The sequence below is a fragment of the Anomaloglossus baeobatrachus genome, chromosome 5 (genome assembly GCF_048569485.1).
Source record: "Anomaloglossus baeobatrachus isolate aAnoBae1 chromosome 5, aAnoBae1.hap1, whole genome shotgun sequence".
NCBI lineage: Eukaryota > Metazoa > Chordata > Amphibia > Anura > Aromobatidae > Anomaloglossus > Anomaloglossus baeobatrachus.
This window is the reverse complement of record NC_134357.1, coordinates 579474399-579618577: the sequence shown is the minus strand read 5'-3', so window position 1 is coordinate 579618577 and position 144179 is coordinate 579474399. Positions and strand designations below refer to the sequence as shown.

At 46.8% G+C, this 144179-nt stretch overlaps 2 protein-coding genes across 2 annotated transcripts; both read left to right on the top strand.

Moving 5' to 3' along the window:
- The first annotated feature begins 73501 nt into the window (after window positions 1-73501).
- LOC142312447 (uncharacterized) lies at window positions 73502-87209 on the top strand. Its single transcript, XM_075351389.1, has 2 exons — window positions 73502-73602; window positions 84867-87209. The coding sequence occupies exon 2, from the start codon at window positions 85085-85087 to the stop codon at window positions 86960-86962; it is 1878 nt and encodes a 625-aa protein (XP_075207504.1). The 5' UTR covers window positions 73502-73602; window positions 84867-85084; the 3' UTR covers window positions 86963-87209.
- A 13851-nt stretch (window positions 87210-101060) lies between these two features.
- LOC142313117 (uncharacterized) lies at window positions 101061-142274 on the top strand. The gene is made up of 4 exons (XM_075352102.1): window positions 101061-101073; window positions 128696-128793; window positions 128991-129081; window positions 140166-142274. Exons 1-4 carry the CDS (start codon window positions 101061-101063, stop codon window positions 141212-141214), a joined length of 1251 nt encoding a protein of 416 aa, XP_075208217.1. The 3' UTR covers window positions 141215-142274.
- Window positions 142275-144179: the final 1905 nt, after the last annotated feature.

The following is a 144179-nucleotide window of genomic DNA, read 5'->3' as shown; positions in this document are numbered from 1 at the left end:
GATTGTGGTGATGGGGCTGGCCGGAGTACATTGTCAGGAATGTGGGGATGGGGCTGGCCGGAGTACATTGTCAGGAATGTTGGAATGGGGCTGGCCGGAGTACATTGTCAGGAATGTGGTGATGGGGCTGGCCGGAGTGCATTGTCAGGAATGTGGTGATGGGGCTGGCCGGAGTACATTGTCAGGAATGTGGTGATGGGGCTGGCTGGAGTGCATTGTCAGGAATGTGGTGATGGGGCTGGCCGGAGTACATTGTCAGGAATGTGGTGATGGGGCTGGCCGGAGTACATTGTCAGGAATGTGGTGATGGGGCTGGCCGGAGTACATTGTCAGGATTGTGGTGATGGGGCTGGCCGGAGTACATTGTCAGGAATGTGGTGATGGGGCTGGCCGGAGTACATTGTCAGGAATGTGGTGATGGGGCTGGCCGGAGTACATTGTCAGGAATGTGGTGATGGGGCTGGCCGGAGTACATTGTCAGGAATGTGGTGATGGGGCTGGCCGGAGTACATTGTCAGGAATGTGGGGATGGGGCTGGCCGGAGTACATTGTCAGGAATGTGGGGATGGGGCTGGCCGGAGTACATTGTCAGGAATGTGGGGATGCGGCTGGCCGGATTACATTGTCAGGAATGTGGTGATGGGGCTGGCCGGAGTACATTGTCAGGAATGTGGTGATGGGGCTGGCCGGAGTACATTGTCAGGAATGTGGGGATGGGGCTGGCCGGAGTACATTGTCAGGAATGTGGGGATGGGGCTGGCCGGAGTACATTGTCAGGAATGTGGGGATGGGGCTGGCCGGAGTACATTGTCAGGAATGTGGTGATGGGGCTGGCTGGAGTACATTGTCAGGAATGTGGTGATGGGGCTGGCCGGAGTACATTGTCAGGAATGTGGGGATGGGGCTGGCCGGAGTACATTGTCAGGAATGTGGGGATGGGGCTGGCCGGAGTACATTGTCAGGAATGTGGTGATGGGGCTGGCCGGAGTACATTGTCAGGAATGTTGGGATGGGGCTGGCCGGAGTACATTGTCAGGAATGTGGGGATGGGGCTGGCCGGAGTACATTGTCAGGAATGTGGGGATGGGGCTGGCCGGAGTACATTGTCAGGAATGTGGGGATGGGGCTGGTCGGAGTACATTGTCAGGAATGTGGTGATGGGGCTGGCCGGAGTACATTGTCAGGAATGTGGTGATGGGGCTGGCTGGAGTACATTGTCAGGAATGTGGTGATGGGGCTGGCCGGAGTACATTGTCAGGAATGTGGTGATGGGGCTGGCCGGAGTGGACCTAGACAAGGTGTTTTGCATCCAGGAATTTGCGAAGGCCGGTAAATTTGACATCTCCTTTTACACGGAGGAGGACTGCCTGAACTTTTACCAGCTGCTGAGAGAGAACCAGGCGCACGAGTTTCTGCAGTTTATCCTGGTTAAACCACTTTTTTCTAATGTGGAGAGGCCCATCACCGTCCATATGTACAACCCTTTTGTGGACATAGCCATGATTAGAGCATTTTTGGCCAGATATTGCTCATCTGTTAAAGGAGGCATTAAGCAGAAAAACATGTTTGGGGTGTTTAATGGGAACATAAAATTCTGGGTGCGTTTTAAACAAGATCCAGAGAACATTGGTGGAATAATGCACCCTCCCGGGAATTTTTCCATTGGGGGAGATAGAGGCTATCTTTTCTATCCTGGGCAGCCTTCTTTTTGCAGGAAATGCTTCAAATATGGACATGTGGCTGATAACTGCGAGGCAGGTGTAGCCTGCAGGAATTGCAAACAAGTGGGGCACGAAGCCTCGGAGTGTCCCTTTTCCACTATGTGTGATATCTGTGGTGCAGGAGATCACACTTGTAGGTCTTGCCCTGGCTTGCATCGCCAGTCATTTTTGGAGAGATCTCAGTTTGTGAGGCGCAGAGACAGGGATAAGGCTGTGAAGCAAACACCAGCTCTGGAGAATGTGGCTGTTAACCCCCAGGTGTCTGAGGTGCCAGCTGTGTCTGTAATGGGGGCTGTGGTAGATGATCTTCCCAAGATTGAGAAGCAAGCCATGTTGGTGGACATTGACCTTCCCAAGGTGGACGCCCTATTGGGGGTGGCAGAGCCCTCTGTGTGTGCAGAGCCATTGGGTGTGGTGCCGGAAACTCCTAGTGTGCCACTGCCTGCTTCTTCTGTGGATCTCACGCCTGCAGAGCTGATTGAGGAGTTTCTGAGCCCTGAGCCTGTTTCTCCCTTGAGCCCTAGTATGTATGCATTTTCTGTGTCTCCAGAGGAGAAGGAGGAAGCCAGGATGCCCAGGGCAGAGAGCAGTGCTATTTTTAAGAAGGTGCTGGACAAAAATAAAATGTCTCATAAATCTGTGAAGAGGTTAAGGAGTAATCTATTGGCAAGGGTTCATGTGCCTCCAATAGAAACACATAATCCTTATGCTATATTGTCTCCTGACTTGGGGGACGAGTTGCAATCTGAGGCGCTTTCTGCAGTTAATCCTATATCTCCCAGTGTGGGTTTTTTGGAGGACGGCAAGGTGGCTCTCCTGGAGGATATGCTTGAAGATCCGTCGTAATGTGAATGCTCTGCACCTGCTTGAATGCGGTTTCTTATTCCCCTCTTTGGTTCCCATAAACCTATACCTCTATGGTGTTACAACTAAGGATCCTATCACAAAATGTGCGTATGTTTACCTCTTTGCCTAGGCGCACAGTGGTATTGGATTTTTTGGCCTCAAAGGGCAGTGATATTGTCTGTGTACAAGAGTGTGGATTAAAGAAACTTCCCAAGACAAGTGAGTGGAAATATGGAGACTCTATCTGGTCTTTTTCTACTTTGAATAGGAATGATGGCATTGGGGTGTTGATACAAAATAAGGACATTTCTGTCAAGGAATACACCGTGATTGAAGAAGGCAGATGTGTGCTGGTTTCTTTGTGTTACCATGGATGGGACTTCAGGCTCATATGCATTTACGCAAATGTGGACAAACATGACCGTCTTTTGTTATTTCAGAAGTTAATTTCATTTTTACACGGTAAAGTTCCTGTTTTTGTGGTGGGAGATTTTAATTGTGTATTTTCCAAATCAGCAAGAGCAAGTGCCTGTGAAAACAAGGTGGATGCAACAGGTATTTTGTGGAATAAGATAATGAATGATTTTTCCTTAAAGGATGCAGTGGCTACTAAACCGGGACCCTTTACTTATCATGCCGCGGATGGTCGCACGGACTCCCGGCTGGATTATTTTTTCCTTTCAGATGCAATTTACTGTACTAATTATGTCCAAGAGAGAGTGTGTTTTTCTGATCATGAATGTTTGATGGGAGTGTTTGAGGTGGATGAATTTTCTTATGGAAGGGGTAGGCGGAGAATGAATGTGAGTGTGCTAGGGGATGAAAGGGTTACAAGAATGTTTGCTATGAGGTTTGCTGGATGGGTGAGGCAGAAAAATGATTTTGGTGATATTTTGCAATGGTGGGAATGGGTTAAATGTAGGATACGCGGTTTCTTTCGGAAAGTTGGTTGCACCAGGGCTAAACAGAGAAGATTGGCCTTTACCCGCTTTAATAGACGGATTGCTTTTCTGCGTAGGTGTAAATCGTTTGGTATGTGTATGGAGAAAGAGTTGCAGGGAGCGCAGAAAGAGGTGAATGACTGGATAACTGAGAAAGGGCGAGAGATTGTGTTCCGCTCTCGAGTGAAAATCAAAGAGCAGAATGAGAAATGTACTCGATTTTTCTTTAAGAAAATGTGTGGAGGGAAGAAAGATATGAGAATTTTGCTGAATGAGGAAGGTGAAGAAGTGCGTGGAGAAGGTGTGATAAAAGAAGTGGCAAGATTTTATAGAGAGTTGTATGGTGTGAAGGAATGTGAGATGGGCAGGGAGAATGAGTTTCTGCAGGTGGTGAAGAACTTTGTGGATGAGGATGAAGGGCTTAGGTTGCTGGATGATATTACTATGGGGGAACTCCATGATGTGATAAGCAAATCACCTAAGAACAAGTCCCCAGGGCATGACGGGATACCATGTGACTTTTACGTCAAGTTCTGGGACATTGTGGGTAAAGAATTCTTGGAGGTGGTGAAATTCTTATTCACAGGGAAGGAGATGCCGGACTCTATGAAGAGAGGATTGGTGGTTTTACTTTATAAAAAGGGGGATAAGAGGAGTTTGGTGAATTGGAGACCCATAACTTTATTGAATGCAGATTATAAAATCTATGCAAAAATTCTGGCAAGTAGAATGAAGGAGGTGATTGCTTCAGTGATAGGTGAGGAACAGGTCTGTGCGGTGCCTAAGCGTAGGATACATGACAATGTGTGCCTGGTGAGAGACGTGATTGAGGACTGTAAGAATAGGAAGAAAAGTATAATTGTGTGTGCATTGGATTTTGAGAAAGCGTTCGATCGAGTGGCCCATTTGTTTTTGTTTAGTGTGTTGATTAGAATGGGTTTTCCTGAGCGTTTGGTTGGATTGATTGCGAGTTTGTATGAAGGTGCTCAGAGTGTGGTGCAGGTGAATGGTTTTTTCACGGAACCTTTCAGGATTTTGTCTGGTGTTAGACAAGGTTGTCCACTTTCTCCTATTTTATTTATTTGTGTGTTAGAACCTCTGTTACAATTGATTAGGCAAGATAAGGTTGTGAAAGGGTTTTTGGTTCCAGGTAGTCATGGTAAGGTCATGAAGGCTGTGGGCTACATGGATGATGTGTGTGTGTTGTGTGACTCTCAGTGTGATTTGCAAAGGGTGAAATTGTTGGTGAAATTATTTTGTATTGCGTCTGGTTTCAAAATTAATTGGGGGAAAAGTAAAATTAAGGTTCTTTTTAGTTCTCAGGAGGTGAGGGATGTGGATATGGAATGTGTGAATGAGGGTATTGAGGTGCTGGGTGTTAGTTTGGATGAGGAATTGAAAGGTGAGAAAAGTTGGGATGTAATGAGTGGTAAGATAGCGAGGAAATTGGATTTTTGGAGGCTGCGTGAATTATCCTTCACAGGGAAAATATTGGTCATTAAAAGTGTAATATTGCCTATGATTATGTATTTGGCGTTGGTGTTTCCTCCGCCGTGTGTCTTTTTTAGGCGTATAAATAGATTATTGTTTATATTTCTATGGGGTAGTAACATAGAGAAAGCTAAAAGAGAGATTCTCTTGAAAAGTAGAAGGAATGGGGGTTTGGGTTTCCCTAACCTGGAGGTTTATATTGGGTTAAATTGCATTAGGTTTTTAATAACTTTATTTGCTAAGGAAACTAAAGCTGCTAGTATGGCCAGATATTTGGCCGGCACTATGGCCAACCGACTACAATGGTCTTTTCCGGACAATAGTAAGCCAATTGCCTTTCTGTGTCCGCTGTGGTATTTGAGGGTGGAAGCCTTTATCAAGAAATTTCATCTGGAGAAAATGTCTATGTTGAGCTTTCTTAACAAGAAGGTTTTGACCAAGAGAATGTGTATGGATGATATGATGTGCGTGATTGCAGGGTTGAAGTCTGCAGAAGCGGAAGATGTCTGGCAAAAATTGGAGCGTTGTGACTTGTCTAATAAACAGAAGGATTTTGTGTGGATGTCTTTGCATGGGGTGCTGCCGGTGAGGAGCGTGCAGAAAAGAAAGGGGTTGGCTGTGTCTGAACGGTGTCCTAGAGAGCGGTGTGGAAGTGATGAGGAGGTGAGTCATGTGTTGTGGTCATGTAACTTTGCTAAGGATGTCTGGAATAAGATGAGTGGGCTATGTATGGAATTGACTGGGATACAGTGTCTGACGTATAAGATTATTATGTTTGGGTTATGTAAATTAAATAGGACGGAGGATAGATTGTTGTGGATATTTGTGGCTTGTGTGAAGGAAGTGCTCTGGAATTGTAGAAATCTGTATGTGTATAAGGAGGAGGTGATTGAGGTGACTGATTGCGTCAGTATGATCTTAGAGAAATTGCATTTCTATTATAAGTATGATTTGGAGAGAGGACTGGATGCAGAGGGGATGTGGAAGTTTTTGAAGTGGAAACAGATATTTGTGTGATTTGTATATTTGGATTTCATGGTTATAAGTTTGTAACAGTTATGGTTTTTCTTTTGTGATGACACTGAATTAAAGGAAAACCTTATATGATGATTAAGACATGACCATATGCTGTCTTCCTATGGGAGCACAGGGCTATGGTGGACACTCTATCTTAACCTGAAAGGTTTTATAAAAAAATAAATAAAAAAAAAAAAAAATTAACCCCTTCAGCTCTGAGACTTTATGATGTTTTTCTCTCGCTGATTCCTATGAATCGTAATTATTTTGTTCCTTTTCCTCTGATAGATACAGACGCCCCAAGTATGAGAGGCCGGAAGTAAGGAAACCCGTCTGCCCTCAGTCCTCGGCCCCTTTCTGCCCTCAGTCCTCGGCCCCTTTCTGCCCTCTGTCCTCGGCCCCTTTCTGCCCTCTGTCCTCGGCCCCTTTCTGCCCTCTGTCCTCGGCCCCTTTCTGCCCTCAGTCCTCGGCCCCTTTCTGCTCTTGATCCTCGGCCCCTTTCTGCCCTCAGTCCTCGGCCCCTTTCTGCCCTCAGTCCTCGGCCCCTCTTGGTCCTCGGCCCCTTTCTGCCCCCACACAGTACAATGTTTCCCCAGAATGTTCTCATATGTTTCCCCTTATTATCTCCAGTAATTGTATTATTACAGCGGATTCTCTATGATGTTACATCGTCATCTTCTCCCCATTCAGGTCCCTACAATATCGGATCCTCTCAGTGGAGATCTTCTATAGAAGAGAATTCTCCTGATTGTCCCGTGAAGGATGGATATGGACAGGGACAAGATGGCAGAGAGGATATTACACCTCACCCTAGAGATCCTCTTCCGGCTTTCTGGAGAGGTGAGAGATTCTGATGACGTCACATTACATCATTCTTATCTATGGGAATAACAGATGGACAGAACTGGAGAGGTGAGGACTCTGGAAATGTCTGGAGTGAGATTTATTACTGTGTCTCTCCATAACCAGGATTACACAGTAGTGAAGAAGACCTCTAGTGAGCGCTGTCAGGCCCCTGTATCTGAGGGATGGGGAAGACCCCTGAGCCCAATCACGGGGCCTCCACCTCACCCCCCGATACATGAGGACATCAATGACCAGAAGATCCTAGAACTCACCTACAAGATGATTGAGCTGCTGACTGGAGAGGTGACACTGCTGGGAATGCTGGGACATTATACAGTAACGCTATGAAGGGATCGGGGGTGACGGTATCATTGTATGTGTCAGGTTCCTATAAGGTGTCAGGACGTCACCGTCTATTTCTCCATGGAGGAGTGGGAGTATTTAGAAGGACACAAAGATCTGTACAAGGACGTCATGATGGCGGTTCCCCAGCCCCTCACATCACCAGGTAATAGACAGGACTAAATACACACGGCCTATAATTATCTGTATGTAAGGAAGGAATTCAGTCCCTGTATGTGTCTCCTCCAGTTCTATCCAGTAAGAGGACAACACCAGAGAGATGTCCCCGTCCTCTTCTCCCACAGGACTGTAAACAAGAAGACCCCGATGTTCCTCAGGATGTGTTTCCTCCACCTCTATCCAGTAAGAGATATCTACTCATGTACTTTCTGCACTAATTTTGTGTTTACAATTTTAGGCTTTCTGCTCTGGGTTTTTTCAGCTGTATTTTCTTTGCTTCTGCTTCTTCTGCTGTTTGTTTCTAGTGCCTTCTCTATGTCATTATGAAGGCAACTCAAAGACCTGCAGAGGGTTCATGAATACCCTGTTTCATCAAAAAGACGACCTACACCAAAAATAAGATCTAGCATGATTTTATGGGATTTTTGGCGAATGCTTGAAATATAAGCCCTAGTCCAAAAATAGTTACTGTCAGGGCCAAGGTTGGGAAGAGTCAAACTGCGCAATTTCTCAGGAACCTCACTCTCTTAGGGTCCCCATCAGTTGTATTCTGAAGTTGATTGTTTAAGGACCTTTGATGACTTCAGAGTCATGTGACATGAGGTAACCAAAGGTCTCTTAATTGCAGGAGTCTAAATTAATTGAATAGAACACAGACTGGCATTAGGGGAAATGGAGAGCAAACTGGGCAATTTCACGGGGACCCCATTCTCTTTGCAGCCCCAGTGTTTATATATCGATTATAGGACTGCTTAAGGACCTTTTTGACATCACGTCATGTAAGCAAAGGTCTCTTAATTAATAAAGTCTAAAGCTGAAGATGAGATAGGCCGGTGTGTGTGTTTGTGTGTGTGTGTGTGTGTGTGTGTGTGTGTGTGTTCATGCCAATTTTAACCAGCTTTGCCAAAATAGGCAGAGTTACAGCCGCACACTGAAATGCAAACGTTTTCAACTACTAAAGAAGATGTAATAAAATTATTGCTGTAGAGAATGTGAACTTCTGGCAAACTACCCTGGAAGGAATAGAGACACCTACAGAAGGAGAGTTGACACCTAGACCCTGATTCATGAGAGCAATTATGTCAGAATTCTGGCATAAATCACTTCAAAAGTTCTCAAAAATGTTTGTGCAACACAGAGTTGTGAAAAAAATTGTGCGACTTTTGGAGGTTTCACGCCAATTTTAACCAGATTTGCCATAATGGGCAGAGCTTGGCCAGAAGAAGGGTGTGATGCCACCACTTCTCTGATTCATAACAAACTGCGGCGTTCCCTATGCCAGAAATCTCACTCCAGTCCCTGACGTCATTTTTCAGTGTACATCGTCGGTCTTGATGAATTGGAGCCCTAATGTTTTTCTGCACAGACTGCAAGACCCTGCTACCTGCTTTGTTTACAAAGCCTTAAGATGACTTTACACGCTACGAGATCGCTAAAGCTAAAGCGATCTCGTTTGGGTCACAATATTTGTGACGCACATCCGGCCGCTTTAGCGATGTCGTAGCGCATGACACCTATTAGCGATTTTGAATCGTTGCAAAAACGTTCAAAATCCCTTATCGGTGACATGCCCCCCTCTTCCTAATTATCGTTGCTGCTGCAGTAACGATGTTGTTCCTCGTTTCTGCGGCAGCACACATTGCTACGTGTGACACCGCAGGAACGAGGAACCTCTCCTTACCTGCATCCTGCCAGCAATGAGGAAGGAAGGAGGTGGGCGGGATGTTCGTCCCACTCATCTCCGCCCCTCTGCTTTGATTGGGCGGCCGCTTAGTGACGTCGCTGTGACGCTGAACGAACCGCCCCCTTAGAAAGGAGGCAGTTCACCGGTCACAGCGATGTCGCAGAGCAGGTATGTGCGTGTGACGCTGCCGTAGCGATAATGTTCGCTACAGCAGCGATCACCACATATCGACCGTACGATGGGGGCGGGTGCTATCACGCTCAACATCGCTAGCATCGGATAGCGATGTTGCAGCGTGTAAAGCGGCCTTTAGGATGGGCCATCAATGTTACAGCCCAATTAAATATCCGGCATCTGTCTGTAACTATTTTATGTTCGTCTTCGAACGAAAATCTCTTTTTAAAGGTCTATGTTGTGCATCAATGTTACAAGGAGATTTTTGCAGGTTTTGCCAACTGTCATGGCGGCGTCAGGATCTGTGGCAATTATAGATTATGGTACTCTGCATGTTAACTGCTGTGATGTCTGTGAGCAGTGCAGGAAGATGCAGGCATCGAACCACAGGCTTGGGCAGGCTAGAAAGAGTTATTCTCTCCTGGACTGCTTGTTAATGTCTTTGATCACATGCTGTAGAGGAGAAAGTATCGTTCGCTCCCCTTCTGCATATGCTGGCTGGACTATTTCATTAATGCCAGCTATAGTTTACCTATACAGGTCTGGTGAGGTGTTGTAATCCAGACTTAACGGTGGTTGTTGTGCATTATTACTGTGAGCTGTTGTGGTGCTAACCCTTGTTGTCTTTTTGTTGCTGCATTTCTGCTCTTGCTTTTCTCCTTAGTCTCTTACTGTTTATTTCTGTGAGTTTGCAATGTGTCCCATTTGTCTTAATCTGTGTTTCCATCAATCATACTCCTGCCCCTTCCTTTCCCGGGGGGGGGGGGGGGATAAGAGATTAAATCTGGTAAGGAGAATAGTAAGGTACAGGACTCTGGCATCTCCACCTTCAGGGGTAATCCAGAGGTTAGGAATAGCTTAGGGTCCCCTAGCGTGAGGGACAGTATAGGAGCCTCTGTCCCTCATTATCCTGCAGTCACATTGTGAAAATCTATCAGATTATTTGTAATAGCACATTCCAGAGAACTGTTGCTAGTAATGGGAGATCCGAATTAATGAAGATGTAACTCTAAAGGGGGCTTTAAATGCAGCGACATCACTAGTGATGTTGCTCGTGAAAGCACCCGCCCCCATCGTTTGTGCATCACGGGCAAATCGCTGGTCGTGGCGCTCAATATCACTAGGCCCCGTCACACGGACTTACCTGCCTAACGACGTCGCTGTGGCCGGCGAACTGCCTCTTTTCTAAGAGGGCGGTTCGTGCGGTGTCACAGCGACGTCACACGGCAGCCGTCCAATTGAAGCGGAGGGGCAGAGACTAGCCGCAGGAAAGTGACGCCCACCTCGTTGCCGGAGGACGCAGGTAAGCTGTTGTTCGTCGTTCCTGGGGTGTCAAACTGAGCGATGTGTGCTGCCTCAGGAACGACAAACAATCTACGTCCACAACGACCAACGAGATTTTGAAAATTAACGACATGTCAACGATAAGGTGAGTATTTTTGATCGTTAACACTCGCTCGGAGCTGTTACACGCAACGACGTCACTAATGACGCTGGATGTGCATCACGAATTCCGTGACCCCGACAACATATCGTTAGATATGTCATTGCGTGTAACGGGGCCTTTAGATGTCAAAATTGGAAAACAGATTCAGAATACATTTTTTCCTGATTTAATTTCTGATGTTATGATTTAAAAAATAAATGTACTTTCATGATATCATTAAAAAATAATAACATGCTGTTTATTTTTAGCAGATGACTGTATCGGGAGTTCAGATGGAAATAAAATATGTTCAGAATTTGTAACAGATGATGAAAGTATCACACATGATACATATGAAGAGCATGCTGTTGTCCCAGATATACCTCCAGTCCTTCCTCGGAAAGATCTATCATCTGATGTTTTCAAACAAGTCCAAAATTCTGATTTATCACAGAATTGTGAGCAAAATAAAAGTTACAGAAAGGATGTGGAACATGAAACGGCTCCTACAAGGGAGAAACTATTTTCGTGTTCAAAATGTGGGAAATGTTTTACCAGGAAATCACATCTTAATATCCATCAAATAATTCACACAGGGGAGAAGCCATTTTCATGTTCAGAGTGTGGGAAATGTTTTATTCAGAAAATAAACCTTGTTAAACATCAGAAAATTCACACAGGGGAGAAGCCATTTTCATGTTCAGAGTGTGGGAAATTTTTTATTCAGAAATCACACCTTGTTAGACATCAGAAAAATCACACAGGGGAGAAGCCATTTTCATGTTCAGAGTGTGGGAAATGTTTTATTCAGAAAGCAGACCTTGTTAGACATCAGAAAAATCACACAAGGGAGAAGCCGTATTAATGTTCAGAATGTGAGAAATGTTTTATTCAGAAATCACACCTTGTTAGACATCAGAAAAATCACACAGGGGAGAAGCCATTTTCATGTTCAGAGTGTGGGAAATGTTTTATTCAGAAAGCAGACCTTGTTCGACATCAGAAAAATCACACAAGTTAGAAGACGTATTCATGTTCAGAATGTGAGAAATATTTTATTCAGAAATCACACCTTGTTGTTCATCAAAGATCTCACACAAGGGAGAAGCCATTTTCATGCCCAGAATGTGGTAAATGTTTTACTAGTAAATCAGGTCTTGTTTACCATCAAAAACATCACACAAAATAAACCATTTTTATGTTCTGAATGTGGAAAATGTATTTCTTAGAAATCAGATCTTGTTAAACATGTGAAGAAGCCGCACAGGGAAGAAACCTTTTTCATGCTGTGAATAATTGAAATGTTTAACTGGTAAATCAAGTCTTGCCGACCATCAGAAAACCAACAGAGCGGAGCAGCCATTCTTGTTTTCAGAATTTGGCAAATTTTTTTTATCATTAATCAGGTCCTGTTGTCAGATGATTCAAAGGGTTTTATTTAAAAATTGGCTACAATTGCTCAAGTAAGAATTGGTGAGAGATAGAACTATTTTCTCTCTTTTTAAACTTATCGTATTTTTCAAACCATAAGAATGTGGTCATGACGCACTGTTAGGCCGGCTTCACACTTGCGATTAACTCGCATGAGTGCAATGCGAGAAATTCTCGCACTGCACTCGGACCAATGTTAATCAATGAGGCAGCTCCCATCTGCTATTTTTTTCTCAGTCCAAATTGGACTGAGAAAGAAATCACAGCATGCTGCATTTTGGTGAGTTTCTCGCGCGAGTCTCTCCAATGCAACTCTATGGGAGCGGGTAAATAAGCGGATGTCACAGGGACGGCACACACACACCATCCTAGTGACATCCGTTTTTCTAAATACATTTATCGCATGTTTCAGAAAACACTGGTAAATGAGTGAGGTCTGACAATGTCGGTCAATCTATCTCTGTCAGTCGGTGTCTCCCTCTCGGTCTCTATTCTCTCTGTCGGTCGGTCTCTCGCTCTGGCTCGATATCTCTCTGTCCATGTTGGTCTCTCCCTCCCACCCCCTCTCTCATACTCACCGATCCACGATCACCAGCGTGGCGCTGCACGGCATTCACACTGGTGGCTTCTCTTTTGAAAAAGCCGGCCGCTCATTATTCAATCTTGTATTCCCTGCTTTCCCTGCCCACCTGCGCCTATGATTGGTTGCAGTCAGACACGCCCCCACGATGAGTGACAGCTGTGTCACTGCAACCAATCACAGCTGCCAGTGGGCGGGTCTATGTCATGAAGTAAAATAAATAAATAATTTAAAAAAAAGGCGTGCGTTCCCCTCAATTTTGATACCAGCCAGGGTAAAGCCACACGGCTGAAGGCTGGTATTCTCAGGATGGGGAGCTCCACGTTATGGGGAGCCCAGCACCCTAAAAATATCAGCCTGCAGCCGCCCGGAATTGCCGCATCCATTAGATGCGACAGTCCCGGGACTGTACCCGGCTCATCCCGAATTGCCCTGGTGCGGTGGCAATCGAGGTAATAAGGAGTTAATGGCAGCAGCCCATAGCTGCCACTTAGGCAGGCTTTGCACACTACGACATCGCAGGTGCAATGTAGGTGGGGTCAAATTGAAAGTGACGCACATTCGGCATCGCATGCGACATTGTAGTGTGTAAAGCCTAGATGATACGATTAACGAGCGCAAAATCGTCGTAATCGTATCATCGGTGCAGCGTCTGCGTAATCCATAATTACACTGACGCGACGGTCCGATGTTGTTCCTCGCTCCTGCGGCAGCACACATCGATGTGTGTGAAGCCGCAGGAGCGAGGAACATCTCCTACCGGCGTCACCGCGGCTTCCGTAGGATATGCGGAAGGAAGGAGGTGGGCAGGATGTTTACATCCCGCTCATCTCCGCCCCTCCGCACCTATTGGCCGCCTGCTGTGTGACGTCGCTATGACGCCACACGGCCCGCCCCCTTAGGAAGGAGGCGGGTCGCCCGCCAGAGCGATGGTCGCAGGGCAGGTGAGTGCATGTGAAGCTGGCGTAGCGATAATTTTCGCTACGCCAGCTATCACACGATATCGTACCTGCGATGGGGGCGGGGACTATCGCATGCGACATCGCAGCATCGGCTTGCGAAGTCGCAACGTGCAAAGCCTAAGACACAAAATTATTGAACAAGGGCACATCTCGCATCAAAATCTACGCCACTCCATAAAGCACAAAGAAAAACAAAAACTGGAGCATTCAAAGGGCTGATTATAAAACATCAGATTCTTTATTTAATATAAATATTAAAAATAGGTTTCAAATTATTTCAAATATATAATGGTGCTAATAAGAGGCAAAGGTGAAAGACCACATAATAATGGGGAGCAGAGGTAAAAACCACCATAATAGAGAGAAATAATCTGGACGGGGACCAAGTAAAATGAAGAAATAATCATAAGTGGCTAGCAGGTGAGGCGCCTCTATCCTGGCGTGGTATATAGAAAAACGTACAAGCCAAATCAGCATCCCACAATCAGAACAGGGCAGAGGCACTAAAAACCGCTAGTCACATGATACAGAGTAAATACAAGCCCCAGAACTTACACATAATAATGAAGGTGGTCACCAGAGCGTCCCACACCAGTAAAAAACGCCCTCCTATGCGCGTTTCGCAACACAGGTTGTTTATAGCTTCATCAGGGAAGGTGTGGAATAATGCCGTTCAAGGACCTTAAATAAGGAGTCACATGACCCCATTGGACCTGCAAGTACCTAGGAAATGCGTTCCAGCCAATCGGATCCCTGCTCGGACGCATGCGCACCGCATGATAAGCATCACACGCCCCCCGGCCGCCCAATGAGAAGGGAAGCCCGGAGCCCAGAATGATCAGGACGCCAGGCCACCCCCACCCATCACAAGGACGGCCAGGGGGCGGGCGAGGCCAGTGAGCGGCGCGCACGGGTCACAGGGATCAGAGGGCGGAACACAGCTCCACAGCTCCAGGCTGCAAAGCCTGCCTAAGTCCTAGGTTAATCATGGCAGATGTCTCCCCAAGATAACTTTCATGATTAACCTGTTAGTTAAAGAAAATAAACACACATCCAAAAATCCTTTATTTGTAATAAATGACAAAAAACAACAACCTCTTTCACCATTTTATTAAAGTCCCCAAATAACCCTCCATGTCCAACGTAATCCACAGAAGTCCCACGATGCTTTCAGTTCTGCTACATCGGAAGCTGACAGCGGTCACAGACCACGACCGCTCTCTGTGAGCTCCCCGCAGCGACTGAAGTGAGTCGCGCTATCAGCGATGACGTCACTCAGGTTACCCGCGGCCACAGATCTCAGCGGGAGGACTTCTGCTGTGGCCGCGGGTAACCTCACTGATGGCACCGCTGATAGCGGAGATCACTGCAGCCACTCACCGGTGACCGAAAATCTGGCCATGACACACAGACAGCCGCGGGATGACAGTGAAGTCGGGTGAAGTTCATCCGACTTCATTCTGATTGCGCGGCTCTGTCTGTGTCTGCTGTCAGCGGCCATTCAGCTCTGCTACATGGCTCTGTCTGTGTCTGCTGTCAGTGGCCATGTAGCAGAGCTGAATGGCAGATGACATAGCTGCTGAGAATACAAAAAGGAACACATACGCATCAAACACGGATTGCACACGGACTACAATCAAATGAAAAATTACAGAATCACATTGCAGTTGCATTGCACACTGATCATAATGTGAACAGAGCTCATGCTACTTTCTAGCATGAGACTCGGACCGATTTTACACACATAAGTGTGATTCCAGCCTTATAGGGGGATCTGCTGCTGACTCTGTTACAAGGGTAATATCCCCCAGTTTCTAGTGCAATGTGTTAGATGACTTTCCCTCTAAATAGTGCTTAAAATAAATCTGTGGCTGCCTTTATTATTTACTAAAACAGTGAAAAGTCGCAGATTAGTGAATTTTTTAAATATAATCCAGTAGCAAAACTTTTTGAAATGTCCCTAATGTCCCCCAAAAGGAACTTCTAGGTTGTGAGATCCCACAACCCTCAGTGATCACCCTCACAGTGGAAGAGTGAGCTCTACGACCCCAGCTCTGCGGCATCCTTCTTAAGTACTTCAGTAAAACCTTAAAAAAAAGTTTGTGACAGCCCTGGATTAGTTGACAGAGCTACTTCTTGTGCTTAGAGCAGCCGCAGAGATTTGTGGGATCCCGCTCTACATACTAAGATCCCACAAAGTGGAAATTCGAGCTCCACTTTGCTAGTAAGTTGGGTATTTTGAGAGCCTTTATTAACATTTGTGAAAGGTTTTGATACTGGATTATATTTAGATAATTCACTAATCTCAGGTTGCCCACTGATTCATTTACTACAAAGCGCAGCCCCAGATTGGAGATAGGAACTCTGAAGTATATCATATTGTATCTAATTGCATTTCAAAACTTGACTTTGTTAATAAATGCTTGTAAATGTATATTCTTCATGCCTGTCTTTCTCTATTGTTTAGATGTGATGATTTTGCCTGTGAACCTCTGGAGTTGAGGCAGAGCTGTAGGCATTTAGCACAAAAATAGTGAGGGGATGTCACAGAGTTGTCACGGCCGGCAGAGAATCCAATGGCAGAAGTGTTGGAAAATCCCAAAAATTTGCAGAATGTGTTGTTAACTGACAGTTCTCTGTTTCTGTAGCAGCGGACTCTATGACTCTGGAAAACTGTCAGTTTTTTTCTCTCTCAGTTGTGAGCCTCTGACTTCCTTTATAAACCTCACCCTTGGGTGCTTTGGGTGAGGTTTATAGTTGATCCTGTCTGTGATTTGCAGCAGTTGTCTCCTCTTTTTGTTCTACAGACTTCTGTGGTAACTACTCCTAAGATAAGTGTTTGAATTTTGCTATGTACCTGGGCTCAGGGGGTAGTATTTGTGTCTCCCCTGTATTGTTTCCTTTTGTCTCCCTTAGCGTCAGTTTGATGAAGAGCTCATACCTGCCATTCTTACTTAGGCCCAGATCAGGGTTTGCCTAGGGTGAGGAATTGCTGCTCGGCGATAGGTGCAGAACCTGTATAGGGTTGGTGAGGGCAGTGAGGGTGAGCTGTATTGTCAGGGGTCACCACTTCACTCTTTCCCTAGTGATAGGGCATTATTTTCCCCTTCCCTTTGTATTGTAATATACAGCTGGTATAGCTTCTGTCCCCAGCCGTGACAGCGCAGAAGTGAATCGCACTATGCATCCTAGATATGTGAAAGTTGTTAAGACAGTCTGGTCCCAGTTTATCAAAGCTTGTATGCCAAAAAAAAGTTACAGAAGCTGTGAAAAGTCCCAAAAATTTGGATCTATTCATAGTTCTCAAATTTTGGCAGATTTTGCCATTTCACTCCAAAATTGGCAGAGTTTGGGTGGGACGGGGGCGTGACACCACAGCTCCTTAAATTCATGATGAGCTGTGGTGTTCCCTATGCCAAAAATCTCACTCCAGTGTCTGATGGGAGTAATATTTCTAGCATAGCAGAAGAAGCCACATGCTACTCGTCAAACGCTCCAGATTCATGAAAAGGCACTTCATCCATCAAGAGTGGTCCCCGCATAAACTGGGCTCTTTATGTTATAAAAACAATCCCTTTTGCAAAAGATAATTGTTGTAATAAAAAAAAAATGGAAGGATTGTATATGTCTAATATCCAAAGGGATTGTTATTTTTGTGGGTCTACCCACAAATAGAGATGAGCGGACCCGTTGAAGTTCGGGTTCGGCTTTTTCAGTCGGACTTTAAATAAAGTTTAGTTCGGAAACCGGACTTGACCTGAACCCCGTTGGAAGCCACTGATTGGACAGTTCGGGTCTCCGCCCACATGTAACCGGCCATTAACAGAGTATTTATTACAGGGGGAGGGATGACGGAGTTTTTTCCTTGTGCACAATAGACCTATAACAATGTTTTTACCTCCCCGTGAAAGCCATTCACACTCTGCAAGCGGCTCGCACTGGGCCGAGCACTGAGTGTACCCGAGCACACCGATGCTAGATCGAGTGGTTAGGATACATAAAGCACCCGAACTCCGAACTCTAACACTGATTTTTTTACAAAGGCTGTATTTGGTACAAACACCGAACTTTACTATTCAGGTTCATTCATCTCTGCCCACAAACCTTTATTACAGTTTAGATTATGGGTGTAGAAGAGACCAGAACTGAAAGGGACCTATCTCTTGGTGGAGAGGAAGTAGCATTTATGATACCTATGCTGGGGTTTTGTGAATTTAATGAGATTCTGTCATTAACTGTTTACTACTTAATTAAAAATCAGAATAATGTAAAGACAGTGTCACGCTAGGTACGGGGAAGTACCAAGTGAATGGCGAAAGGGAAACCCTGTGCCTAGGGAAGGGGGAGATTGTGACCCCTGACTTAAGCCCGCTTTACACGCTGCGATCTCGCTAGCGGGATCGTTAGCGTGCATGCTCACCCCCATCGTTTGTGCGATACGGGCATATTGCTGCCCGTCGCGCACAAAATCGCACACCCCCGTCACACATACTTACCTGCATAGCGACGTCGCTGTGACCGGCGTACCGCCTCCTTTCTAAGGGGGCGGTTCGTTCGGCGTCACAGCGACGTCACTAAGCGTTCACCCAATCAAAGCGGAGGGGCGGAGATGAGCGGGACGTAACATCCCGCCCACCTCCTTCCTTCCTCATTGCTGCCGGGACGCAGGTAAGGTGAGGTTCCTCGTTTTTGCGGTGTCACACATAGCGATGTGTGCTGCCGCAGGAATGAGGAACTACATCGTCCAAGCAGCAGCAACGATAATTGGGAATAGGGGGGCATGTCACCGATGAGCGATTTTGAATGTTTTTGCGATGATTCAAAATCGCACACAACGAGATTGCTACAGTGGCCGGATGTGCGTCACAAATTCCTTGACCCCAACGAGATTGCTGTAGCGAAATCGTAGCGTGTAAAGCCACCTTTAGTCTACCGCTGTGATCTGAGTTCCCTCACAACCCTAGATAGATTCCACACCTATGCGCCGAGCCGGATACCTGACTCTAGCCTGACCCGGATCTGAGCCCTAAATAGGGAACGGATGGGATGAGCTCTTCGTCAACCCCACTAAGCACTAAAGGACACACAGAGATAACAAACAAGGGAGAACAACAAACAACTTATCTCTAGACGACTCAGTAAAAAGTTCAGTAAAGTGCAATAATGAACCTTCTGATGCGTGCAAGCCACCTGCTTGCATCCAGAACTTGTGAATGAACTGAATATCACCAGCACAAGTCCAGGGAACATGAGAGTATTTAAACCCAAGGGAAAATACAGATTATTAGCAACTGAAGGGAAGAAGAGTTCCCTTAGGTCCTAACGGGAAAAGGATGAAAACCCAACAGAGGAGATACCTAGTACAATGAATACTGATAGCAGGAAAAATAGAAAGTCAGGGAGCATTTTACGCTGTGACAGAGAGGAACTCTGAAGTGTCATTTACTGGGCTGCTTTCTGTAGTTTTAATAAAATCACTGTATTTCCACTAAGGGATTATCACTAGAGAACTAGTAAACCTTCTACCATGTATCGTCGATCTCCATAAGCTCTGTATAGCCCTGCCCCACCCATGAGTGGCAGCTTTCTGTCTATGCTTATTGTACACAACTGCCAATCAGTGATGTGGGTGAGGTTATACACAGCAGCATTTCAAGAACTGGTAGATCTTAAGCAGATAAAACTGATGTTTATCAAAACTTCAGCAAGCAGCCAAGTAAGTGACACATCACTGAAACCAGGGTCTCTGCCCCTACATCATGCTGTTCTGAGATGAAATAGCAAAACCCAGTGACAAATTCCATTTAAATGATTGCCAGATAAACATCTATTTAGCTAAACTAAGGAAAAAAATTATGTCAACTAAATGACAATAATAATCGTGCTAATTTTTTATTTATTTTGCTATTAACTTTTGGAAATGTAGTCTATTGTGCTATCTAAAATACTCTTGATTTGTCTCACAAATACCATAGATAAATACTCCTTATTCATGGACCTTCACACAATCATATGTAAATTAGCCCTTAAATTTCACAATGGATAACGATAAACCCACAAACAGAAAAATGTTTGATCCAAGATGTCACAAAACAGCACGCTGCTGCCCCCAATTGTCAGGATAATTATGCAATTGACCGACGCCTAACGGAAGAGGCCATGACTGTTTCTGTCGCGGGCGGGGAGGAGGGTGTCAGCACACCGCGCTCACCCCTTCTGCTCGGGTCCGGCAGTTGCTCCTGGTGGCTCGAGCTGCGGGCCGGATCCCGGGGTGTCTCGAGCGACACTCCTCGCCCGTGAGTGAAAAGGGGGGTGTTTGTTGGGGTTATAGTTCGTGACGCCACCCACGGTTGTGGTGATTGCACCACCGCTGCTTTGGATGGGGATCCCGGGGTTGGTGATGGGAGCAGCCAGGTGTTGTGTTGCCCCTCCGTGGGTAGGGGTTGGTGATCCCGGGGCCCAGTGATGAGATGTGAAGTGTAGGGCCTGGAGGGCGCAGGGACGCGGGGGCAGCGCTGTGCCTTGCGGCACTATGGTACTCACTCAGCCTGACACGGACACAGTTTGTACGGTAAACCAACGGCTGGTAGGACGGTCCCACAGACGGCTGCACCTGCACTCCCGGTAGGTGACGGTGACTTCTCTCTTCCTTGCACCTGTGTGGTCTGATGGTATCGGTGGATTCCCTCCGGTTACCCGCTCCCCGACTGCAATCTGGGCCGGAGGAGCTCTACACTTTGCCCGCAGGCGCTGGCCCTGGGGAAACTGGTGCCTTGGCGGTGGCGGTGTCTCCCCGTTAATGGTCGGGCTGTTGCCGTCAATCTGGACTTTGTTGTTGGGGGATCTGCGTCCCCGTCACTGACGGATTCGGCAAATTGGGCGACTCCTAGCCTTGCCGGGGTCCGAGAGGCCCCTGCCCTGGTGCTGACTGTCCTTCGGAACACTGCTCCAGACCACCGGGCACACAGCCAACGGGGTCCTTCCAGGAACTTCCGAACGGTCCCACTCCGGACAGTCACCGCCGTCGCTGACCTTGCTGTTCTAGCCCTACACACAGCTGGGCTCTCAGGCTTTGCACACTCTCTGCGCTGTCTCCACTTCTTGCTTTCCTCCTTTTTCACTTTCCTTTCCTTCGCTTTCACTTCTTGTTGTTTACTCTAGCCCCTGCCTGGGCTACTCCTCACTCCTTCCACTTCCTCCTCCCTGACAGTTCTGCCTGATCACTTCCTGCCTCCAGTGTTGTGAGCTCCTTGGTGGGCGGAGCCAACCGCCTGGCCCACCCCCTGGTGTGCATCATCAACCTCTGGAGGAAGGCAACAAGGATTTCTGGTTAGCAGGTGTGCCTACCTGAAGTGTGGGGTGTGGTGGTGTTGTGACCTGTGTCCCCTGGCTTGTCCAGGGCGACACATTCCCCCTTAGCAAAATGCAGACCGTCCGCGGGCTGCCGTCCTACACCGGTTTTATTTTTCTGTAAAAGGGGATAACAAGGGTTAATCAAACACATAAATGACATTTTTAATCAATAACTCTTCCCAAACGGGAGGCACATTTTACTTTAACGTTTCAACGGTGTACGGTCATGGTTTCCGCTCTCTCCCACCCAAGCAACCTGGCCCTGATGCTGCCCCTAAAACCCAGGCAGCACCCCTTGACCCACAGTCCAGCACAAGTCACCCGAGCGGGATCTGTCCTTCCCCTCCAGAGGGTGGCCACCGGTTCCTTTGGTGGCTGGGCCCTGGCCTGCTCTGCTCAGGGCCCTCCCTCCAACCTGCCTCTCCGGAGGCGGCATTGCGGAAACGGTAACGGTACCCAACATATTTACAAGCCACTAACGTTTGTGGTTGCCCTGCAGAGTTCACGGGCTTGTCCATGGATAGTTCCCATGCAAAACTTAAACGGTCCCCACGGGGACAACGGTGCCGGCTCCTGCCGGTTGCAAATCACACGGTGAATCAGGTGAAAACTCGGTTCAATCAGTGTTTTTCCATTTTTCAAAACTTTCAAAACTTCTCAACAAACAAAATGGTGGTCCCAACGGGGACTGGACAACAGTGCTCTGCTGCCCTGGAAGCGGCTCAACAGTCCATTCTCACTCGTGGGTCTCTAGTGCCACCTTCACATGGTGCACCGCTCTGGACCCCAATGGTAGCTCGCTGCAGGCAATCTTCTTCCATATACATGCGGGCATGCACATCCGCTCTATACCCCTCTCGGGCTTCGATCTTTCAGCGCAGCTGCTGTTGTCGTCGCTCCCAGCCGGGAGCACTTTCTGTTTGCTCCGGTTCAGCGTGTGCGGGGGACGGGCCCAGCCAGAGTCCCTCCGTGTCGGCTACGACCGGCACCTTCAGTAATGAGGGACCCCGCTGTGACATGGCCTGCACTGCCTCCTGGCAGCTGCATCCCCGCCGTGCCTCCGGTGCATCTTTGCTGACGGCTTCAGCCTTCGGCTTCTCCCATAGAAGCGGTTCAGGGTGGTCATGAGCTTCTGCTGCAGGTCGGTCCGCCGGGGCGGATTGGCAGGGTACCGCTACCGGTGGTGGTGGTAGCGGGCCTAGTGGCGGGGCAGCAGCAGCTAACGCGGGTAGCGGGAGAGGCAGCAGGGTGAACGGGTGTAGGCCGGGCCCCTCAGCCGCAGCGGCCGATCCCTCGGGAATACAGGGACGTGGGTCTCTTACCCGTTCCTCCAAATCTTCCTCCACCTCGCATCTCCACATAGCAGCCACCACTTCCACCATGTCGGCCTCCCGCTCCTCCAGGAGGAGCTGCCTGTGGACCTGCAGACGGCTGCTTAGCTGGACGGTCCGGACTTCCACCCACGCCGCCATGCCAGGCGCGGGGACCACGGTGTTGTTGGTCGGACTCAGCATCTTTAGCAGCGACCTCTTCCAGGAACCAGTAAATGGCCGCAGGGTCCTGGCGTCCCTGCTTCCATAGCCGCGCTTACATGCGGCCAGCCGCCATTTCGTCCCCCTTAGCTCTTTCCGGCCCCTCCTCTCTCGGTGCGGGGTTTCGGCCTTCGCGCCTCTTCTGCTCGAGAAGACGCTCGAGCGGGAACTTTTCGCGCCAAAGATGGCGGCTTCTGAAATTTTTCTGCCGGATACCTCCGGCGGTAACAAGGCGCACCTCTACCTGACGGCAGAGCGGTAAGATCCTGTTCGTGACGCCAAGTTGTCGCGGGCGGGGAGGAGGGTGTCAGCACACCGCGCTCACCCCTTCTGCTCGGGTCCGGCAGTTGCTCCTGGTGGCTCGAGCTGCGGGCCGGATCCCGGGGTGTCTCGAGCGACACTCCTCGCCCGTGAGTGAAAAGGGGGGTGTTTGTTGGGGTTATAGTTCGTGACGCCACCCACGGTTGTGGTGATTGCACCACCGCTGCTTTGGATGGGGATCCCGGGGTTGGTGATGGGAGCAGCCAGGTGTTGTGTTGCCCCTCCGTGGGTAGGGGTTGGTGATCCCGGGGCCCAGTGATGAGATGTGAAGTGTAGGGCCTGGAGGGCGCAGGGACGCGGGGGCAGCGCTGTGCCTTGCGGCACTATGGTACTCACTCAGCCTGACACGGACACAGTTTGTACGGTAAACCAACGGCTGGTAGGACGGTCCCACAGACGGCTGCACCTGCACTCCCGGTAGGTGACGGTGACTTCTCTCTTCCTTGCACCTGTGTGGTCTGATGGTATCGGTGGATTCCCTCCGGTTACCCGCTCCCCGACTGCAATCTGGGCCGGAGGAGCTCTACACTTTGCCCGCAGGCGCTGGCCCTGGGGAAACTGGTGCCTTGGCGGTGGCGGTGTCTCCCCGTTAATGGTCGGGCTGTTGCCGTCAATCGGGACTTTGTTGTTGGGGGATCTGCGTCCCCGTCACTGATGGATTCGGCAAATTGGGCGACTCCTAGCCTTGCCGGGGTCCGAGAGGCCCCTGCCCTGGTGCTGACTGTCCTTCGGAACACTGCTCCAGACCACCGGGCACACAGCCAACGGGGTCCTTCCAGGAACTTCCGAACGGTCCCACTCCGGACAGTCACCGCCGTCGCTGACCTTGCTGTTCTAGCCCTACACACAGCTGGGCTCTCAGGCTTTGCACACTCTCTGCGCTGTCTCCACTTCTTGCTTTCCTCCTTTTTCACTTTCCTTTCCTTCGCTTTCACTTCTTGTTGTTTACTCTAGCCCCTGCCTGGGCTACTCCTCACTCCTTCCACTTCCTCCTCCCTGACAGTTCTGCCTGATCACTTCCTGCCTCCAGTGTTGTGAGCTCCTTGGTGGGCGGAGCCAACCGCCTGGCCCACCCCCTGGTGTGCATCATCAACCTCTGGAGGAAGGCAACAAGGATTTCTGGTTAGCAGGTGTGCCTACCTGAAGTGTGGGGTGTGGTGGTGTTGTGACCTGTGTCCCCTGGCTTGTCCAGGGCGACACATTTCCATTACTAGGCCGATTATTGAAAAGCTCACAGTGAGGGTATAGGATATATAGAACCTTTTCTATCTCTGGAATATATCTACATCTTGATACAGTCACTGCCAACTCTACAATAACAAAAGGAACTACTGCTAGCTGCCACCACCAATCGCTTATACAGGCCAATTGGACACATGTTACAGGTAGCGTATGGCTTCGGGATGCAATATATAGAGTAAGAGGAATGAAGCTATTACATTTTAGATAATCTGAAAAGTAAGCAGTGTTCATAAAATATACAAAAGATATTACAAAGGGGAACAAAACAATACAGTATATACAATTACATAAAATTAAAGGGAATAGCGAAAGAAAATTATTGAACCTGGGTCACAAAAATTGGCTTCAGATTTATGGAGGGAAGGACTCCAATGGAACGTGGAGCAATCCTACATGGCAATATTCCTTTCATTGAACGAGGATCATAATTGGCATTAGCTTTTTATTAACACAAGTTACACTCACATACTGGTGACTCATAACAGGGCTGGACTTCAGATAATTATAGGATGTATCTAAGTCTTAGAAAATTATGAGGGTCCCAACATTCTGATATCTTTGCCCCTGGAGGTCCCAGGTGGGAGATATTACAATAATCTTTCCTATCACGATTATATCTGTTCATAGATAGATAAAAAATATCTATGCAATGTCTCCTATCTGGCCGATATCCTATTGGCGGGACCCCGGCCATCACCCATAGATGCGGAACGATGCTTTGTGTTCTCCACTATATCACAAATTTCAAAATATGACTTTCCTATCTATTATATTGATGCAGTTCATAAAACCTCAATTCATATTTTCTATAAGGAGAAACACAAGATTTTAATTTCTCTGCTATTTTTCTGTTCAACTGCTGCTCTTATCTCTACCGGTCATACATCTGTCCTTTTCTGCATTCTTGTGCATTCAAGATGAAATTGGCCTTACATCTGCTAGAGGATTCTTTTTAGTTACCTGTTTCCAAAGGAGGGGGTCAGCTGCATAGGGGTCTTGTTGAGTCTTTATGGATTTTATAATTTCTATATGACACTGGATTACATATTGATGTTTTTCTAAAATCAAGCTTTTACCCCTTGAAAGCTAAGGTCATTTTTTGGACACTTTCCTCGACTTGATGCTTGAAGAGTTCAATAAAATCGGAAAAATTACTATCATGATTCACGTATGACTCTGCTTGTGGAAAGCAATTATGTGTGTTTGTTTTCCTGCTGTCTTTATTCTCCAGGGTTTGATCTGATGTGAGGAGCCTATTCTGTTGTGCCTCATTCCAGGGGTCATGCTTCCTTATCTTGGAACTGTTTTCAGTGATAGTTCCTGCTCTGCAGTGTGCGCTTTTGGTTCCTGTGAGTTTGTTCTGATCCTACCCACTACCTACTACTCCTTTCCCTGACCTTTGTCCTTCCCGTCTTGTCTTACCTACCTTTCTCCCTAACCCGCTCTCTGCTTTGTTATCCCGTCTCCACTCCCTCTATACTAACTTGTCCTCTCGGTTTACGACCCCGGTTTGCTATCTGACTACAGCTCTGCTCCCCTCCAGCTCCTGACTATACCTTCTGGCTTTCCAACTCTTGGCTTTCACTTGACTCCAGCTCTGCTTATCACTCTGTACCTACGTGACTTCCTGGCACTGACTTTCGCCTTGATTGACCATTCTATTGCATCATTCCTCTAATGGGCTTTCGCCTAACTACACTTAGAAGCACTAGATTCTGCCTCAGTACTGGCTCCCCCTGGTGGAAGCATCACATTTACACTCCCATATACCCAAAATAACCTAAATAAAAAACAAAAGTTGCCCTAATATCATTATTAAATGATTCAGATATAGTAACTATTAGCAGACAAGGGGGATGGAATAGTCATGCAAAACAGGGATGACTTTAAGGAAGCTCAGATTAATCTCTCCGACCCCATACACTAAGGGATTACAACTATGGATCCTTTTTCAACATTTAAAACAAAATATGCTCTCCTCATAACAAAAGCTTTTGAGAAAGGAATCTTAAAGAGAACCAACCACCAGGATTTTGCTATATGTGTTTAAAATATTTGTATAGGATAATTTGAACATAAGGGTATATACAATACAATACAGTACAATACAATACAGTACATTATCATAAAAACAATTAAAAGCTTCCAGTAACTTAGTTACTTACTCATATTGTACATAAACATTTAACACATAGGAATCTGAAACATAAGGGAGGTGAGGAAGGGAAAGAGAAAGGTAGGGAAGGAAATCTTTATTAGGGAAGAGGTAAAGAGCAGGAAGGAGAGGGAAATCCCTTAAAAAGGGAAAGATGACAAGCATCTAAACATCTACAATTACATTATAATTCAGTTTTTGGATAAGTCGTGCAAAATATTAATGTGTAGAGTAAGTAGCGGAGGATTATATAAAGTCTTGAATATAACTTTCTAAAGGTAGAGTACAGTATAATATATTCCTTGAAGAAAGGTCAACAGCTAGAAGGGGATAAAAAGTCAGGTTAGTAATACATATCAAGCAATATTTAGCTCACAATGTTTATTACTCTTGCCCAGGTCGAGATTAAACCTCAACTCTGGGGGAAGAGAGTCCGGCCTTGAGGTGAAACGAACAGTTCCTGAATTAAGGACCTTAGTCCACCATTAAATGAAGAAGTACTAAAGGATATTCCAGGAAAGAGTAGTGGTTCCAAAGTATAAAGTTAGTGGTGGAGTATCCATTGTAATCCTAGAAGTAGCCTTATAACTGGTAGATCCAGTAGGGCTGAAAGATTTAGTATTCTTTTCAGTTAAAAACTCCTAAGATCAAGATCCATATTTTCAGACTACAACTGATCAGAGACCATGTAAAAAGAATTCTTAATCAAGTGGAGCAGATATGATGGCCATTCTGATCAATGTTTATGTTAAAGCGTTGAAGTAACTGAAATCCTTCCTCCGGTGATGAAACAAAGGACTTGTTGTTTAAATATAGCTTGATAGTTACGGACTGTGACCATTTATATTTTATTCCACTGTTGATAAGTTCTTTTGTGAAGTCTTAAGGCTATGTGCGCACAGTTCATTTTTCGCAGCATTTTTCGGGTGTGTTTTTGGGCTCAAAACTGCATGATCTTGCTTCCCCAGCAAAGCTTATGAGTTTTCATTTTTGCTGTCCACACACAACTTTTTTTTTAAGCTGTGTTTTTGAGCTTAAAAAAAAAATGGACATGTCAGTTCTTTCCAGCGTTTTCCCCCCATGCAATGCATTGGAAAAACGCAGAAAAATGCAGAGATCAAAAACGCAGCAAAACGCGGTAAAAATGCATGCATTTTTACCGCTGCGTTTTTTGCGCGTTTTTGCAGCGGGTGCGTTTTTAGCGGCAAAAAACGCAGTGTCAAAAAAACGCAGCGTGCGCACATAGCCTTAGAAAGTTTCCTAGCTTGTAAAGTTGACTTACAAAGTTTTTTGAATCATGAAATCAAGTCGAAAGTTCTTGGGAGCTTCATTGAGTTTCTTGTTAGTGACAGTAATTTATTCCTTTCATAGAGAGAGGAGAAGGTGACGATTATATCCCTTGGGGTCTCCTTGGGGAGGTAAGAAGGTTTTGGAATTCTATAGGCATCAGACACAAGTTCGTTATTTGAAAGATCTGGTATCAGTGTGCTTGTCATTGTCTTAAGGTAATATTTTAAGTCAGTTGAGATTACCGATTCTGGAACGCCTCTTATTTTCAGATTTTTTCTTCTAGCATAATCCTCAGAATTTGCCTTTTGCATTTTTAAAGTTGAAATGTCTTTACATATTAAATTGATGGAATTATTTAAATCTTCTTTTTCTTGTTGTATAACCAGAATTGCATTATCCATATTTTCAGTTTTCTTTTTGATATTATTGATTTCCGTAGATAAACCTGTAATCTGTAGGGCAAATATTTGTTTGATAGAGGCCAGCATTTCATTGAATATTTTCTTAGCAGATAATTCTATGATGTGGGTGTCTGAGCAGTCGGCATCATTACAGTCCAGTATTATTGAATCCACAGTACAATCGCTTGGAGGGTAATGACCATCCTCAGCAGAGAATCCTGATATATAAGTGTCCGGAGAGTTGACATCGTCTTCTGTACAATTGCTTGAGGGGTAACTATGATTTCCAGCACACAATTCTAAAACATGTGTGTCTGTGCAGTAGGTATCATCACAATCCAATATTTTACAGTCTTTTGTACTATTGCTTGAAGGGGAATTAAAATCCTTACCAGACAATTCAGAAATATGGGTATCTGGGCTGTAGGCATCATCACAATCTAGTATTTTAGAGTCATCCATAATGGAGTCTTTGTCTGGGTTGATGGTATGTTTAATTGTATCGCTCATGTTTTTGAGATGTTTATCTATATTGTCCTGAAAGGCTTTACATAACCTTATTAAATATGATCTGGTGATTAGAGAGTTAGTAGCAGGGATATTACTTAATGATAGACAGTCGTTTTCCCATAAGGAATCCTTTGAACTCATAAAGCCGTCTCTTGTGAATTGAAGATTCTCAGGGCTATTAGATGCAGTTGCAGTTGCATTTCCTTCAGATTCATCTACTGGTGAAGGGGTGGAAATTTCCTCATTAGTCTTGGGTTCCTCTATGTTAGCTGCATCAGATATATTAGTGTGGTAAACTAGTTTTGTATATTTGTCATCTTCTTCTGAAGTTACCCTTGCAGGAAGAAAAGGAGCTATCTCCTGTAGATGACAGCCCATCCAGTGGTCCTCTCCTTGTATTTGAACACTATCATTATTTTCCTCATGGGAGGGTGAAGCTATTTTGATCTCCACAGCTTTTATATCTGCAGCCGCTGACTTGTGTTTTTGTATATCTATTTCCTGATGCAGGGGTGTTGTAGGCTTGGAAGGAGATAGTACTGAGCCTCTTGGTGGATTTTGTCTCCAGAGTATCTTATAATCTTGGTTTTGGGTAAGTACAGCAGGTTTTTCTGTTTTGCGTTGACTGCACTTCTGTTCCAATGTCATCGATTTAGTATCTGCCTTACATGCTGTGGACGTGGACCAAGACTTCCTTACAGGCCTTAGATGAGAGCCCAAATTTTGCAAGTGCAGGAGGGTCCGAAGGGTTATGCCCTACAAAATTAGATGCTTGTAAGGGGTACTTTACATGCTGCGATATCGGTACCGATATCACTAGCGAGCGTACCCGACCCCGTTGGTTGTGCGTCACGGGCAAATCGCTGCCCGTGGCGCACAACATCGCTAACACCTGTCACACGCACTTACCTACCTAATGACGTCGCTGTTGTCTGTGAACCACCTCCTTTCTAAGGGGGCGGTTCGTGCGGCGTCACAGCGACGTCACACGGCAGCCGTCCAATAGCAGAGGAGGGGCAGAGATTAGCGGCTGGAACATGCCGCCCACCTCCTTCCTTCCTCATTGCCGGTGGACGGAGGTAAGGAGATGTTCGTCGCTCCTGCTGTGTCACACATAGCGATGTGTGATGCCGCAGGAACGACGAACAACATCGTTACTCACCTGACGATATTTGGTGTTTGGACGACCTCTCCAATACCAACAATTTTTACCACTTTTGCGATCGTTGAAGGTCGCTCGTATGTGTCACACACTGCGATGTCGCTAACGACGCCGGATGTGCGTCACAAACACCGTGACCCTGACAATAAATCGTTAGCGATGTCGCAGCGTGTAAAGTACCCCTAACTGCGTGCTTTTGTCATTTTAATGAGGCACAAGAGGGGTATTTGTTTCATGTGTAGTGTTTCTTCTATTTAAGGTGGTTTTATTATTTTTCCAAACCCCAGGCATTTCCTTTAAGTTGTTCAGTACCACTTATGTTAATGTAGTACTCTTTAGTTATCTATATAACTTATTTGGGGGTAGCGCAGGCGTTCAGAACATACAGGTCTGCTCCGGTTCCTCACAGGTAAGGAGCCTCCTGTAGATAAGAGGATTTCTTCAGTTGTCGCAATCAGAACAGCCTCCACTGAGGATCGTATAAGTACGGCACCACAGATCCACTGCCATGTTACAGCAGCAGGTATAATGTGTGAGGAGTAACCATGGCAACCTCAGCACAGCAGCCCGGCCTCTTCCTCTCCTCACACCCTGGATGCTGTTAAGTCACAAATTCCTTAATGACAATTTATTAGGAGCTTCTTATTCTTTTGGTGTGAAATTAATAAAACTTTTATGTGCTTGAGCTTGGTGACCGAGTGATTTATTTGGTGTTACAGCCCTCACATACTCTGTGATGACAGGAGTCCAGGGATATCAGCGGAGCTGCAGCTTCCCTCACTGTCTGGAAAGATGATTGATATCTAATCTTTTCCTTATCAGAAACAGTTGGTTTTAGGGTCTTCAGATCCCCCAACAGTGAATCATAGATTAGCAGTAGTGAAATTCTCTTATAAGGTCCCTGAGGACCAATTCATTGGGGGGATCACTATTCTTCAGTGCTTTCGCTTTCAGGGCACTCCCAGGCCTAGAATTGTGTCACAGACCTGCCGGGAATAACTCCCTATATCTTTCTTATCTACCTCAGGAAATTGATGAGGCTAGTCTCTAAATGATCACAGGATATTCCTATGTCTGATGAAAAAGGATTTGATCAGTGTTTTCTTCTTTGGGTAGATTTATTTATCGCTTGAACTTACTGACTCATAGAGCTCATTCACCTAGCGTCCATCTTGAACGGCCGCAGGCTACGCCCCCTTCAGGATTTTTCTATATGAAGTAAAGGCAGTGCCATACTGGCACTAGGATGCTGTATCCCAAGCAATGCCCAGGGTTCATTAACCAATGCACCCTGCATTTTAAGCTGTTGGGTCAATCGTTTTCTTCAGACCAGTCCAAAGTGGTGTTTCTGATTTCGCACCTTGGTGGAGAAGCTGTCTCCTGGGTCTGTACCTTGTGGGGAAAAAATGACCCAATTACTACTGACCTCTTAGAATTGCTGGAGAGTTTTTGAGGAACTGACGCAGGTCATCTCGGCTGCACCCTTTTGAATTAAGATGTAATGATCAGGCACTGGCGGACACCTTTTGGGAAGGTTTTCTCTAAAGAGAACCAATGATGTACTGGCTGGTCTTGATATACCTACTACCCTGGATGATCTTATCTCCTATGCCATACATTCCAGGAATGTTCCAAGGAAGTCTTCTGTGTGAAGAAACCTATCCGCCTGGCTCCATCCTTCCAAAGGCCATTTGATTCCCAGGTTACTGTTTTCGCTCCTGTTCCTGAGCCTACAAAAGTAATCAGAATACAAAACATCTGATCTACAATGTGAAAATTTCCAAATCATGGTCCTGTGTTTAGCAGCAGAGCACCTTGTCCAAACCTGTCCTTTGAAGCCGGAACCCTATTACCTGGAATTGGAAGGAGGGATTACCCTCGGCAAAAGCAAGCCTTCTTCCTATTGCTCGTTCCAGTCCATGTCTGCATCGTTTGGAGACGTTCAGCTCCTTTAGACGGCTCATCTGGACGCCAGTTCTATTGGGAATTTTGTTCAGCGAGCTGTGGTGGAGCGTTAGCAGATACCAATTCGACACCTTCTGAAGGCCTTGTTGGTGTCATGCGTGGATGGAATGATCCTATCCGAACCCAGATGCTTATTCCTGAGCAAGTGGAATTATGTATGGGAGATAAACATTCGGAGAAGATCCACTTTCTTGTGCTTCCAAGCTTGTCTTTTTTCTAGGTCTGCCTAGCTCCATGCTCTTGAGTCTGTTCTTCCAAATTACGATCCTTATCCATTTAGTTTAACATTGCAATGGCCTTCTGTTCAGAGAAGAATCCTTCAGATCCATTAAACATTGTAAATATATTAGTAGAGTAATTATGACCTGAAAGATTTCTATCCTTATGAAAAAAAACCCAGGGACAAAATTTGGGCCCCTGGCCAGGACATTAATCTGCTCAATTGATAAAACTGTGGGTGTCAAAACCAAAATATTACGTCACGTCAAAGCCTACAGATGCTCAGTGTGCAGCATAACAAAAAGGTAACAACGGAAATGGTAAAAAAGGAAGGCCCTGATGATGAGGAGAGGGGACCTCCTGCAACTCGCATGAGTCTGTACCCTATGCACCCTAACATCTATATACGGGTCCTCCCCCACCTGACGTCATCATGTGCCTAGCCCTTCGCTCACCCTGATCTCACCATGGCTAGTGAGAGGGCCGATGAAAACAGTAGTCTCACCACTGCACTAATACAACACAAGGTAAAGGAGACAAAGGGAAAATAGACACAAAAAGGAAAAACACTTCAAACTCTTCCAATGCAGCTAAACATCACAGCTGCAATAGTCAGAACTCCTCAGCTTCATCCAGAGACAGACTCCTTCCATAAAGGTCAGCATAAAATGAGAAGCTATAACTGGTGTCAGATGGTAAGATGCATGAATTTTTCTAACAAAGGGGAGTGGTCACAAAAGAGATGAACCTGAGATTAAGGCTACAAAGGACAGCCAGAATGGAAAGAGTCCTTAACTCCTACAGCACTAAAAAAAAAGTAGATTCACTCAAATCAAGTTGTACACCTATGAACAACCGGTGCTGTGACCTTCTGATCCCAGACTCACCAGAGGTCTCCTCAGAGCGACACACACTCATGACACATTATCCATAAATTCATTCATATTCAAGTTCATTTTTTCTTGTTCTGTATTGGAGATCTTTTCATATCCTTCTTATTGTTAACACCTTGTTGTTCATCAAAGATCTCACACAAGGGAGAAGCCATTTTCATGCCCAGAATGTGGTAAATGTTTTACTAGTAAATCAGGTCTTGTTTACCATCAAAAACATCACACAAAATAAACCATTTTTATGTTCTGAATGTGGAAAATGTATTTCTTAGAAATCAGATCTTGTTAAACATGTGAAGAAGCCGCACAGGGAAGAAACCTTTTTCATGCTGTGAATAATTGAAATGTTTAACTGGTAAATCAAGTCTTGCCGACCATCAGAAAACCAACAGAGCGGAGCAGCCATTCTTGTTTTCAGAATTTGGCAAATTTTTTTTATCATTAATCAGGTCCTGTTGTCAGATGATTCAAAGGGTTTTATTTAAAAATTGGCTACAATTGCTCAAGTAAGAATTGGTGAGAGATAGAACTATTTTCTCTCTTTTTAAACTTATCGTATTTTTCAAACCATAAGAATGTGGTCATGATGCACTGTTAGGCCGGCTTCACACTTGCGATTAACTCGCATGAGTGCAATGCGAGAAATTCTCGCACTGCACTCGGACCAATGTTAATCAATGAGGCAGCTCCCATCTGCTATTTTTTTCTCAGTCCAAATCGGACTGAGAAAGAAATCGCAGCATGCTGCATTTTGGTGAGTTTCTCGCGCGAGTCTCTCCAATGCAACTCTATGGGATATCCTATAAACAACAATATCAGGTCCACACAGCAAATATACGTGTGATCATACTCAATTTATTAAATGTTACAAAAACATACATATAAAATTGTGACAATGCAAATTCGTAGATAGAAGCTACACAGATATGGAATAGGAAAAGAGTTGCACTACTCAGGGTGACCACACGGGACCAGTGCACTCCGCAGACACAAATGTATAGTGGCAGATTATCTATGGGCTCTGATTAACATTGAGGGTACTGGTGGTGTCAATACACACATAGTTTATTGAGGTTCATCATCCCTTGTACATCTGAGATCATCAGAGTTGCGCTATCACTCAGCCGTCTCTATCAATCATCTATTGTGCCCCTACAATGATACAGGACTATAGTGATAAGTTACCTGCAGCCATGTGTCTTTTCGGTAAGCACCTGCTCGTGTAGCCACTCCCACCTCGACGCGCGTTTCACCGCTTCCGGTTTCGTCAGGAGGCATGCCTCCTGACGAAACCGGAAGCGGTGAAACGCGCGTCGAGGTGGGAGTGGCTATACGAGCAGGTGCTTACCGAAAAGACACATGGCTGCAGGTAACTTATCACTATAGTCCTGTATCATTGTAGGGGCACAATAGATGATTGATAGAGACGGCTGAGTGATAGCGCAACTCTGATGATCTCAGATGTACAAGGGATGATGAACCTCAATAAACTATGTGTGTATTGACACCACCAGTACCCTCAATGTTAATCAGAGCCCATAGATAATCTGCCACTATACATTTGTGTCTGCGGAGTGCACTGGTCCCGTGTGGTCACCCTGAGTAGTGCGACTCTTTTCCTATTCCATATCTGTGTAGCTTCTATCTACGAATTTGCATTGTCACAATTTTATATGTATGTTTTTGTAACATTTAATAAATTGAGTATGATCACACGTATATTTGCTGTGTGGACCTGATATTGTTGTTTATAGGATATCTCATTCCCAGGGACACGTTGTATGACATATATGAGGCTAACTATAGGTTGTATGCAACTCTATGGGAGCGGGTAAATAAGCGGATGTCACAGGGACGGCACACACACACTATCCTAGTGACATCCGTTTTTCTAAATACATTTATCGCATGTTTCAGAAAACACTGGTAAATGAGTGAGGTCTGACAATGTCGGTCAATCTATCTCTGTCAGTCGGTATCTCCCTCTCGGTCTCTATTCTCTCTGTCGGTCGGTCTCTCGCTCTGGCTCGATATCTCTCTGTCCATGTCGGTCTCTCCCTCCCACCCCCTCTCTCATACTCACCGATCCACGATCACCAGCGTGGCGCTGCACGGCATTCACACTGGTGGCTTCTCTTTTGAAAAAGCCGGCCGCTCATTATTCAATCTTGTATTCCCTGCTTTCCCTGCCCACCTGCGCCTATGATTGGTTGCAGTCAGACACGCCCCCACGATGAGTGACAGCTGTGTCACTGCAACCAATCACAGCTGCCAGTGGGCGGGTCTATGTCATGAAGTAAAATAAATAAATAATTTAAAAAAAAGGCGTGCGTTCCCCTCAATTTTGATACCAGCCAGGGTAAAGCCACACGGCTGAAGGCTGGTATTCTCAGGATGGGGAGCTCCACGTTATGGGGAGCCCAGCACCCTAAAAATATCAGCCTGCAGCCGCCCGGAATTGCCGCATCCATTAGATGCGACAGTCCCGGGGACTGTACCCGGCTCATCCCGAATTGCCCTGGTGCGGTGGCAATCGAGGTAATAAGGAGTTAATGGCAGCAGCCCATAGCTGCCACTTAGGCAGGCTTTGCACACTACGACATCGCAGGTGCAATGTAGGTGGGGTCAAATTGAAAGTGACGCACATTCGGCATCGCATGCGACATTGTAGTGTGTAAAGCCTAGATGATACGATTAACGAGCGCAAAATCGTCGTAATCGTATCATCGGTGCAGCGTCTGCGTAATCCATAATTACGCTGACGCGACGGTCCGATGTTGTTCCTCGCTCCTGCGGCAGCACACATCGATGTGTGTGAAGCCGCAGGAGCGAGGAACATCTCCTACCGGCGTCACCGCGGCTTCCGTAGGATATGCGGAAGGAAGGAGGTGGGCAGGATGTTTACATCCCGCTCATCTCCGCCCCTCCGCACCTATTGGCCGCCTGCTGTGTGACGTCGCTATGACGCCACACGGCCCGCCCCCTTAGGAAGGAGGCGGGTCGCCCGCCAGAGCGACGGTCGCAGGGCAGGTGAGTGCATGTGAAGTTGGCGTAGCGATAATTTTCGCTACGCCAGCTATCACACGATATCGTACCTGCGATGGGGGCGGGGACTATCGCGTGCGACATCGCAGCATCGGCTTGCGAAGTCGCAACGTGCAAAGCCTAAAGCCTGCTTTACACCAGGCAATCTATCGGGCGATAGATCGTCGGGGTCACGGTTTTTGTGACGCACATCCGGCATCGCTGGCGATGCCGGCCTGTGTGACACCTCCTAGCGACGCAGTATCGCTCACAAATCGTGAGTCGGGTACTGCTCGTTAGGTTCCATAATATCGGTTACTTTAGTCGCCCATCGTTTCCGTGGTAGCACACGTCGCTCCGTGTGACACCACGGGAACGATGAGCAGCTCACCTGCCTCCCGCGGCCGCCGCCGGCTCTATGTGGAAGGAAGGAGGTGGGCGGGATGTTTACATCCTGCTCATCTCCGCCCCTCAGCTCTGATTGGCCGGCGGCCGTGTGACGTCACTGTGACGCCGAACGTCCCTCCCACTCCAGGAAGTGGACGTTCGCCGCCCACAGCGAGGTCGCACGAGAGGTAAGTATGTGTGACGGGGTTTAGTAACTTTGTGCGACACGGGCAGCGATTTGCCCGTGACGCAAAAAGGACGGGGGCGGGTACGATCGATTGTGAAATCGCACAATCGATCGTACCGTGTAAAGCAGGCTTTAGACACAAAATTATTGAACAAGGGCACATCTCGCATCAAAATCTACGCCACTCCATAAAGCACAAAGAAAAACAAAAACTGGAGCATTCAAAGGGCTGATTATAAAACATCAGATTCTTTATTTAATATAAATATTAAAAATAGGTTTCAAATTATTGCAAATATATAATGGTGCTAATAAGAGGCAAAGGTGAAAGACCACATAATGATGGGGAGCAGAGGTAAAAACCACCATAATAGAGAGAAATAATCTGGACGGGGACCAAGTAAAATGAAGGAATAATCATAAGTGGCTAGCAGGTGAGGCGCCTCTATCCTGGCGTGGTATATAGAAAAACGTACAAGCCAAATCAGCATCCCACAATCAGAACAGGGCAGAGGCACTAAAAACCGCTAGTCACATGATACAGAGTAAATACAAGCCCCAGAACTTACACATAATAATGAAGGTGGTCACCAGAGCGTCCCACACCAGTAAAAAACGCCCTCCTATGCGCGTTTCGCAACACAGGTTGTTTATAGCTTCATCAGGGAAGGTGTGGAATAATGCCGTTCAAGGACCTTAAATAAGGAGTCACATGACCCCATTGGACCTGCAAGTACCTAGGAAATGCGTTCCAGCCAATCGGATCCCTGCTCGGACGCATGCGCACCGCATGATAAGCATCACACGCCCCCCGGCCGCCCAATGAGAAGGGAAGCCCGGAGCCCAGAATGATCAGGACGCCAGGCCACCCCCACCCATCACAAGGACGGCCAGGGGGCGGGCGAGGCCAGTGAGCGGCGCGCACGGGTCACAGGGATCAGAGGGCGGAACACAGCTCCACAGCTCCAGGCTGCAAAGCCTGCCTAAGTCCTAGGTTAATCATGGCAGATGTCTCCCCAAGATAACTTTCATGATTAACCTGTTAGTTAAAGAAAATAAACACACATCCAAAAATCCTTTATTTGTAATAAATGACAAAAAACAACAACCTCTTTCACCATTTTATTAAAGTCCCCAAATAACCCTCCATGTCCAACGTAATCCACAGAAGTCCCACGATGCTTTCAGTTCTGCTACATCGGAAGCTGACAGCGGTCACAGACCACGACCGCTCTCTGTGAGCTCCCCGCAGCGACTGAAGTGAGTCGCGCTATCAGCGATGACGTCACTCAGGTTACCCGCGGCCACAGATCTCAGCGGGAGGACTTCTGCTGTGGCCGCGGGTAACCTCACTGATGGCACCGCTGATAGCGGAGATCACTGCAGCCACTCACCGGTGACCGAAAATCTGGCCATGACACACAGACAGCCGCGGGATGACAGTGAAGTCGGGTGAAGTTCATCCGACTTCATTCTGATTGCGCGGCTCTGTCTGTGTCTGCTGTCAGCGGCCATTCAGCTCTGCTACATGGCTCTGTCTGTGTCTGCTGTCAGTGGCCATGTAGCAGAGCTGAATGGCAGATGACATAGCTGCTGAGAATACAAAAAGGAACACATACGCATCAAACACGGATTGCACACGGACTACAATCAAATGAAAAATCACAGAATCGCATTGCAGTTGCATTGCACACTGATCATAATGTGAACAGAGCTCATGCTACTTTCTAGCATGAGACTCGGACCGATTTTACACACATAAGTGTGATTCCAGCCTTATAGGGGGATCTGCTGCTGACTCTGTTACAAGGGTAATATCCCCCAGTTTCTAGTGCAATGTGTTAGATGACTTTCCCTCTAAATAGTGCTTAAAATAAATCTGTGGCTGCCTTTATTATTTACTAAAACAGTGAAAAGTCGCAGATTAGTGAATTTTTTAAATATAATCCAGTAGCAAAACTTTTTGAAATGTCCCTAATGTCCCCCAAAAGGAACTTCTAGGTTGTGAGATCCCACAACCCTCAGTGATCACCCTCACAGTGGAAGAGTGAGCTCTACGACCCCAGCTCTGCGGCATCCTTCTTAAGTACTTCAGTAAAACCTTAAAAAAAGTTTGTGACAGCCCTGGATTAGTTGACAGAGCTACTTCTTGTGCTTAGAGCAGCCGCAGAGATTTGTGGGATCCCGCTCTACATACTAAGATCCCACAAAGTGGAAATTCGAGCTCCACTTTGCTAGTAAGTTGGGTATTTTGAGAGCCTTTATTAACATTTGTGAAAGGTTTTGATACTGGATTATATTTAGATAATTCACTAATCTCAGGTTGCCCACTGATTCATTTACTACAAAGCGCAGCCCCAGATTGGAGATAGGAACTCTGAAGTATATCATATTGTATCTGTCACAAACCACCGGGGGGGTCACTCAGAAATCCCCCGCGCTGGCTACCAGTACGTCACAATCGGGGGGTAACAAGTGGGGGTCACCCCTCCTTTATACCTCCCGACCGACAGACAGAGCACGTGACGCGCTCTCTAGCGCCCCTCTTATAGTCAGGCCAATTATGGAATTGCCCGACCATAAGCAAGGAGGCCGCTATACTACTTATGCCGATTATTGAAGGGTCCCCGGTGAGAGTAAGGTATATATTCCCCCGACCTCCGCGGGCGGAATATATAAAATCTCCCCGAATCTCACTGGCCTCCCCACAATAATCCTTGGCACAATTCGCTGCCACCAACCGATTTACGGTAACTATTAGCCGAACACACAGACGTGGGATTCAAGATCGAGATAACAGAACAGCCCAAGATTAATTATATAATTTAATCAGCCTAAAGCACACTAGAAACTACAATATATACAATAGGGAATCTACAGAATATACATATGTCAGAGTACAGTTACAGTCAAAGCATGGGTTACAAACAGGCATACACAGTTCCAGCAGTTACCTTGTTGCGTCTGGCCACAGGGGGGCGCTGTACCCAGGTTTCTAGGATCCTTCCCACAGATGTTTCCTACACGTGCCCCCAGCGAAAAGAACACTGGAAAATGGCCGAAGTAGGGTTATCAACCTGGGCAGATCCAGGTCCCCTCCTACCTTAGTGACCTCAGAGGGAGCACTGCTCCACCCCTGGCTTGAGTTATGGACAAAATCCACAACATGGAATATGGGCCATAACTTTGCCTGGGAGCGTCGTAGGCGGACGCCAATGCTCTCATTGTGACAGTTATGAATTTAGCTACAGAACGAGGGGACTCATGACCTGCCTGCCAGTTCCCCATGGGCTGATATCACGCCTGGGGCATTTCCCAATGTCCTGCTCCCATAAAAAGGGTGTGCCGGCATCGTCCGCATGCGGAGACACCATTTTTATGGTTGCCATATTTATCGGAAATATGGCTTGCGAGATATGAACCATTTTTTACTGGAGTCGTTCTGTCTGGCTATTTCCATAGCCTTGCTAATGAGATACAACTCTTGTTACAGGGTGACGGCAGGGAGTCATCCTGTGTCCATTGTTCCCACACCACCTCATCTCCATATCACAGGACATGGCCATGGAGGTGTAAGTGGAACACTGAGAACAAGAAGGGAGGGGGCACTGCCAGGGAGTGATGAGGGATTATGACTGGAGTCATAATTCATCTTCATATCCCGGGATTTGCCTCACAGTATCTAATTGCATTTCAAAACTTGACTTTGTTAATAAATGCTTGTAAATGTATATTCTTCATGCCTGTCTTTCTCTATTGTTTAGATGTGATGATTTTGCCTGTGAACCTCTGGAGTTGAGGCAGAGCTGTAGGCATTTAGCACAAAAATAGTGAGGGGATGTCACAGAGTTGTCACGGCCGGCAGAGAATCCAATGGCAGAAGTGTTGGAAAATCCCAAAAATTTGCAGAATGTGTTGTTAACTGACAGTTCTCTGTTTCTGTAGCAGCGGATTCTATGACTCTGGAAAACTGTCAGTTTTTTTCTCTCTCAGTTGTGAGCCTCTGACTTCCTTTATAAACCTCACCCTTGGGTGCTTTGGGTGAGGTTTATAGTTGATCCTGTCTGTGATTTGCAGCAGTTGTCTCCTCTTTTTGTTCTACAGACTTCTGTGGTAACTACTCCTAAGATAAGTGTTTGAATTTTGCTATGTACCTGGGCTCAGGGGGTAGTATTTGTGTCTCCCCTGTATTGTTTCCTTTTGTCTCCCTTAGCGTCAGTTTGATGAAGAGCTCATACCTGCCATTCTTACTTAGGCCCAGATCAGGGTTTGCCTAGGGTGAGGTATTGCTGCTCGGCGATAGGTGCAGAACCTGTATAGGGTTGGTGAGGGCAGTGAGGGTGAGCTGTATTGTCAGGGGTCACCACTTCACTCTTTCCCTAGTGATAGGACATTATTTTCCCCTTCCCTTTGTATTGTAATATACAGCTGGTATAGCTTCTGTCCCCAGCCGTGACAGCGCAGAAGTGAATCGCACTATGCATCCTAGATATGTGAAAGTTGTTAAGACAGTCTGGTCCCAGTTTATCAAAGCTTTTATGCCAAAAAAAGTTACAGAAGCTGTGAAAATTCCCATAAATTTGGATCAATTCATAGTTCTCAAATTTTGGCAGATTTTGCCATTTCACTCCAAAATTGGCAGAGTTTGGGTGGGACGGGGGCATGACACCACAGCTCCTTAAATTCATGACGAGCTGTGGTGTTCCTATGCCAGAAATCTCACTCCAGTGTCTGATGGGAGTAATATTTCTTGCATAGCACAAGGAGGCACATGCTATTCGTCAAACGCTCCAGATTCATGAAGAGGCACTTCATCCATCAAGAGTGGTCCCCGCATAAACTGGGCTCTTTATATTATAAAAACAATCCCTTTTGCAAAAGATAATTGTTGTAATAAAAAAAAAATGGAAGGATTTTATATGTCTAATATCCAAAGGGATTGTTTTTTTTGTGGGGCTACCCACAAATAGAGATGAGCGGACCCGTTGAAGTTCGGGTTCGGCTTTTTCAGTCGGACTTTATTTAAAGTTTAGTTCGGAAACCGGACTTGATCTGAACCCCGTTGGAAGCTACTGATTGGGCAGTTCGGGTCTCCGCCCACATGTAACTGGCCATTAACAGAGTATTTATTACAGGGGGAGGGATGACGGAGTTTTTTTCCTTGTACACAATACACCTATAACAATGTTTTTACCTCCCCGTGAAAGCCATTCACACACTGCAAGCGGCTCGCACTGGGCCGAGCACTGAGTGTACCCGAGCATACTGATGCTAGATCGAGTGGTTAGGATACATAAAGCACCCGAACTCCGAACTCTAACACTGATTTTTTTACAAAGGCTGTATTTGGTACAAACACCGAACTTTACTATTGAGGTTCCCTCATCTCTGCCCACAAACCTTTATTACAGTTTAGATTATGGGTGTAGAAGAGACCAGAACTGAAAGGGACCTATCTCTTGGTGGAGAGGAAGTAGCATTTATGATACCTATGCTGGGGTTTTGTGAATTTAATGAGATTCTGTCATTAACTGTTTACTACTTAATTAAAAATCAGAATAATGTAAAGACAGTGTCACGCTAGGTACGGGGAAGTACCAAGTGAATGGCGAAAGGGAAACCCTGTGCCTAGGGAAGGGGGAGATTGTGACCCCTGACTTAAGCCCGCTTTACACGCTGCGATCTCGCTAGCGGGATCGTTAGCGTGCATGCTCACCCCCATCGTTTGTGCGATACGGGCATATTGCTGCCCGTCGCGCACAAAATCGCACACCCCCGTCACACATACTTACCTGCATAGCGACGTCGCTGTGACCGGCGTACCGCCTCCTTTCTAAGGGGGCGGTTCGTTCGGCGTCACAGCGACGTCACTAAGCGTTCACCCAATCAAAGCGGAGGGGCGGAGATGAGCGGGACGTAACATCCCGCCCACCTCCTTCCTTCCTCATTGCTGCCGGGACGCAGGTAAGGTGAGGTTCCTCGTTTTTGCGGTGTCACACATAGCGATGTGTGCTGCCGCAGGAATGAGGAACTACATCGTCCAAGCAGCAGCAACGATAATTGGGAATAGGGGGGCATGTCACCGATGAGTGATTTTGAATGTTTTTGCGATGATTCAAAATCGCACACAACGAGATTGCTACAGTGGCCGGATGTGCGTCACAAATTCCTTGACCCCAACGAGATTGCTGTAGCGAAATCGTAGCGTGTAAAGCCACCTTTAGTCTACCGCTGTGATCTGAGTTCCCTCACAACCCTAGATAGATTCCACACCTATGCGCCGAGCCGGATACCTGACTCTAGCCTGACCCGGATCTGAGCCCTAAATAGAGAACGGATGGGATGAGCTCTTCGTCAACCCCACTAAGCACTAAAGGACACACAGAGATAACAAACAAGGGAGAACAACAAACAACTTATCTCTAGACGACTCAGTAAAAAGTTCAGTAAAGTGCAACAATGAACCTTCTGATGCGTGCAAGCCACCTGCTTGCATCCAGAACTTGTGAATGAACTGAATATCACCAGCACAAGTCCAGGGAACATGAGAGTATTTAAACCCAAGGGAAAATACAGATTATTAGCAACTGAAGGGAAGAAGAGTTCCCTTAGGTCCTAACGGGAAAAGGATGAAAACCCAACAGAGGAGATACCTAGTACAATGAATACTGATAGCAGGAAAAATAGAAAGTCAGGGAGCATTTTACGCTGTGACAGAGAGGAACTCTGAAGTGTCATTTACTGGGCTGCTTTCTGTAGTTTTAATAAAATCACTGTATTTCCACTAAGGGATTATCACTAGAGAACTAGTAAACCTTCTACCATGTATCGTCGATCTCCATAAGCTCTGTATAGCCCTGCCCCACCCATGAGTGGCAGCTTTCTGTCTTTGCTTATTGTACACAGCTGCCAATCAGTGATGTGGGTGAGGTTATACACAGCAGCATTTCAAGAACTAGTAGATCTTAAGCAGATAAAACTGATGTTTATCTAAACTTCAGCAAGCAGCCAAGTAAGTGACACATCACTGAAACCAGGGTCTCTGCCCCTACATCATGCTGTTCTGAGATAAGATAGCAAAACCCAGTGACAAATTCCATTTAAATGATTGCCAGATAAACATCTATTTAGCTAAACTAAGGAAAAAAATTATGTCAACTAAATGACAATAATAATCATGCTAATTTTTTATTTATTTTGCTATTAACTTTTGGAAATGTAGTCTATTGTGCTATCTAAAATACTCTTGATTTGTCTCACAAATACCATAGATAAATACTCCTTATTCATGGACCTTCACACAATCATATGTAAATTAGCCCTTAAATTTCACAATGGATAACGATAGTCCCACAAACAGAAAAATGTTTGATCCAAGATGTCACAAAACAGCACGCTGCTGCCCCCAATTGTCAGGATAATTATGCAATTGACCGACGCTTAACGGAAGAGGCCATGACTGTTTCCACTACTAGGCCGATTATTGGGGAGCTCACAGTGAGGGTATAGGATATATAGAACCTTTTCTATCTCTGGAATATATCTACATCTTGATACAGTCACTGCCAACTCTACAATAACAAAAGGAACTACTGCTAGCTGCCACCACCAATCGCTTATACAGGCCAATTGGACACATGTTACAGGTAGCGTATGGCTTCGGGATGCAATATATAGAGTAAGAGGAATGAAGCTATTACATTTTAGATAATCTGAAAAGTAAGCAGTGTTCATAAAATATACAAAAGATATTACAAAGGGGAACAAAACAATACAGTATATACAATTACATAAAATTAAAGGGAATAGCGAAAGAAAATTATTGAACCTGGGTCACAAAAATTGGCTTCAGATTTATGGAGGGAAGGACTCCAATGGAACGTGGAGCAATCCTACATGGCAATATTCCTTTCATTGAACGAGGATCATAATTGGCATTAGCTTTTTATTAACACAAGTTACACTCACATACTGGTGACTCATAACAGGGCTGGACTTCAGATAATTATAGGATGTATCTAAGTCTTAGAAAATTATGAGGGTCCCAACATTCTGATATCTTTGCCCCTGGAGGTCCCAGGTGGGAGATATTACAATAATCTTTCCTATCACGATTATATCTGTTCATAGATAGATAAAAAATATCTATGCAATGTCTCCTATCTGGCCGATATCCTATTGGCGGGACCCCGGCCATCACCCATAGATGCGGAACGATGCTTTGTGTTCTCCACTATATCACAAATTTCAAAATATGACTTTCCTATCTATTATATTGATGCAGTTCATAAAACCTCAATTCATATTTTCTATAAGGAGAAACACAAGATTTTAATTTCTCTGCTATTTTTCTGTTCAACTGCTGCTCTTATCTCTACCGGTCATACATCTGTCCTTTTCTGCATTCTTGTGCATTCAAGATGAAATTGGCCTTACATCTGCTAGAGGATTCTTTTTAGTTACCTGTTTCCAAAGGAGGGGGTCAGCTGCATAGGGGTCTTGTTGAGTCTTTATGGATTTTATAATTTCTATATGACACTGGATTACATATTGATGTTTTTCTAAAATCAAGCTTTTACCCCTTGAAAGCTAAGGTCATTTTTTGGACACTTTCCTCGACTTGATGCTTGAAGAGTTCAATAAAATCGGAAAAATTACTATCATGATTCACGTATGACTCTGCTTGTGGAAAGCAATTATGTGTGTTTGTTTTCCTGCTGTCTTTATTCTCCAGGGTTTGATCTGATGTGAGGAGCCTATTCTGTTGTGCCTCATTCCAGGGGTCATGCTTCCTTATCTTGGAACTGTTTTCAGTGATAGTTCCTGCTCTGCAGTGTGCGCTTTTGGTTCCTGTGAGTTTGTTCTGATCCTACCCACTACCTAGTACTCCTTTCCCTGACCTTTGTCCTTCCCGTCTTGTCTTACCTACCTTTCTCCCTAACCCGCTCTCTGCTTTGTTATCCCGTCTCCACTCCCTCTATACTAACTTGTCCTCTCGGTTTACGACCCCGGTTTGCTATCTGACTACAGCTCTGCTCCCCTCCAGCTCCTGACTATACCTTCTGGCTTTCCAACTCTTGGCTTTCACTTGACTCCAGCTCTGCTTATCACTCTGTACCTACGTGACTTCCTGGCACTGACTTTCGCCTTGATTGACCATTCTATTGCATCATTCCTCTAATGGGCTTTCGCCTAACTACACTTAGAAGCACTAGATTCTGCCTCAGTACTGGCTCCCCCTGGTGGAAGCATCACATTTACACTCCCATATACCCAAAATAACCTAAATAAAAAACAAAAGTTGCCCTAATATCATTATTAAATGATTCAGATATAGTAACTATTAGCAGACAAGGGGGATGGAATAGTCATGCAAAACAGGGATGACTTTAAGGAAGCTCAGATTAATCTCTCCGACCCCATACACTAAGGGATTACAACTATGGATCCTTTTTCAACATTTAAAACAAAATATGGTCTCCTCATAACAAAAGCTTTTGAGAAAGGAATCTTAAAGAGAACCAACCACCAGGATTTTGCTATATGTGTTTAAAATATTTGTATAGGATAATTTGAACATAAGGGTATATACAATACAATACAGTACAATACAATACAGTACATTATCATAAAAACAATTAAAAGCTTCCAGTAACTTAGTTACTTACTCATATTGTACATAAACATTTAACACATAGGAATCTGAAACATAAGGGAGGTGAGGAAGGGAAAGAGAAAGGTAGGGAAGGAAATCTTTATTAGGGAAGAGGTAAAGAGCAGGAAGGAGAGGGAAATCCCTTAAAAAGGGAAAGATGACAAGCATCTAAACAGCTACAATTACATTATAATTCAGTTTTTGGATAAGTCGTGCAAAATATTAATGTGTAGAGTAAGTAGCGGAGGATTATATAAAGTCTTGAATATAACTTTCTAAAGGTAGAGTACAGTATAATATATTCCTTGAAGAAAGGTCAACAGCTAGAAGGGGATAAAAAGTCAGGTTAGTAATACATATCAAGCAATATTTAGCTCACAATGTTTATTACTCTTGCCCAGGTCGAGATTAAACCTCAACTCTGGGGGAAGAGAGTCCGGCCTTGAGGTGAAACGAACAGTTCCTGAATTAAGGACCTTAGTCCACCATTAAATGAAGAAGTACTAAAGGATATTCCAGGAAAGAGTAGTGGTTCCAAAGTATAAAGTTAGTGGTGGAGTATCCATTGTAATCCTAGAAGTAGCCTTATAACTGGTAGATCCAGTAGGGCTGAAAGATTTAGTATTCTTTTCAGTTAAAAACTCCTAAGATCAAGATCCATATTTTCAGACTACAACTGATCAGAGACCATGTAAAAAGAATTCTTAATCAAGTGGAGCAGATATGATGGCCATTCTGATCAATGTTTATGTTAAAGCGTTGAAGTAACTGAAATCCTTCCTCCGGTGATGAAACAAAGGACTTGTTGTTTAAATATAGCTTGATAGTTACGGACTGTGACCATTTATATTTTATTCCACTGTTGATAAGTTCTTTTGTGAAGTCTTAAGGCTATGTGCGCACAGTTCATTTTTCGCAGCATTTTTCGGGTGTGTTTTTGGGCTCAAAACTGCATGATCTTGCTTCCCCAGCAAAGCTTATGAGTTTTCATTTTTGCTGTCCACACACAACTTTTTTTTTAAGCTGTGTTTTTGAGCTTAAAAAAAAAATGGACATGTCAGTTCTTTCCAGCGTTTTCCCCCCATGCAATGCATTGGAAAAACGCAGAAAAACGCAGAGATCAAAAACGCAGCAAAACGCGGTAAAAATGCATGCATTTTTACTGCTGCGTTTTTTGCGCGTTTTTGCAGCGGGTGCGTTTTTAGCGGCAAAAAACGCAGTGTCAAAAAAACGCAGCGTGCGCACATAGCCTTAGAAAGTTTCCTAGCTTGTAAAGTTGACTTACAAAGTTTTTTGAATCATGAAATCAAGTCGAAAGTTCTTGGGAGCTTCATTGAGTTTCTTGTTAGTGACAGTAATTTATTCCTTTCATAGAGAGAGGAGAAGGTGACGATTATATCCCTTGGGGTCTCCTTGGGGAGGTAAGAAGGTTTTGGAATTCTATAGGCATCAGACACAAGTTCGTTATTTGAAAGATCTGGTATCAGTGTGCTTGTCATTGTCTTAAGGTAATATTTTAAGTCAGTTGAGATTACCGATTCTGGAACGCCTCTTATTTTCAGATTTTTTCTTCTAGCATAATCCTCAGAATTTGCCTTTTGCATTTTTAAAGTTGAAATGTCTTTACGTATTAAATTGATGGAATTATTTAAATCTTCTTTTTCTTGTTGTATAACCAGAATTGCATTATCCATATTTTCAGTTTTCTTTTTGATATTATTGATTTCCGTAGATAAACCTGTAATCTGTAGGGCAAATATTTGTTTGATAGAGGCCAGCATTTCATTGAATATTTTCTTAGCAGATAATTCTGTGATGTGGATGTCTGAGCAGTCGGCATCATCACAGTCCAGTATTATTGAATCCACAGTACAATCGCTTGGAGGGTAATGACCATCCTCAGCAGAGAATCCTGATATATAAGTGTCCGGAGAGTTGACATCGTCTTCTGTACAATTGCTTGAGGGGTAACTATGATTTCCAGCACACAATTCTAAAACGTGTGTGTCTGTGCAGTAGGTATCATCACAATCCAATATTTTACAGTCTTTTGTACTATTGCTTGAAGGGGAATTAAAATCCTTACCAGACAATTCAGAAATATGGGTATCTGGGCTGTAGGCATTATCACAATCTAGTATTTTAGAGTCATCCATAATGGAGTCTTTGTCTGGGTTGATGGTATGTTTAATTGTATCGCTCATGTTTTTGAGATGTTTATCTATATTGTCCTGAAAGGCTTTACATAACCTTATTAAATATGATCTGGTGATTAGAGAGTTAGTAGCAGGGATATTACTTAATGATAGACAGTCGTTTTCCCATAAGGAATCCTTTGAACTCATAAAGCCGTCTCTTGTGAATTGAAGATTCTCAGGGCTATTAGATGCAGTTGCAGTTGCATTTCCTTCAGATTCATCTACTGGTGAAGGGGTGGAAATTTCCTCATTAGTCTTGGGTTCCTCTATGTTAGCTGCATCAGATATATTAGTGTGGTAAACTAGTTTTGTATATTTGTCATCTTCTTCTGAAGTTACCCTTGCAGGAAGAAAAGGAGCTATCTCCTGTAGATGACAGCCCATCCAGTGGTCCTCTCCTTGTATTTGAACACTATCATTATTTTCCTCATGGGAGGGTGAAGCTATTTTGATCTCCACAGCTTTTATATCTGCAGCCGCTGACTTGTGTTTTTGTATATCTATTTCCTGATGCAGGGGTGTTGTAGGCTTGGAAGGAGATAGTACTGAGCCTCTTGGTGGATTTTGTCTCCAGGGTATCTTATAATCTTGGTTTTGGGTAAGTACAGCAGGTTTTTCTGTTTTGCGTTGACTGCACTTCTGTTCCAATGTCATCGATTTAGTATCTGCCTTACATGCTGTGGACGTGGACCAAGACTTCCTTACAGGCCTTAGATGAGAGCCCAAATTTTGCAAGTGCAGGAGGGTCCGAAGGGTTATGCCCTACAAAATTAGATGCTTGTAAGGGGTACTTTACATGCTGCGATATCGGTACCGATATCACTAGCGAGCGTACCCGACCCCGTTGGTTGTGCGTCACGGGCAAATCGCTGCCCGTGGCGCACAACATCGCTAACACCTGTCACACGCACTTACCTACCTAATGACGTCGCTGTTGTCTGTGAACCACCTCCTTTCTAAGGGGGCGGTTCGTGCGGCGTCACAGCGACGTCACACGGCAGCCGTCCAATAGCAGAGGAGGGGCAGAGATTAGCGGCTGGAACATGCCGCCCACCTCCTTCCTTCCTCATTGCCGGTGGACGGAGGTAAGGAGATGTTCGTCGCTCCTGCTGTGTCACACATAGCGATGTGTGATGCCGCAGGAACGACGAACAACATCGTTACTCACCAGACGATATTTGGTGTTTGGACGACCTCTCCAATACCAACAATTTTTACCACTTTTGCGATCGTTGAAGGTCGCTCGTATGTGTCACACACTGCGATGTCGCTAACGACGCCGGATGTGCGTCACAAACACCGTGACCCTGACAATAAATCGTTAGCGATGTCGCAGCGTGTAAAGTACCCCTAACTGCGTGCTTTTGTCATTTTAATGAGGCACAAGAGGGGTATTTGTTTCATGTGTAGTGTTTCTTCTATTTAAGGTGGTTTTATTATTTTTCCAAACCCCAGGCATTTCCTTTAAGTTGTTCAGTACCACTTATGTTAATGTAGTACTCTTTAGTTATCTATATAACTTATTAGGAGGTAGAGCAGGTATTCAGAAGATAAAGGTATGCTCCGGTTCCTCACAGGTAAGGAGCCTCCTGTAGATAAGAGGATTTCTTCAGTTGTCGCAATCAGAACAGCCTCCACTGAGGATCGTATAAGTACAGCACCACAGCTCCACTGCCATGTTACAGCAGCAGGTATAGTGTGTGAGGAGTAAACATGGCAACCTCAGCACAGCAGCCCGGCCTCTTCCTCACACCCTGGATGCTGTTAAGTCACAAATTCCTTAATGACAATTTATTAGGAGCTTCTTATTCTTTTGGTGTGAAATTAATAAAACTTTTATGTGCTTGAGCTTGGTGACCGAGTGATTTATTTGGTGTTACAGCCCTCACATACTTTGTGATGACAGGAGTCCAGGGATATCAGCGGAGCTGCAGCTTCCCTCACTGTCTGGAAAGATGATTGATATCTAATCTTTTCCTTATCAGAAACAGTTGGTTTTAGGGTCTTCAGATCCCCCAACAGTGAATCATAGATTAGCAGTAGTGAAATTCTCTTATAAGGTCCCTGAGGACCAATTCATTGGGGGGATCACTATTCTTCAGTGCTTTCGCTTTCAGGGCACTCCCAGGCCTAGAATTGTGTCACAGACCTGCCGGGAATAACTCCCTATATCTTTCTTATCTACCTCAGGAAATTGATGAGGCTAGTCTCTAAATGATCACAGGATATTCCTATGTCTGATGAAAAAGGATATGATCAGTGTTTTCTTCTTTGGGTAGATTTATTTGTCGCTTGAACTTACTGACTCATAGAGCTCGTTCACCTAGCGTCCATCTTGAACGGCCGCAGGCTACGCCCCATTCAGGATTTTGCTATATGAAGTAAAGGCAGTGCCATACTGGCACTAGGATGCTGTATCCCAAGCAATGCCCAGGGTTCATTAACCAATGCACCCTGCATTTTAAGCTGTTGGGTCAATCATTTTCTTCAGACCAGTCCAAAGTGGTGTTTCTGATTTCACACCTCGGTGGAGAAGCTGTCTCCTGGGTCTGTACCTTGTGGGGAAAAAATGACCCAATTACTACTGACCTCTTAGAATTGCTGGAGAGTTTTTGAGGAACTGACGCAGGTCATCTCGGCTGCACCCTTTTGAATTAAGATGTAATGATCAGGCACTGGCGGACACCTTTTGGGAAGGTTTTCTCTAAAGAGAACCAATGATGTACTGGCTGGTCTTGATATACCTACTACCCTGGATGATCTTATCTCCTATGCCATACATTCCAGGAATGTTCCAAGGAAGTCTTCTGTGTGAAGAAACCTATCTGTCAGGGCCAGGCGGTCGGGCAGACCCAGGAGGTGGATCCACTGGGCCGAACTCTAAGATGGTGGTAAGGAGTCCGGTAGCTGAAGCACTATGGGCAGCAGAACAGTCCGTGCAAGTGAGTGTAACGGAGAAGTCCCTGGGACCACGGAGTCACAGATGGTAGTCCGGGTGACGTAGCTCAGGTTCGGAAGCCGAGATGATGTCAGGCGGGGTCCGGAACCTTTGGAGCGAGATGACGGGTCACCGCAGGGATCCGAGATGGTACGGACTGTCAGATGGCAGACGGACAGCGTGCGGGGTTCGGGATTCAGCAGGACCGGATGCCGAGGCAGGATCAGCTCTAGAAGAGAGATACGTGAGTATGGCAAGGAGACACAAGGAGACCTGACTCCTAGCTTGGAAAACACGAAGATCAGGCCCCGCCCCCTTGGACAATAAACCCTTATATACCCTGTACCTGTTTAGCCTCATTTCCTGTTAATGGACGCTGGCCCTTTAAGAAAGGGTCAGTGACCGCGCGCGCGCCCTAATGCGCATGCGCGCAGCCCGGGTGCCAGAAGCCAGGGAAGGAAGCTGAGAGGAGGACGCAGGGGAGCCGGCCAGGGCCTGGGAAGCCGTCGGGCGCCGGGATCGGAGGCCAGGGAACCTGGGAAGGACGGGCACCGGAGGCTGGAGAGCGGGGAGCGTGGCAGGTGAGCCGGGGAGCGGGGCTGAGGACCCGGGGAGCGGAGCAGAGGACCCGGGGAGGGAAGCCGAGGACCCGGGGAGCGTGACAGTACCCCCCCCCCACGCCCTCTCCCCGCAACCGGGACATGAAGGCACGGATCAGAGGAGTGCCCACGTTCTCCCTGGGCTCCCAGGACCTATCCTCAGGACCATACCCCTCCCAGTCCACCAGGAAGAACTGTCGGCCTCGAACAGTCTTCATGGCCACGATATCCCTTACCGCATAGATGTCGTCCTCAGCAATAGGAGGAGGAGCCGGACTGGCAGCAGCGGAGAAGGGACCAAGGAAAACCGGCTTGAGCAGAGAGACGTGGAAGGAGTTGGGAATCCGCATCGTGGCCGGAAGCCTCAGTTTGTAGGAGACCTCATTGATCTTGCTGAGGACCTTAAACGGCCCGATGTAGCGAGGACCCAGCTTGTAGGAAGGTATCTTCAATCGGATGTACTGGGAAGCAAGCCAGACCAGGTCACCAGGAGAGAAACACGGAGGGTCCAGACGCCTCTTGTCGGCGTGTTTCTTCATCCGCTGGGAAGCGCGCCCAAGGGACGCCTTGACAGAGTCCCAAATGGTAGCGAAGTCACGGGCTACAGTATCAGCAGCAGGGACATCCGAAGAAGGGGATATAGGCAACGGGACGGAGGGCTGAAGTCCGTAAACGACATGGAAGGGAGATTTGGAGGACGACTCACTGATGTGGTGGTTATGGGAGAATTCAGCCCAAGGCAGAAGCGTGGACCAGTCGTCGTGATGGGCGTTGACATAGTGACGTAAGAAGGAGGTCAAGATTTGATTGACCCTCTCCACTTGGCCATTAGACTGAGGATGGTAAGCAGAAGAAAAGTCCAGAGTCACTCCCAGATGTTTGCAGAGCGCCCTCCAGAAGCGGGAGGTGAACTGAGTTCCCCTGTCGGACACGATGTGGGATGGAAAGCCATGCAAGCGGAAGATGTGATGTATATAGGCTTCCGCGAGTTCCTGAGCAGAGGGCAGTCCGGCCATAGGGACGAAGTGAGCCATTTTGGAGAACCGATCCACCACGACCCATATGACTGTGTGCCCGGAGGATAATGGCAAGTCCGTAATAAAGTCCATCGCTATGTGTTGCCATGGAACTGAGGGTATAGGCAGAGGCAGAAGACGGCCATATGGCAGGTGCTTGGGCGTGTTCCTGGCACAAGAGGAGCAGGCAGAGACAAAAGCAGCGACGTCCGTGCGAAGGGATGGCCACCAGTAATGGCGTACAATCGCACCCCATGTTCTCTTCTGACCTGCATGACCGGCTGTTTTTGAGGCATGACCCCAGTGTAAGACTTTTTGCCTGTCGGTCTCAGAGACATAGGTCTTCCCGGGCGGTATCTGGGCCAGGGTGACAGGAGCCACCGGAATAATCTTGCTAGGAGAGATGATAGGTTGGGTACTCTCTTCCTCCTGCTCCATGGGCATGATAGACCTAGACAGGGCATCAGCGCGTACATTCTTGTCCGCGGGTCGGAAATGGAGCTGGAAATCAAACCTGGCAAAGAATAAGGACCACCTGGCTTGCCGTGGGTTCAGTCGCTGAGCGGACCGAAGGTATTCCAGGTTCTTGTGGTCCGTGTAGATAATCACGGGGTACACTGCTCCTTCCAGGAGGTAGCGCCACTCCTCCAGAGCCAGTTTGACCGCCAATAGTTCTCGGTCACCGATGGTGTAATTACGTTCAGGCGCTGAGAAGCTCTTGGAGAAGAAACCGCAAGTCACCATCTTCCCGGAGGAGGACTTCTGCATGAGCACTGCTCCGGCTCCTGAGGAGGAGGCATCCACCTCCAAGGTGAACTGGCGGTTTAACTCCGGTCGGTGGAGTACAGGAGAGGAGGCAAATGCTCGCTTCAGAGAGCAAAACGCGGCGTCGGCCGCAGGTGACCAGTCCTTTGGATTAGCCTCCTTCTTGGTCAAAGCGGAGAGAGGAGCAGTCAGGGCAGAGAAGTGAGGGATAAACTGGCGGTAGTAGTTGGCGAATCCCAGGAACCGTTGGATTGCCTTCAGTCCAGAAGGGGGAGGCCAGTTGAGAATGGAGGAGACCTTCTTTGGATCCATCTGCAGCCCTGTACCCGAGATGATGTATCCCAGGAAAGGGAGAGAAGACTGCTCAAAGACACACTTCTCATATTTGGCGTAGAGACGATTCTCTCTCAGTCTTTGTAGAACCAGCTGTACGTTCTCTCTGTGGGTCTGGAGGTCCGGAGAGAAGACAAGGATGTCATCCAGATAAACTACTACACAGATGTAGAGGAGGTCCCGGAAAATGTCGTTCACCAATTCTTGGAATACGGCAGGAGCGTTACACAGACCGAAGGGCATTACGCAGTATTCATAGTGCCCATCGCGAGTATTAAACGCGGTCTTCCATTCGTCCCCAGAGCGGATACGAACTAGGTTGTAGGCACCCCGAAGATCCAGTTTGGTGAACACACGGGCTCCTCTGAGCCGGTCGAACAATTCGGGGATGAGCGGCAGGGGGTACTTGTTTTTTATGGTGATCTGATTCAAACCCCGGTAGTCAATGCATGGGCGTAGGTCACCCTCTTTCTTCTTAACGAAGAAGAAGCCTGCTCCCGCAGGAGAGGAGGATCTCCGGATGAATCCCCTTGCCAGGCTTTCTGTGATGTAGGTAGACATGGCCCTGGTTTCGGCTGGAGACAACGGATATATCCGTCCTCGAGGTGGTGTTGTTCCTGGGAGCAGGTCGATGGCGCAATCGTAGGGACGGTGTGGCGGAAGTACCTCAGACTCCTTCTTGTCAAAAACGTCTGCGAAGGACCAATAGGCCGAGGGCAGTTCCGGTAGGTTCTTTGGAACCGGAGGTCGTCGGATGGGTTGTATGGACTTCAGACACCTCTCATGACAGGCAGAGCCCCATCGGGTGATTTCGCCAGTACCCCAGCTGACTGATGGTTCGTGTGTCCGCAACCAGGGGAGGCCCAGCAGGATTTGATGGGACATGTGTGGAAGGACGTAGAGAGCGATGTTCTCGGTGTGCAGGGCACCGATACGCAGTTCGACCGGCCTGGTGACCCAGGAGATGGTATCAGCGAGGGGTCTCCCATCCACAGAGGCAATCACTAGGGGCTTATCGAGTAGAGTAACAGGCAGCTGGTACTTGTCCACCGTGGCCTGCTGGATGAAATTGCCTGCTGCTCCAGAGTCGAGGTATGCCTCAGCCGTGAAGCGCGTCTCTCCCGCTGACACATGCACGGTCCACATAACCGGGTCTGAGAGAGTCCCAGCACCTAGGGTGGCCTCTCCTACCAACCCTAGGCTTTGGAGTTTCCCGGCCTTTCCGGACAGGAGCGTAGAAGATGTGTGCCCTCTCCGCAGTAAAAGCAGAGACCCTTGGCGAGCCGCTCTGCTCGACGTTGGTCAGACCGCCGTACTCGGTCAATCTGCATGGGCTCGTGGACGGGAATCCCAGCTGTTGATGATTGAGGTACGGAGGGCTTCTGTGGAGGAGAGGAATGCCGTACCGGACGTCTCTCACGAGATAGCTCTTTGGAGCGCTCCTGAAAACGAATGTCCACTCGAGTTGCTAGGGCAATCAGGGCATCTAGGGTGGAGGGCACGTCACGACCCGCCAACTCGTCTTTGATGCGACTCGAGAGTCCTTCCCAGAAGGCGGCTGTTAGGGCCTCATTATTCCACCCGAGTTCTGAAGCCAAAGTGCGGAAACGGATGGCGTATTGGCCCACCGTCAGTGTTCCTTGACGTAAGCGGAGAAGGGATGAAGCAGACGCAGAGGCGCGTCCCGGCTCGTCGAAGGTGCTGCGAAAGGCCTGCAGGAACTCTTGAAGATCCTTTGTCATAGGGTCCTCCTTCTCCCACAAGGGGTTCATCCACGCCAGTGCCTCGCCCTCCAGGTGAGACATGATGAAGGCGACCTTGGCTTGGTCGGAGGCAAACAAATGTGGCAGCTGCGTGAAATGAAGGGAGCATTGGTTTATGAAGCCTCTGCAGGTCTTGGGATCTCCGGCATAACGAGGTGGTGAAGCCAAACGGAGTCGGGAAGCATCCGAAGAGGCTGCCACGGGTGCGGGAGCCGTGGATTGACTAGTGGAGGCCCGGAATGTTGAGGGCGTAACTGCCGCTTGTAACGTGTACAGGCGGGTGTCCACGGAAGTCATAAAGTTCAGCATGCGGGTCTGGACTTCACGCTGGCGTTGGAGTTCCTCTTGCAAGGCCGCTAGTGCTGCAGCGGGATCCATGGCCTGATCTTACTGTCAGGGCCAGGCGGTCGGGCAGACCCAGGAGGTGGATCCACTGGGCCGAACTCTAAGATGGTGGTAAGGAGTCCGGTAGCTGAAGCACTATGGGCAGCAGAACAGTCCGTGCAAGTGAGTGTAACGGAGAAGTCCCTGGGACCACGGAGTCACAGATGGTAGTCCGGGTGACGTAGCTCAGGTTCGGAAGCCGAGATGATGTCAGGCGGGGTCCGGAACCTTTGGAGCGAGATGACGGGTCACCGCAGGGATCCGAGATGGTACGGACTGTCAGATGGCAGACGGACAGCGTGCGGGGTTCGGGATTCAGCAGGACCGGATGCCGAGGCAGGATCAGCTCTAGAAGAGAGATACGTGAGTATGGCAAGGAGACACAAGGAGACCTGACTCCTAGCTTGGAAAACACGAAGATCAGGCCCCGCCCCCTTGGACAATAAACCCTTATATACCCTGTACCTGTTTAGCCTCATTTCCTGTTAATGGACGCTGGCCCTTTAAGAAAGGGTCAGTGACCGCGCGCGCGCCCTAATGCGCATGCGCGCAGCCCGGGTGCCAGAAGCCAGGGAAGGAAGCTGAGAGGAGGACGCAGGGGAGCCGGCCAGGGCCTGGGAAGCCGTCGGGCGCCGGGATCGGAGGCCAGGGAACCTGGGAAGGACGGGCACCGGAGGCTGGAGAGCGGGGAGCGTGGCAGGTGAGCCGGGGAGCGGGGCTGAGGACCCGGGGAGCGGAGCAGAGGACCCGGGGAGGGAAGCCGAGGACCCGGGGAGCGTGACACTATCCGCCTGGCTCCATCCTTCCAAAGGCCATTTGATTCCCAGGTTACTGTTTTCGCTCCTGTTCCTGAGCCTACAAAAGTAAATCAGAATACAAAACATCTGATCTACAATGTGAAAATTTCCAAATCATGGTCCTGTGTTTAGCAGCAGAGCACCTTGTCCAAACCTGTCCTTTGAAGCCGGAACCCTATTACCTGGAATTGGAAGGAGGGATTACCCTCGGCAAAAGCAAGCCTTCTTCCTATTGCTCGTTCCAGTCCATGTCTGCATCGTTTGGAGACGTTCAGCTCCTTTAGACGGCTCATCTGGACGCCAGTTCTATTGGGAATTTTGTTCAGCGAGCTGTGGTGGAGCGTTAGCAGATACCAATTCGACACCTTCTGAAGGCCTTGTTGGTGTCATGCGTGGATGGAATGATCCTGTCCAAACCCAGATGCTTATTCCTGAGCAAGTGGAATTATGTATGGGAGAAAAACATTCGGAGAAGATCCACTTTCTTGTGCTTCCAAGCTTGTCTTTTTTCTAGGTCTGCCTAGCTCCATGCTCTTGAGTCTGTTCTTCCAAATTACGATCCTTATCCATTTAGTTTAACATTGCAATGGCCTTCTGTTCAGAGAAGAATCCTTCAGATCCATTAAACATTGTAAATATATTAGTAGAGTAATTATGACCTGAAAGATTTCTATCCTTATGAAAAAAAACCCAGGGACAAAATTTGGGCCCCTGGCCAGGACATTAATCTGCTCAATTGATAAAACTGTGGGTGTCAAAACCAAAATATTACGTCACGTCAAAGCCTACAGATGCTCAGTGTGCAGCATAACAAAAAGGTAACAACGGAAATGGTAAAAAAGGAAGGCCCTGATGATGAGGAGAGGGGACCTCCTGCAACTCGCATGAGTCTGTACCCTATGCACCCTAACATCTATATACGGGTCCTCCCCCACCTGACGTCATCATGTGCCTAGCCCTTCGCTCACCCTGATCTCACCATGGCTAGTGAGAGGGCCGATGAAAACAGTAGTCTCACCACTGCACTAATACAACACAAGGTAAAGGAGACAAAGGGAAAATAGACACAAAAAGGAAAAACACTTCAAACTCTTCCAATGCAGCTAAACATCACAGCTGCAATAGTCAGAACTCCTCAGCTTCATCCAGAAACAGACTCCTTCCATAAAGGTCAGCATAAAATGAGAAGCTATAACTGGTGTCAGATGGTAAGATGCATGAATTTTTCTAACAAAGGGGAGTGGTCACAAAAGAGATGAACCTGAGATTAAGGCTACAAAGGACCGCCAGAATGGAAAGAGTCCTTAACTCCTACAGCACTAAAAAAAAAGTAGATTCACTCAAATCAAGTTGTACACCTATGAACAACCGGTGCTGTGACCTTCTGATCCCAGACTCACCAGAGGTCTCCCCAGAGCGGGACACACTCATGACACATTATCCATAAATTCATTCATATTCAAGTTCATTTTTTCTTGTTCCGTATTGGAGATCTTCTCATATCCTTCTTATTGTTTCTCCTTCCTCCTCTTCATTTTCTGATTCTGAAATTCTCTGAATGATGTATTAGAATGAACATTTTCTCTTTGATAATCAATTACATTTATCAGGATTACAGTCTGAAGATTCCAGATCTGTAGATCTTTGCAGCGTCCGTGCAATAGTTATTGTGAGGGATTTTCTATAAGATTTACAGAACTTTTGTGAAAGAAGGTGTTTGCCCGACATTGCGCTATGAGCCAAATGTCTATCATGGTGCAGAGAAAGGCGGCAATCGCTCTCCCCCTAGAAGTGGACTCCTGGGACAAACAGGGGACAAATGTGGAGTGGGAAAATGTGTGATCAGAGTTGGACAGAAATAAACTCCATTTTAGTATAGGTTATTACTTATGTTGTGATCTGATCTGAAAGAACAGGAATTGTGAGCACTTTGGGAATGTCACAGAATGGATTGATAAAGGTGTAACTAGATTGTGCCCATTATTAGAGGAATGTGATATGTACATTGTGTAATGTTCAGCAGAGATTTGGGTAACAGAAGAATGACTTTCACTATCTGCAATTATTATTTTACTTGATAAAGGATAAAAATAAATGGTATTCACTGATAAAGGGGAGAAGAGATCAATACAAAACTAATCAATAGATGTAAGGGGAAGGGAAATTCAGAGTTGTCACAATTTTATGGATCATTGTTGGATATTTGGCTGACCACATCCACTTGTTACACGCCTGTCCCGTGTCTGGGATCTGCTCCTTCCCCCGCTCTGCTAAACTTTCCTGTGCTCCATGTTGGGCTTTGTAAGTAGCCGGACACGCTCCATGTGCTGAGCTTAACTGGCCTATATAAGGCTACCAAGATACACCTGTGTCCTGGTATTAGGACTATTAGTCTGTGCACAGCGACCTGTCTGCAGTCTCCAGAACATCTCCAGACTATCTGTGGCCTCCAGCACCTCAGCTACCAATCTGCCTGTGGCTTCCAGTATGTCTGCCCCTGTCTGAGGTCTCCAGGACGTCTGTGGCTTCCAATACCTCAGTTACCTGTCTGCCTGTGGGTGTCAGTACCTCTGCAGCCTGTCTGCAGTCTCCAGGACTTCTGCTGTATGCCTGTGACTGGTAGTGCCTCTGCTACTCGTCCCAGGTCTTCCAGGATATCTGCTCCATGTCCGTCCACGGCTTTCAGTCTCCTGTCTCCCTACAGCCTCCATTACCTCACTTTGTCACCCCTGACAGAAAATCAAGACCATGGTTCCCAATACCTCAGTTACCTGTCTGCCTGTGGGTGTCAGTACCTCTGCTGCCTGTCTGCAGTCTTCAGGTCTTCTACTGTGTGTACACACCGCTCCGTACACCTCGTACACACGCGGCTCTGCTCCATACACCTCGTACACTCGCGGCTCTGCTCCATACACCTCGTACACACACGGCTCCGCTCCGTACACCTCATACACACACGGCTCCGCTCCGTACACCTCGTACACACATGGCTCTGCTCCGTACACCTCGTACACACACGGCTCTGCTCCGTACACCTCGTACACACACGGCTCTGCTCCGTACACCTCGTACACACACGGCTCCGCTCCGTACACCTCATACACACACGGCTCCGCTCCGTACACCTCGTACACACACGGCTCCGCTCCGTACACCTCGTACACACACGGCTCTGCTCCGTACACCTCGTACACACACGGCTCCGCTCCGTACACCTCATACACACACGGCTCCGCTCCGTACACCTCGTACACACACAGCTCTGCTACATCCACACTGTAAAGCCCTCCTGACCCCACACATAAACTTCCCCTCATCCAGCACCATGACAACCAGCACAGCAGAGTCCTGCATACACTGAGGAGCTGATCATGTGACCCCTGACTCCTCCCCTCCATGTGACGTCATCACAGGTCCTGTAAGCAGTACAGAGCAGCCATATCTCTAGTGTGCGGCTCTGCAGGTGGAGGTAGGTGCAGGGTATTATATATCTAGTGTGCGGCTCTGCAGGTGGAGGTAGGTGCAGGGTCTCTATTATTTTGGGGTCATCATCATTATCATTAACCCCTTCATGTCCAGTTCCAGACCAGTTTACTCCGGTTCTTGATCAGGCACATTTTCATATTAGAAAGGGGGGAGCCAGCACTGCTTGATCAGACATGTCAGATGGGAGATAAATCCCCTCCCCCGGTCCCCCCGTCTGGCCAAAGTGCCCCCCATTTCGCCTCCTCATACTGATCATCTAAGATGGTGGCCGCACGCTGCATTCATCCTCCTCCTCTGATTTCTGTCACATGTGACATGTCAGATCTGACAGAAACGTCCTCCCCAGGTCCAGCTAAGTCACCCTCTGTCACTCCCTGGTCCTCCCCCGGTCTCCTGATACCAGCTGCTGCTCCGTCCTCGCGATCCCTACTCATCCTCTGAAAACTATCGGCCACATGCGCAGAGCGGTTCTAACCCCAGGGCTTGAGGAGACATTACACAGCTGGTATCAACCCCATTTATTACCCTGTTTGCCACCGCACCAGGGCAACGGGATGAGCCAGAGTGAAGTGCCAGGATTGGTACATCTCATGGATGCACCACTGCTGGGACGGCTGCAGCCTGCTATTTTTAGGCTGAGAAGGGCCAAATAACCATGGCCCTTCCCACCCTGAGAATACCAGACGCCAGCTGTCAGCTTCACCTTAGCTGGTGATCCAATTTGGGGGAACCCATGTTTTTTTATTTTTTATTATTTATCAATAATTTTAAAAAAACAGCGTGGGGTGCCCTCTGTTTTGGATTACCAGCCAAGGTGAAGCTGCCAACTGTAATCTGCAGGCTTCAGCCATCTGCTTTACCCTAGCTGGCTATCAAAAATGGGGGGAACGCACATAGGTTTTTTTAATTATTTTTTTTTTGCCTAAATATAAGGTAAACACCCTTCACTGCCACATGAAAGCCGCTAAAGGGTGCCAGCTTAGATTATGCTGGGGGCTGGGACATTATATATGTGTTAGCCTAAAAAGCTAGGATGGATGGATAGACAATGTGTCCACGATCAGTGTTTGCAGCGTTTTGGACACAGAATCTTTTCACTGCGTCCAAAATGCTGCGCTGTGCAGAACTAGCGCATTGGAAGGATTTTTGGAAATCTCCTGCCCACTCTGCTTGTTTCTTTCCTTAGCATAAACTGACCTGCAGCGCGGCTTCCTGAGCCTCAGGATGTCAATTTATGCTGTGGAGACGAAAGTTTCGTCCAAAGGGAAAATAGAGCTAAAGTCCTCAGCAGCCTGAACCTGGATCGTGGGCCCGGGCAGCTGCGTTCTCCAGTGGACAATACTCGCATCTCTGCACGAAAGCTGACATTGCGTCTAGACACAGTGTCACCTGGTCGTGGGCACATACCTAAAAGTGAGAAATTTGGCACTACAGCAACATTTTTGTGAAGTACCTGTGGGTTCAAAATGCTCACTATACCCCCGAATGAAATCCTTGAGGGTCTAGTTTTCAAAATGGGGTCACTTGTGGGGGTTTCTGCTGTATAGGTACCTTAGGGGTCCTGAAAATGCAACATGGTGCCCGCAATTTTTTTAAATTTTTCCAAACTTCACATGGTGCTCCTTCTGTTATGAGCCCTCCTGTTTGTCCAAACAGAGGTTTTTAGCCACATGTGGGGTATCACTGCACTCATAAGAAATTGGGTAACAAACTGTGGGTCCACATTTTGGTGTTGCAGCTTGAAAAAGTGAGAAATTTGGTGCTAAAGCAACATTTTTGTGGAAAAAAAAAAGGAAAATTTTCATTATGACGACCTAACTTTATTAAATTCTATAAAGTACCTGTGGGTTCAAAATGCTCAATATATCCCTGGGTAAAATCTTTGAGGTATCTGTGTACTCAGGAAAAACTGCACAATGAATTGTATGGTGCATTTATTACTGTTACCCTTGTGAAAAAAGAGCTTTGATGTCACTTTGATGCCCATTTTATACCAGTTTGAAACTTTTTTTTGCTGCTTTTAAGTGTATTCACATCAGGGCTCCGCACTGTATTGTATTTTCATTATTGTGATTTTTTTAATGTTTGTTCTTAAACCTGTAAAAAAAAACCCCAAAAAATAAAAACCTAAAAAAAAAAATAAACCAACTTCAGCCTCGAATAAGAAACTGGATGAATAAGAAACCAACTTCAGCATTGTGTCTGATGTCGAGCGATACCAGTTTGAAAATAAGGGAAATGTCTGTTATTACCACATACCACATTACCATATACCCTGCCCCCCGCACTGACTGACAACCGCTCAGCATTGGAACCTGCTGTCAGTCAGTGCCGAGAGTGCGGTATACTGAGCAGTGACTAAAATTGCATCGTTGCCACCCCTATGACTGAAAGCTGGACGCCGTCTCAATATATGTCTATGATCACATTTACATATTTCATAGCTATTTAGTAACACTTCTTATATTGTATATATGGCTGTTTTTTACCTGGTCGGGTCCAATAGCAGAGATTTGTATTTTCCTATATGTCACACATTTGGAAGGTGGCGGGGAGGTCTGTTCAGTATTTATTTTCATCTTCCTTCCCTTGTAACTGGGGCTGATATAATGTCTCAGCGGTGACCATATCCTTTGTATATAGGGGAGGAAGCACCATCTGCTCTCTCTACCCTGTTTCCTCGAAAATAAGACGTACCCTGAAAATAAGCCCTAGTAGCATTTTTGGGGGCTTTATTTAAGTATACTTAAAATATATGTGGGGCCCCGAGGTTCGGTGTCGGTGCAGCGGTGCATTACCTTCAGGGACTCCACGCGGCTGGATCTTGTCACCGGTAGGAAATCCTCTATTTTGATTGTCGTGACGCCACTCTCAGAATTGCGGTCAGTGGAGACCGCCACTGCAGGTTAGGGGTGCCTGGGGCTGATAGTAGGTGCAGTCAGTTGTAATAGCCTCCTGAGAGTGAGGCATGCCCCAGGGTCCCGTGTAGGTGTGTGGAACTACAAGTCGCAGAATGACTCACACGCACAAGCAGGATGTCTTTCAGGGGTTTTACTCACTGATCGTGGCAGGGTGAGTAACCCGGGCGTAGCTGGGATGAACCAGGCTGGAACCAGGTGTCCTTCTGGCTGACTGGTGAGGGTGGCTACCAACTCGCCTTCCTTAGCCCGTTGTGTTTTGGGGTAACCCCTGCTTGAAGCCCTGCTGGGGTCGCCCAGGGAAGTTGCTGGTGCCTCTCTCCCCTTCTTTTTGGCCCGTTTGCTTGTAGCCTGGACCAGGTCACTCCGGCTGCTTGCCTCCTGTGAGCTATGGGCCCTCACTTTGGCTACGTGGCTGCGGACTCTGTGGTGATGTCTTGGGGGTGTAAAGTGCCCCCTCATGCAGGTTTGGCAAAGGACAGGTGGATCTATCCCTGCACTGGGACCTGTTACCCGTTTGGGCCTGGTATCTCCCTGACAGTCTCCTTACTCTCCACTCCGTTGCTCTCTCTTTAGTCGTGGGTGGATTTCGGGCAGCACTCCCAGGTGACCGATCTCCCCCGTCGGTAGTCACTGCGCGTACGTTGTCAGAATTGTGTAGAGCTACAGGGTCTGCTTCTGCCCTCCCTGAACTTCACCACTCAACTGTCTTCGGCTCACTCTTCCCTCCTCTCCTGTTCTTGCCTACGTCACCTAGCAACCAGGCTCTCTACCACACCCCTCGAGTGGAGATGGAGGCTTCGCCCCCTCCTGGGATCCCCAGGGGTCCTCTCAAAGGTAAATGTGTGAGACCTGATCACTATGCGCCTGTGTAGTCACACACCTCGGTCAGCCTTCTGGATTACCTGTTTTGTACTGTCCCCAGCATGGGTGCAGTACTCAGTGGTGCCTGACCAAGTCAGGGGCGCCACATTCCCCCTTAGTTATCACCAGCACGTCCTCGGGCTGCAAGACAACATTTTAATATGCATAAAACAGTAAAACATGGTAAAACGTTTTAAAACCATCAGGTACCATACATCACCACCCTCCACCCACAAGTCCGTTAACCCACCCTAAACCCCCAGGAGGTAGGTCACCGGTTTCTTTTGGTAACCAGGTCTGGGCCATCAGCTTCCCCAGACCTTTCTTCCCATCTGCCTCTCCCGTTGGCCGCGCCTTCAGCCACTTCTGGCAGGATGTAGAGGCGGCTTTCATGGTCTGGTGGTTTCAGGGTATACCTGGCCTGGTGGAGCCGCGCCTTCAGCCTCTTCTGGCAGGATGCAGAGGCGGCCTCCACAGTTGGTGCTGACCAGGTACCCTCTTTGTGGTGGAGAGCCAGGCCCCATAAACAGGCGTGCTCCCTGGTAGTGGTTGTACCTCTGGGGTAACTATAAACACTGCGAGAGTTTGTGGCTATAGACAGTTCATAGCCTATGGTCCATACGCGAGGTGCAAAAGGATTTTCTCACATCCGTTCATGTGGGCACATTTCTTAAACTTTTCTATAACGTTGCAAACTTCAAACTTTAACTTGCTGTACTTTCGTATTTAACTTTACTTTTGTTTACCAGGGCTCTTGCCTATTGGGCTTTGGCACCTGTCGTCATCATCTGTTGTAGAGATAGCAGGATCTCTGTAGGGGTTCCTGGTACATGGTATGACATCCAGTGCGTACCATCCTCTTTCTCCTTGATGTTTTGTGAACTCGACCAAATCTCCCTTCCGTAGGTCTCTTCCTGGGTGTCCTCTGGGCAAATGGGCTCTAACGTCTCTCCTGCTTACAAATATGCCCTCCTTTACACCAGATGCTACTATAAAGCCATATCCAGACCTTAGACTGAAGTCTTCTACAACTCCTCGACAGAGTGGGCCTCTGACCTGCGATTTGGCCCTTCTCAAGGACCGCTTTTCCTCTAAGTCTCTGGCCGTGACCTCGTCCTTCTCCTCGGGAGACTGCTGTGCAGGTGGATCCCTTGTCCTGCTGCGGCGCCGTGTCCTGCGGGCTGGGTCCTGCCTGACTGCCACCTCACCGCTTGCAGGCTCCCAGGTGAGGTATCTGGACAAATCTTCCTCAGCGGAGGATGTCGGGCCCTCTTCATCCCAGCGGGAGTACGGCAGCATCTCTGGCTCTTGGACTGGTGCTGCATCCACTGCTGATGGCTCTGGGGTCAGCTTCTCAGCTTCCTGGCCTCCCCTCCCCCTTAGTTCTTCTGGGCACTCCTCTTGTGGCAGCGCTAGGGATGGATTTTCATCAGCAGGCCAGGGCGGGGGACCCTTTGGCATGAATGTTGCAGGAGTCTTCCTGTGAGTATGCGGAGGGAGCAGATACCGGTCCACCATCTCCTTTGGGAAGTGGGCCTCTAGATCAGCCTTCAGCTTCCAGTATTCGGGGTCCTCCCCCAGCAGGGACTTCCTAGCAGGGATTTCCTTGGGCTGGGGAGCGGTGTCTGCTCTGACCTGGCAGGCCGGGGTAAATAATTGTACAGTCTTGTCTTGGCGGGCCGAGCCTGGCGTGGCAGCGGCCTGGTCTTGGCGGGCCGAGCAAGGCATCGCTGCAGCGGCCTGGATTGGCGTCGCAGCTGCGATGGGATCTGTGCGGGCCGGGCTGGGCGCTTCTGCGGCCTGGATTGGCGTCGCAGCTGCGATGGGATCTGTGCGGGCCGGGCTGGGCGCTTCTGCGGCCTGGATTGGCGTCGCAGCTGCGATGGGATCTGTGCGGGCCGGGCTGGGCGCTTCTGCGGCCTGGATTGGCGTCGCAGCTGCGATGGGATCTGTGCGGGCCGGGCTGGGCGCTTCTGCGGCCTGATTCAGCGTTGCCGCGCCGGGCGCCTCTTCAGGGACCGCGGGCGTGGCAGCAGGAGTCGGGGCACTCGCGCTGGCAGGGGCAATATAGGACTCACCCATCAGTGCCACCATCGGGACCTGAGCCGTCCTGTGGGGCACTCGTAGCGCGGCTCTCTCCTCATAGGCCTCAACTGCCTCAGCGATTTCCTGCAGCTCCGCACGTCCTTCTCGGATCTGCTGCACGATCCTCGCTTCCAGTCGGTTACTGAACTGGGCAAGCTCCCAGGACCACCAGGCAGCGGAACCTGGCTCTGGGCTCCTATCTTCAGACGCCATCTTCACCGTGTCGTCGCTGCTCTGCAGATCTCTTCTCAGCAGCAGGCTGCCGGCTCCCTTTCTTTCCCGCCGTCTCTGAACGCCTCTGCTCTCATCACTTGCGAGGCCAGGACCCTTCAGGGGATCTCTGGGTAGCCACACCTCTTCGTGGGCGGTAACTTCTCCCAGCGCGGGCTGCTGTTGTTTTTCAGCGCGCTTTTCATGGTGGCAATATGGCGGCGCTTCCAATTTTCCAAGCGGACCGCCCAGGCACATGGTCACCTGTCTGAACAGGTCTAGTCCTTATCCTGTTCGTGACGCCAGATGTGTGGGGCCCGGAGGTTCGGTGTCGGTGCAGCGGTGCATTACCTTCAGGGACTCCACGCGGCTGGATCTTGTCACCGGTAGGAAATCCTCTATTTTGATTGTCGTGACGCCACTCTCAGAATTGCAGTCAGTGGAGACCGCCACTGCAGGTTAGGGGTGCCTGGGGCTGATAGTAGGTGCAGTCAGTTGTAATAGCCTCCTGAGAGTGAGGCATGCCCCAGGGTCCCGTGTAGGTGTGTGGAACTACAAGTCGCAGAATGACTCACACGCACAAGCAGGATGTCTTTCAGGGGTTTTACTCACTGATCGTGGCAGGGTGAGTAACCCGGGCGTAGCTGGGATGAACCAGGCTGGAACCAGGTGTCCTTCAGGCTGACTGGTGAGGGTGGCTACCAACTCGCCTTCCTTAGCCCGTTGTGTTTTGGGGTAACCCCTGCTTGAAGCCCTGCTGGGGTCGCCCAGGGAAGTTGCTGGTGCCTCTCTCCCCTTCTTTTTGGCCCGTTTGCTTGTAGCCTGGACCAGGTCACTCCGGCTGCTTGCCTCCTGTGAGCTATGGGCCCTCACTTTGGCTACGTGGCTGCGGACTCTGTGGTGATGTCTTGGGGGTGTAAAGTGCCCCCTCATGCAGGTTTGGCAAAGGACAGGTGGATCTATCCCTGCACTGGGACCTGTTACCCGTTTGGGCCTGGTATCTCCCTGACAGTCTCCTTACTCTCCACTCCGTTGCTCTCTCTTTAGTCGTGGGTGGATTTCGGGCAGCACTCCCAGGTGACCGATCTCCCCCGTCGGTAGTCACTGCGCGTACGTTGTCAGAATTGTGTAGAGCTACAGGGTCTGCTTCTGCCCTCCCTGAACTTCACCACTCAACTGTCTTCGGCTCACTCTTCCCTCCTCTCCTGTTCTTGCCTACGTCACCTAGCAACCAGGCTCTCTACCACACCCCTCGAGTGGAGATGGAGGCTTCGCCCCCTCCTGGGATCCCCAGGGGTCCTCTCAAAGGTAAATGTGTGAGACCTGATCACTATGCGCCTGTGTAGTCACACACCTCGGTCAGCCTTCTGGATTACCTGTATTGTACTGTCCCCAGCATGGGTGCAGTACTCAGTGGTGCCTGACCAAGTCAGGGGCGCCACAATAAGCCAAAGAGAAAAAAAGTATTTATCCGGCTCACCTGCTCACATGGAGACCACTGTGCTTTGGACCGTGCACGGAAGGAAAAAAGTCGTCAAACCTTTGCACATAGCATTCAGAGAGGAGGTTTCCAGCAATCCAATCCAAAGCGATTTTTACTTAAAAATACTAATTCTTTATTTTAAATACATGTTAATGTCCATACTAGGGTTGAAAGGAGCCCAGGGGTTCTTTCGACCCTAGTATGGACTTTTTTAACATGTATTTAAAATAAAGAATTATTATTTTTAAGTAAAAATCGCTTTGGATTGGATTGCTGGAAACCTCCTCTCTGAGCGTTAAAATATAAGCCGTATTGCAAAAATACACCTTGGTTGTGGTTCCATAATGAATTGTCCAAACATCTAAAACAGTTAAAGAATACAGCAGGAGTTTTATCAAAGAAAGCGGACACCCACAAAAGAAAGCAAATATCCGCCTCAAAAAAAATTGCACTCACCAGACCCCAAACAATTACAGTTGCCAACTACCGTTGATGCATAGCCTCTCACACGGAGATCTGTGTCACTGTCAGGTCCCTCACATTCCCGCTGCATTGCACCGCAGAGCTGTGTATACAGTGACAGAGAAGGCAGAGGCAGTAATAAACCGTCTGTGCCTTATGTAGATATGGATGGATTTCCTCTCCGTTGATACATGATTGTGTGTAGCTGCGCGGCTCTTTTATTTTTCCACCCACATTGCCGTTTAAGGCTATGTGCACACGTTGCGTTTTTTTCACACTGCATTTTTGGCCGCGATTTGGTGCGTTTTTGGCTGCATTTTGCTGCGTTTTTGATCTCTGCGTTTTTCAGCGTTTTTCCAATGCATTGCATGGGGGGAAACGCAGAAAAACGCAGGAAAGAATTGACATGTCCATTTTTTTTAAGCTCAAAAACGAAGCTTAAAAAAAAAGTTGTGTGCGGACAGCAAAAATGAAAACTCATAGACTTTGCTGGGGAATCAAAGTCATGCAGTTTTAAGGCCAAAAACGCACCAGAAAAACGTGCAAAAACACCGTGAAAAACGCAGTGTGCACATAGCCTAAAGGATCGTTGGTTTTTTTTTTGTTTTTTTTTTTTTTTAAATGACTCATAGGTTTTAATTTTACCATAAAATCTACTGGAAATTAAGTAAAAATTCAAAGTGCGGTGAAAAAAAATTTCCATCATTGTTTTTACTCCGTTCACGATGTGCTGAAAGTGAGCGGTCAGCGTGATTCTCCAGGTCAGTGTGATTACGGCAATATCAGACATTTATTATCTAAGTGGTGACTAGAGATGAGCGGACCCGTGGACGTTCGGCTTCTGCTGGTCCAGCTGAACATTTGTAAAGATCGGTTCTGGACTTGGACGTGACCTGAAGTTTATTTGAAGTCACTGATTGGCAGTTCGGGTCTCCGCCCACATGCAGCCATAAACAGATCACTTCCGGGGGAGGGCGGGATTTTTCAGGTTTACTTTTTGGTGCACAATACATCTGATCACACGAGAGCGGTTTCCATACGTAAAGCTCCCGAACTCCAAACCTGAACTTTACTATCTTGGAGAAGTCTGAGTTTGTACCGAAAACCGAACTCCAGGTTCACTCATCTCTAGTAGTGAATAAACATCAGACTTTTAAAAAAATAAATAAATAAATAAATAAAATCGGTTTGTATCTCCATTTTCCGACATCAGAGCTGAGTGAGGACTTGTTTTTTGTTTGATGAGCCGACGTTTTCATTGATGCCATTTTAGGTGCAATACTTTTATAGGTTGGTTTTGCAACTTCATTTCATGTTGAAATTTTTTTTTTTTCTGCCCAAATGACATTATTATCTCCATTAATTTTCCATATCGGCTCATCTCCTTCTCATTCAGGTCCTTACAATATCAGATCCTCTCAGCGGAAATCTTCTATAGAAGAGAATTCTCCTGATTGCCCCGTGAAGGATGGATATGGACAGGGACAAGATGGCGGAGAGGATATTACACCTCACCCTAGAGATCCTCTTCCGGCTTACTGGAGAGGTGAGAGATTCTGATGACGTCACATTACATCATTCTTATCTATGGGAATAACAGATGGACAGAACTGGAGAGGTGAGGACTCTGGAAATGTCTGGAGTGAGATTTATTACTGTGTCTCTCCATAACCAGGATTACACAGTAGTGAAGAAGACCTCTAGTGAGCGCTGTCAGGCCCCTGTGTCTGAGGGATGGGGAAGACCCCTGAGCCCAATCACGGGGCCTCCACCTCACCCCCCGATACATGAGGACATCAATGACCAGAAGATCCTAGAACTCACCTACAAGATGATTGAGCTGCTGACTGGAGAGGTGACACTGCTGGGAATGCTGGGACATTATACAGTAACGCTATGAAGGGATCGGGGGTGACGGTATCATTGTATGTGTCAGGTTCCTATAAGGTGTCAGGACGTCACCGTCTATTTCTCCATGGAGGAGTGGGAGTATTTAGAAGGACACAAAGATCTGTACAAGGACGTCATGATGGAGGTTCCCCAGCCACTCACATCACCAGGTAATAGACAGGACTAAATACACACGGCCTATAATTATCTGTATGTAAGGAATGAATTCAGCCCCTGTATGTGTCTCCTCCAGCTCTATCCAGTAAGAGGACAATACCAGAGAGATGTCCCCGTCCTCTTCTCCCACAGAACTGTAAACAAGAAGATCCCGAAGTTCCTCAGGATCATCAGGTAGATGGAGAGAAGGTGTTATGAAAGCTCCCTATGATGTGTAGACGGCTGTTAAGATCTTGTGCTCAGTCTTGTTTTATCCTCTCCGGGGCTGGTGGTGAAGGTCGCCGCTGGGATGGTGTCGCTCATCACAGGCAGAGTGGGGTTACCTCAGGGAGGATGACTGAAGACGGACGGGGGTGGTGGTGGTCCCCATTGGCGCTGCAGCGCTGGGTGCCGGAAAAGAAGAGGCAGAGACAGGGGCTGCGTTTCCAGGTCTTTTACTCACTGGTAGTTCAGGCGCTGCCCCAGAGTACCGTTCTCCGCCACGATGGACTCCAGCCAATACCAATTCTGTGGAAGGTCAGATCTGGTGTATGTCAGTCTGAGCCCTTCCTCCTTTGTTGCGCTAAGTATTGGATCCCCGTGGCGTGAATCACTTGGGGATCCTGGTGTCAGTAAAGTGTCCCATTCTGTATGCTGATAGCGCGATTCCGATGTGGGACTGGTCCAAGACCTCAGCTCTGGATCCTATATGCTATTTGGCTGCAGACTCGGTGGGACAGATTCGGTGACTCTTCTAGTCATTCCTGTGACCCTTGCAGAGTTGGTAGACAACGTGAAGTATATCTGCCCTAGAGTTTTGTACCCCGACAGCGCCGGTCCTGTGGAAACAGCCGCCTGCTTCTCCCCAGTGACCGTGTTTAAACACCTTGGCCCACAGAGCTGCCTCGCGGCACATCCGCTCTGCTCCGTGTCTACAGCTGTTCCCTCCTTTGTAGATGTGTTGTGTGTTCCAAGCTGTTGCCTCCAGCCGCTGCCATCGGCTGGTTCACTACTATCACTAGGTCAACCTTCTCTTCCCATTGTGTGCTGCTGACTCCCCCTGGTGGTTCCTTCTCCCTGACCCTGGGTCCCAGCTCCTGTGGATCAGGGAGCCCATGGTGCGGTGGCGTCCTGTAAACTCACCGCTGTTGTGACCCCCTACTGTGACCCAACCCTGGCAAGGTCCCCATTGGGGAGGGAAACCCATTGTAACTGTGTGTATGTGTGTTGGTGGAACCGGTACCGACCCTCCTTGGACTCGGGATAAGTACGAAACCCTACTTGAGGTGCAGTACCCTGTGGCGCCTGATGCCTCAGTGGCACCACAGCAGGATTAGAGCTGATCATAGATGTGACTTCTCCATCTGACTGTGACTTTTGGATCACATTTATCCCGTTCTCTACACTGAACACTTGCATCAGGTTTTCGACACCAGGTTATCAGACAGAGAGAGGTCGCCCCTATCCCATGGGTCAGAAGGTCAACGCGCCAGCCAGCACTAGTTGGATCTGCTTTGCTTTCCACTTAGCTGTGCAGACGAACCTTGTGCTGGCGCTGCTAGGGTTAAGCGGACCCTGGTGTCTTTCTTGGCTTACCATCCTGAGTTGTCTCTGCTGTTCTGATTTTTGCACTCCTCCCTGGTATAAGTTCTCACCACTTTACCTCAGTAGTTGCCAGTGATAACTTGCTTTTCCATGGTGCTGGCATGAAGGTGAGAGCCATGGAAAGAGAAATTGTTTTGAATTTGATCCTGGAGATTGCTGCTTGGAAGTTTTCTTTGGTGTCTTCCTATTGATCATCTCCCTTTTTATTCAGTTCTCTTCCATCCCCCTTTTTTACCACTTGTTGTTTGGGAATGCAGTTTCTTTTTCCTTTTGTGTCATTATCATAAAGCAGAACTAGTGTTCCTCCTGCCCTGCTCATTAGACACGGTTGCGATTAGGGTAAAATACGTGATTGTCGCACGACGTGAAAGAATCTGTCTTGGGACATCGGGGAGCTGAGGATTGGTCAGAGTAAGTGACAGGGTTTATCCTTCCTGTTCTTGCCTAGAGGCAGTGGTTCCCACTCCATCTTTCTCATGAAACACAGCCTCTTGGTGGAACACATTGGTAACTGGTGCCTACTGTCAGCAAAGTCCAATCTCAAGAGTCTCTGGTGATGACTGGGTAGGCACTTAATCATGCCCCTCTGGATAAGCCTGGTTCAGGACTCAGAGAGGCTACATCCCTTCTCCTCAACCTATTAGCATGACAGGTTTACATCTAATTCTTCAAATGACATGATTCAGATGAAACCCCCAAAAGATCCATTCACTGTAATGAGGCAGCAGAGTTAGTCTGGACTCCTCATGGCAGTGCGTCAATCATCCCTATCTAGTGAAAGGTTATCTCCAAAAATTGTATTATTACAGCGGATTCTTTATGATTTTACATCGTCATCTTCTCCCCATTCAGGTTCCTACAATATCGGATCCTCTCAGTGGAGATCTTCTATATAAGAGAATTCTCCTGATTGACTCATCAAGGATGGATATGGACAGGGACAAGATGGCGGAGAGGATATTACACCTCACCCTAGAGATCCTCTTCCGGCTTACTGGAGAGGTGAGAGATTCTGATGACGTCACATTACATCATTCTTATCTATGGGAATAACAGATGGACAGAACTGGAGAGGTGAGGACTCTGGAAAGGTCTGGAGTGAGATTTATTACTGTGTCTCTCCATAACCAGGATTACACAGTAGTGAAGAAGACCTCTAGTGAGCGCTGTCAGGCCCCTGTGTTTGAGGGATGGGGAAGACCCCTGAGCCCAATCACGGGGCCTCCACCTCACCCCCCGATACATGAGGACATCAATGACCAGAAGATCCTAGAACTCACCTACAAGATGATTGAGCTGCTGACTGGAGAGGTGACACTGCTGGGAATGCTGGGACATTATACAGTAACGCTATGAAGGGATCGGGGGTGACGGTATCATTGTATGTGTCAGGTTCCTATAAGGTGTCAGGACGTCGCCGTCTATTTCTCCATGGAGGAGTGGGAGTATTTAGAAGGACACAAAGATCTGTACAAGGACGTCATGATGGAGGTTCCCCAGCCCCTCACATCACCAGGTAATAGACAGAACTAAATACACACGGCCTATAATTATCTGTATGTAAGGAATGAATTCAGTCCCTGTATGTGTCTCCTCCAGGTCTATCCAGTAAGAGGACAACACCAGAGAGATGTCCCCGTCCTCTTCTCCCACAGGACTGTAAACAAGAAGATCCCGATGTTCCTCAGGATGTGTTTCCTCCAGCTCTATCCAGTAAGAGATATCTACTCATGTACTTTCTGCACTAATTTTGTGTTTACATTTTTAGGCTTTCTGCTCTGTTTTTTTCAGCTGTATTTTCTTTGCTTCTGCTTCTTCTGCTGTTTGCTTCTAGTGTCTTCTCTATGTTGTTATGAAGGCAACTTAAACACCTGCAGAGGGTTCATGAATGTTTCCTTGAAATTATGACCTAAACTGAAAATAAGCCCTAACATGATTTTATGGGATTTTTGGAGACTGCTTGAAATATAAGCTCTACTCCAAGAATAAGCCCTAGTTACAGTCAGGAGTTGGGAGGAATCAAACTGCGCAATTTCTGAGGAACCCCACTCTCTTATGGACTACATCAGTTGTATTCTAAGGTTGCTTGTTTAAGGACCTTTGATGATTTCAAAGTCATGTGACATGATGTAACCAAAGGTCTCTTAATTGCACGAGTCTAAATGAACTGAACAGGACACGGGCTGGTATGCAGGACTGGTATTAGGGAAAAGGGAGAGCAAATTGGACAATTTCACAGGGCCTCCATAATCCTAGCAGCCCCAGTGTTTATATGCCAATTATAGGACTGCTTAAGGACCTTTTTTACATCACATCATGTGACCAAAGGCTGGTGTGTGTGTTCACGCCAATTTTAACCAGCTTTGCCAAAATGGGCAGAGCTTGGCCAGTAGAAGTGAGTGATGCCACCACTTATCTAATTAATAACAAGCTGCGGCGTTCCCTATGCCAGAAATCTCACTCTGTGACGCCCTGGACTAGCCAGGTCGTCCCAGGTAGTCCCATACACAACACCCCCCCCCCCCTAAAAAGGGTACCAACAGCCACCCAAAAACCCTGAGTCACCTCTCTCAGGTTCTGAGGTCCACACCAGGTGGGGGCGTGGCCAGGCGATTGACCACGCCCACCGACGAGTCCTGATGGCCTGAGACAGGAAAAACAGAAGAGAGTTGACAGTGAAAGGGAGAGGAAGGAGAGGAGTAGAGAGAGCGAGTTCGGAGTAGAACTTCTGTCAGGGGTCTGGGTAGGAGCCCAGACACCCTGTGGCCAGGATGCAGACGGTGGTGGCCGTCTGAAGGAACCGGGATTACGGCCGGTGGAATCGTAGGGACCGGGGACGGGTGGTGACCCGCCGGTACCGAACCGGGGAGCCGATTGGAAACCGGAGCACCAGAAGGGGTACTCAGACCCAGTACGAAGCCCAGAAGCCACTGGACCGAGTCGAATTGAGTGATTGCAGTCTGTACCAAAGGTCCTTTCCCAACCAAGGCCTGACTGAGGACAACAGCCCCGCGATAGGGATAGAGAGCCACCGCCACGGCTAGAGATCCAAAGGGCCAGCGTCTGCAGGCAAACGGGTTCCCCAGCACACCAACAGCTGGGGAACAGACTACCGTTGCTGAAGCGAAGGCAGCAAAGTTGACAACAGCAGGTGCAGGAGAAAGGCGACCACCACTAACCCGACAACAGGAGAGAAACGCAGCCGGCTGCGGGCACCGTCCACCATCTTGTTTTGGTTTACCAGAGACTCCATCGTGTTTGTCATAGTGAGTACACCAGTGCCCTCGGGCCGAGCGCCGCACCGCAACACACCAACACTGCCTTACACCAGCACCAAATCAGCGACTCTCTCCCCGGGCCACGGGACCATCACCCCCTACCCACGGAGGGATTAACACCAAGCTCCACCACACCGTTCCCGGGAGCCTAGTTAATGGCAGCGGTGGTGTCCATCTACTCACCACAACCCGTGGGTGGCGTCACGAACTCTAACACAAATCTCCAAAACAAACCACCCCTTTTTGGAGAGGGACGGGACCCCCGGGTCCGTGAGGAGCTCGAGCCACCCCACCGACGAGCACGGATCCAAGCGGCTCGGCAGCCGGCCGAGCCCCGGGGTGGTACAACTCCAGTCCATGATGTCATTTGTCAGTGTCCATTGCCGGTCTTGATGAGTTGGAGCCCTAATGTTTATCTGCACAGACTGCAAGACCCTGCTACCTGCTTTGGTTATAAAGCCCAAGGATAGGCCATCAACATTACAGTCCCAGACAACCCCATTAAATATCCGGCATCTGTCTGTAACTATTTTATGTTCGTCTTTGATAAAAAATTCTTTGAAATCGTCAATGTTGTGGATCAATGTGACAAGGAGATTTTTGCAGGTTTTGCCAACTGTCATGGCGGTGTCAGGATCTGTGGCAATTATAGATTCTGGTACTCTGCATGTTCACTTCTGTGATATCTGTGAGCAGCGCAGGGAGACGCAGGCATGGAACCACAGGCTTGGGGAGGCTAGCAAGAATTATTCTCTGCTGGGCAGCTTGTTAATGTCTTTGATCACATGCTGTAGAGGAGAAAGTATCTATCGCTCCCCTTCTGTATATGCTCGCTGGACTATTTCATTAATGCCAACTATAGGTTACCTATACTGCTCTGGTGAGGTGTTGTGACCCAGACTTACAGGTGGTTGTTGTATATTATTACTGTGAGCTGTTGTGGTGTTAACCCTTGTTGTCTTTTTGTTGCTGCCTTTCTGTTCTTGCTGTTTTCCTTAGTCTCTTACTCTTTATTTCTGTGAGTTTGCAATGTGTTTCATCTGTCTTAATCTGTGTTTCCATCATATTCCTGCCCCATAACTTCCCCGGGGGGATAACAGATTAGATTTGGTCAGGAGAATAGTAAGGCACGGGACTCGGGCATCTCCATCTTCAGGGGTAATCAAGAGGTTAGGAACAGCTTAGGGTCCCATAGCGTGAGGGACTGTATAGGAGCCCCCTGTCCCTCATTATCCTGAAGTCACATTGTGACAATCAATCAGATTATTTAATGTAGCACATTCCAGAGAACAGGTGCTAGTAATGGGAGATTCAAATTAACGAAGATGTAACTGTGACGCCCTGGCCTATCAGGTCGTCACAGAGTAACAAGTAGTGTGCAATCTGCCCTTCTGCATGGCACCTGCATCCGCCTTGGTTATGGGTCCCTGTCCATCGGTGTTGCTAAGAGCAGGCTTATACAAATCCTGGGAACAATCTGCACCACACCCAACACACCCCCCATTGGGCAACCTGAAGAGAATAGGGCCACCCACTTGGAGAGTTGGTAAGGGAGGGTCAGAAGTGTTAGGAGCATGCCAGTTGTGCAGTGACTCTTACAGTGAGAGGTCACACAGTGGAGCTGGGCTTCTGTACCAATCCCAGGTAGCAGACGTTGGTCTGGCCTGGTGGGAGCTGGAAGCCTGGTCGCATTGGATCGTTTCAAGGGGCACTGTAGTGCCACAGAGGGCAGTCCGGCGGTCTTGTGCCATCTCCGGGCAGGGGCCAAAGCACGATGGGGTATGCGGACCCTAGGCCGGGAAGTAGCTTTAAGTGTCCTGGTAATTTACCCGACGAGGACGGAGTCTTCAAGAGCCGTCCTCCACGTGCTCCAAAATTGGGGTACTAGCACAACGAGGGGGATAGGACTTCCCAAATACTGTCCAGAAAATCCCAAGCGTGAACCCTGAGAGCAAGCTCATTCCGTTAGCCATAGTGGTGAGCTGGACCCAACTAGTTTCACACTACAGGGGCCACTTAGAAAGAAGGTGCCACGGAAAAAGGTTACAGGCTAACAAGCAACACCAACGGGCATGGACCCAGCGTGCTCCAGCCTTGCTGCAGCAGTGCTCAGGACTTTGGTTTACAAGTTGTCGGTGCTAGCATTATTGGACTGAGTGAGTACGCAGTGACCCTTTACTCCCCGACGGTCCCCTTATCATCACCACCAAGCCTCGGGGCATTCCCCCCTACCCACGTAGGGGTTAAAACACCTGGCTGCAATAGTATCGCCACCGGGTGCTCCCAACGGCAGTGGTGGTACTCCACCTTACCACACACCGTGGGTGGGGTCACGAACTCTTACTAAAACTGTCCCTTGTAAATACCCCCCTTTTAGTTTGAGTGACCGCACGACCCCCTCTGGTCTGGAGACTCTTAGAGCCACTGCGGATCCGGATCCGAGCCGTCCAACTGCTGTCGTGGGGGCGGTACACCTCAAAAGCGTCACAAACAGGATACGAGCAGGACCCACTTACCTGGGTGACGTGCGCCTTAGAACCGAAAACTGCGAGTCAAAATTCTGTATCCCACCAATTCTGCCACTTTTCCACCATTTTCCGCGCCAAAACGCCATCTTCCCCGTGAAAGCGCACAAAGCAGAAGCCCCGCCCTTCGTCCTCAGCGAGAAACAGGAACCGGAAGCTCCCAGAGGGCCATAGCGCGTGAAAGAGTGCTGGGAGAAAACCGAGTGGGCGTGCCGGAATGTAGCGAAAGAGAACCAGGGACACCAGGACTCTGCCATAACGTTCCTGACCACACAGAGGCAAGATGGCGGAGCGGAGCTGGTCACCGGAACGTGCTGTTCCCGGGGCCGCGACTTGTATAGAGGAAGAGACGGAGCATTTGTGCAGGAGAATGCGGACGCAGTTTCTGTTGATACTGAACCACTGGAGGGAAGAGATGAGGAGCCTGGCGATGTCTGTGCGAGCCCCTGAGATGGAAGTCCCACGAGAAGAGATGATAAGCGGTTACCCAGTCCCTGTCGATTACCCTAATCCGGCCACTCAAGCTGAGGGATCCGGACCGCCCCCGCTTACGGCGAGCATTCCACCGTCACCTACTCCGTCCTCGGCGGACGCCGAGCTGCCCACGCCAACCCCGGCAGCGGAACTTTCGGTGCCTTTGAACAGAGCTCCAGCTGCAGAAACCACCGTGCTGTCCCTCATCCCTGTCATTACAGCGGTCATCCGGACCCCGGCCAGACCAGACTCGGCCGCATCTCCGGGCCTGTCCTCAGTGGTGGAGCACCCGGACCCTGCAACCCCGGCTGCGGAGCATTCAGTTCTTCAGTCCGTCAAGGCGGAAGTGGAGCCTAGAGCTACACCGGTTCCACTGCCACGCGGCGTCTCATCGGCTGTTGGGGCCGCAAAAGTTCACTTAAAGCTAGAGCCAGCTAGGGAGTTGAGACTGGACGCTGACGCCCACTTCTGGAAACGACACCACCAGAAGTTACAGATGAAGATGACAACACCGCACCAGTGACGACGGGAGATTGCTGCCCGCACTGACCAACAGAAGTTGAAAGAGTGGGGCTGGTATGCCCTGGAGGTAGAGCGGCACGTTTTGAGTGATGGCAAAGTCATGCCGGCCTCTGCAGCCGGGCGTCCGCGATAATGGTTGCGGTACCAGGCCATGTAAGAGTTATGAGTGTTTAAAAATGTTAATAATACCAGTAGTTTTACGAAGCCATAGAACTGTTAGGTATCAGTGTTTTTGTTTATTGTTTTTCACAGTTTGTTATTTTTCATATAGAAACTGCTAGCAAATGAGTGTCTTAATTAACCAATTTTAAATGAACGGAGAAGTTACCTGATTTTCAGCCAGATTCTCTACAGTGTGTACACCCGGTACATGGACTTTGTTCGTTCTATAGTTAAGTAAATATGGACCACGGTCACAGGACTGGCGTGACCAACACGAACTTGTGTCTTGTATATAGTTTCACCTCCTGTGCCAACCAGAGTCATCTGACACATCACCTGGGACCTTAACCTGGTCACGGACCCACGGATAGGTATCCTGAGGTCAGGTTGTTTGGGTGGCAGGTTATTGGGATCCGGGACATTGGGACTGGACTGTCACAGGAAGGGGCTGAAAAGGAGTAGGTTGAGTCTCCGCTGCCATTAAAACCAGTAGCGTCCCCCTGTTGGCAGATTAACTCTTAACAGTTGTAACGTTTAAGTGACGAGCCTCCCCTGCGTGGAATGAACCTGTAAATAAAATGTTAACCCTTTTCTACCCATTTTAAACAGTTTGAAAAAAATAAAAACTAAATTTCTGGTGTCCTGTAGCTCGGGGACGAGCTACGTTAAACCAAAGGGGAATGTGACGCCCTGGCCTATCAGGTCGTCACAGGGTACTGTGACTCTTGCAGTGAGAGGACACGCAGTGGAGCTGGGCTCTTGTACCAATCCCAGGTAGCAGACGTTGGTCTGGCCTGGTGGGAGATGGAACCCCGGTCGCAGGGGATCGTTTCAAGGGGCACGGTACTGCCACGGAGGCGGCGGCCTACGCGGACCCTAGGCTGGGACGTAGCTTCAAGCGTCCTGGTAATTTACTCGACGAGGACGTTGTCTGCAAGAGCCGTCCTCCACCCGCTCCAAAATCTGGGTACTAGCGCAATGAGGGGGATAGGACTTCCCAAATACTGTCCAAAAAATCTCAAGCGTGAACCCTGAGAGCAAGCTCATTCCGTTAGCCATACTGGTGAGCGGGACCTGACTAGTTTCACACTACAGGGGCCACTTAGAATGAAGGTGTTACGGAAAAAAGTTACAGGCTAACAAGTAACACCAACGGGCACGGACCCAGCGTGCTCCAGCCTTGTTGCATCAGTGCTCAGGACTTTGGTTTACAAGTTGTCGGTGTCAGCATTATTGGACTGAGTGCGTACGCAGTGACCCTTTCCTCCCCGACGGCCCCATTATCATAACCACCGAGCCCCAGGACATTCTCCCCTACCCACGGAGGGGTTAAAACACCTGGCTGCCATGCCATCGCCACCGGGTGCTCCCAACGGCAGTGGTGGTACTCAACCTTACCACACACCGTGGGTTGCGTCACGAACTCTTACTAAAACTGTCCCCTGTAAATACCCCCCTTTTAGTTTGAGTCACCACACGACCCCCTCGGGTCCGGAGACCCCTCGAGCCACCGCGGATCCGGATCCGAGCAGCCCGACTGCTGTCGTGGGGGTGGTACATAACTCTTAGATAGGGATGGGCGATCCCGATTTTGTAAAGATCAGGGATCGTACTGATCACATAGTGATCGTGTGCACGATCCTGATCACAAGCTTTCCTGGAAAGCTCGTGTTACAGATCGGTCCAGGGGCTGTAAAAAGAAAGCACATTATTAAAATAAAAACCATTATGATCATACTTACAGGTCCCGCGACGCATCCTGCAGACTGTCTCCCAGCCGCTTTTGCCTCCGCGTCCGTCCGATCATTGCTGTGCCGCCCGGTAACTAACACTGGACTTACATGACCTTCATTGATGTCATACCCATGTGATCAGCTGGTGTGAATGTTGTACAGTCATTGGCTTACAGACTGGTCACATGACTATGATGTTTTCAAAGGTCCTCTTAACTTCCGGGGGTATTCACTGCACTGCTCGTCACTCGGCAGTCACCGGCTGTTTTCGGCCGTATTCGCGGTGACGTCAGGGTTCACCCAAGTCCATGGCTCATAGACTAGATTGAACTTTGACTGTCACTGTGCGAGTGTCGCATCGTATCACGGCACTCAATCTCCAGACAGCAGCGGGTCGGCTGCATGCGTTTCCATGCAGCTAATGTGCTCTTGTTCTGAGATCAGTCTGTGTGGGGTGATGCCTATGCGAAACGCAAGTGCAATCATCCCCTCACTGTCAGTTTGCTTCTTGCTCTGTACAGAACGATGTAGCAGAGCTGACAATGCTCTCTGCTTCTCACTGTGTATAGACTGTGTCTGTACAGAGTGATGAAACTGACAATGCTCTACCTATGGATTACGTCAGATTTAGGATTTTTTTATTATAAAGATGGATTCTCTAAATGTTTTTTTTGTTATATTTCTAATAAAAAAAATTTTTCTCTGTGTTGTATTTTTTGTACTGTTTACTAGAAATTCATGGTGGCCATGTCTAATTTGGTGTGACTCCATGAATTTCGGGCTTAGTACCATCTGAGAATACAAAACTGATATTAACCCCTTTATCACCCAGCGTGCCACCGCCACCAGGGTCACTGGATGAAGGAACAATGCGACATTTCCAAGGGCGGCTGCGGGCTGCCGAGAATCCCAGCCCCTAGCTGACTGGCTGTACCTGACTGGCGATCAAAATACAGCGGGAACCCACGCATTTTTTTTTTTATTATTATTATTTTTAAATAATTTTAAAAAAATAAATAAATAATGGGCTTCCCTGTATTGTGATTGCCAGTCAGGTAAAGCCAGGCAGATGGGGTGGAGGTGGCAGCCCGTAGCCGTCCGCTTCATCTGCGCTTAGTATCAAAAATACCACGGAGCACTACGGCATTTTTTAAAATTATTTATTTTTATACATCTATATATTGTGTACATTTTATTTATAAAAATATGTATTATATATATATTTACACACACAGCTTTGGCAAAAGTTAAAAGACCACTGCAAAATCTTCAGTTTTTCTCTTCATAGGTATATTTTTGAGTAAAATGTTAATTGTTGTAAAATAAATACAAAATGTTTTGGTTGGAAATTCAGAGACGTTGTCAGTAGTTTATAGAATAAAAGAGCAATTTACATTTTAATTAAAAATATAAAGAAAAGAAAAAATCAGAAAAACTGAAAATTTTGCAGTGGTCTTTTAATTTTTGCCAGAGTTGTATATGTGTGTGTGTATATTATATATGCATATGTACATATATTTATATATGTACATATATATACATATCTATCTATCTATCTATCTATCTATCTATCTATCTATCTAAATAAAATATATATATATACACACATATATATATATATTTGTATAAAAGTAAATAATTTTAAAAAATGACGTAGCACTTCGCAGTATTTTTTATTCTCACCGCACATAAGGCAGATGGCTACAGGCTGCTACCCTCATCTGCCTGGCATTATCTTGGCTGGCAATCAAAATACAGGGAAGCCCTTTTTTTAAAGTTTTTTTTGCCAAAAAAGAAAAAAAAATGACATGAGCGTCGCCATATTTTTGTATGCTAGCCAGGTACAGCAGACAGGTACGGGCTGCTCCCAACCCCTAGCTGCCTATTTGTACCTGGCTGGGAACCAAAAATATAGGGAAGCCATTTTTTTAATTATTTCATGAATTTCATGAAATACTTAGAAAAAAAAAAAAGATGTGTGCTTCGCCCAATTTTTGTATCCAGCCAGGTACAACTAGGCAGCTGGGGAATGGAATCCACAGCGCAGGGTGGCCCAAGCTTTCTGGGCCCCCCAGCTGCAAATTGCAGTCCGCAGCCGCCGCCATCTTCTGGCGCTGTATCCAACTCCTCAGCGGCCCTGGTGGTGGGTGGCAGGCTGGGTAATAAGGGGTTACTACCAGATTTGTTCTACCAGCTGGTGTTAAGCCCAAGATTCTTAATATCAGGCAAGTTTGATCCGGCCATTAAGAATCTCCAATAAAGGGTTAAAAAAAAAAAGATACCACACAGAGAAAAAATACTTTATTAGAAATAAATACACAGACATACTTAGGGACTCCATCTTTATTACTCCCTCTCACCCCTCCACGATCCTGGTCTTCTGTCACCGATCTAGCTCTGCTATGTTAGAATGCACGGGGGAGGAAGAGCGCTGCTGCTCCCGCACTGTCTAATTGCTCAATGAGTGATCAGAGGCTGCGGGTTGGTAAGCGGTGATGTCACTGCTGCCAACATTGTCATAGTAAGCTAACGAACCGGTTACTATACTATAGTAACAGTGATCTCCAATCAACTGATTCCCGACGCCACTATTCATCACCGGCTGTGGCAGCCAATCCCTGCATGTGGGCTAACTCTGTAAAGAGCGCCAACGTGCAGGGAGGGAGTGCCGAGCATGTGCCCGAGCATCTCTCCGGTACACGGCGGTCGCCGAGTTTACTGAGTACTGAGATGCTCGGGCAAGCACCGTGTACCGGCGAGCATGCTGACACTTTAGGACCTTTGCATGATGTCATAATCATGTGACCCAGTCTGTAGCCAATGAGATAATACAACATTCCCACCTGACTGATCACATGGCTATGACATCACAGGAGGTCCTTTGGTTACCGGGAGGACACCGCGATGATCATACTTGGAAGCAGAAGCTGCGGGAGACAGAGTGCAGGACGCGTCGCCGGACCTGTAAGTATAATGACAATGTTTATTATTAACTGTATTCTTTATTTTACAGCCCCCCCACCCCATCCCATAACTGTAATGTCCAAGATCGGTGATCGAACGCAAGATCGTGCTATCTCAATCCCGATCTCGATCTTTACAAAATGAGTCCGACGAGTCTCCCCGATTCCGACCATCTGGGGGATCGCCCATCACTACAATTAAGCCGCTTTACACGCTTTGGTATCACTAGCGTTATCGTTAGCGATCACATTCGCCCCCGTTGTTTGTGCATCACGGGCAAATCGCTGCCCGTGGCGAACAATATCATTAGGAGGCGTCACAAGGATATACCTTCCTAACGACGTCGCTGTGGGCAGTGAACAACCTCTTTTTTAAGGGGGAGGTTTGTGTGCGCCGTCACAGCGACGTCACACAGTAGCCCACCAATAGAAGCGGAGAGGCGGAGAGCAGACGCATAAACGTCACTTCCACCTCGTTGCCGGCGGACGCAGGTACACTGTTGTTCGTCGTTCCCGGGGTGTCACACATAGCGATGTGTGCTGCCTCAGGAATGACGAACAACCAGCAATCACAAATATCAACGATATTTGGAAAATGAACGACGTGTCAACGATAAACGATTTTTCACCTATTTGCAATCGTTAGCAAACACTCATAGGTGTCACACGCAACGACGTCGCTAACGATGCCAGATGTGCGTCATGAATTCCGTGACCTCAGCGATATATCGTTAGCGATGCCTTAAAGCGGGCTTTACACGCTACGATATATCGGGCGATATGTCGTCGGGGTCACGGATTCCGTGACGCACATCCGGCATCGCTTGATATATCGTAGCATGTAAAAGCTACGAGCGAATGTGAACGAGCAAAAATACTCACCTTATCGTTGATCGTTGACACGTCGCTCATTTTCAAAAAATGGGCGGGATGTTTACGTCCCGCTCATCTCCACCCCTCCGCTTCTATTGGCCGGCAGCTGTGTGACGTCGCTGTGACGCCGAACGTCTCTCCCCCTTCAGGAAGAGGATGTTCACCACCCACAGCGAGGTCGTGCGGGAGGTAAGTACGTGTAATGGGGGTTAATGAGTTTGTGCGCCACGGGCAACAAATTGCCCGTGACGCACAAACGACGGGGGCGGGTACGATCGCTCGTGCTATCGCACGATAGAGCGTACCATGTAAAGTAGCCTTTAGATGTCGAAATTGGACAACAGATTCAGAATACATTTTTTTCTAATTTAATATCTGATGTTATGGTTTAAAAAAATGTACTTTCAAGATAATATTAAAAAATAATAACATTGTGTTTATTTTTAGCAGATGACTGTATTGAGAGTTCAGATGGAAATCTATTATCTTCAGAATTTAAAATAGATGAAGAAAGTATCACACATGATACATATGAAGAGCATGCTGCTGTCCCAGATATACCTCCAGCCCTTCCTCTGAAAGCTTCATCATCAGATCTTTTCAAACAAGTCCAAAATTCCGATTTATCACAAAATTGTAAGCAAAATAAAAGTTACAGAAGGGAAATGGAACATGAAACGGCTCCTACAAGGGTGAAACCATTTTCATGTTCAAAATGTGGGAAATGTTTTACCAGAAAATCACATCTTAATATCCATCAAAAATCTCACACAAGTAAGAAGCCATTTTCATGCCCAGAATGTGGAAAATGGTTTACTCAGAAAATAACCCTTGCTCACCATCAAAGATATCACACAGGAGAGAAGCCATATTTATGCTTGGAATGTGGTAAATGTTTTACTAGTAAATCAAGTCTTCTTAACCATGGAAAACGTCACACAGGGGAGAAGCCATTTTCATGTTCAGAGTGTGGGAAATGTTTTAATTTCAAATCAGATCTTGTTAGGCATCAAAGATGTCACACAGGGGAGAAGCCATTTTTATGTTCAGAATGTGGTAAATGTTTTATTCAGAAATCACACCTTGTTAGGCATCAAAGATATCACACAGGGGAGAAGCCATTTTCATGTTCAGAGTGTGGGAAATGTTTTATTCGGAAATCAGAACTTGTTGTGCATCAAAGATGTCACACAGGGGAGAAGCCATTTTCATGTTCAGAATGTGGGAAATGTTTTATTCAGAAATCACACCTTGTTAGGCATCAAATATATCACACAGGGGAGAAGTCATTTTCATGTTCAGAATGTGGGAAATGTTTTATTCAGAAAATAGATCTTGTTGGGCATCAAAGATGTCACACAGGGGAGAAGCTGTTTTCATGTTCAGACTGTGGGAAATGTTTTATTTGGAAATCACAACTTGTTGTGCATCAAAGATTTCACACCGGGGAGAAGCCATTTTCATGTTCAGAATGTGGTAAATGTTTTATTAAAAAATCAGAACTTGTTGTGCATCAAAGATTTCACACCGGGGAGAAGCCATTTTCATGTTCAGAATGTGGTAAATGTTATATTCAGAAATCAGATCTTGTTGTGCATCAAAGATGTCACACAGGGGAGAAGCCATTTTCATGTTCAGAGTGTAGGAAATGTTTTATTCGGAAATCAGAACTTGTTGGGCATCAAAGATGTCACACAGGGGAGAAGCCATTTTCATGTTCAGAATGTGGTAAATGTTTTGTTCAGAAATCATATCTTGTTGTGCATCAAAGATATCACACCGGGGAGAAGCCATTTTCATGTTCAGAGTGTAAGAAATGTTTTAATCGGAAATCAGAACTTGTTCGGCATCAAAGATCTCACACTGGGGAGAAGCCATTTTCATGTTCAGACTGTGGGAAATGTTTTCTTCATAAATCATATCTTGTTGTGCATCAAAGACGTCACACCGGGGAGAAGCCATTTTCATGTTCAGAATGTGGTAAATGTTATATTCAGAAATCAGATCTTGTTGTGCATCAAAGATGTCACACAGGGGAGAAGCCATTTTCATGTTCAGAGTGTAGGAAATGTTTTATTCGGAAATCAGAACTTGTTGGGCATCAAAGATGTCACACAGGGGAGAAGCCATTTTCATGTTCAGAATGTGGTAAATGTTTTGTTCAGAAATCATATCTTGTTGTGCATCAAAGATATCACACCGGGGAGAAGCCATTTTCATGTTCAGAGTGTAAGAAATGTTTTAATCGGAAATCAGAACTTGTTCGGCATCAAAGATCTCACACTGGGGAGAAGCCATTTTCATGTTCAGACTGTGGGAAATGTTTTCTTCATAAATCATATCTTGTTGTGCATCAAAGACGTCACACCGGGGAGAAGCCATTTTCATGTGCAGAGTGTGGGAAATATTTTATTCAGAAATCAGAACTTGTTGTGCATCAAAGATCTCACACAGGGGAGAAGCTGTTTTCATGCTCAGAATGTGGTAAATGTTTTACTAAGAAATCAAGTCTTGTTTACCATCAAAAAAATCACACAAAATAAATCATTTTTATGTTCTGAATGTGGAAAATGTAATTCTCAGAAATCAGATCTTGTTAAACATATGAAGAAGCTACACAGGGAAGGAACCTTTTTCACGTGAATAATTGAAATGTTTAAATCAAGTCTTGCCGACCAACAGAAAACAAACAGAGAGGAGCAGCCATTCTTGCGTTCAGAATTTGCCAAATGTTTTTATCATTAATCAGGTCCTGTTGTCAGATGAGTCACACGGGAGAAACCATCAAAGTCTATGGGAATTTGGGTTTCTTGTTCACACTATGTTGTTCAAAATGCTGCCTTTTTGTGGCAGAACTTTGGTCAAAAACTCAGCTTTTCAAAGAAGCAACATGTCAATTGTTTTTGCCATTTGGGTTTTGCACTGCAAAGCTGAGTTTTTGACCAAAGTTCTGCCACAAAAAGGCAGCATTTTGAACAACATAGTGTGAACAAGAAACCCAAATTCCCATAGACTTTGCTTGAATAGAAGAACACATCCATTTTGGCATTTAACAGCGCAGAAGAAAAAGCAGCAAAAAAGCAGGTAAAAAGCAGGTAAAAAGCAACGTGCGCACATACCCTCAGAAGCAGTCTGAGGGAGACCGACGCCATCTTGGGTGGAAGACTTCTGTGACTATCAACTGACCTGAGACCGATCGGTGCACTAATAGTCAGTTAGAGACAGACAGATAGGAAGAGGACACTTTGAAGGAAGACTATTCTTTGAAAAACTGTTCGCTGACAAGGAGCTGTGCTTGCTTGTTTATCCGGAGGCATTTGCTCTGACCCGAAATTTATCAGAAGTTAAGCTGTGTTGTGCTGATAATAATAGACTATTCTTCCTTTGCTTCATCACAGTGTCTGGGGGCAGTGAGGTACAGAGTATTGCATAGCGGTACATGTACATAAATTCACTTGTATCTTACTGTATATGGGAAGTTGGCCGGGTACCCTGATTGAATTGTAAAAATAAGGGAAGGTGGTTGTAAGATTATATCCTTGGAGGGATCACGTGCTGTTATCTGTAGTAGTGCACTCGGGTAAGCCCCATTAATAGATAGGGGAGGGAGCGGTATGGCCGGTGGGGGGAATATAGTCCAGTTCATCTCTAAAGACCGACAATTGAAGTCCTCCAAGTTGAATAAATTGTTATTTTTTTTTTATTCCAGGCTGTTGTGGCCCATAAGTTGTAAGAGAACTGGTTTTGTAAATTTTTTTTAGACTTATAAAGAAAACTGTTATTCACCATCTTTGTGTCCCTGGGTGTTCCATAGTGCCATCGTACCTTAATAGTCATAATGACCGGCATCCGGTCGTTACATCCCCATCCTTGTATATATGGCCCTCATCTCGGGCCCATTCTTGTATATATTTCCCTATCACGCTGCACACATAAGAAAATAAATGATTATACTCCCCATCCCTCCGCTCTCCCTGTGCACGGTGTTCTCTTCTGATGCTGGCAAGTGACTTTAGCATGTAAGCTGCGAAGCGCATGACATTACTGCCATGTGCTTCCAGTTACACTTAAGCTGCCGAAATATTCACTGCTCCCCACAGCCGGGATTATGGGCTTGGGAAGCAGTGAATATTCATTCTCTAATAGACACACGTGATCTCCCAGCCACTGCAGTAAGCCAGAGGATTGGTGATCACGTGTTCCCAATATTAAAGAGAATGAATATTCACTGCTCCTCAAGCATATAATACCGCTGACCTCTTCATTGGCGCTGATTTCATTGCCTAGAGGTGGCCGGGATTATGGCGTGGGGAGCAGTGAGTATTCATTTTCTTTTTTAGCTGGCACACTGTTAGCCCTTTTGAGAGCCTTTAGGAATATTTTTGAATAGTTTTGATACTGGATTATATTTAGATAATTCACTAATCTGAGGTTGCCCATTGCTTTATTTATTAAAAAGCGCAGCCCCAGATTGGAGATAGGAACTCTTAAATATATCACATTGTATATAATTGCATTTCAAATCTTGTTGTTTTGTTAATAAATGCTTGTAAAATATATTTCATGTCTAGTTTTCTCTATTGACTAGATGTGATAATTTTGCCTTTAAACCTTTGGAGTTGGCGCAGACCTGTAGGCAATTCACACAAAAATAGTGAGAGGAGAATTGAATCAGATTATGCATCCTAGATATGTGGAAGTTTTTAAGACGCTCTGGTCCCCAATCATCAAAGCTACAGTGCCTACAAGTAGTATTCAACCCCCTGCAGATTTAGCAGGTTTGATAAGATGCAAATAAGTTAGAGCCTGCAAACTTCAAACAAGAGCAGGATTTATTAACAGATGCATAAATCTTACAAACCAACAACTTATGTTGCTCAGTTAAATTTTAATAAATTTTCAACATAAAAGTGTGGGTCAATTATTATTCAACCCCTAGGTTTAATATTTTGTGGAATAACCCTTGTTTGCAATTACAGCTAATAATCGTCTTTTATAAGACCTGATCAGGCCGGCACAGGTCTCTGGAGTTATCTTGGCCCACTCCTCCATGCAGATCTTCTCCAAGTTATCTAGGTTCTTTGGGTGTCTCATGTGGACTTTAATCTTGAGCTCCTGCCACAAGTTTTCAATTGGGTTAAGGTCAGGAGACTGACTAGGCCACTGCAACACCTTGATTTTTTCCCTCTTGAACCAGGCCTTGGTTTTCTTGGCTGTGTGCTTTGGGTCGTTGTCTTGTTGGAAGATGAAATGACGACCCATCTTAAGATCCTTGATGGAGGAGCGGAGGTTTTTGGCCAAAATCTCCAGGTAGGAGGCCGTGCTATCGATCTTCCCATGGATGCGGACCAGATGGCCAGGCCCCTTGGCTGAGAAACAGCCCTACAGCATGATGCTGCCACCACCATGCTTGACTGTAGGGATGGTATTCTTGGGGTCATATGTAGTGCCATCCAGTCTCCAAACGTCACGTGTGTGGTTGGCACCAAAGATCTCGATCTTGGTCTCATCAGACCAGAGAACCTTGAACCAGTCTGTCTCAGAGTCCTCCATGTGATAATGAGCAAACTGTAGACGAGCCTTGACATGACGCTTTGAAAGTAAAGGTACCTTACGGGCTCGTCTGGGACGGAGACCATTGCGGTGGAGTACGTTACTTATGGTATTGACTGAAACCAATGTCCCCACTGCCATGAGATCTTCCCGGAGCTCCTTCCTTGTTGTCCTTGGGTTAGCCTTGACTCTTCGGACAAGCCTGGCCTCGGCACGGGTGGAAACTTTAAAAGGCTGTCCAGGCCGTGGAAGGCTAACAGTAGTTCCATAAGCCTTCCACTTCCGGATGATGCTCCCAACAGTGGAGACAGGTAGGCCCAACTCCTTGGAAAGGGTTTTGTACCCCTTGCCAGCCTTGTGACCCAACACGATCTTGTCTCTGATGGCCTTGGAATGCTCCTTTGTCTTTCCCATGTTGACCAAGTTTGAGTGCTGTTCACAAGTTTGGGGAGGGTCTTAATTAGTCAGAAAAGGCTGGAAAAAGAGATAATTAATCCAAACATGTGAAGCTCATTGTTCTTTGTGCCTGAAATACTTCTTAATACTTTAGGGGAACCAAACAGAATTCTTGTGGTTTGAGGGGTTGAATAATAAATGATCCTCTGAATAAACTTTTCACAATTTAAAAAAAAAAATAAAAAAAGAAATAACATTCTTTTTTGCTGCAGTGCATTTCACACTTCCAGGCTGATCTACAGTCCAAATGTCACAATGCCAAGTTAATTCCGAATGTGTAAACCTGCTAAATCTGCAGGGGGTTGAATACTACTTGTAGGCACTGTATATGCCAAAAAAATGGTCACAAAAGCACTGAAAAGTCTCAAATTCGGAAAGTTGTGTTAGTATTTGGTGGCTTTTGGCATTTTCACTCCAAAATTGGCAGAGCTTGGGTGGGAGGGGGGCATGACAGCACATCTACTTTAATTCATGATAAGCTGTGGTGTTCCCTTATGCCAGAAATCTCACTCCAATCCCTGAAGGAAGTAATCTTTCTAGCATGACACAAGGAGGCACATGTCACTCGTCAAACGCTCTAGTTTCATGGCGAGTCATGCACCACTTCATCAATCAAGAGTGGCCCTGTGGCGCCCCTGAGGCTTCCGTCGCCACAGGTCATTGCACCCCATCAAGCGGTGTGATGCCCCATTCTGGGAGAGGAAGAGAGTGAACTCCGGTCCCCTGGTAAATCCACACTACACCCATTGCTAGGGACGCACAGGACCAGGGAAAGTGGCAGGCAACCCTCCCATGCTGCATGCTGAGAGGGGCTGTAAGACCCATCCCTGCTCCCATAGGGTGGTAGCTTAGCAACTGGGGAGGTGGGAGGAGCCACCAGAGAGCAGATAGAGAAAGGAAGGTCGAGTTAGTTTCAGTTTACTAGTGATGGGCAGTCCGGCTCTTTTTGATGAGCCGGCTCATTCGGCTCGGCTCACCAAAAAGAATCGGCTCTTTCGGCTCAAAAAACGGCTCTTTTTTTAAAAAAAACCCTCTGCTCCACCTTGTGATGATACAGAACCTCCCCTGTACATTGGGAACCTCATTCTACACCCTTGTATGTATCTAGTGAAGCAGTAAAAACAGTTTTTAGCATTATTGTTTCCGTTTCCTCAGATTGTCAGCTCTTCTGGACAGGGCCCTCGCTCCTCTTTTATGTGGTGTTTTTTGTACATGTCCTTTCTACATTAGTCAGTGCTCTGATATGTGTCGCTCCTACACAAGATTATAATTCCTGAAAATAAAGGCGAGTTGCAATTACTGTGCTGCCTGTCACTATATGTGCAACACACACACTGTACATACTGAACACAAAGGACACACATACACACATTGTACACACACACTGTACATACTGAACACAAAGGACACACATACACACATTGTACACACACACACTGTACATACTGAACACAAAGGACACACATACACACATTGTACACACATACTGTACATACTGAACACAAAGGACATACATACACACATTGTACACACACACTGTACATACTGAACACAAAGGACACACATACACACATTGTACACACACACACTGTACATACTGAACACAAAGGACACACATACATACACACATTGTACACACATACTGTACATACTGAACACAAAGGACACACATACATACACACATTGTACACACATACTGTACATACTGAACACAAAGGACACACATACACACATTGTACACACACACTGTACATACTGAACACAAAGGACACACATACACACATTGTACACACACTGTACATACTGAACACAAAGGACACACATACATACACACATTGTACACACACACACTGTACATACTGAACACAAAGGACATACATACATACACACATTGTACACACACACTGTACATACTGAACACAAAGGACACACATACATACACACATTGTACACACACACACTGTACATACTGAACACAAAGGACATACATACATACACACATTGTACACACACACTGTACATACTGAACACAAAGGACACACATACACACACACTGTACATACTGAACACAAAGGACACACATACATACACACATTGTACACACACACACTGTACATACTGAACACAAAGGACATACATACATACACACATTGTACACACACACTGTACATACTGAACACAAAGGACACACATACACACATTGTACACACACACTGTACATACTGAACACAAAGGACACACATACACACATTGTACACACACACTGTACATACTGAACACAAAGGACACACATACACACATTGTACACACACACTGTACATACTGAACACAAAGGACACACATACACACATTGTACACACACTGTACATACTGAACACAAAGGACACACATACATACACACATTGTACACACACACACTGTACATACTGAACACAAAGGACACACATACATACACACATTGTACACACATACTGTACATACTGAACACAAAGGACACACATACATACACACATTGTACACACATACTGTACATACTGAACACAAAGGACACACATACACACATTGTACACACACACTGCACATACTGAACACAAAGGACACACATACACACATTGTACACACACTGTACATACTGAACACAAAGGACACACATACACACATTGTACACACACACTGTACATACTGAACACAAAGGACACACATACACACATTGTACACACACTGTACATACTGAACACAAAGGACACACATACATACACACATTGTACACACACACACTGTACATACTGAACACAAAGGACATACATACATACACACATTGTACACACACACTGTACATACTGAACACAAAGGACACACATACACACACTGTACATACTGAACACAAAGGACACACATACATACACACATTGTACACACACACACTGTACATACTGAACACAAAGGACATACATACATACACACATTGTACACACACACTGTACATACTGAACACAAAGGACACACATACACACATTGTACACACACACTGTACATACTGAACACAAAGGACACACATACACACATTGTACACACACACTGTACATACTGAACACAAAGGACACACATACATACACACATTGTACACACACACACTGTACATACTGAACACAAAGGACATACATACATACACACATTGTACACACACACTGTACATACTGAACACAAAGGACACACATACACACACACTGTACATACTGAACACAAAGGACACACATACATACACACATTGTACACACACACACTGTACATACTGAACACAAAGGACATACATACATACACACATTGTACACACACACTGTACATACTGAACACAAAGGACACACATACACACACACTGTACATACTGAACACAAAGGACACACATACATACACACATTGTACACACACACACTGTACATACTGAACACAAAGGACATACATACATACACACATTGTACACACACACTGTACATACTGAACACAAAGGACACACATACACACATTGTACACACACACTGTACATACTGAACACAAAGGACACACATACACACATTGTACACACACACTGTACATACTGAACACAAAGGACACACATACACACATTGTACACACACACTGTACATACTGAACACAAAGGACATACATTGTACACACATACTGTACATACTGAACACAAAGGACACACATACATACACACATTGTACACACACACACTGTACATACTGAACACAAAGGACACACATACATACACACATTGTACACACATACTGTACATACTGAACACAAAGGACACACATACACACATTGTACACACACACTGTACATACTGAACACAAAGGACACACATACACACATTGTACACACACTGTACATACTGAACACAAAGGACACACATACATACACACATTGTACACACACACACTGTACATACTGAACACAAAGGACATACATACATACACACATTGTACACACACACTGTACATACTGAACACAAAGGACACACATACATACACACATTGTACACACACACACTGTACATACTGAACACAAAGGACATACATACATACACACATTGTACACACACACTGTACATACTGAACACAAAGGACACACATACACACACACTGTACATACTGAACACAAAGGACACACATACATACACACATTGTACACACACACACTGTACATACTGAACACAAAGGACATACATACATACACACATTGTACACACACACTGTACATACTGAACACAAAGGACACACATACATACACACATTGTACACACACACTGTACATACTGAACACAAAGGACATACATACATACACACATTGTACACACATACTGTACATACTGAACACAAAGGACACACATACACACATTGTACACACACACTGTACACACTGAACACAAAGGACACACATACACACACACATTGTACACACATACTGTACATACTGAACACAAAGGACACACATACACACACACATTGTACACACACACACACACTGTACATACTGAACACAAAGGACATACATACACACACACATTGTACACACATACTGTACATACTGAACACAAAGGACACACATACACACACACATTGTACACACACACACACACTGTACATACTGAACACAAAGGACATACATACATACACACATTGTACACACATACTGTACGCACACCAAAATATGGAAGCATAGGATACTGAATAGCAAAATCAGTTTATTTCAACACAACCTGGAACAGAAATGTTTAAATGCTAACATAGCATGGGTCCAACTTCTGCTGGTGGTGCACAGCACTACAAGTCCCAGCAAGTGGAACACAATATGGCAATGCAACACTAGTTACATACCAACTTTTTTAACAGTTAAGTGACAATAAATGTCATTGAGGTAGTATTGCACATAAAACAAATGTATAGAGGTTGTGTGCAGATGTCAGATCTATTTACATCTAAAAATACCAGGATTTGTTAACAGAAATAGAAAAAAAAAGTCTTAACTGCGAGAATTGTGACACCACAACGCCACAGACACATGCATATAGAGGCTAATGAATATGTTGTATGTAGTCACCAAACTAGTAAAAAAATATCAATTGTGGTCACAAAAAAAAATAACGCACGCACAGACACTCACACACACTCACACACACACACACACACACACACACACACACACACACAGCAGCTTCCACTAAACATTGAAGGAATGGAGACATGGCTTATTATCAGTGATTTTCTCTTTTTTATGCCAGAAAGAAAACCTTACAGGGTTAAATGAACATGTCAGGGGTCATCTGTTCTGTGCACACACTGGACACTAAGTGCTGACCTATTACTAACTCTATACAATGATTGAAGCTGTATACACTTCTTTACATATGTTTGGTCTAAAATGCTCTTACCCAACAACTGGTCAGGTCTTTACTGTAGTGGTCCTGAACCCTGACTAATACCTAGAGAAGATGATCATTGTTATTAGCAAACAAGCTGAGCCCCTCTCCTCCTACACATTACCATATGTGCCAGCCGAGGTCAGAAAACTTAACCCTAGCACATCATTCCCTGGTACTCAATTGTGCCCACTGAACTAAGGAAGAACCACTATGTGTGTATAGCTTTAAGTGTCAGCTCCTGCCCAGAGCTTGTGTTTACTTTACTCTTCTCCTTATCTCCTGCTTCCCCCTGAAGCAGAGAAAAAAAAAAAAAAAAGCGGCTCTTTATGGCTCGTTCACTTTGATGATTCGGCTCATATCGTTCACTTCAAAGAGCCGGCTCAAAGAATCGGCTCGTTCGCGAACGACACATCACTACAGTTTACCTCAGGGAGTGAAAGAGTGAGGAGCCAGCATGTAGTTGGAGAAGAAGAACGAGAGCAAGGAGGGAGGAGGAGGCCTGCTGGAGGCAGGCAATGAGAAAGAAAGAAAGAAAGAAGGACAGAAAGGCTCCAAGTCAGTCAGGAGCAGAGGAACTGAAGGAGACGCTTCCTGGTGCAGAACCTGGGACCCAGAGGTCCAGGTGACACCACGCAGAGACAGAAAGGGTCGCAGGGCCGCGGGTAGTCCTGTAGGTACCACGAGCAGTCCTTGTTGGGTACCGAAGCCGAGGGCCCAGAGGCGCTACGAGTAGCTGCAGGCTGCGGTGGCCTGGTCCACAGTGACATCGGTGGAGTGATTAGCTGCGACAGGGGACGGTCCCTAGAGACTGGAGGAGTGCAAAGACAATCTCCAAACAGTAAAAACCGAGGCCCAGGGACGTTGTAATCTCCCAGGGCCAGAACCCAGAGCAGACCTTCAGAAAAGGGGTAATCAGCCGACAGGTGACCCCCCAGCCTGGAGGCTGTAATGGAGGCCAAGCCAGGTCCATCTTAACTAAGGCAAGGCTAGTGAAGACAGCAGAGAAGGAGACACTAAAGGAAGGGCACCGGATTTCACGCTCTGAATCACCCAGAAGGCGGAGGTCCCTGACAGTGGTCCCAGCAGTCTGAGGGTCCCTACAACTGTGAGTAAAGAACTTGAACTGCACCCTTGGAGTTGCCTCTGTCATTTCATCTGCATAGACACTTACAAGCACCAACTGTGCCCCGGGCATTGCTCCACCTGTGGGGAGCAGTACTACCATTGCTGCCATAACATCATCCCGGAGGCCTCATACAGCAGCGGCGGCTTAATAGCCGCATACCACAGGTGGCGTCACGAACACAACCATTAACAAGTAAGCCACATATTCTACTGACACCCACCAGGGCCACGGAGCCGGGCCCAGCCACCACTGACTACCACCGGACTAGTCCGGCCCGGCACCGGGTGTCCCATAGCCCTGGGGTGGGCGAGTCAGCCCCTATATAAATTGGTCTCTTAATGTTATAAAAAATGATCTTTTTACAAAGAATAATTGTAATAAAAAAACAAAAGGATTTTATATGTCTGATATCTAAGGGATTATTTTTGTTGTCAGGCTACCCACAAATAGAGATAAGTGCACCCGTTGAAGTTCGGGATCAGCTTTTTCACTCAGACTTTAGATACAGTTTAGGGATGATCGAATACCAAAATATTCGACTTCGCGAATATCCGACGAATAGGTCGCCACTATTCGACTATTCGTGAATATTCGATACGCAATGTAAGTCTATGGGAAACCCGAATAATTTCACGTTGGACCTAACGCCAAGCTGTGGTGACTGAGGAAAAGGCTGAAATGGATGGGAAAAGGCATAAATAGTATGGGCACAGCCTGTAGAAGGTGCCTGACTGCATTTCTAGTATCTTGGAATAACGTGGTCTAAGCAGTACGCAGCTTTTACCGCCATTACAGCTCTCAAACCAAATTAAAAGAGGGGAAATTGATAAGAAACAGTTTGTAGTGCCTAATCACTTTAACAAAACATAAAATCAAGCCCGGACCTAAAAAAAAACACTTTTGCATATGTTCACACGTTTAGTTTTTTAGAATTTTTCTCCCTTTTTCAATTAGAAAGGGCTCTAATTTATACATTATTTTGGTGTCCGTCTCGCACTTCCTTTTTTGGGACATATTTAACAGCACTTTAAAAGGTCAGCTACAATGTGCCCGTTGGGATGTTGGCCTTGCCCTCCTCCTCCACCAACACCACCGGCTCCAGTGGCCCTCTATTCAAATTGTAGTCAAATGATTCAGTAATGTCTATTTTATGGAAAAAACGCTGGGACATCGAAGCTGATGTTGTTGATGATGATTGTGTAGCGCCCCTGAGACCATCAGGGCAGTACAAGGTACTGCATCCTGTCAATGATTCACAACCACTCCATATAAAGCCGAATAAGGCAATGGAACAAGAGATTCATGCAAGAATAAATATTTATTAATCATCATCAAAATATTAATAAAATGAAAAAGAAAGGAAATCCCATGAGGGACATGCACATGTCTTACAGATAAATATACAGGACACCACATTCATGGTTTAAGCTCAACTATAAATGCCTGTTTACTAAGCAATATGCAAATATTGTCAATTTTATAAATGCAAAAATACTTATTATACGTCAATATTATATACCAATCAATCATCTGTCAAAAACAATCATTAAATTGCTTATTAAAATGATGTACATAAATATATTGCACAATAATTATAAATATATTGCACTAACACTATGACTAATATATTGCACTGCCATTGTAAAAAATAAAATTGCACAATAGTTGTAAATGTATTAAACTGTGACACATATAAGGCACTGCCGAAAAAAAAAACCTTAGATGATACACGTGGTAAACAAAGCTGCAGACATGTGCTTCCCTCCACCCCTACGATCGTTTCACACCTGCTTCTTCCCTCCACCCTACGATCGTTTCACCCCTGCTTCTTCCAGGGGGCGTGTGAAACGATCTAAATAGCCAGTTATTTCTTTCTGGCAGATACACTGGTTAAAACATTTGCTCAGATATGTGTGCAATTATTTGATAGTGTAATATTTTAGTTGTATCGGGCTCAATACTATTGAACTGGTATGCCATTTAATGGTCTGGATTGATGTGTAATTTATGAAGAGCTAAATAGCCATTTACAACCTTGGTATTCATTTTGGCTATATAATTGCTAAATTTCTGTGCCCCACTAATTGATAGTACAGTACCTTCAATATATTGGGCCCACTACAAATTTCACTCTGGGCATTTTTTTCGTCAGTGCCTTATATGTGTCACAGTTTAATACATTTACAACTATTGTGCAATATATTTTTTACATCGGCAGTGCAATATATTAGTCATAGTGATAGTGCAATATATTTATAATTATTGTGCAATATATTTATGTACATCATTTTAATAAGCAATTTAATGATTGTTTTTGACACATGATTGATTGGTATATAACATTGACGTATAAGTATTTTTGCATTTATAAAATGGACAATATTTGCATATTGCTTGGTAACCAGGCATTTATAGTTGAACTTATACCATGAATGTGGTGTCCTGTATATTTATCTGTAAGACATGTGCATGTCCCTCATGGGAATTCCTTTGTTTTTGATTTTATTAATATTTTGATGATGATTAATAAAATATTTATTCTTGTATGATTCTCTTGTTCCATTGCCTTATTTGGCTTTATATGGAGTGGTTGTGAATTTATAGGTTAAGTGTCATGCACCCAATGTATGTTCTTGGACTTCATTGTAACTAATCCTGTCAATGATGCAGGGCCAACTCCCAGGGACCTGGAAGACCAGTGCCGCTACCAACTAAACACATATATTAGCTCAGTTTTTCCCCCTTTCCCAAGACTGGTGATGAGCTAGGGTAGGACTCAGTAGATGGCCCCCCAGAGGTGGAGCCAATCCAGTCCACTAGACAACAACCAGTGGGAGGGGCAAGATAGACAGTTGACAGGGACATTTGAAAAGTCAGTCAGGAGTTGACGCTGGGACAGGCAAGAGAGTCTCTTGTGACAGTGAAGGGAACGGACGTGGCTGGAGACTGAGTCGTGTAACGGCGACACACAGGAGAGTGGTTGCCAGGGAAGGTATAGCAAGGTACCCCTGGACCCAAAGCACCGACGGGGCACAGGGCCCAAGGTTAGGTGAACGCTTCAAGCTGCCTGACAAATACCTGCACAGGGAGGGGACCATCAGGAACCTCACAAACCTAGAAGTTCGGGACACAAGTAGCAACAGGAGAGCCAGTGAACAGGACCAGATACTCCATCCCCACAGGGTTCACACTACCGCTCATACAGGCTTTGACTGAGAGACTACCAGGAGGGGACCCCCCAGATGCTCCAAGCCACAGGGACCCACCAACCAGTAGAGGTGTAGGGGAAAGAAGCCACCAGGTTACCACTGTCACTGGGATTAAGGGGTCCAGAGGAGAACATCAGCCGTCCTCCGGGTACCAGTTACCATCCACCATCCGAAGTGAGTAAAGAGAACCGGTTATTCAGAAACCCCTCGTGTGGTCTCCCTTCTTTAAACACCCAGAACCTCCATCCTCTGGGGCCTGGCTCTACTTGTGGAGGGCCCAACATTCTGGCTGCCAGCAACATCAGCCCCAGTAGTGAGAACTGTGCAGCGGCGGCTCCACTAAATAGCCGCAACCCGCAAGTGGCGTCACGACAAAAACTCTTTATTTTTATTTTATTATCGCCTGTAAATATTTCCCTTCTTTTTAAAAAGCGACCCCCAGGGTCACGGAACTGGGCACCGGCCATCACAACCTTGACACGTTCCCTAGTTACACCAGGCCTGAACGTTTTCATGCATTAAAAATGTGGTATTTGCTTGTATTCGCAGCCCGAGGACGTGCTAGGATTTACCAAGGGGGAATATGGCACCCCTGACCAGTCAGGTGCCACAAGATATTGCATCTAGTAATGGATGCAGTGCTATCGGGTTTCTGGAAGACCAATGCCAGTAAACACCAGACAAACACACACAAACATGACCCTTTTTCCCTTACAGACCAGGTAACAGGCTAGGGCTGGACCTGTGGATAGCCACATATAGTGGAGACTTATCCAGACCCGCTAGTCAGAAACCAGGAAAGGGGGAGGGGCCAGACAGTGGAGTGAACAGTTGACGAAGGACAGTGATGGAGGTGGACGTCTGAAATCGACATGCAGCCAGACAGTACGTGTGTAGTGGCTAACGGGGCTAAAAGGAGTACAGTCGCTGGGAGAGTACAGAGAGTACTCACAGGACTGGGCATCGGCAGGGTGCAGATTCCTAGTTCAGACAGAGACTTTATGCTCATCTGATAAGTCGACCAGGTAAGGGAATCGTCACGGTTCCTCACCACTACAAGAATCCAGAGCACAACAGTAAAGGGAGAGCCAGGGATCTGGGACAGACATCCAGTCTAGAAAAGGTTCACACTGCCTGCATACGGACACGACTGAGAAATCAGGAGGGGACCCTAAAATGCTTTATGCTACAGGGGCCCACCAACTAGCGACGGGTGCAAGGAAGAAGCTCACCAGGTCATGAAACCGGCACTGTGACAAAGGGAATCCTGAGGCCCCAGTGGGGAATACCAGGACCAGTCGGGCTGCAGCTCACTTGTGAGTAAAATACGAGTTAAACCGCAGCTACTGTGTGGACTGAATTCTTCCTGTTCCCGTTACACCGGTTACCTCTGCGCTACATTTGCATCTGGCCAAAGGCAGGTTGGGAGCAGGAGGCATCATCGCCTGCTTCCTAGACCGCAGTTTGTGAAGCATGCAGCACCGTGGAAGTGGCAGTTGTTTCACTCTGGAACTCAGGCTTTATTCCACTAGCTAACACCAAGAATTTCAAAAGATTCTGTTTCCCCAGGGGGGAATTGTTCAGACACCATGGAACACATCATAAGGTACTCTCAATTGCTTTTTTTAAAATTGGGAGGATTTACAACAGTGCATAACATGCTAAAAAAAAAATATGATTCCTCAGTGGGACATGTGTAACACACCATGGAGCACAGCATCAATAAAGAACACAAATAGAGACTGCCTGACCAATCGTTATAGACAGTGTAGCCTCAACAGTGGTTGTGCCAGTGCATAATGTACAAAGGCTTGAAAAGCCTTGGCCTGGGTGATTGGGCCAAACAATTACATGGCAGCAGCATAACAAGTTAGATTAGTCATGCGGTCTCATTAGATGATAGAAGACAAAATAGTCTTCAATGAGAAACAATGGAACTTATTTGAACTTAAGAAATACAAATTTTGGGGCTACAGTTATTATTGGGTCTTGTTAACAGGCGGCCTGAGATACTCTGGGGAAATCCATCTATGGTTCATTTTGATCATTGTCAAACTGTCTGCACTTTCCTTGGATAGTCGTGTGCGAGTATCTATTATTATTGGCCCCACTGAGCTGAAAACACGCTCAGACAACACACTCGTAGCAGGGCAAGCTAGCACTTCCAACACACTCGTAGCAGGGCAAGCTAGCACTTCCAAAGCGTATAAGGTGAGGTCTGGCCAAGTGTTGAGCTTGGAAACCCAATAGTTAAATGGAACTGTAGACTCTGAAAGCACGATGATATGGTCACCTACATACTCCCTCACCATCTTACTTAAGTGTTCCCTCCTTGTCATAGTTCCCCCAACCGTTATCTGATTCGCAGTTGACGGTTTGTGGAAAATGGACCAGTTTTGGCACATTAGTCCCCTGCCTGTGTTGCTCCTACCGTGTTTTTCCAAAAATAAAACACTGTCTTATATTTTTTTTGCCACCCAAAAAAGCACTAGGGCTTATTTTTGGAGGAGGTCTTATTCTTGGAGAAACACGGTTGGGGGTAAGTTTACCCCCCCAAAAAAGCAGACCCCCCCACTTCCCAGGAGACTCATACTCACCAGACCCTGACGTCTGCGTGGTTCCCAGGTCCTCCTGTGATCTCCGGTGGTTGCTGCACGCCGTTCTCCCCTGCTGCTGGCTGACACGCACAGCCCGATCGCAGACACACACAGCAAATCACACACACAGCAAATTGCACAAACACAGCAAATCACACACACAGCAGATCACACACAGCAAATCACACACAGCAGATCACACACACACAGCAAATCACAGCAGATCACACACACATCAAATCACACACATCAAATTACACACACATCAAATCACACACACAGCAAATCACACACACAGCAAATCACACACAGCAAATCACACACACAGCAGATCACACACACAGCAAATCACACACACAGCAGATCACACACACAGCAAATCACACACAGCAAATCACACACACAGCAAATCACACACAAAGCAAATCACACACACAGCAAATCACACAGCAGATCACACACAGCAAATCACACACACACACAGCATATCACACACACAGCAGATCACACACACAGCAAATCACACAGCAGATCACACACACAGCAGATCACACACACAGCAGATCACACACACAGCAAATCACACACACAGCAAATCACACACACAGCAAATCACACACACATCAGATCACACACACAGCAAATCACACACACACAGAAGATCACACACACAGCAAATCACACACAGCAAATCACACACACAGCAGATCACACACACACACACAGCAGATCACAGATACACACAGCCAATCGCAGGCACACAGCCGATCACAGATACACACAGTCGATCACAGATACACACAACCGATCTCAGGCACACAGTCACGTGTCCCGCCGCAGGTCCTGTTCATTGCGATCCACCGCACAGCCTCTCAGGTTTCTGCCCGCGAGAAGACATCGGTGTTGCTGGATGAGGTGAGTGTGTATGCGATCCGATGTGTGTGCGATCCGATGTTTGTGTGTGTGATCCGATGTTTGTGTGTGCGATCTGATTATGTGTGCGATCTGACTGTGTGTGCGATCCGATGTTTGTGTGTGAGATCTGGTGTGTGAGTGATATCTGATTTTGTGTGTGTGTGTGTGTGAGAGATCTGATGAGTGCGGGTGTGTGATCACTGCAGGTCCTGCCGCTCAGCATCGGGTGAGTGTAATTGCCGGGTGCCGCTGTCTATAATGAAGTGTCCTGCAGTATTTGTATCCTTTTTTAGCTGCACGGACACTTCATTATTGATCCGGGACTATGGCTTATTTTCGGGGAGGGCTTATATTTAAGCCTTGCTCTGAAAATCCCTTCTAGGGCTTATTTTTGGGGGAGGGCTTATTTTTGGAAAAACACGGTACTATTTATAGCCCTCTCTTGTAATCCTGTTGCGTGAGATGACACGCTACCTCTGACGCCAGCATTATCTAATGGTAATGGTTTTATCAACTGGTCTACTACAGCCCTCTTAAATGTTTCCGTAGTACAATCCTTATTTGCCTCAACAAGTAGCGAAGTGAATTTGTCTTTGTAGCGTGGGTCAAGGAAGGTACATAACCAGTATTTGTTGTCTGTGAAAATGTGGACTAGCTGACAGTCTTGAGAAAGGCAGTATGACATGAACTGTGCCATGTGTGCCACACTCCGAACTGGAAACTTTGTGTGTCACTGCTAAGAATACATTCTGTCTCCCTAAACCTCCTCTCCTCCTCAGTCTGTCTCTCCTCATCCTGCTCCTCCTCAGGCCATCCATGCTGGACAGCCCTGAAGCTTCAGTTGTCATTTCCTTGGTTACCAACTTCAAACCATTCCTGTTCTTCATCATCCTCCTCATCCTCATGATGCTAACCGAAGGTGGCCTGACACAGTTGGCCCGATGTTCTGCGGATTACTAGCAACCATTGTGAAGTCTGGATCCACAGACACCTCGGGTGCATTAACACTGGTCAGTCAGACCATCCAGACAGCGTTTCAATAAACAAATCAGTGGAATGGTAATGCTGATAAGAGCATAATTATTGCTCACAATGTTGGTACAGTAATCAAAATTCTCTAGGACCTGACAAATGTCTGCAATCCACTCTGCAGTACTTATATCTGGCAGCTGTGTCTGATGGGCATGTTCCAGCTGGAATTGGGATACTGCCCTCTGCTGCTCATGGATACTGGCCAACATATGATAGGTTGAATTCCATCTTTCCATCTCATAGGGAGGTCACATATTAGTCTGTGACAAGGCAAGTGTAAGCACTGCTGCAGCACTGCCAGGCCAGCAAAAGAGGGAGATGACTTGTGCAAATGGGCGCTAATACGTCGTACCTTGGTAAGTACAGTGCCTACAAGTAGTCTTCAACCCCCTGCAGATTTAGCAGGTTTGATAAGATGCAAATAAGTTAGAGCCTGCAAACTTCAGACAAGAGCAGGATTTATTAACAGATGCATAAATCTTACAAACCAACAAGTTATGTTGCTCAGTTAAATTTTAATAAATTTTCAACATAAAAGTGTGGGTCAATTATTATTCTACCCCTAGGTTTAATATTTTGTGGAATAACCCTTGTTTGCAATTGCAGCTAATAATCGTCTTTTATAAGACCTGATCAGGCCGGCACAGGTCTCTGGAGTTATCTTGGCCCACTCCTCCATGCAGATCTTCTCCAAGTTATCTAGGTTCTTTGGGTGTCTCATGTGGACTTTAATCTTGAGCTCCTTCCACAAGTTTTCAATTGGGTTATGGTCAGGAGACTGACTTGGCCACTGCAACACCTTGATTTTTTCCCTCTTGAACCAGGCCTTGGTTTTCTTGGCTGTGTGCTTTGGGTCGTTGTCTTGTTGGAGGATGAAATGACGACCCATCTTAAGATCCTTGATGAAGGAGCGGAGGTTCTTGGCCAAAATCTCCAGGTAGGCCGTGCTATCCATCTTCCCATGGATGCGGACCAGATGGCCAGGCCCCTTGGCTGAGAAACAACCCCACAGCATGATGTTGCCACCACCATGCTTGACTGTAGGGATGGTATTCTTGGGGTCGTATGCAGTGCCATCCAGTCTCCAAACGTCACGTGTGTGGTTGGCACCAAAGATCTCGATCTTGGTCTCATCAGACCAGAGAACCTTGAACCAGTCTGTCTCAGAGTCCTCCAAGTGATCATGAGCTAACTGTAGACGGGCCTTGACATGACGCTTTGAAAGTAAAGGTACCTTACGGGCTCGTCTGGAACGGAGACCATTGCGGTGGAGTACGTTACTTATGGTGTTGACTGAAACCAATGTCCCCACTGCCATGAGATCTTCCCGGAGCTCCTTCCTTGTTGTCCTTGGGTTAGCCTTGAGTCTTCGGACAAGCCTGGCCTCGGCATGGGTGGAAACTTTCAAAGGCTGTCCAGGCCGTGGAAGGCTAACAGTAGTTCCATAAGCCTTCCACTTCCGGATGATGCTCCCAACAGTGGAGACAGGTAGGCCCAACTCCTTGGAAAGGGTTTTGTACCCCTTGCCAGCCTTGTGACCCTCCACGATATTGTCTCTGATGGCCTTGGAATGCTCCTTTGTCTTTTCCATGTTGACCAAGTATGAGTGCTGTTCACAAGTTTGGGGAGGGTCTTAATTAGTCAGAAAAGGCTGGAAAAAGAGATAATTAATCCAAACATGTGAAGCTCATTGTTCTTTGTGCCTGAAATACTTCTTAATACTTTAGGTGAACCAAACAGAATTCTTGTGGTTTGAGGGGTTGAATAATAAATGACCCTCTGAATAAACTTTTCACAATTTAAAAAAAAAATAAAAAAAGAAATAACATTATTTTTTGCTGCAGTGCATTTCACACTTCCAGGCTGATCTACAGTCCAAATGTCACAATGCCAAGTTAATTCCGAATGTGTAAACCTGCTAAATCTGCAGGGGGTTGAATACTACTTGTAGGCACTGTAGGTCTGGTATCTCAGGGTATTTTTTGAGAAAGTGCTGAACTACTAAATTTACAACATGGGCCATACAAGGAATGTGTACAAGCTTTCCAAGCTTTGAAGCTGCCACCAGATTACGACCATTATTGCATACTACCATCCTTGGATGGTAGTATGGATGGTTGGGAGAAGGAGGCATCAGCGCCACCTTCTTGCACACGAGTTTGGGAAGCAGGCAGCCTAGGGGAAGTGGCAGTGTTTTGAGTCTGGACATCATGTTTTTTACCTAGAGCCTTCAACCTAGAGGTCCAACAGTGCAGGCCATTCATCTGTCTCCTCAGTTATTGCTTTCAAAAGCTCAGGTGCTGTGGGCAATTTGTCACCGATACAGATGAGCTTCAGTAGAGTGTGTTGCCGCTTAGCCGAGGCAGTGCTGCCGAGATCCCAGCTGGGGAATGATGTCGACGGTTCAACACCGGCGGATGTTAAGCAGGATGCACAGGAGCCAGATGAAAAGTAGGAGAAGGAGGGAGTTGTTGCTGTGTAGGAGGCAACTGAAACTCTGAAGTGGGGCCCACTATTCTGGGTGTGGGAATTATACGGATGTTGCCGGCTCAGACTCTGTACCAGCCGCCACCAGGTTCACCCAGTGTGCCGTCAGTGAAATGTAGCGTCCCTGTCCACTTCTGCTTGTCCACATGTCTGTGGTTAAGTGGACCTTCCCTGTTATGGCGTTGGTGAGAACCCATTTGATGTTTATGGACACGTGATTGTGGAGCACGGGGACCGCACAACGAGCAAAAAAGTGGTGGCTAGGCACAGAGTATCGATGTTCTGCCACTGCCAAAAGGTCACGGAAAGCCTCTGTTCCCACAAGCCGATATGGCAACATCTCAAGGCCTATCAATCGTGCAATGTGTGTAGGTATGGTTTGTGCCTTTGGGTGCATAACTGGGTATTTTCGCTTCTTTTCGAAGGTCTGTGGTATGGCCAACTGAATGGAACGCTGTGACAACAAAGCGGATGTGGTCGATGATGATTGAGTGTGGCCAACATCAGGTTGGGAGAAGGAGGCATCAGCTCCACCTTCTTGCACACGAGTTTGGGAAGCAGGCAGCCCAGGGGAAGTGGCAGTGTTTTGAGTCTAGAAATCATGTTTTTTTTACGTAGAGTCTTCAACCACCTAGTGGTGTACTTGGCTATCATATGGTTTCTCAAGCTGGAGGTGCCCAAGCTGGAAGTATTTCTGCCTCTGCTAAGCTTGGTCTGACAGATTTGACAAATGGCAACCGTTTGGTCCAAAGGACTCTTGGAAAAAACTCCCATACAATCGCAGCATGGACCCTAGGACTCGGAGATGACACAGGTGATGGTGTCATGTGCACAGTTTGTTGACCTCTGGCAGTGGTCGAAACCCTATCTCTTACAGCCTTTTTGCGGACTATGGGTACATGCTCCTCTGTGCTGCTGCTCTCACAATCCATGTTACCCGTCCATGTTGGATCAGTTACCTCATCATCGACCAGGTCATCTTCACATTCCTGAAGGTCAACATTAGAGTTGAGCAATGTTCGATTCGAACGGTTCACCAATTTCAAATTCGAGTGATTTTAGGCGGCGTTCAAGTCATTTGACGAACTCTAATGATTTGCTTCAAGTTTGGCACTTCGAGTTATGATCGATAACGGTTCGATCACCAAAAAGCGTAGCTAGTTACTAGCTGGCTTTTCACTGTAATACTGTGAGTCACTGGGTATTATGATATTATCGAAATTCAGCATATAGTGTGCGGGGGGACGGGGTTCAGATCAGTGCTGCTGCTGAGTGATGAAAGAATGGCGATCGCCATTTTTTTTTTCCTAACCGCGTGTACAGTGAGGTGGGCCAGGCTGTCAGCCAATCACAGACACACACACACACACACAGCAAAGTGGATTTTTGCCAGACAAGCAAGGGCATGTGTCATAGGCTGTGTATGTGTCAGGGCCGGGAGTACTGGTGGGCCCAGGAGGTGGATCCACTGGACCTTGCACCCCACCGGAGGGCAGGGCACACGGCAGCCGGAGCACTGACGTGGCAGGGACAAGTATAAGCAGGTCACCAAAGTCACAGAGTTCTTTCGGACAGTAATGTAAACAGGCACAGGTACCAGAGTGCAAGGACAAAAAGTCAGTAGGACATGGTACCAGGGGACCTGAGCACCTAGCTCATAAGACTAGCTACAAGACACGTTGATCAGGCCCCGCCCACATGGAAAGGCCAGTCTTATATACCCAGCACAGCCTCATGTCATTTCCTCCTGCAGGTGTGCTGGGCCTATAAGACCAGGAGAGTGGGCGCGGTCTGGTCCTATACAGAACCATGTGGCTAAGACTCAGAGTCAGACTCATAAGACCAGGAGCAGGACATAGGAGAGCAGGAGCGGGAGCGGCAGCCATGACTGGTGAACACATGGACTGGATCAGTGGGTAAGGAGCGGTGCTGGGACATGGGGAGCGTGACAGTACCCCCCCCTCTATGCCCCCCCCTCCGTGCACAGAACCCCAGGGGCACTCCGGATCGAGTCACCGGACCAGGATCCAACACAAAGGCGGGGAAGGACCGCTGATCCTGTACCGCCTTCCTGGCCGCACGACGCCTAGCCGATCTACCAGCAGTGGCAACGGGGGCAACGGGAAGCGGGGGGAGACAGTCAGAAGCAGGACTGGAGTCCTGGACGACCGGATCGGGCGCCTCGGACCGGATACAGGACAATGTCTCTTCCTCGGTAGCCGGTGGCATCACAGTCTCAGTTGTCAGGGACGGTGGAACGTCGCTGGAGTGCGTCGCCTCCTCTGGTTCCGGTGGCACCACAGGTACAAGTGACAGGAGTTGTGGTACGGCACTGGACTGCATCGTCACCTCTTCCTCTTCCTGCGGCATAACAGGTTCAGGTGACAGGGGCCGAGGAACGGGCTGTAGGCAGTGGTCATGACACAAGGGCCCCCAGCGAGTAATAGCGCCAGAGCTCCAACTAATGGCAGGGTCATGGAGTTGAAGCCAGGGCAGACCCAGCAGGAGCTCAGGAGCCATTCTTGGGATGACATAGAAGGCAATGGTCTCAGTATGCAACGTGCCAACCTGGAGTCTCACGGGTTCAGTGGTATACCGGACAGGTTCGTATAGTGGTTTACCATCCACGGAGGCGAACCAGAGGGGCTTGGCAAGCGGGATCACAGGTACCTGGTATCGGTTCACTGCAGACTGGTGTATGAAATTACCCACTGCCCCAGAATCAATGTGGGCCTCTGCTGTGAACCTGATCTTCTCCGTCGTCACCTGGACAGTCTGCGTAACTGGAACGGAGGGGATTCCGGTGCCAAGGGTGGCGGTTCCCACCTCCCCTTGGACCTCGGGTCTACCAGGTTTCTCCGGGCAAGAACGTAGCATATGTGACCCGTCTCCGCAATAGAAGTACAGGCCCCGGGCGAGCCGTTCTGCACGGCGTTGCTTGGCCTGGGTCAGACGGTCCACCTGCATGGGTTCTGGCGATAAGTCACGGAAAGGCAGGGACGAGGGAACGGTAGGTCTTTGCGAGGGCAAGGCATGGCAAGGTGGTCGCTTCTCCCGGACTCTCTCTTTGGTACGCTCCTGAAAGCGAAGATCAATCCGGGTGGCCAGGGAAATCAAAGCGTCCAGGGTGTGAGGGACATCACTGCCGGCTAGTTCGTCTTTAATACGACCAGAGAGACCCTCCCAAAAGGCCGCTGTTAAGGCCTCATTGTTCCAGCCCAGCTCCGAAGCGAGCGTGCGGAACTGGATGGCGTATTGGCCGACTGTTTGGGTCCCTTGGCGTAGCCGGAGGAGTGTAGAGGTCACTGCGGTAGTTCGTCCGGGTTCGTCGAAGGTGCCTCTGAAGGCTCGCAGGAACTCCTGGATGTCGGTGATCATTGGATCCTCGTTTTCCCACAGGGGGTTAATCCAGGCCAGGGCTTCGCCTTCCAGGTGTGACATCAGGAACGCCACCTTGGCCTGGTCTGAGGCAAACAAGTGCGGGAGCAACTGGAAGTGCAGAGAGCACTGGTTCAGGAAACCGCGGCAGGACTTGGGATCCCCTGCATAGCGAGGCGGAGCAGCGAGGCGAAGTTGCGAGGCCGTGGAAGAAACTGGTTCGGACCTGGAGACTGGTTGCTGCGTGGACGAGACGGCAGTCTGCAGCGTATACAACCGGTGGTCCACGGACGTCATGAATTTCAGCATCCGGTTCAGGGTTTCCCGCTGTTGTGCCAGCTCCTGGCGCAGCTCAGCCAGCTCCGATGTTTGTGCTCCAGCGAGATCCATGGCCTGATCAATCTGTCAGGGCCGGGAGTACTGGTGGGCCCAGGAGGTGGATCCACTGGACCTTGCACCCCACCGGAGGGCAGGGCACACGGCAGCCGGAGCACTGACGTGGCAGGGACAAGTATAAGCAGGTCACCAAAGTCACAGAGTTCTTTCGGACAGTAATGTAAACAGGCACAGGTACCAGAGTGCAAGGACAAAAAGTCAGTAGGACACGGTACCAGGGGACCTTAGCACCTAGCTCATAAGACTAGCTACAAGACACGTTGATCAGGCCCCGCCCACATGGAAAGGCCAGTCTTATATACCCAGCACAGCCTCATGTCATTTCCTGCTGCAGGTGTGCTGGGCCTATCAGACCAGGAGAGTGGGCGCGGCCTGGTCCTATACAGAACCATGTGGCTAAGACTCAGAGTCAGACTCATAAGACCAGGAGCAGGACACAGGAGAGCACGAGCGGGAGCGGCAGCCATGACTGGTGAACACATGGACTGGATCAGTGGGTAAGGAGCGGTGCTGGGACACGGGGAGCGTGACAGTATGTCACATGTCTTTGCCCTATAATACCCGACCATTTTCCCCGTTGCCGCCATTATCTCTCTGCTGCGAGTGGGTGACAGTCACCGCTCCCGCTGCTGCTGTGTGCGCTATAGACATACAGTGCAAGCTACACATCGCTTTAGGGATTAGAGACTACTTGTAATTTCAGCCCTTTTCAGGGCTACATTACAGCTGTTCATAGCCATTTTTGCTAGGCAGGTGTGTGCCAGCGCTGTGCAGGGGTTTGTTTATATCACAGCATCTGGCTAAATCAGCTCAGGCAATTCCATGGGGCATTGTTTTATTTTCAGGGATAGAAAGTGAGGCTTCCTCTGCTGACAAGCTAGCTACAGCACCCGTGCATTCTACACACCTATCCATTTTAGCTATGCAATTTTAATTGCAAAAAGTGCTGACACTTTTAGGGGCATACTAAAATTGTCTGGGATACTAACTTAGGGTTCCTCTGTTGTCAAGTAAGGTACACCAACTGTGCATTGTACACCACCTGTCCATTTTTGCTATGCAATTTTAATTGCAAAAAGTGCTGCCATTTTTTGGGCCATATTTTCATTGTCTGGGATAGTCAGTGTTGGTTCTTCAGCTGTCAATAAAGCTAGACCACCTCTGCAATCTACACCACCTGTCCATTTTTGCTACGAGATTTTAAGTGTCCAATTGGTGGAATGGTGGAAAGGAGAACAGGCGTGTTGGAAAGGGAAAAAAAGTTTGTGTCCGTGGGGTAGGTGGTAAAGCTACAGTAACATCTGCTGAAGAAAGGCCATCTTCCAGCAAAAGTAAGATGTCTACTACTTTCCATGGACAATCAGATGTGATCCCTTTTATACGGAACTGAACAACTCTACCAAAGGTAGATGATGCACAAAAAAGCACATGCTTGAATGGATCTCAAGTGCTCCATCCAGTGGCCTCTCCTCCACCTCAACTTAAACATCCAAAAAACTACAGTCTTCTGATTTGTCACCCCAATCGCACTTGCTTTCTACCAGCTCTCAAGTCTCCACCTGCGCAGCAGAGTATGGGGTAACAGAGATGGATGAGTCTGCAGAGCTGTTCAGTAACACTATAGCCTGGGAATCAGAGGTCTGCTCCAAAGCTACAGTGAGTCCAGACCAGGAAATGATCTGCAGTGATGCCCAGAAACTTTGTTAGTCAGATTCAGGCCCTGATGAAGACGTTTCTGAGCATAATGTAGACCCTCATTCCCAAACTGTAACTCCTCTTGGTGGAGACAATGAGAAACATACTGATGATGATGAGACTCAGATACCTGATTGGAATGACAACTTAACTATTCAGTCAGGGCCGGAAGAGGTTAGGTCTAAGGATGAGGGGAGTGCAAACACACAGGTTGATGATGAGATTGTAGATCCAACTTACTGTCAACCCACAGTCAGGCACTCGAGAAGGTCAGCAGAGGCGGTGGAGGAGGATGTGACTGATGACGAGGTTAGCTTGCGCCTTCCTGGACAGAAATGGAGTACTGGAATCACGTCAACAACTGCATCCTCAGCCACCACTCTGCCTCTGAGCACAAGTCGTGATGGCTCTGCAGGTCACATGGGCTCTAAGCCTTGCCTAGCCTGGTCCTTTTTTGACATCGCAAAGGATCTCCCAACTTATGTCAGCTGTAAGATTTGTCACCAATCTATAAGTAGAGGCCAAAAACTCACTAGTTTGACTACTTCGTCCATGAACCGTCACATGGATAACAAGCATAAGTCCCAGTGGGAAGCTCACTGTGCTACAATGCGGCATAGCGGAGTGGGCCAACCACCGTCTTCCCCTTCTAGTGCATCCGCACGCTCTTCACCCTCTATGACCGTGGGGACAGCAGTCACACATGCTTTACGACGCAGACCTTCCACCTCTTTAACCGCAAGAGGCAGTGTGATTGGCAGGTCGTCAGTTGTTTTGGAAGGGGAAATAGCTGCTGGTGTAGAGGTCTCTCAGACATCGAGAGCACCAACTTTGGATGAAGGCAACATTATGTCTCCACCTGCACTTTCCTCAAAGACGAGCAGTTTTCATGGGACACCCTACTCAACGCTATCTCAGCACAGCAGCCAGCCCTCGGTCCCTCAGATGTAGACAAGTAAAAGGCCAATTCCTCCTAGCCATGACAAAGCTAAGAGGTTGACTTTCACCCTCTGTAAGCTATTGGCTACAGAAATGCTGCCTTTCAGCCTGGTGGACGCAGAGGATTTTCAAGACCTTATGTCGGTCGCAGTGCCCCAGTACCAGATGCCCAGTCGCCACTACTTCTCCAAGAAAGGTGTGCCTGCGCTACACCAGCATGTCGCACACAACATCACTGCTTCCTTGAGAAACCATGTGTGTGACAGGGTGCATTTCACCACCGATACTTGGACCAGTAAGCATGGACTGGGGCGTTACATGTCGCTGACTGGGCACTGGGTAACTATGGTGAGAGATGGAGAAGGGTCTGCTGTACAAGTCTTGCCGTCCCCACGAGTTGTGCGTCAATCCTCTGTATGTAGAAGTTACTCTACTGCTTCTGCCTCCTCAACCTCGTCTGAGTCCTCCACCTCCTCCCAAAGCATGTCTGGTCAGGCCACCTGCGTTGTAACTGCGCACAAGGAATCCCGCACACCTCCTTACGATGCTGGCAGCAGAGCTCAACGGCATCAGGTGGTCTTAACGTTGAAATGTCTGGGAAATAAAAGTCACACAGCTGAGGAGTTGTGGTCAGCTCTGGAGACCGAGTTTAGTAAATGGTTGTCTCCACTCAACCTGCAGCCAGGGAAGGCCGTGTGCGACAATGCTGCAAGCCTGGGTGCGGCCCTTCGCCGGGGCAAGGTCACACACGTGCCTTGTATGGCTCACTTGTTGAACCTTGTTGTCCAGCAATTTTTAACCCACTGTGCCGGTCTAGATGGGCTTCTGCACAGGGCACGGTCACTATCTGCTCACTTCCGCAGTCCAAACGGTGGCGCTGACCGACTTGCATTGCTACAGAAGTCTTTCGGACTGCCGGTTCACCGCCTGAAATGCGATGTGTCGACATGCTGGAATTCGACTCTCCACATGTTGCAGCGACTGTGGCAGCACCGCAGAGCCTTGGTGCAATACGTTATGACGTATAGCCTGGGCCAACGAGATGCAGAGGTGGGACAGATCACACTGATGGAGTGGTCTCAGATCAAGGACCTATGCACCCTTCTGCACAGTTTCGACATGGTGACGAATATGTTTAGCGCTGACAATGCCATTATCAGCATGACAATTCCAGTCATTTACATGCTGGAGCACACTCTAAACAGTATTCAGAGTCAGGTGGTGGGACAAGAGGAAGGGGAGGAAGTACAGGAGGATTCCTATGTGGAAGGGATACCAAGATCTACAAGGTCCAGGCGTTCAGCATCACCAAGGCGGCAGGCATGGGACTGTGGGGGAGAGGGATTATCAAGGGTGCATGGTAGCAGCCAAACTGTTGAGGAAGGTGTAGGAGCCCAGGAAGAAATGGAGGACCAACTGGCAATGGGCATGAAAGACTCAGCAGATGAGGGAGACCTTGGTCAAATTTCGGTTGTTCGAGGTTGGGGTAAGATGCTGACTACTGGGTTGCCACACTCTTAGATCCCCAACACAAGTCAAAATTTGCCGAAATAATTCCAGCCATAAAAAGGGACGCACGTATGCAGGAGTATCTGCAGAAGCTGTTATGCAATCTTAGATCGGCTTTTCCACTAAACACCAGTGGTGCACAGAGTGAATCTCACAGTTGTAACTTGGCAACCATGGGACTGTCGAGTCATCATCAGTCAAACCGTACCAGCAACACCGTATGTGGTGGTAACAGCTATTTTATGGAATCGTTTCATGATTTTTTTTAGACCATCCTTTGCAAGGCCACAAGAGACAAGAAGTCTGACACATAGTCAATGGCTGGAGAGGATGATACAGGAGTATCTCCAAGTGAATATAGATGCCATGACTCTGCAACTGGAGCCTTGCTCATTTTGGGCTCCCAATCTGGAAAAATGGCCTGAGCTCGCCACTTACGCCTTGGAGATCTTGTCGTGTCCCACAGCCAGCGTTCTTTTGGAACGTGTCTTCAATGCTGCTGGGTGTGTGCTGACAGATAAGCGCACGCGTCTGTTCAGTGACAATGTGGACAGACTAACGTTCACCAAGATGAACAAGTCATGGTTCAGCAAGGACTTTGCTACCCCTGTGTCATCCTGGGGAGAGTTAAGGCTGGCGTATTTTTGAATGTGCTTGATGCAAATCAACCTGTCAAGTTTGCAACTGTCTTCTCCTACTTTTACTCGTCCAGCTGTTTTGTTTTCGCATGAGTATATGTCATTGTCACTTTTCCATGTGTTTGTGGTGTCTTGTGAGTTGTTTGTCACCTTTTGGACACCTTAGAAGGTGTTTTCTATGTGTTTGTATGTGTTTGTGTTTGCCTGCCATTGTTTTCAATGGGGTTCGAAGGTGTTCGTCGAACGTTCACTGAACGGAGCTGCCGTTCGACGAACTGAATCGAACTCGAACACTAGGGGGGTGGCTCAACACTAATGGTGAGTTAAACCCGAGACTGTGGAGAGCAGGAGTGGTTTGCCCTGGACATTAAGAAATGGATGGTGGTCGATGGGCAACCATGTCTCCACCCCCCTGCACCGTCACCTGCAGAAGAAAAGAAAGAATAAGTTGGTAGTGGTTCCCGGCTACCCGTTGAACAGTTGATGTTTACCCCGTTTTTCAGGTAAAATTATGGACCTATACCTCAGGACTGGTGAGGTCACCCAAAAACTATAATGGGTCATGTAAATACCCCTACCTACTTTCTTGTTACTCCTCACCAACTGCAGAGCCTCTGGAGAGGTTGATTGGAGGAAGGGCCTGCGGTGGAGTAGGCCGAGGCCCAGTCACTATTAAGACCGGTGGCTAACCTCCAGGCCAAGGGTTCCCGGACTTTGGGACCCTTGAGATGGACTTCTGGGTAAGGAACTTTTTACCCAGACTGTGCAGGCATTGCCTGGAACTGCTGAGGACCTGGGAAGAGGGGTGTCCACCATGATTACAGGTGGCACCAAGGAACCAGGTTGTTTTGGGTGGCAGGTGAAGAATGGGAAAGTAAATACTGTTTTCTTGTTTGCAACTTTTCAACAGATATGCCTCCCGTAAGGGAAGAAATGTTTTAAAATGTTTTATCTTTTTCCCTTTTTATTACAGAAAACAAAAATAAAATGTCAGTGGTCGGACAGCCCGCGGAAGGTCTGTATTCAACCAAGGGGGAATGTAATGCCCTGGCGCCGCCAGGTGGTCACAGAAAGCAAGTACACCCCACACAACACCATCTCACACCAGGTAATATCTACCACAAAACCCTAGCCACCCCCCCAGGGTAGGAAGGACACACCAGTGGGTGGTACCAGGCGGATTGGGAGCGCCCACCTATGGGTCTTGAGGATCAGGGGGAGGGAACCAGTTAGTCTAATCTAGAGATCAGTCAGGGAGGAGAAGTGAAAGGAGTAAAGTGGAGTTCAAGTGCATGTCTGAGCCTAGTGAAGGGTAGCCAGGGTAGTGGCCCTGGTCTACTGGCTAGGTGGCAAGCAGTGGACCGTGTCCAAAGGCGACGGTAGTCTGGTCGTGGGAAATCCAAGGTGGACCGGGACAGGGTAGGAGCCCGCCAGTACCGACAGCGGAGATGTGGTCCGGAAACTGTGCACAGACGGGGTACCTAGACCCTAGTTAGAGGACGGTTGCAAGCCCCCTCTCTAATTAACTAGGCCGGGAGCAAGGTTCCAGACGTTGTTCCAGTTTGTTAGCCCAGATAGAGCGAAACGGCAGCCCACCGCGGGGGATAAGGTATCCGCCAGAACCCACTGAGATCCCAAGGGTCAGTTTTTGTGGGCCACAGCTCCCAACCAAACAGAACCGGGAGTGGTCAAAACAGAAGAAAATACACAGTGCTGGAGAAAGGGACATTGGTACACCAGCCGGGTGTGGGAACTGAATACACCCGAAAGCGGCGGCCGTCCACTGACACCTTGGTTTACTACTGGACTTGTGTGAAATCATTCAATCGTGAGTACACCAACATCCCCCGGTCCGGCCTGGCATGCCATAACCTGCAGCCACTATTCCCAGCATTAAGGACACTGAGCCCCAGGGCAACCACCTCTACCCACGGAGGGGTTCAAACACCTAGCTGCCGTTCCATCACCCACGGGTGTTCCCCAACAGCAGCGGTGGTACTCCACCTTACCACACACCGTGGGTGACGTCACGAACTATCAAAGCAATCCATTGTACATAATGGCCTTTTATTTGAGTGTCCGCATGACCCCCGGGTCCAGAGAGCCCTCGAGTCACTGCGGATCCGGATCCGAGCAGCTCGGCTGCTGATGTGGGGGCGGCACATAAACGCATGCGTTTTTCGGTGCGTTATTGGTGCGTTTTTTTAACGCAGGTGCGCTAATCGTTCACTCTCAAGAAATTTCTTAAGAAAAATCCTTTTTCTAGTGCGCACATAGCCTAAACCCATTAATCTCTCCATCTTCTCCATTAATCATCTCCATCTTCGCTCCTGCGGTGTGACACCGCAGTAGCGAGGAACATCTCCTTGCCTACCGCCGGCCGCAATGCGGAAGGAAGAAGGTGGGCGGGATGTTACGTCCCTGCTCATCTCCGCCCCTCCGCTTTGATTGGCCGGCCGCTTAGTGACGTCGCGGTGACGTCGCAGTGATGCCGAGCGTCCCTCCCCCTTGAGGGAGGGATTGTGCGGCAGACACAGCGACGCCGCCGACCGGGTAAGCGCGTGTGACGCTGCCGTAGCGATAATGTTCGATGCGGCAGCGATCACACGAAATTCCATGCACGACGGGGGCGGGTGCTTTTGCGTACGATATCGCTAGCAATTGCTAGCGATATCGTAGCGTGTAAAGCCCGCTTAACCCCATAGCGACGGCCTAACGTCTCAAGACGTCGGAAAAACAGGGTACTTATTCTGTTCCGACGTCTTGAGACGTCAGGCCGGAAAAAGCTTGTAGCGCCCCCCAGTGACGAAAAATCTGGGGGGTTTCAGCTACCGGAGGTAGCTGAGACCCCCAAGATTATGAATCGGGGTGTTTTTTTTGGACCCCGTTAATGCGATCGCCGGTATACACCGTATACCGGCAACAACATTAAAAAAAATAAATGGCCGGTAAAATTGATTTATTTCTCATCTGACGTGATCAAACATGTCAGATGAGAAATAAATATGAGCCCTTAGTGCCCCCAAAGCCCCCGGTACCGGAGAAATCCATCCAACCCCCCCCCTCCGGAAAATCCAAGATGGCGCCGACGCGCGCTGAAAACTCCCGCCGCCGCCGGCTCTGCATTCATTTCCCTCCGATCTGAAATGATCAAACATTTCAGATCGGAGGGAAATGTCCTCCCCCTGACCCCTCCTCCGGGCCACCGGAGATCTCTGGTCCCCGGAGCCCCCTCCGGTCTCCAGAGCCGCTTCCCTCCTCCCCCCTCCGGAGCGTGAAAGATGGTGGCCGCATTCATCCTGCTCTTTCTGCCGCATGTGACACGTCACATGCGGCAGAAAGTTGTCCCGCCGTCACCCCCCGTCACCCCCGTCACCCCCCCCCAGCCCCCGGTCTTACGTTACCTGTCTGCTGGTGCTCCGTCCCTGCGATCACGCCGCCTGCTTCTTGAAAGCTGGCGGCGCATGCGCAGACAGCGGCTGTCAGCTGGATCCCTGCAAGCAGGGACTCTGACGTCGCTGCTGCACAGGCTGCTGCACTGTGGACCGGGGGAGGGTGAGTATGGTAATCTGCAGCCACACTCCTCACATGGAGGGACTGCTGTTCTAGAAAATGGGGGGTACGTTCTGTGAGCGTGCCCCTCATATTCTAGAATGAGGTTACTGCAGGTCACTCTGCCCTAGGTTGGACCGGGGCAGTGTGAGTGCAGTATTCTCAGATTACTGCACCCACACTGCTCATGGAGAGCTTGCTCTTCCAGAAAATGGGGGATACGTTCCCTGAACGTGCCCCCCATATTCTAGAAGATCCAGAGTCGACGTGGGACCTCCAAAATGGATTACAGCGACCGAAATTTATTTATTTTCAATAAATTGGTAAAAGAGGAATGTTTCGGGGAGTTTTTTTTTTCAAATAAATTTTTTTTTTGTCTTTATTTTTTTCTATTACTTGACTGGGTTAGTAATGTCGGGTATCTGTTCAGATGCCGTGACATCACTAACCCCAGGGCTTGATGCCAGGTGACATTACAGCTGGTATCAACCCCATATATTACCCCGTCTGCCACCGCACCAGGGCGCGGGATGAGCTGGGGCGAAGCGCCAGGATTGGCGCATCTAATGGATGCGCCACTTCTGGGGCGGCTGCGGCCTGTTATTTTTAGGCTGGGAAGAGTCCAATAACCATGGCTCTTCCCACCCTGAGAATACCAGACCCCAGCTGTCCGCTTCACCTTGGCTGGTGATCTAATTTGGGGGGGACCCCACATTTTTTTTTTTAAAAAAAACGCCTGGGGAGCCCTCCAAATTGATCACCAGTCAAGGTGAAGCTGTCAGCTGTGGTTTGCAGGCTACAGCTGTCTGCTTTACCCTAGCTGGCTATCAAAAATAGGGGGGACCCCACGTCGTTTATTTTAATTATTAATTTTTTGGGGGGCTAAATACAAGGCTAGGCACCCTTTAGTGCCACATGAAAGGCACTAAAGGGTGCCAGCTTAGAATATGCAGGGGGTGGGACGTTATATTTGTTTGACATCTATCCATTCATCCATTGTAGCATTTTAGGCTGTGCGCCCACAATCGGGATTTGCAGCGTTTTGGGCGCAGAGTGTTTTCCCTGCGTCCATAGCGCTGCGTTGTGCAGTAGAAGCACAGTGGAAGGATTTTTAGAAATCCCATGCCCACTGTGCTTCTCTTCTCCGCAGCATAAACCGACCTGTGGCGCAGCTTCCCGAGCCTCAGCATGTCAATTTATGCTGCGGAGATGAGTGTTCTCTGCAGGTAGCATAGAGCTCCACAGCGGCCTGAACCCAAATCGTGGGCATGGGCAGCTGCAGGAAGGCTGACACTGTATACTAGACGCCGTGTCGCTGGATCATGGCCACATAGCCTAAAAGTGAGACATTTGTTGCTACAGCAACATTTTTGTGAAGTACCTGTGGATTCAAAATGCTTACTATACTCCTGAATAAAATCCAGTTTCCAAAATGGGGTCACTTGTGGGGGGTTTCTGCTGTATAGGTACCCAAGGGGCCCTGCAAATGTGACATGGTGCCCGCAATTTATCTCAACTTTTCCAGAATTCAAATGGTACTCCTTCCATTCCAAGCCCTCCCATTTATCCAAACAGAGGTTTATGGCCACATGTGGGGTATCCCTGCGCTCACAGGAAATCGGATAATAACCTGTTGGGTCCACGGTTTGTTGTTGTCTCTTGAAAAAGTGAGAAATTTGATGCTGAAGCAACATTTTTGTGAAAAAAATGAAAATTTTCAATATGGTAACCTTAGCTTATCAAATTCTGTGAAGTATTCGTGGATTCAAACTGCTCACTATACACCTAGATAAAAGCCTTGAGGTGTCTTGTTTCCAGAATGGAGTCACATGTGGGGGACAGCCACTGTTTAGGCACCTCAGGGGCTCTCCAAATGCAACCTGGCGTCCGCTATTGATTCCAGCCAATTTTGCAGTCAAATGGCACTCCTTCCCTTCCGAGCCCTGCCATGCGCCCAAACAGTTGATTTCCACCACATATAAGGTATCGCCAAACTCAGGAGAAATTGCACAATAAATTTTATGCTGAATTTTTTCCTTTTACTCTTGTAAAAAAAAAAGCTACCTGGTTGAAATAACAATTTTGTGGTAAAATTTTTTTTTTTTTTCATGGCTCAACGTTATAAAATTCTGTGAAGCACCTGGGGGTTCAGGGTACTCACCAAACATCTAGATAAATTCCTTGAGGGGCCTAGTTTCCAAAATGGGGTCACTTGTGCGGGGTTTCTGCTGTTTAGGTACCTTAGGGGTCCTCCAAATGTGACATGGTGCCCGCAATCTTTTTCAGCCAAATTTCCTTTCCAAAATTCAAATATTGCTCCTTTCGTTCCAAGCCCTCCCATTTGTCCAAACAAAGGTTTCAGACCACATGTGAGGTATCACTGCGCTCATAAAAAAGTGGTTAACAAACCTTGAGGTCAAATTTTTGGAATTACCTCTTGAAAAAGTGAGAAAATTGATGCTAAAGCAACATTTTTGAGAAAATTATTAAAATTTTCAATATGACAACGTAACGTTAACAAAATCTGTGAAGTACCTGTGGATCTAAAATGCTCACTATACCCCTAGATAGAAGCCTTGAGGGGTCTAGTTTCCAAAATGGTGTCACTTGTGAGGGATTTCTTCTGTTTAGGTACCTTAGCGGACCTGTAAATGCAACATGGTGCCCGCAATCTATTTCAGCCAAATTTGCTTTCCAAAATTCAAATATTGCTCCTTCTGTTCCGAGCCCTCCCATTTGTCCAAACAGAGGTTTCTGACCATATGTGGGGTATCGGCGCACTCATAAGAAAGTGGGGAACAAGTTTTGGGGTCCATTTTGTTGTGTTATTTCTTCTAAAAGTGAATAAATTTGGGTTAGAGCAACATTTTTAGGTAAAATTTAATTTTTGCTTTTTTTCATTCCACATTGCTTTTGTTCATGTGAAGCACCTGAAGGGTTAATAAACTTCTTGAATGTGGTTTTGAGTACTTTGGGGGGTGCAGTTTTAATAATGGTGTCACTTTTGGGTATTTGTCATATAGGCCTCTCAAAGTCACTTCAAATGTGATGTGGTCCCTAAAAAAATGGTTTTGTAAATTTTGATGTAAAAATGAGAAATCGCTGATAAACTTTGAACCCCTCTAACTTCCTAACGAAAAAAAATGTTGTTTCCAAAATTGTGCTGATGTAAAGTAGACATGTGGGAAATGTTATTTATTAACTATTTTGTGTCACAGAAATCTCTGGTTTAACGGTATAAAAATTCAAAAGTTGAAAATTGCAAAATTTTCAAAATTTTTGCCAATATTCAATTTTTTTCATAAATAAACGCACAAAATATTGTCCTAAATTTGGTACTAACATGAAGTCCAATATGTGACGAAAAAACAATCTCAGAATCACCGGGATCCGTTGAAGCGTTCTAGAGTTATAACCTCATGAAGTGACACTGGTCAGAATTGCAAAATTTGGTCTGGTCATTAAGGTGAAAATTAGCTCCGTCACTACAGGGTTAAGGCTAGCTTCACATCAGCGTTTTTTTGCCTTAAGGCAAAAAAACGAAAACTGCATGTCACTGGATCCTTTTTTTTGAAGAACAACGCATGCCACCGCAAGTGAACTGAACGTTTTTTAACTGGATCCGTCTACCGGATCCAGCATAAAAACGGAGCGATCACTTGCGTTTGCATACGTTTGGGTGCTGTTTTTTTTGCTTAGTTTTGACAGATCCGTTTTTATTCTCTGAATCTATGTCATCTGCCATTAAGGTCTGCTACATGACCGCTGACAGCAGACACAGACAGAGCCATGTAGCAGAGCTGAATGGCCGCTGACAGCAGACACAGACAGAGCCGCACGATCAGAATAAAGTCGGATGAACGTCACCCGACTTCATTGTCATCCCGCGGCTCTGCCTGTGTGTCATGGGCTGATTTTCGGTCACCGGTGAAGGTTTCCCCTGAGTGACTGAAGTGATGTGCGCTAACAGCGGTGCCGTCACTGAGGTTACCCGCGGCCTCAGCTGAAGTTCTCCACCTGAGATCTGTGGCTGCGGGTAACCTGAGTGATGTCACCGCTGACAGCGCGACTCACTTCAGTTGCTGCGGGGAGCTCACAGACAGCGGTCGTGGTATGTGACTGGTCTCTGTTAGCTTCTGATCAAGCAGAGCTGGATGCGACGTGGGACCTCTGTGGATTATGTCGGACCAGGAGGGGTATTTGGGGATTTGAATAAAGTGGTGAAAGAGGGTGGGTTTTTTTTGTCATTTATTTCAAATAAAGGGTTTTTGTGTGTATGTCTTTATTGTGTGAGTGAGTGAGTGTCACTGACTCATTCACTCACTCTCACCCACTCACCGATCACCTGCGCGGCGCTGCACGGCTGTGACACTCTTCTGGCGGCTTTTCCTGATTTAAAAATTCCAGCCGCCCATTATTCAATCTCATATTCACTCATGCAGTCAGGCACACCACCACACTGAGTGACAGCTGTCTGACTGCAACCAATCACAGCCGCTGGTGGGCAGGGCTATATCTTGCAGTAAAATAAATAAATAATTATAAAAAACGACGTGCGGTCCCCCCAATTTTTATACCACCCAGGGTAAAGCCACACGGCTGAAGGCTAGTATTCTCAGGATGGGGAGCTCCACGTTATGGGGAGCCCCCCAGCCTAAAAATGTCAGCCAGCAGCTGCTCAGAATTGTCGCATCCATTATATGCGACAGTCCCGGGACTCTACCCGGCTCATCCCGAATTGCCCTGGTGCGGTGGCAATCGAGGTAATAAGGGGTTAATCATGGCAGGCGTCTATGAGACACCCCAAATAATTAACCTGTAAGTGAAAGTAAATAAACACATACACTCGAAAAAATACTTTATTTGGAATAAAAGACAAAAAAAACAACCTCTTTCACCATTTTAATAAAAATCCCCAAATACACCTCCAGTTCCGACGTAATCCACAGAGGTCCCGCGACGCTATCAGCTCTGCTACATGAAGAGAAGAGAAGAGAATGAGAATGCTTCAGGCTATGTTTTGTACGGCAAAAAGTATCCTTCCAGCCGCAAAAACTAGATCCGTCGCCCATTGAAAAACATTGAAGCTACTGCTGCAATGTACAGGATCCGGTGAGCTGCAGTTTTATGTCCAAGGGAAAAAACGCTGCATGTTGCGTTTTGGAAACTGCATCTCACAGGATCCAGACAATGTCGCATCCAAACGGATGCAAACGCATGTTACCGCAAGTCCATTGACATTGCATTGTGCTGTCAACAAATCTGGCAACATGCAGTTTCAGTTTTTCTGCCGACTGGCAGATGAACGCTAATGTGAAGCTAGCCTAACATATATGGAAAAGCTTATCATGTGACCCCTGACTCCTCCCCTCCATGTGACATCATCACAGGTCCTGGAAGCACAGAGCAGCCATATATCTAGTGTGCGGCTCTGCAGGTGGAGGTAGGTGCAGGGTATTATATATCTAGTGTGCGGCTCTGCAGGAGGAGGTAGGTGCAGGGTATTATATATCTAGTGTGCGGCTCTGCAGGTGGAGGTAGGTGCAGGGTATTATATATCTAGTGTGCGGCTCTGCAGGTGGAGGTAGGTGCAGGGTATTATATATCTAGTGTGCGGCTCTGCAGGTGGAGGTAGGTGCAGGGTATTATATATCTAGTGTGCGGCTCTGCAGGTGGAGGTAGGTGCAGGGTATTATATATCTAGTGTGCGGCTCTGCAGGTGGAGGTAGGTGCAGGGTATTATATATCTAGTGTGCGGCTCTGCAGGTGGAGGTAGGTGCAGGGTATTATATATCTAGTGTGCGGCTCTGCAGGTGGAGGTAGGTGCAGGGTATTATATATCTAGTGTGCGGCTCTGCAGGTGGAGGTAGGTGCAGGGTATTATATATCTAGTGTGCGGCTCTGCAGGAGGAGGTAGGTGCAGGGTATTATATATCTAGTGTGCGGCTCTGCAGGAGGAGGTAGGTGCAGGGTATTATATATCTAGTGTGCGGCTCTGCAGGTGGAGGTAGGTGCAGGGTATTATATATCTAGTGTGCGGCTCTGCAGGTGGAGGTAGGTGCAGGGTATTATATATCTAGTGTGCGGCTCTGCAGGTGGAGGTAGGTGCAGGGTATTATATATCTAGTGTGCGGCTCTGCAGGTGGAGGTAGGTGCAGGGTATTATATATCTAGTGTGCGGCTCTGCAGGCGGAGGTAGGTGCAGGGTATTATATATCTAGTGTGCGGCTCTGCAGGTGGAGGTAGGTGCAGGGTATTATATATCTAGTGTGTGGCTCTGCAGGTGGAGGTAGGTGCAGGGTATTATATATCTAGTGTGCGGCTCTGCAGGTGGAGGTAGGTGCAGGGTATTATATATCTAGTGTGTGGCTCTGCAGGTGGAGGTAGGTGCAGGGTATTATATATCTAGTGTGCGGCTCTGCAGGTGGAGGTAGGTGCAGGGTATTATATATCTAGTGTGTGGCTCTGCAGGTGGAGGTAGGTGCAGGGTATTATATATCTAGTGTGCGGCTCTGCAGGAGGAGGTAGGTGCAGGTTATTATATATCTAGTGTGCGGCTCTGCAGGTGGAGGTAGGTGCAGGGTATTATATATCTAGTGTGCGGCTCTGCAGGTGGAGGTAGGTGCAGGTTATTATATATCTAGTGTGCGGCTCTGCAGGTGGAGGTAGGTGCAGGGTATTATATATCTGGTGTGCGGCTCTGCAGGTGGAGGTAGGTGCAGGGTATTATATATCTAGTGTGCGGCTCTGCAGGTGGAGGTAGGTGCAGGGTATTATATATCTAGTGTGCGGCTCTGCAGGTGGAGGTAGGTGCAGGGTATTATATATCTAGTGTGCGGCTCTGCAGGTGGAGGTAGGTGCAGGGTATTATATATCTAGTGTGCGGCTCTGCAGGTGGAGGTAGGTGCAGGGTATTATATATCTAGTGTGCGGCTCTGCAGGCGGAGGTAGGTGCAGGGTATTATATATCTAGTGTGCGGCTCTGCAGGAGGAGGTAGGTGCAGGGTATTATATATCTAGTGTGCGGCTCTGCAGGTGGAGGTAGGTGCAGGGTATTATATATCTAGTGTGCGGCTCTGCAGGTGGAGGTAGGTGCAGGGTATTATATATCTGTGTGCGGCTCTGCAGGTGGAGGTAGGTGCAGGGTATTATATATCTAGTGTGCGGCTCTGCAGGTGGAGGTAGGTGCAGGGTATTATATATCTAGTGTGCGGCTCTGCAGGTGGAGGTAGGTGCAGGGTATTATATATCTAGTGTGCGGCTCTGCAGGTGGAGGTAGGTGCAGGGTATTATATATCTAGTGTGCGGCTCTGCAGGTGGAGGTAGGTGCAGGGTATTATATATCTAGTGTGCGGCTCTGCAGGTGGAGGTAGGTGCAGGTTATTATATATCTAGTGTGCGGCTCTGCAGGTGGAGGTAGGTGCAGGGTATTATATATCTAGTGTGCGGCTCTGCAGGTGGAGGTAGGTGCAGGTTATTATATATCTAGTGTGCGGCTCTGCAGGTGGAGGTAGGTGCAGGGTATTATATATCTAGTGTGCGGCTCTGCAGGTGGAGGTAGGTGCAGGTTATTATATATCTAGTGTGCGGCTCTGCAGGTGGAGGTAGGTGCAGGGTATTATATATCTAGTGTGCGGCTCTGCAGGTGGAGGTAGGTGCAGGGTATTATATATCTAGTGTGCGGCTCTGCAGGTGGAGGTAGGTGCAGGGTATTATATATCTAGTGTGCGGCTCTGCAGGTGGAGGTAGGTGCAGGGTATTATATATCTAGTGTGCGGCTCTGCAGGTGGAGGTAGGTGCAGGTTATTATATATCTAGTGTGCGGCTCTGCAGGTGGAGGTAGGTGCAGGGTATTATATATCTGTGTGCGGCTCTGCAGGTGGAGGTAGGTGCAGGTTATTATATATCTAGTGTGCGGCTCTGCAGGTGGAGGTAGGTGCAGGGTATTATATATCTAGTGTGCGGCTCTGCAGGTGGAGGTAGGTGCAGGGTATTATATATCTAGTGTGCGGCTCTGCAGGTGGAGGTAGGTGCAGGTTATTATATATCTAGTGTGCGGCTCTGCAGGTGGAGGTAGGTGCAGGGTATTATATATCTAGTGTGCGGCTCTGCAGGTGGAGGTAGGTGCAGGGTATTATATATCTAGTGTGCGGCTCTGCAGGTGGAGGTAGGTGCAGGGTATTATATATCTAGTGTGCGGCTCTGCAGGTGGAGGTAGGTGCAGGGTATTATATATCTAGTGTGCGGCTCTGCAGGAGGAGGTAGGTGCAGGGTATTATATATCTAGTGTGCGGCTCTGCAGGAGGAGGTAGGTGCAGGGTATTATATATCTAGTGTGCGGCTCTGCAGGAGGAGGTAGGTGCAGGGTATTATATATCTAGTGTGCGGCTCTGCAGGTGGAGGTAGGTGCAGGGTATTATATATCTAGTGTGCGGCTCTGCAGGTGGAGGTAGGTGCAGGGTATTATATATCTAGTGTGCGGCTCTGCAGGTGGAGGTAGGTGCAGGGTATTATATATCTAGTGTGCGGCTCTGCAGGTGGAGGTAGGTGCAGGGTATTATATATCTAGTGTGCGGCTCTGCAGGTGGAGGTGTGTGGAGATTCCCCATTACTGGCCTCAGGCTCCATACACATTAGATGCTGGGGAGAACAATCGCTCTATAGAAGAGAATTCTCCTGATTGCCCGGTGAAGGATGGATATGGACAGGGACAAGATGGCGGAGAGGATATTACACCTCACCCTAGAGATCCTCTTCCGGCTTACTGGAGAGGTGAGAGATTCTGATGACGTCACATTACATCATTCTTATCTATGGGAATAACAGATGGACAGAACTGGAGAGGTGAGGACTCTGGAAATGTCTGGAGTGAGATTTATTACTGTGTCTCTCCATAACCAGGATTACACAGTAGTGAAGAAGACCTCTAGTGAGCGCTGTCAGGCCCCTGTGTCTGAGGGATGGGGAAGACCCCTGAGACCAATCACGGGGCCTCCACCTCACCCCCCGATACATGAGGACATCAATGACCAGAAGATCCTAGAACTCACCTACAAGATGATTGAGCTGCTGACTGGAGAGGTGACACTGCTGGGAATGCTGGGACATTATACAGTAACGCTATGAAGGGATCGGAGGTGACGGTATCATTGTATGTGTCAGGTTCCTATAAGGTGTCAGGACGTCACCGTCTATTTCTCCATGGAGGAGTGGGAGTATTTAGAAGGACACAAAGCTCTGTACAAGGACGTCATGATGGAGGTTCCCCAGCCCCTCACATCACCAGGTAATAGACAGGACTAAATACACACGGCCTATAATTATCTGTATGTAAGGAATGACTTCAGTCCCTGTATGTGTCTCCTCCAGCTCTATCCAGTAAGAGGACAACACCAAAGAGATGTCCCCGTCCTCTTCTCCCACAGGACTGTAAACAAGAAGACCCCGATGTTCCTCAGGATCATCAGGTAGATGGAGTGAAGGTGCCATGAAATCTCCCTATGATGTGTAGACGGCTGTGAAGGTCTTGTGCTCAGTCTTGCTTTATCCTCCAGTATTATATGTGTTATACTTGTGTAATGAGAGCGGTGGAGATGGCAGGATTAGAGCTGATCATAGATGGGACTTCTCCATCTGTCTGTGACTTTTACAATATTTGTTTCAGGGGGAAGATCTGCCCCATATTAATACTACAGAGACATATGTGAGGGGTGATGAGCGGAGTAAAGAGGAGATTCCTACAGATAACCGCCCAGGTGAGTAGTGACCACTAAATGCAGAGAAGTCACAGATTCTTCTCAGTCACCGGCTGTGGCTGCTTTATCAGGGTTGTAGTCCGGCCATATCAAATGGTCACCATTCTGCTGCGAGACCACCACATGCTCCTCCACCCAACACTGTCCCCATTATTTTGGGCATTGGACACTCTTCTGTTGGAGTGAGATCTGTATCAGGCAGATCTTACAGGTAGGATCCACCCTATCCCCTGAAATTAAATGATGTTAACCCTTAGCTGCCCAGATCTCTAATCTACAAAGCCAAATGACAGTGTACATAGAATGTGCAGACAACTTAGAAAATCCTGGGAAGAAGAATCTAATCTGTATGGTGGACCCCTAAGAGAAAGCGGAGGGTAGTGATGCTGGTGACCTCCTAGATTCTTAGTTTGGTGCCGAGTTTTCCAGGTGAATAGAGATTGATTTCTCTCAGTGGGAGAAACTAAATAATAATCTTGTAGTTGATGAAAAGACCTCAGTAGTCTGGAAAGCTTGCTTTGTAACATCATTTATTATATTTTTGTTCACGATTAAAAGGTATCATAACTACAAGATTCAGTGGCAGACATACCATGGTGCAGCCACATCGGGCCTTGAGCGGGAGGGGGCCTAGATCAGCTGAATGCATATGATTATGTTGAGCTGACATGGGCCCCTTCCCTCACCTGTTAGGGACGTGCAGGAGGGAGGATTCATCACCTCTGCAAAAGCTGCCGGCCAAGCAGAGGATGTCTGTGTCTTAGAGCTAGAAAGGAGTTTCCACCCACCAGCTACATCTGCAGCAAAGCAGATAAGCCGCTATATAACAGACCAGGCACCTGCCTCCCCTCATGGTTGGTGAGTTGCCCCCCTTCCTTGTGCACTGAAATTATTTCAAGAGAAAACGGCAGTCGGGCCCCAGGAGGAGGGGAGGCTGCGCCACAAGAGAAGATGGAAGTGCAGGCTCCAGAGAGAAGAACCAGCTGTGCTGGTTACCATATGCAATCATTTACAGAGAGGGTGAGTCCAAGTGTAATGAGTTGCTATCTATCTATCATCTATCTATTTATCTATCTATCTATCTATCTTTTATGTTTATATACGTGTCATGTTTATGTATTTCTGCACATATGTGTGTGTGTGATGAACGTGTATTTATCTGTGTATAATCATCTTCGTATATTCACCGATATGTTCATATTATTTCGGCTCCATTACAAGTGTGAATCATGCCGATATGGTGAAGTCACATGTTCACATATAGGTGAATACATACATATAAAGAAGCCTGCTACTCTCTTTTTTTTTTTTTATTGATGGAGTGTGTATGTGCAGTATCTCGGGTCACACTACACTCTGAGCCAGAAGTCTTTTACAATTAAAGCCTATAGAGCCTCTTTCTGTTGCTCCATAGACTTGTAAGTAACTTTTAGATCCAGCAGAGCACAGTGTGACCTTAAGATACTGGAATGTGGTGACATTACTGAGAAGAGGAGCAGAACAGCGCTGGACACCACAGATACAGTAGAGCGGTGATCTCACTGAGAAGAGGAGCACAACAGTGCTGGACACCAGAGATATGGGAAAGCAGTGATGTCACTGAGAAGAGGAGCAGAACAGCACTGGACACCAGAGAGAGCGGTGGTGACATCACTGAGAAGAGGAGCAGAACAGCGCTGGCCACCAAAGATATGGGTAAGCAGTGATGCCACTGAGAAGAGGAGCAGAACAGCACTGGACACCAGAGATACGGGAGAGCAGTGATGTTACTGAGAAGAGGAGCAGAACAGCACTGGACACCAGAGATACGGGAGAGCAGTGATGTTACTGAGAAGAGGAGCAGAACAGCACTGGACACCAGAGATACGGGAGAGCAGTGATGTTACTGAGAAGAGGAGCAGAACAGCACTGGACACCAGAGATACGGGAGAGCAGTGATGTTACTGAGAAGAGGAGCAGAACAGCACTGGACACCAGAGAGAGCGGTGGTGACATCACTGAGAAGAGGAGCAGAACAGCGCTGGCCACCAAAGATATGGGTAAGCAGTGAAAGATATGGGTAAGCAGTGATGTCACTGAAAAGAGGAGCAGAACAGCACTGGATACCAGAGAGAGCGGCGGTGACGTCACTACGAAGAGGAGCAGAACAGCGCTGGACACCGGAGAGAGAGCAGCGGTAGGTGAGTATATTATGACACTACGTGCATAAGCACACATTCCATCAGTAAACAAGTTAGTGGGGGCTTCTGTAATGATGTCTATGGTGCGGCTGTTTTTTGTTGTATTTCCTCTGTTTCTCTGATGTCATATAGAGCGCTGCTTAAAGGATCCAGCCAGCGTATACATGTCACCCATGGATTGAGCAGCTTGTATCAGACATCACATCTATATGACTAGTATTTGATGCGTCTCAGTCCCAGACATCTATTAAAGTGTTCTTTCTCCTCTGAATCTCCTCAGCACTTTAGGGGCACATATACCTGGCTGTGATCATACAGCCACTGCCTGGTGCAGGCTGCCACAGCTCATGGGTCTCAGCTATCAGGGTCACACACCCCTGACTGAGATCATACAGCCACTGCCTGGTACAGGCTGCCACAGCTCATGGGTCTCAGCTATCAGGGTCACACACCCCTGACTGAGATCATACAGACACTGCCTGGTACAGGCTGCCCACGGCTCATGGGTCTCAGCTATCAGGGTCACATATACCTGGCTGAGATCATACAGCCACTGCCTGGTACAGGCTGCCCATGGCTCATGGGTCTCAGCTATCAGGGTCACTTATACCTGGCTGTGATCGTACAGCCACTGCCTGGTGCAGGCTGCCCACGGCTCATGGGTATCAGCTGTCAGGGTCACATATACCTGGCTGTGATCATACAGCCACTGCCTGGTACAGGCTGCCACAGCTCATGGGTCTCAGCTATCAGGGTCACACACCCCTGACTGAGATCATACAGCCACTGCCTGGTACAGGCTGCCACGGCTCATGGGTCTCAGCTATCAGGGTCACATATACCTGGCTGTGATCATACAGCCACTGCCTGGTGCAGGCTGCCACGGCTCATGGGTCTCAGCTGTCAGGGTCACATATACCTGGCTGTGATCATACAGCCACTGCCTGGTACATGCTGCCACGGCTCATGGGTCTCAGCTATCAGGGTCACATATACCTGGCTGTGATCATACAGCCACTGCCTGGTACATGCTGCCACGGCTCATGGGTCTCAGCTGTCAGGGTCACACACCCCTGGCTGTGATCGTACAGCCACTGCCTAGTACAGGCTGTCACGGCTCATGGGTCTCAGCTGTCAGGGTCACACACCCCTGGCTGTGATCGTACAGCCACTGCCTAGTACAGGCTGTCACGGCTCATGGGTCTCAGTTTTCAGGTTCCGTATAAAGGAGTTGTCTGAAATAATACATGTACTGTAAAGACTTTGTCTGGCAAAAGGAACTAATAGGGGTTCAATTTTGTAAAACTAATAAAATAAATTATTCACACCTGCAGTCACCCTCCTGAATCCTGCGCAGGCCGTCCTGTGGTCTGTGACATAATTCTACAAGACACAGGAGCGCTGCAGCTTGTGACCTGCTGCAGCGGTTAGGTAACGTGAACTGCAGGTATCACAAGCTGCAGCAATCCGGTGTCACGTAGAATGGTGAGATAATGCTGGCACAGACCACAGGACGGCCGGCGCTGGATCCAGGAGGGTGACAACAGGGGAACACAATTTGTTTTGTTATTTTTACAGAATCTGGTCTCCAGGTAATGACCTTTTCTCTGGACAATCCCTTTAATAAACTATAAATCCTTTCTTTGTTGAACCTGACAGCTCTAGTGTTGCATTCCCTGATGCTTCTGTTTACAATGGCTGCAGACATCACAGCCCAGGTGCCTCATGTGACCGCTGCAGACAATCACTGGCTTCAGACTCTTGAGCCATATACCACTGACAAGCTGCAAAACACACAGAGTATACGGCTGTGCCATCTCCAGCCAATGTAAATAGAAGCATTGGAGACAGCGCTGAAGCTGCAGCAGATAGAAGGGCGGCAGGACTGGTCTGTGTTATATTCAGATGGTGAATATGGAGCTTCTTTATTGTTTAGATTTGGTAGTTGTGTCCTAGACTAGTAATAAACAGTACAGTCTATATGTTTACATCATTTTGTTACAGTATGAAGGGGGGGCCCAGAAAGATTTCTTGCACAGGGGCCCCCTGCAGTCTGTGTCCGCCCCTGACAAGAGTCGTATTGTTTCTCCACTGAGAGCAATGAATCCATCTTCCTAGAATCTCGGCATCTTATTGATGGATCTTCCTTCTCTCCCTTCTGATGAATGTGCTGATAGGGTCTTTTATATGCAATGTTAAGCACAGGGTAACTGTAACATATGAGGGGGGTTAGAATTACCCCACAGTGGGTACATGGAGGCCGGGCAGCCACCCACATCATTTCCAAAATTTAACCTCTTCACCCCTGGGCTATTTTTCTTTTTTTTCCAAGAAGCACAACTTTTTTATTTCAGTCAACATAGACATATAAGGGATTATTTTTTGCGGGATGAGTTGTACTTTTGAATTACACTATTCATTTTATCATATAGTGCACTGTAAAATGGTGGAAAAATTGCAAGTGCAGTGAAATTGCAAAAAGTTAAGGGAATTACACAATGTCTTTTATTTACCATGTTCACTATATGTTCATCCTCTGCTGGTGAGGAAAGGCTTGTGCTGGGAGAAAGCTGCCAAATGTTACGCCAGGGAGACTTGGTACTCTGATGGTTGGCGATTGGATACTGACAGTCACTGATGTGGTCGTGTGCAGACCAGATGGCTGGTGTAGGCAGGTGCAGTGGATATGGCTGATAAAACAGGTGCAGTAGATACGGCAGGCATAGCTGGTATAGATAGATGTAGCAACTACAGTGGGCACAGTGTATACTAGGAAACAGACACGTGTTATCACACATAGCATGAGACTCAGAAAACAGAATGGGAACGGGTTGAACTAGATGGATTTAGAGTCTCCCTTCAACCTTAAAAACTATGAAACTATGAAATTGACAACTAGCAACACGTCTCTAAGGATAGACCACATTGCCCAGGACCTCCCATAGGGGGAGGATGCCTTAAATACAACTATAAGAACACTAGCGCTCACAGTCAAGGGGGTAAGTTGGATAATAATGGATAAAAGACAGGTTTGTTGCAAGGGGTTAATAAGCGGCAATACCTGTTAGCTTATTACTTATCCAGCCCAACAAGAAAAACGTGGGGAGCTGCCAGAAAGCTGCAGGTAGTGGGCAGGGTCCGCGAATAACCTGTCTGAGAGTATCATAGTATCATAGTTTTTAAGGTTGAAGGGAGACTCTAAGTCCATCTAGTTCAACCCGTAGCCTAACATGTTGATCCAGAGGAAGGCAAAAAAAACCCAATGTGGCAAACAAGTTCCAATGGGGAAAAAATTTCCTTCCTGACTCCACATCCGGCAATCAGACTAGTTCCCTGGATCAATACCCTGTCATAAAATCTAATATACATAACTGGTAATATTAAATTTTTCAAGAAGGGCGTCCAGGCTCTGCTTAAATGTTAGTAGTGAATCACTCATTACAACATCATGCGGCAGAGAGTTCCATAGTCTCACTGCTCGTACAGTAAAGAATCCTCGTCTGTGATTATGATTAAACCTTCTTTCCTCAAGACGTAGCGGATGCCCCCGTGTTCCAGTCGCAGGCCTAGGTGTAAGAAGATCTTTGGAAAGGTCTCTGTACTGTCCCCTCATATATTTATACATTGTGATTAGATCCCCCCTAAGCCTTCGTTTTTCCAAACTAAATAACCCCAAGTTTAATAACCTGTCTTGGTATTGCAGCCCACCCATTCCTCTAATAATCTTGGTGGCTCTTCTCTGCACCCTCTCCAGTTCAGCTATGTCCTTCTTATATATCGGTGACCAGAATTGTACACAGTATTCTAAGTGCGGTCGCACTAGTGACTTGTACAGAGGTAGAACTATATTTTTTTCATGAACACTTATACCTCTTTTAATACATCCCATTATTTTATTAGCCCTGGCAGCAGCTGCCTGACACTGTCCACTAAAGTGAAGTTTACCATCCACCCATACACCCAAGTCTTTTTCTGTGTCTGTTTTACCCAGTGTTCTACAATTAAGTACATAATCATAAATGTTATTTCCTCTACCCAAGTGCATGACCTTACATTTATCTACATTAAACTTCAATTGCCACTTCTCAGCCCAATCCTCCAATTTACATAAATCTCCCTGTAATATAAAATTATCCTCCTCTGTATTGATTACCCTGCAGAGTTTAGTATCATCTGCAAATATTGAAATTCTACTCCGCATGCCCCCAACAAGGTCATTTATAAATATGTTGAAAAGAAGCGGGCCCAATACTGACCCCTGTGGTACCCCACTATGAACTGAGACCCAGTCTGAGTACGTACCATTAATAACCACCCTTTGTTTCCTATCACTGAGCCAGTTTTTAACCCAGTTACACATATTTTCTCCTATGCCCATTATTCTCATTTTATGTACCAACCTTTTGTGTGGCACCGTATCAAAAGCTTTTGAAAAGTCCATATACACAACATCCACTGCATTTCCCTGGTCCAGGCTTGAACTTACCTCTTCATAGAAGCTGATCAAATTAGTTTGACAGGATCGATCCCTCATAAACCCATGTTGATACTCTGTCATAAAGTTATTTTTCTTGAGATACTCCAGTATAGCATCTCTCAAGAAACCCTCAAGGATTTTACCAACTGTAGAGGTTAAACTTACCGGCCTATAATTTCCCGGCTCAGTTTTTGTCCCCTTTTTGAATATTGGCACCACATTTGCTCTGCGCCAGTCCTGCGGTACCGACCCTGTTATTAAGGAATCTGAGAAGATTAAAAATAATGGTCTATCTATCACAGAACTCAATTCCTGTAGTACTCTGGGGTGTATGCCATCCGGGCCCGGAGATTTGTCAACCTTAGTGATTTCGAGGCGGCGGCGTACTTCCTGTTGGGTTAAGCAGGTAATATACAAGGGTGAATTTATGGTATCACTGGTCATGTCATCTGCCATGGCATTTTCTTGTATAAAAACCGTAGAAAAAAAGTCATTCAGCAGGTTGGCTTTACCCTCATCCCCTTCCACCATTTCACCAAGACTATTTTTAAGGGGGCCAACACTATCGCTTTTCAGTTTTTTACTGTTTACGTAGTTAAAGAATATTTTAGGATTATTTTTACTTTCTCTCGCAATGAGTCTCTCTGTCTCAAACTTAGTTAACTTAATTTGCTTTTTACATATTTTATTTAATTTTCTATAATTATATAATGCCTCATCACTACCTACCCTCTTTAATTCTTTTAAGGCTTTCTGTTTTTCTTTTATTGCTTCCCTTACAGCTCTATTTAGCCATAGGGGTTTCCTCCTATTTCTAGCATGTTTGTTCCCATAGGGTATATTTTCTGCACAAGCCCTGTTCAGGATGCTCATAAAAGTCTCCCATTTGCTTTGTGTACTTTTATTACTTAGTACATCATCCCAGTTTATTGCACTAAGATCACCTCTCAATCGTTTAAAATTTGCTTTCCTGAAGTTTAGTGTCCTTGTAGCCCCTCTACTAGACATCTTACTAAAGAATACATGAAAACTTATTATTTTGTGATCACTATTCCCCAAGTAACCCCCAACTTGTATATTTGATATGCGGTCTGGCCTATTGGTTAGTACAAGGTCTAGTAGTGCTCCCCCTCTTGTGGGGTCCTGTACCATTTGTGACAGGTAATTATCTTTCATTGTTATCAAAAATCTATTTCCTTTGCTAGAACTGCAAGTTTCTGTTCCCCAATTTATATCAGGATAGTTAAAGTCCCCCATAATAATTACCTCTCCGAGACTCGCTGCTTTATCAATTTGCTTTATGAGGAGATTCTCTACCTCTTCCATAATATTCGGCGTCTTATAACACACCCCTATCAGTATTTTATTATTCATTCTCCCCCCCCTTATCTCCACCCATAGGGACTCTACATTCTCAGTACCCTCACATATGTTGTCACGTAGGATGGGTTTTAAGGATGATTTTACATATAGACACACACCTCCCCCTTGCTTATTTGTACGGTCATTCCTGAATAGGCTATAACCCTGTAAATTAACAGCCCAGTCATAGCTCTCATCCAGCCATGTCTCTGATATCCCCACTATATCATAATTTTCTTCCAACAATATTAATTCTAATTCCTCCACCTTATTTGTGAGGCTTCGGGCATTAGTGTACATGCACGTTACATATGATTCTGTACCTGTATTCCTGCTTACTGTATTAACTGTTCTAACCCTTCCCCCCGTACCACCCCCAATTTCATTACTTGTGCCCTGGTCACTATCTGCACTACATTCCCCTTCTATAAAGTGAATACCCTCGCCCCCCATTCCTAGTTTAAACACTCCTCCAACCTTCTAGCCATTTTCTGCCCCAGCAGAGCTGCACCTTCCCCATTAAGATGCAGCCCATCCCTAGCATAGAATCTGTAGCCAACTGAAAAGTCGGCCCAATTCTCCAGGAACCCAAAACCCTCTTTCCTACACCAATTCCTGAGCCACCTGTTAACCTCCCTGATCTCTCTTTGCCTCTCTGGTGTGGCTCGTGGCACAGGTAATATTTCCGAAAATACCACCTTGAGGTCCATGCTTTAAGCTTACAACCGAATTCCCTGAAATCATCTTTAAGGACCTTCCACCTACCTCTAACTTTGTCATTTGTGCCAATGTGTACAATGACCGCTGGGTCCTCCCCAGCCCCTCCCAGTAATATGTCAACCCGATCAGCGATGTGCCGAACTCGAGCGCCAGGAAGACAACACACTGTTCGGCGATCCCTGTCTTTGTGACAGATTGCCCTATCTGTCCCCCTAATAATTGAGTCCCCCACTACCAGTACCTGTCTTGCCTGCCCTGCACTCCTTTTCCCCCCCTTACTGGAGCAGACACTCCTCTGGCGTTCAGAGGTCATGCCTTGCTGCAGCAATGCTACCCCTGTAATGACCCTGTAATACCCCTATAATGGTGAGTGGTAGACGCTGGCAAAATTATAAGTGCAGCTGCTGCGCTACCTGGCAGGGGTCAGTGAAATAAAGTTAGTGGGTGAATGTTGATGAAATAGGCAAGTGTCAAAGATAAATAAAGGAAGGCAGAGATAAAATTACGTGAAATTAACATAAGTGTTTATTTCATACAAAATAATAAGTTAAAAGGGTTTAAAAGAAAGTCAAACGACGCTGACAGGATCCAGGTATCGGAACGGGGATAAAGGTGGTAGGATCTGTGTAGGACCTGAAGAGTGAAAGAGAAAAGAGAGTATATATGTTAGATGGTATGTAGGCCTAATGTGGTAGATGTAGTAGTACCGGACTCAGTAAATGTAAAATTACCGGAGTCCTGCAGATGAGGGAGAGTATGGGAGTAGACAAAAACAAGTGGAGCACAAGGTAAGTTCACCACTGAGGAAGCCTGAAAAATGAAGTGTAGGTCAGCAGATGAAAGCCAGGGGTATGATTAAACGTAAATTGAGCTGTGTTCGTAAAAAAACTACCGATGGCTGACAGACATACGTGGAGGTCACCTCTTTATTTAGGGTGCTGGCTATGAGTGCCTAAAAGTGCCAGCAACTAATATTCGGCTAAGAGAAAGGAAAAGTTCCTATTAACTACTGAAAATGCTAGAAAGGTATTTGCACTAAACAACAAAGAAAAAAAGGGGAGTCAACAGCATCACCTGGACTTATGTTACTGTGCAAAATGTGACCTGGTAGTGGAAGAATCCAATGGGTTAATGCTGGTGACACCTGAAACATAAGTGGTCAAAATGGGAGGCTAAATAATTCTTTCCCTATAGGAATACTAGGTTAGGGATCGTTACCTGGATGGATGATCGGCAAATACCAATTATTAGTGGTGGCCAATCTATGTTGAGGTCAACCTTTAGGTTGAAAATACCAGTGGCTGATTCTTGCTCCTGGAAATGGGGAGCTCCTGGATTCTTGTCTGTTATGGAAGGGTTTCCAGGTAGAGGATAAATTGGATTTGTGAGTTGATGGGTTTGCTGCAGCTGTTGAATAGGTAATTAGATTAGGGTGCTGTTTAATAAATGATGTGCGGTAGTGAATTAGGGATATTTACCTGAAGGGATGATGAATGGATGTCATATGTTGAATAGTATCAACATATGATGGTGACATTGGCTTGGATTAGGGCTGGAGCAAACCTGCTGAGGTGGTTTCAGCCCCAGTAATATTCAATCGTTTAAGCAGGAGTACGTGCTGGCTAGAGGGAAGATAGTCAGATGTGGCTGGACGAGCACTGATCTGGGAGTCAGCGGTAGCTTGGTGGGGTTTAGCAAAGAGTTAATAGGGGGATAAATGCAGGATGATCCAGGAAGATGCTGGGCTCCCGTCAGCCTGTACCAGTCAGCCTGTAATCGCTGTAGAGAGGGTAACTGTAGGGATAAATACAGAGCAGTCACAGCAGGTGCTGAGTGGTAGTGATAGCCTTGCCGTTTGGTGTCTGCAGAGCGGTCTGGGAAGGTGCTACTCCAGGGGTCTTACCTGAACAGCAGGCGGTCGTGGAGAAGGTTGGTCTGTCCTAGGGTCCATCCGTGAATACGCGTGAAGAGTGCCTTAGAGATGCTGCCTGGGAGTGCAGCGTGTTGAGACGCCGAGTGGAAATAGATGGGGGGTCCCTGCTGGAGACTCGCTTCTCCTGCTCTGGTGCCCTCAAACACTAGGGGATGTCACGGGGGTACAGCGGGAAATTCAAAACTTGAGGATGCCTTAAATACCTAGTGCCTCTCAGCTGTAGGTTGTGAGGCACTTCCGGATAAGGGTACTTTGGCCCTTTAAGAATATATAAGCGTGCCGTAAGCGCAATTCCAGGAGACCTGAACCGGGGAAAGGCTGCAAGGCACTGCGGGCACACTAGTAACAGCATTATATAAATTATATCCTTAAATTTGTATATATTATTGTAAATAATTTTCATTCTTGGTAGATGCCTGTACCAGGAGAACAGAGGCACCACTGACATCTTCAATTTTAAAATCGGATGACCTTGATATCACACAAGATATAACTGACGTGATTGCTACTATTCCAGATATACCATCATCTCTTTACAGCAAAGATCTATCATCTGATTCTTTTAATCAAGTCCTATCTTCTGATTCATCACAGACTATTAAGAAAAATAAATGTCATAAAAGCAGCATTAAAAATCAAAGTGCTCTTACAGCAAAAAATCCAATTTCAACTTCAGAATATAAAAAAAATAATAAAAAAATTCACATAGGGGACAAAAGATTTTCTTCAGAATCTATTAGTTACCAGGGAATTCACACAGGGGAAAAGCCGCTTTCATGTTCAGAATGTAGTAAATGTTTTAACCGAAAATCAAATCTTGTTACACATCAGAGAACTCACACAGGTGGGAAACTTTATTCATGTTCAGAATGTGGGAAATGTTTTAACGGGAAAACAAATTTTCTTACACATCAGAGAATTCACACAGGTGAGAAACCTTATGCATGTTCAGAATGTGGGAAATGTTTTAACTGTAAAGCAAATCTTGTTAAGCATCGGAGAACTCACACAGGTGAAAAGCCGTATTCATGTTCAGAATGTGGGAAATGTTTTAGCCGAAAATCAAGTCTTGTTACACATCACAGAATTCATACAGGTGAGAAACCTTTTTTATGTTCAGAATGTGGGAGATTTTTTAACCGAAAATTACATCTTATTTCACACCAGAGAACTCACACAGGGGAAAAGCCTTTTTCATGTTCAGAATGTGGGAAATCTTTTGCACATAAATTGCATTTTGTTTCACATCAGAGAACTCACACGGGTGAGAAGCCATATTCATGTCCAGAATGTGGGAAATGTTTTACCCAAAATTCAAGTGTTGTTACACATCGGAGAACTCACACAGGGGAGAAGCCTTTTTCATGTTTAGTGTGTGGAAAATGTTTTGCACAGAAATCAAGTCTTGGAAAACACCTAAGAATTCACACAGGGGAGAAATCCTTGACATGTTTAGAATGAGGGAAATATTTTACATACAAATGGGTTATTTTTAAACATCACAAAACTCACAAGGGTATATACCATTATCATACCTAGAAAGAGAGAAATGTTTTACTTGAAAATTATAATTTGTTGCCCACTAAGAAAAATTCACATGGGCTACTCGAAGCCTTTTAGAACTAGTGTTAATTAAAACATTGCAATTGTTTACCTCCCTACTATCTTTTCTCTTTTGTGTAGGTGAAGGAGGTGGGGTGAAGTGATTCTCTCTTTACTTTTATTAGATATTTCTATTAGATCCTTAGAAACCCATATCCCTTATTTAAGTCTTGCTAATTGGGAAGAGAGTGGTAGTACTAAATTGGGGACTATTTATAGAGCGTCTCAGTTAATGTCTTTTTTTGGAGATGGTTGAGAAATTTTGATTACATCAAAACTGTCCAAGTGACACCTCTCCTTAGTACAGGATCTGACATTGGGTACAATTCACCTCCTCTCTCTACATAGACTATTTCAAAAGGGGAATATAATATTAAAGGGGTCTTAGTTTTATATAGTTTTTAAACTCCTGTTTGGAAAATCTGAAGTTGTCATACATGGTAAAATGGGAGCAATGTGTATCTTTTACATTCTTCCCTCAACAATGGTGGGCCACCTCGGAATGGACTTATAGGACCTCAGCTTGTATAAATCACCTAGGACAAATTAAAAAAAAAATCATACAAGATGGTATCTGTTTCCAGGCAAATTGGCTCACATGATCCCAGATTATTCCCCTTCCTATTGGAAAGGCTGTCTTCAGAAACGCACGCTGTGGCATGTATGGGGGTCCAGTCCTAAAGCTATGGTATTTTGGGAGCAGGTGTTTGATCTAATTTCATCTGTAACTGGTCTTGATTTAAAAATGGAAGCTGGTAATCCTGAATATAGGACTTGATAACTTCCCTGAAAATGGGAAAACTGTTATTGCTGATATACCATATTTTTCGCTTTATAAGAAACTTTTGTTCCCCCAAATTTTGGGGGAAAGTAGGGGGTGCGTCTTTTATAATACGAATATGCGGGGGAAGGTGTGTATGTGTGTATGTATGTATGTGTATGTATATATGTATATATGTATGTATGTATGTATATATATATATATATATATATATATATATATATATATATATTATATATATATATATATATATATATATATATATATATATATATATATATATATATATATATATATATATATATATATATATATATATATATATATATATATATATATATATACACACACACACTCTGCAGGGTCCAGGGGAGGTGGGGGCAGCTCTGGAGTGGTGCTGGGCGCTTGTGAAAGCTGCAGGAGGGAGCCTTTGATCTCCTGCTCCCGCTCATATAATATTCACTGCCGCTGTCCATCACTGTGGTGCTGAAACTGCATCGCAGTGATGGGCTGGGGCAGCGGCGCATATTATATCTGCCTGCGCCCTCCTTTGATTGCACATGATCCCCCCTGTGTTAGATATGGCCCCCATACTGCTGCCCATAGTAAAATAAAAAAAGCTTTACTTACCTCCAGCGCTGATCTCCAGCGGTGTCTCTGCTGCTGCTGTCTGTGATCAGGCACGCAGAGATGATATCTCTCTGCTGTGCCGATCACATGACCGGCACCAAGAACCAGGAAGTGGAGGAGCTCAACCACATGGAGGGAGACACGAGGGATTACAGCGCTGAGAAGGTAAGGAAAGAGTGTTTTATTTTACTATGGGCAGCAGCTTGGGGGCCATATCTAACACAGGGCAGGTGTGCCATCTATAGTGGCCATGGGCAGCACACATGGGGGCCATATCTAACAGGGGAGGTGTGCCATCTATAGTGGCCATGGGCAGCACACATGGGGGCCATATCAAACACAGGGGAGGTGTGCCATCTATAGGGGCCATGGGTAGACTGGGACGTGTGCAATCCATAGGGGGCCATAGGCAGCACAGGGGAACCTGTGCCATAAATAGGGGACATGTGCCAGCAATAGGGGATGTGTGTCATCAATGGGGGACATGTGGCATCACTGGGGGACGTGTCCCAGCACAAGGGGGCTATATTCAATATAAGGGTGCCATATCCAGATTAAGGGGGGCTAATTTTAGGATGGGGGGCTATGAGGGACATATACCCTATATGATTTGTTAGACGGACACTGGCATTATAAGATGGACCCCATTTAACATTAAAAAATAAATTCTCTTTTCCTTTACCAAATTTGGGGGTGCGTCTTATAATTAGGTGCGTCTTATAAAGCGAAAAATACGGTACTTACCTCGGCCAGATGATGTCAGGCTATAAAGTGGAAACTCCCTTCAGTTCCCTCGGTTGAGGAGCTTGTCAGGAAAGTTAATACTCATTTTCATTATGAATTTGCACTTTCCCATAATATAGAGAGGAGAAAACAAATTCTGAAAAATTGGGGCATTTTCTTCATGTGCTATTTGTCCTATGATGTTATATTCTTTATGAGTTTGTATTATTGATTCCTATGTATAGAATTGACTGGATTGGTGTCCTTCCCCTCCCCTCCTCTCCTATTTTTTATTTAATTTTTTTTTTTTATTCCTTGTAGTTGCTAATATTCTATCTTAATGTTACACCGATTGTGATATGTATTGATTGTTATGTAAAAAAAAATAAAATATATATTGTTAAAAAAAACAAAAACCAATGGAAAGCCCGTTGAAAGTTACATTAGCATTACAATATAAATTGTACAATAAAACTGACGAGGGGCAAGCACCCCGAAACACCGTGTCTGCAAATTGGGATTCTGATCTGGCTTATATATCCTGAGTCATATTGCAAAGGATTGTCGAAAATCCACTTGTGACTTTTAGGATCGCTACTTCCAATAGGTGGCGCTGTGCTAGAGTTTGTCTCCTTTACTGGAGAGACAATTTGAATATTTCCCAGAGGGGCATTGCAGCTATAAGTCCCC

Bases quoted from the DNA above. Each gene is read 5' to 3' on its own strand.
- LOC142313117 (XM_075352102.1), top strand. The intron at 128,794-128,990 runs GTAGATGGAGTG...TATTTGTTTCAG, and splicing joins ATGTTCCTCAGGATCATCAG to GGGGAAGATCTGCCCCATAT. The intron at 129,082-140,165 runs GTGAGTAGTGAC...CATTCTTGGTAG, and splicing joins TCCTACAGATAACCGCCCAG to ATGCCTGTACCAGGAGAACA.
- LOC142312447 (XM_075351389.1), top strand. From the start codon at position 85,085: ATGGAACATGAAACGGCTCCTACAAGGGTGAAACCATTTTCATGTTCA.